The 144,179-nt window shown below is 49.3% G+C and overlaps 1 protein-coding gene across 1 annotated transcript; it reads left to right on the forward strand.

Moving 5' to 3' along the window:
• The first annotated feature begins 29,583 nt into the window (after nucleotides 1-29,583).
• On the forward strand, nucleotides 29,584-96,560 carry WNT9A (Wnt family member 9A). Its single transcript, XM_038755446.1, has 4 exons — nucleotides 29,584-29,765; nucleotides 84,152-84,411; nucleotides 88,153-88,415; nucleotides 95,723-96,560. The coding sequence occupies exons 1-4, from the start codon at nucleotides 29,584-29,586 to the stop codon at nucleotides 96,194-96,196; spliced, it is 1,179 nt and encodes a 392-aa protein (XP_038611374.1). The 3' UTR covers nucleotides 96,197-96,560.
• The last annotated feature ends 47,619 nt before the right edge of the window (nucleotides 96,561-144,179 follow it).

A 144,179-nucleotide genomic window follows, 5' to 3' on the forward strand; every position in this document is an offset into this window, starting at 1 on the left:
TTATTATTTTTTCGTTTATAAAATGGCATCTTTTGCAAGTGACTCACCTCTGGGTGAGATCACAACACCCACCTTCCCCTCGGTGGAAAATCATTCTGGATCATCGGTGGTATTTATTGAGCGCTCACACTGTGCGGAGCGCTGTACTAAGCTCTTGGGAGAGGACAATACAGATAGAAATGTTCCCTGCCCACAAAGAGCTTTGCCTAGAGATCTATCTCTTCTACTAGACTGTCAGCTCTTCAAGGGCAGGGATTGTTTCTAACTCTATCGGACTCTCCCCAGCGCTCAGTACAGCGCTCTGCACATGGTAGACTGCGAGAGCTCCTTTAGGCCAGACACAGCAGACACCCAGTACAGTGCTTTGTCTACAGTAGACACCCAGTAATAATAATCAATCAGTCGTATTTATTGAGCGCTTATTGTGTGCAGAGCACTGTACTAAGCGCTTGGGAAGTACAAGTTGGCAACATATAGAGACAGTGCCTACCCAACAGTGGGCTCACAGTCTAAAAGGGGGAGACAGACAACAAAACCAAGCGTACTAACAAAATAAAATAAATAGAATAGATATGTACAAGTAAAATAAATAGAGTAATAAATAAATAATAATAATAATAATGATGGCATTTGTTAAGTGCTTACTATGTGCAAAGCACTGTTCTAAGCGCTGGGGAGGTTACAAGGTGATCAGGTTGTCCCACATGGGGCTCACAGTCTTCGCCCCCATTTTACAGATGAGGTCACTGAGGCCCAGAGAAGTGACTTCCCCAAAGTCACACAGCTGATAAGCGGCGGAGACGGGATTTGAACCCATGACCTCCAACTCCCAAGCCCGGGCTCTTTCCACTGAGCCACGCTGCTTCTCAGTACAGTGCTCAAAGCACAGTAGGAGGACTTTGAGCAAGTCACTTCACTTCTCTGGGCCTCAGTTCCCTCTGGAAAATGGGGATTAAGACTGTGAGCCCCACGTGGGACAACCTGATCACCTTGTAACCTCCACAGCGCTTAGAAAAGTGCTTTGCACATAGTAAGCGCTTAATAAATGCTATCATCATCATTATTATTATTATCTGGGGTAGAGACAAAATCAGGACAAAATCACTCCGACGGGTGTGACCTTGGGCAAGTCGCTTCACTTCCCCGTCCGTGCCTCAGTTCCCTCATCTGTAAAAGGGGGATGGAGACTGTGAGCCCCACGTGGGACAACCGGATCACCTACTTAACTGCTCGGTGCCTCAGTGACCTCCTCTGTAAAATGGGAATTAAGACTGTGAGCCCCCCGTGGGACAACCTGATCACCTTGTTACCTCCCCAGTGCTTAGAACAGTGCTTTGCACATAGTAAGCGCTTAACAAATGCCATTATTATTATTATTATTATTATTATTCAGCACAGCTCTTTACACCTACTAGGAGTCCTGCAAAGTGTTCACACCACAGTAGGAACTGAGGAAAGGCAGCAAAGCCTAGCAGTTAGAGCCCGGGCCTGGAAGTCTAATCCCGGCTCCGTCGCTTGTCTGCTGGGTGACCTTGGGCCAGTCACTTCACTTCCCCGGGCCTCAGTTCCTTTATCTGCAAAATGGGGATTAAGGCTCATGTGGGGAAGGGAGTGTGTCCAACCTGAATATCCTGTATCTACCCCAATCCTTAGTACAGAGCTTGGCACATTGTAAGCACCCAATAAATACCATAATTATGACTATTATTATTATTAATGGCAGGAACAGAGCACAGAGGCCCAAGAGGTTCATGGTCCAAGTTTACAGTAGAGAGGGGGAGATGGATATTAGTACCAATAATTATAATATATATGTATATATATTATATACATTATATACATATACATGCATATAATATATTTTATATATGCATATATGTATACATATCTATTCTATATATGTATATATATTATATAATCTACATGTATATAATATATATATTATATATGTATATATGTATACATATCTATTCTATTTTATCTTGTTAATATGTTTGGTTTTGTTGTCTGTCTCCCCCATCTAGACTGTGAGCCCGCTGTTGGGTAGGGGCTGTCTCTATATGCTGCCAACTTGTACTTCCCAAGCGCTTAGTACAGTGCTCTGCACACAGTAAGCGCTCAATAAATACGATTGCTTGATTGATTGATAATATAATTTCTAATATATAGCATTAAGCTCGATGCGGGCAGGAGATTTGTCTGTTCACTGTTGCGCTGTACTCCGCCGAGTGCTTAGTACGGAGCTCGGCATACAGTAAAAGCTCCATAAATACGATTGAATGAACGAATGAATTAATCATATACAATTTACAGATACGGATGTAAACTCTGTAAGGCCGAGGTTGGGGCGAATATCCAACGTCCGAAGGTCACAGATCCAAGCGGAGAGACGACGCGGAAGGGGGAAAGAGGGGTAATCGGGGAAGGCCTCTTGGAGGTGATGTGACCTTCATAAGGCTTCAGAAGGTGGGGAGGTGGGTGGTCTGGCGTATATGGAGGGGGAGGGAGTTTAATCAATCAATCAATCGTATTTATTGAGCGCTTACTGTGTGCAGAGCACTGTACTAAGCGCTTGGGAAGTACAAGTTGGAAACATATAGAGACGGTGCCTACCCAACAGTGGGCTCACAGTCTAAAAGTTTAAGGTTAGGGAGGAGGATGTGGGCGAGATAGACGAGATGGGGGGACAGTGAGAAGGTGGGCATTGGAGGGGCGAAGCACGACGGCCGGGTTGGCGTAGGAGAGCGGCGATGTGAGGTAGGAGAGGGTCAAGGGATGGATGGCTTTAAAGAAGATGGGGACCGGTTTCTGTTGGATGTGGAGTTGGATGGTCACCGGAGGGTCTCGAGGAGGGGAGAGACACGAACTGAACATTTTCTTAGAAAAACGATCCCGGCAGCGGAGCCGGACAGGAGCCAGGAGAGACGGGAGGGCCAAAGAAGCTCAACTTCTCTCCCCGCTCTGCCCTCCTGGGTCCCCAAATCTCCCTTCCTGAGCCAACCCAATCACCCCTTATTCGGTCTGAAGGGACTGGAGAGCCCCTAAACTCCAAATCGCCGCAGGTGAAGAAGATTAAAAATAAAATCCGCGAAAAAATAAGATCCTTTCACGGGTCGGTTTCTTCCTAAACTGGCAGGCATCCTCCTAGGGAGGAGAGCAGGTAATAAAATAAATAAAGCTGGCACTCCTCAGAGCACATCTGGCTTAAATTGCGACCTCCTCTCCGCGCACGACTCTCCGCAAACAGGGACAGGTCTCGCGGACCTGGATCAATCCATAAGGAAAATATTTTCCCGCTTATCTAATTTCCTGTGCTCTCTATCATGAGGAGGCCTCTATAAACCGTATTATTAAAGGTTAATTCCTCACGACACCCCTCCCAGGGGGTCTGCATTTTCATTTCACCGGGGCTACGGTCGCCAGGCCCGTTTCCTACGCCCGCTCACCAGAGGTGCCCCGATGCCACGCTGGCCGCCGGGCACCGTTTCTCCGGAGGGAAAATCGAGATGATGCCCGGGAGGGGGGTGGGGGCCACGTTTCATGACATCAGAGTTGAGTCACACTCCCGCGTGGCAGGGATTTATTTGAGGGCCGCCCCAGTCCCGGAGCCTAGGTGTTGATTCAGACCTCCCTCGGCTCTTGGAAATAAACGTACGGCCCATTGTAAGCTTGATTATTTATTCCAATTACTCATTTGGTAAATATTTTCAGGCCTGCCTCTCCGTTGAGTATAGGAGCCCCTGGAGGACAGGGAACCCCCTTCCCTCGTCTCCCGCTCCCTTCTGCGTCGCCCTGAAAAGCTCCTTTTATTCATCCCCCGCTCCCAGCCCCACACCACTTACGTCTGTATCTGTCATTTATTAATTGATATTACTGTCCGTCTCCCCCTCTGGACTGAAAGCTCGTTGTGGGCAGGGAATGTGTCTGTTGCTGGTTCCATCGTCCCCTCCCAAGTGCTTAGTACAGCGCTCTGCACACAGTAAGCGCTCAATAAAGACGACTGCCTGCCTGCCTGACTGATTTGGCTTCTCTAGGCCTCGGTTTCCGCATCTGTAAAATGGCAATTCAATACCTGGTTTTTCTAGACTGTGAGCCCACTGTTGGGTAGGGACTGTCTCTATATGTTGCCAACTTGTACCGCCGCTCAATAAATATGATTGATTGATTTATGGCACTGATTAAGCCCTTACTATGTGCCAAGCACTGCACTGAACCCTGGGGTAGAGAGAAGTCAATCAGGATTTCTCCCTCCTAATGAGGACATGAAACCATATGGGGCAGAGTCTGTGTCTGACCTGATAATAATAATGTTGGTGTTTGTTAAGCGCTTACTATGTGCCAAGCACTGTTCTAAGTGCTGGGGTAGATACAAGGCAATTGGGTTGTCCCGCATGGGGCTCACAGTCTTAATCCCCATTTTACAGATGAGGGAACTGAGGCACAGAGAAGTTAAGTGACTTGCCCAGAGTCACACAGCTGACGAGTGGCGGAGGCGGGATTAGAACCTGATAATAATAATAATAATGGCATTTGTTAAGCGCTTACTATGTGCAAGGCACTGTTCTAAGCGCTGGAGAGGATACAAGGTGATCAGGTTGTCCCACGTGGGGCTTACAGTCTTAATCCTCATTTTACAGATGAGGGAACTGAGGCACAGAGAAGTTAAGTGACTTGCCCAGAGTCACACAGCTGATGAGTGGTGGAGGCAGGATTAGAACCTGATAATAATAATGGCATTTGTTAAGCGCTTACTATGTGCAAGGCACTGTTCTAAGCGCTGGAGAGGATACAAGGTGATCAGGTTGTCCCACGTGGGGCTTACAGTCTTAATCCCCATTTTACAGATGAGGGAACTGAGGCACAGAGAAGTTAAGTGACTTGCCCAGAGTCACACAGTTGACAAGCGGTGGAGCTGGGATTCAAACCCATGACCTCTGACTCCCAAGCCCATGCTCTTTCCACTGAGCCACGCTGCTTCTCTGTGTTATATGTACCCCAGGGCTTAGTACAGTGCTCGAAACACAGTAATCACTCAATAAATACCCCAATCATGATTACATTAAAAGAAATTACAGATAGGGGAAGCGGCCAAGTATAGAGATACGTACATATGCGCTGTGGGAATGAAGGGAGTATTAAAGTGCCCATGGGGAGAGACACAAGTGCTCAAGTGGAGAAGCAGCGTGGCTCAGTGGAAAGAGCCCGGGCTTTGGAGTCCGAGGTCATGGGTTCAAATCCCGGCTCTGCCAACTGTCAGCTGTGTGACTTTGGGCGAGTCATATCACTTCTCTGGGCCTCAGTTCCCTCATCTGGAAAACGGGGATGAAAACTGTGAGCCCCCTGTAGGACAACCTAATCACCTTGTAACCTCCCCAGCGCTTAGAACAGTGTTTTGCACATAATAAGCGCTCAACAAATACCATCATTATTATAAGTGATGCAGAAGGGCGGGGGAATTAAGGTGGGGAAATGAAATATTAGTCGGGAAAGACCACCTGGCAGGAATTAGGATTATTAGCAGGATTTGAAGGTGGGGAGAGCGGTGGTCTGTTGGGTTTGAAGCAGGGGTCTGGGTTGATTTATTGAGTGCTTACTGCGTGCAGAGCACTGTACTAAGCGCTCGGGAGAGGACAACAAAACAAGGAAATGGACACCTTCCCTGCCCGCAACGAGCTCCCGGTCTAGAGGAGGCAGGAGGGTGGATGGTGGTCCTTGAGGAGTGGGGAGAGGTGGATTGAAAAGTTTTCTTTGGAAAAATGATCCAGGGAGTGGAGCGAAATATGGGGACCGGAGTCGGGAGAGACGGGAGAAAGGGAGGTCAGTGAGGAGATGGGGTAGGATAAGGGCCTCGATCCTTGAAGCAGCATGGCTCAGTGGAAAGAGCCTGGGCTTGAGAGTCAGAGGTCGTGGGTTCTAATCCCAGCTCTGCCACATGTCAGCTGTGTGACTTTGGGCAAGTCACTTAACTTCTCTGGGCCTCAGTGACCTCATCTGTAAAGTGGGGATTGACTGTGGGCCCCTCGTGGGACAATCTGATCAGCTTGTAACCTCCCCAGCACTTAGAACAGTGCTTTACACATAGTAAGCGCTTAATAAATGCCATCGTCATCATTAGAACAGTGCTTGACACATAGTGAGCGCTTAACAAATGCCATAATAATAATAATGATGATGATAATGGCATTTATTATTATTTTACAGTGCACATAGTAAGTGCTTGATAAATGCCATTATTATTATTCTCTGGGCCTCAGTGACCTCATCTGTAAAATGGGGCTGAAGACTGTGAGCCCCCCATCATTATTATTATTATTATTATTTTCTGGGCCTCAGTGACCTCATCTGTAAAATGGGGCTGAAGACTGTGAGCCCCACGTGGGACAACCTAATCACCTTGTAACCTCCCCAGCGCTTAGAACAGTGCTTGACACATAGTGAATGCTTAACAAATGCTATGATAATAATAATAATGATGATGATAATGGCACTTATTATTATTATTATACAGTGCACATAGTAAGTGCTTAATAAATGCCATTATTATTATTCTCTGGGCCTCAGTGACCTCATCTGTAAAATGGGGCTGAAGACTGTGAGCCCCCCATCATTATTATTATTATTATTTTCTGGGCCTCAGTGAGCTCATCTGTAAAACGGGGCTGAAGACCGTGAGCCCCACGTGGGACAACCTGATCACCTTGTAACCTCCCCAGCGCTCAGAACAGCGCTTGACACACAGTGAGCGCTTAACAAATGCCGTAATAATAATAAAAATTTTTTGTTTTGTTCTCTGTCTCCCCCTTCTAGACCGTGAGCCCGCCGTCGGGTAGGGACTGTCTCTATGTGTTGCCGACTTGTACTTCCCAAGTGCTTAGTCCAGTGCTCTACCCACAGGAAGCGCTTAATAAATACGAATGATTGATTGATTGATTGATTGAATAATGATGATGATGGCATTTATTATAATGATCATCCACGTAGCAGCATGTTGTTAGTATGTTTGGTTTTGTCTCCCCCTTTTAGACTGTGAACCCACTGTTGGGTAGGGACTGTCTCTATATGTTGCCAATTTGTACTTCCCAAGCGCTTAGTACAGTGCTCTGCACACAGTAAGCGCTCAATGAATACGATTGATGATGATGATGATGATGGAGAGGAAAGCACGGATTCTCGAGACGTGAAACCCGCCAGGATTTGGCGGACTGAGGGGGACAGTCATTCATTCATTCGATCATATTAATTGAGTGCTTACTGTGCGCAGTGCACTGTCCTAAACGCTTGGGAGAGTCCGATACAACCATAAACAGACACATTCCCTGCCCACGACGAGGTAATAGTCCTACGAAACACTTTCGTGTGTATCTCCCACTCTTTATCACTTAAGCACTAGTTTTAATCAATCAATCAATCAATCAATCAATCGTATTTATTGAGCGCTTACTATGTGCACAGCACTGTACTAAGCGCTTGGGAAGTACAAATTGGCAACACATAGAGACAGTCCCTACCCAACAGTGGGCTCACAGTCTAAAAGGGGGAGACAGGAGACAAGTTTTAGACTGTGAGCCCACTGTTGGGTAGGGACCGTCTCTCTAGGTTGCCAAATTGTCCTTCCCAAGCGCTTAGTCCAGTGCTCTGCACACAGTAAGCGCTCAATAAATACGATTGATTGATTGATTGATTGATTGACAGATGAGGGGAGGATGAGAAAATCAAGGCTCTGGGCCTGGGAGGGCGGTGGGGTTGTTTCCAGGAGGAGGGGGCCGCTCTCGGCCTCGCGACGGATACCGGGATGGGATCCATCGCTTTGTCGGCAAGGGGGTCTCGGTGAGGGCCCACTGGTGAGTCACGGGAAACCGGATCGGGAGCGGAGGAGGAAGAGGAGGAGGAGGAGGAGGAGGAGGGTGTGATCTTGGGTGGGCCCCGCCGTCGATGGGGGTGACCTCATGAGCCATTTCCTTCGGCGGCTGGGCCAGGGGAGGCCCCTCCGCCGCCCACCCACCCGTCCGGACCTCTCCGGGCCGCGGCCTGACGGACACAGCCCTGCCCCTGCTCCCTTCTTTCCATCAATACTGTATATATGTATATATGTTTGTACATATTTATTACTCTATTTATTTATTTATTTATTTTACTTGTACATATCTATTCTCTTTATTTTATTTTGTGAGTATGTTTGGTTTTGTTCTCTGTCTCTGTTATGTTGCCAATTTGTCCTTCCCAAGCGCTTAGTACAGTGCTCTGCACATAGTAAGCGCTCAATAAATACGATTGATGATGACGATGATGATGATGATGTCTCCCCCTTTTAGACTGTGAGCCCACTGGTGGGTAGGGACCGTCTCTAGATGTTGCCAATTTGTCCTTCCCAAGCGCTTAGTGCAGTGCTCTGCACATAGTAAGCGCTCAATAAATACGATTGATGATGATGATGTTTGTACATATTTATTACTCTATTTATTTATTTATTTATTTTGCTTGTACCTATCTATTCTCTTTATTTGATTTTGTGAGTATGTTCGGTTTTGTTCTCTGTCTCCCCCTTTTAGACTGTGAGCCCACTGGTGGGTAGGGACTGTCTCTAGATGTTGCCAATTTGTCCTTCCCAAGCGCTTAGTACAGTGCTCTGCACATAGTAAGCGCTCAATAAATACGATTGATGATGATGATGATGATGTTTGTACATATTTATTACTCTATTTATTTATTTATTTATTTTACTTGTACATATCTATTCTCTTTATTTTATTTTGTGACTATGTTTGGTTTTGTTCTCTGTCTCCCCCTTTTAGACTGTGAGCCCACTGGTGGGTAGGGACTGTCTCTAGATGTTGCCAATTTGTCCTTCCCAAGCGCTTAGTACAGTGCTCTGCACATAGTAAGCGCTCAATAAATACGATTGATGATGATGATGATCAATCAGAGGTTTTGATGGAGCGTTTATTGTGTGCAGAGCACTGTACTGAGCGGCCTGCCCGGCTCCCCCAGTTAGAGCGGGAAACACTGGAGGGCAGGGGCTTGCTCCTGGGGGCGAGGGGAATAATAATACTAATAATGATGATGAGAGTTAAGCGCTTACAGAGTGCCAGGCACCGTACTAAGCACTGGGATAGATACAAGGTGATTAATAATAATAGTTCATTCATTCATTCATTCAATCGTATTTATTGAGCGCTTACGGTGTGCAGAGCACTGTATTCATTCATTCATTCATTCAATCGTATTTGTTGAGCGCTTACTGTGTGCAGAGCACTGTACTAAGCGCTTGGGAAGTACAAGTTGGCAACATCTAGAGACCATCCCTATTGGGTAGGGACCGTCTCTATATGTTCCCTCATCAAATGGGGATGAAGACCGTGAGCCCCACGTGGGACAACCTGATCACCTCGTATCCCCCCCAGTGCTCAGAACAGTGCTTCGCACATAGTAAGTGCTTAACAAATACCATCATTATTATTATTAGGCCACAAGTGTTTAGGACAGTGCAGAATGCCCAGTACATACCTCTGATGGGTTAATCATCATCATCAATCGTATTTATTGAGCGCTTACTGTGTGCAGAGCACTGTACTAAGCGCTTGGGAAGTACAAATTGGCAACATCTAGAGACAGTCCCTACCCAACAGTGGGCTCACAGTCTAAAAGGGGGAGACAGAGAACAAAACCAAACATACTAACAAAATAAAATAAATAGAATAGATATGTACAAGTATAAATAGAGTAATAAATATGTACAAACATATGTACATATATACAGGTGCTGTGGGGAAGCATATTATGTGACTTCATAATAAAAATAATCATAATAATTGGTTGATCGATACGACCTGTGGATTCTCACGATGGACCGGATGGGTCTCCGGTGGTCAGTCACCCCTGAAGGAGTGGCCATTTCATTTCAGGCCCCAGCCTTATTTTCTTTTATGGTTTTTTTGTTAAGTGCTTACTCCATGCCAGGCGCTGTACTAAGCGCTGGGTAGCAAGCTTATCGGGTTGAACCCAGTCCCTGTCCCACTTGGGGCTCACGGTCTTCATCCCCCTTTCACAGATGAGGGACCTGAGACGCAGAGAAGTGAAGCGACTTGCCCAAGGCCACACAGCCGACACGTGGTGGAGCCGGGATTCGAACCCAGGTCCTTCTGGCACCCGCGGCCGCTAGGCCGGCCACCGGAGTGGAGCTGGGGGGAGTCAGGAGCGACTCGCCGATATTATCAGATGATGATCATGGTGTCTGTTGAGCGCTTACCCCGTGTTCGGCCTGTCCCTCACGGCGAGCAAGAACGGGTAATCGAATCCCCATTTATTAATCAATCAATCAATCATATTTATTGAGCGCTTACTATGTGCAGAGCACTGTACTAAGCGCTTGGGAAGTACAAATTGGCAACACATAGAGACAGTCCCTACCCAACAGTGGGCTCACAGTCTAAAAGGGGGAGACAGAGAACAGAACCAAACATATCAACAAAATAAAATAAATAGGATAGAAATGTACAAGTAAAATAAATAAATAAATAAATAAATAGAGTAATAAATATGTACAACCATATATACAGGTGCTGTGGGGAAGGGAAGGAGGTAAGATGGAGGGATGGAGAGGGGGACGAGGGGGAGAGGAAGGAAGGGGCTTATTAGAGGAGGAAACTGAGTCCCAGAGATGTGAAGCGACTTACCCGAGGTCACACAGCCAGCAGACGGACCCCGGGTCTCCCCGCACTAGGCCGCGCCGCCTCTCGCGGGGGATGTCGCTCTGAAAGGAGGAGACCCCAGAACCGAGGGCCCCCTCTAATAATAATAATCATCATCAATCGTATTTACTGAGCGCTTCCTATGTGCAGTGCGCTGTACTAAGCGCTTGGGAAGTACGAATTGGCAACATATAGAGACAGTCCCTACCCAACGGTGGGCTCACAGTCTAAAAGTCGAAAATACCAATAATAATAATATTGGTATTTGTTAAGTGCTTTCTCTGTGCAAAGCACTGTTCTGAGCTCTAGACCAGAAGTTCGTCGTGGGCAGGGAACGTGTCTGCTTACTGTTACATTGACCTCTCCCGACCGCGCTCAGTACACAGTCGGCGCTCAATAAATACGACCGAACGGAGGTGTCGGGGCCGACGGCGAGGGCGGGAGGGGAGTGAACTCTCCCTAGGCCCCTCGCCTGATTCCTCAGCAGGCCCGCCGCCAGATTTCCTTTCGCCCCGACCCGTGTCCGAGGCTAGACTGGACCGTCCCCCTGGGGCGGCGGGCTGGGGGCTGGGGCGAGCGGGCCCTCAGACTTGGCAGGAATTCAGGCCCGCGCCCCGTAAACACCACGCAGGTGCTCGTCGGGGAAGCCCGGGGGTGTGTGTTTGTGTGTGTGTGTATGTGCGTGTGTGTGTACGTATGTGTGTGTTGTGGGGGGCGACAGGGACCACCCACACTTGGGCCTGGGTCCCCCCCGCCGCCTCCGGCCCTCGCGGATTCTGGATCCTGGAAAGAAGCTCTTCCCACAGTGTGACAAAATGTTCCAGTGCGCTCTTAGGGCGTTCGTAGAAAATGCGGTGTGATGACATTGCTCCTTCTGAATCTTTGAGTCAGTAGCAGGTAGGATCAATCAATCAATCAATCAATCAATCATATTTATTGAGCGCTCACTATGTGCAGAGCACCGGACTAAGCGCTTGGGAAGTACAAATTGGCAACATATAGAGACAGTCCCTACCCATCAATCAATCAATCATATTTATTGAGCGCTTACTATGTGCAGAGCACCGGACTAAGCGCTTGGGAAGTACAAATTGGCAGCATATAGAGACAGTCCCTACCCACCAATCAATCAATCATATTTATTGAGCGCTTACTATGTGCAGAGCACTGGACTAAGCGCTTGGGAAGTGCACATTGGCAACATATAGAGACAGTCCCTACCCATCAATCAATCAATCATATTTATTGAGCGCTTACTATGTGCAGAGCACTGGACTAAGCGCTTGGGAAGTGCACATTGGCAACATATAGAGACAGTCCCTACCCATCAATCAATCAATCAATCATATTTATTGAGCGCTTACTATGTGCAGAGCACTGGACTAAGCGCTTGGGAAGTACAAATTGGCAACATATAGAGACAGTCCCTACCCATCAATCAATCAATCATATTTATTGAGCGCTTACTATGTGCAGAGCACTGGACTAAGCGCTTGGGAAATGCACATTGGCAACATATAGAGACAGTCCCTACCCATCAATCAATCAATCATATTTATTGAGCGCTTACTATGTGCAGAGCACCGGACTAAGCACTTGGGAAGTACAAATTGGCAACATATAGAGACAGTCCCTACCCATCAATCAATCAATCATATTTATTGAGCGCTTACTATGTGCAGAGCACTGGACTAAGCACTTGGGAAGTGCACATTGGCAACATATAGAGACAGTCCCTACCCATCAATCAATCAATCAATCATATTTATTGAGCGCTTACTATGTGCACAGCACTGGACTAAGTGCTTGGGAAGTACAAATTGGCAACATATAGAGAGAGTCCCTACCCATCAATCAATCAATCAATCATATTAATTGAGCGCTTACTATGTGCAGAGCACTGGACTAAGCGCTTGGGAAGTACAAATTGGCAACATTATAGAGACAGTCCCTACCCAACATTGGGCTCACAGTCTAAAAGGGGGAGACAGAGAAAAAAACCAAACATACTAACAAAATAAAATAAATAGAATAGATATGTACAAGTAAAATAAATAGAGTAATAAATCTGTACAAACGTATATCCATATATCCAGGTGCTGTGGGGAAGGGAAGGAGGTAAGATGGGGGGGATGGAGAGGGGGACGAGGGGGGAGAGGAAGGAAGGGGCTCAGTGTGGGAAGGCCTCCTGGAGGAGGTGAGCTCTCAGCAGGGCCTTGAAGGGAGGAAGAGAGCTAGCTTGGCGGAGGGGCGGAGGGATTGGGGGCATTCCAGGCCCGGGGGAGGACGTGGGCCGGGGGTCGATGGCGGGACGGGTGAGAACGAGTTACGGTGAGGAGATTAGCGGCGGAGGAGCGGAGGGTGCGGGCTGGGCTGGAGAAGGACAGAAGGGAGGTGAGGTAGGAGGGGGCGAGGGGATGGATGGACAGCCTGGAAGCCCAGGGTAGGATGTTAGCTTGTAGTCTCATATTTTTCCACAGGTTTAGAAAAAAAAGAATGGACTAGTCTAGTACCGAAAAAGGGCGTGAACAAAATGAGATTGGGTGTGTAGTGTTGCTGTCTTCCACTCCTGTTTCCTTCAACCCAAGATCTCTAGCTTAGTCATTTTTCCATGATTCTTTATTCCTGTCACCCTCCCTCGGCACTTCCCGGGAGTGGAAATACACCTGGGCCTTACCATTTGGGGTGGAAGAGGAATTTCCAACTTCACGCCCCAGGGTCTAGAAGCTGCAGAAGCGCTTAGTCCAGTGCTCTGCACACAGTAAGCGCTCAGTAAATACGATTGAATGAATGAATAATAATTATGGCATCTGGTAAGTTCTATGTGCCAAGCACTGTTCTAAGCGCGGTGGGGGGGGGTATATTCTATTTACTATTCTATTTATTTTGTTAATGATGTGCATCTAGCTTGACTTCTCTTTATTCTGATGACTTGACACCTGTCCATGTGCTTCGTTTCGTTGTCTGTCTCCCCCCTCTAGACCGTGAGCCCACTGTTGGGGCGGGACCGTGTCTGTACGTTGCCAACTCGTACTTCCCAAGCGCTTAGTACAGCGCTCTGCACACAGTAAGCGCTCAGTAAATCCGATTGAATGAATGAATGAATGAATGGAAAGACGGAGTTAATCTCGCACGGCCATAAGTAGCATTGCTCATCTTTTCCAGCGTCCTCCTCCTCCTCCTCCGCCGCCGCCGCCGTCCGACTTTATGGGCGTAAACAGTAGCGGCCCTGTGCACAAAACACCACCTTGGGGAGACCCTGGGCCCCCCCCCTCCTCCGGCCTCTCCCTGGAAGGCCGCTGTCACCCCCCGCGCCCACGCCGGGAACGCATTCCCAGGGTCACACGCCATCTTTCCCGTTTCCCAAATCCGTCCCTTCCAGGCCTCCCCGCGCCCCTCTCCGTGGCGGCCGCCGTTCCGGGGCCCACGCCAGGACGACCTCTCTGTTCGGGACAGGCGGCGGCGGGGGCGGGAGAGGGAGGGAAGGGGTGGTTGGGGGGCCGGGAAGGGCGGGATGAGTTTTCCCGAGCCGGGGCATCGTGGGTGGGCCCGGTTAGGCCGGCGGAGCAGGCCGCAGCCGGGAGCCAGGCGTTGGGGCCTGCCCGGCTTCCGGGCGCTGCCCACCTTGGGGCCCAGCATCATCATCGTCATCAATCGTATTTATTGAGCGCTTACTATGTGCAGAGCACTGTACTAAGCGCTTGGGAAGCACAAATTGGCAACATATAGAGACAGTCCCTACCCAACAGTGGGCTCACAGTCTAAAAGCGTGCCCAGTGTGCGGGCACCCGTCGAAGCCGAAGCGGGGGTCACGGCCTGCGTCTTCGGGGGGCGGCCGGCTTCTCGAGAAACCGGTGCCCCTTTCTGCTCCTGGCCTAGTGGGTAGTGCCCGGGCCCGGGTTCCTGAAGGACCTTAGTACAGTGCTCTGCACATAGTAAGCGCTCAATAAATTAATGATGACCTCCGCTTATCTCCTGGGGGACCTTGGGCGAGACGCTTCGCTTCTCTGGGCCTCAGTCCCCTCAGCTGGAAAATGGGGTTGAAGACTCTGAGCCCTACGTGACCCCCTTTGATGATGACGGCATTTGTTAAGCGCTTACTATGTGCAAAGCACTGTTCTAAGCGCTGGGGAGGGTACAAGGTGAGTAAGTTGTCCCACGTGGGGCTCACAGTCAATCCCCATTTTACAGATGAGGTAACTGAGGCTCAGAGAAGTTAAGGGACTTGCCCAAGCTCGCACAGCAGACATGTGGCGGAGCCGGGATTCGAACCCCTGACCTCGGACTCCAAAGCCCGGGCTCTTTCCACCGAGCCAAGCTGCTTCTTTTAGACTGTGAGCCCACTGTTGGGTAGGGACTGTCTCTATATGTTGCCAACTTGGACTTCCCAAGCGCTTAGTACAGTGCTCTGCACACAGTAAGCGCTTAATAAATATGATTGATTGATTGATTGATTGATTGATTGACTGTGAGCCCATTGTTGGGTAGCCAATGGGAAGCAGCGTGGCTCAGTGGAAAGAGCCCGGGCTTTGGAGTCGGAGGTCAAGGGTTGCAACCCCGGCTCTGCCAATTGTCAGCTGTGCGACTTTGGGCAAGTCGCTTCACTTCTCTGCGCCTCAGTTCCCTCATCTGGAAAATGGGGATTAAGATTGTGAGCCCCCTGAGGGACAACCTGATCTTCTAGACTGTGAGCCTGCTGTTAGGTAGGGACTCGACTTGTACTTCCCAAGCGCTTAGTACAGTGCTCTGCACACAGTAAGCGCTCAATAAACATGATTGATTGATGGATTGATCACCCTGTAACCTCCCTAGTGCTTAGAACAGTGCTTTGCACATAGTAAATGCTTAATAAATGCCATTATTATTATTATTATTAGGGACCATCTCTATATGTTGCCAACTTGTACTTTCCAAGCGCTTAGTACAGTGCTCTGCACACAGTAAGCGCTCAATAAATACAATTGAATGAATGAATGACAGGGACTGTGTCCAACCTGATTACCTTATAATAATAATGAGGGCATTTATTAAGCACTTACTACGTGCAAAGCACTGTTCTAAGCGCTGGGGGGATACAAGGCGATCAGGTTGTCCCACGGGGGGCTCACAGTCTTAACCCCCATTTTCCAGATGAGGTCACTGAGGCCCAGAGAAGTTAAACGACTTGCCCAACGACACACAGCTGATAAGTGGCGGAGCCGGGATTAGAACCCATGACCTCTGACTCCCAAGCCCGGGCTCTTTCCGCTGAGCCACGCTGCTTCTCATGACAGTGATGATGATGGTATTTGTTAAGCGCTTACTATATGCCATTATTATTATTATTATTATTATTATTATTATTATTATTATTATTATTATTATTACTACTATGTGTAAAGCACTGTTCTAAGCGCTGGGGGGATACAAGGTGATCAGGTTGTCCCACATGGGGCTCACAGTCTTAAAACCCCCATTTTCCAGATGAGGTCACTGAGGCCCAGAGAAGTTAAGCGACTTGCCCAATGACACACAGCTGATAGGTGGCGGAGCCGGGATTAGAACCCATGACCTCTGACTCCAAAGCCCGGGCTCTTTCCGCCGAGCCACGCTGCTTCTCATGACAATGATGATGATGGTGTTTGTTAAGCGCTTACTATGTGCAAAGCACTGTTCTAAGCGCTGGGGGGGATACAAGGCGATCAGGTTGTCCCACCTGGGGCTCACAGTCTTAAAACCCCCATTTTCCAGATGAGGTCACTGAGGCCCAGAGAAGTTAAGCGACTTGCCCAATGACACACAGCTGATAGGTGGCGGAGCCGGGATTAGAACCCATGACCTCTGACTCCCAAGCCCGGGCTCTTTCCGCTGAGCCACGCTGCTTCTCATGACAATGATGATGATGGCATTTGTTAAGCGCTTACTATGTGCAAAGCACTGTTCTAAGCGCTGAGGAAGTTACAAGGTGATCAGGTTGTCCCACATGGGGCTCACAGTCTTAACCCCCATTTTCCAGATGAGGTCACCGAGGCCCAGCGAAGTGAAGCGACTTGCCCAAAGTCACACAGCTGATAAGTGGCGGAGCCGGGATTAGAACCCATGACCTCTGACTCCCAAGCCTGGGCTCTTTCCGCCGAGCCACGCTGCTTCTCATGACAATGATGATGATGGTATTTGTTAAGCTCTTACTATGTGCAAAGCACTGTTCTAAGCGCTGAGGAAGTCACAAGGTGATCAGGTTGTCCCACATGGGGCTCACAGTCTAAACCCCCATTTTCCAGATGAGGTCACTGAGGCCCAGAAAAGTGAAGCGACTTGCCCAAAGTCACGCAGCTGATAAGCGGCAGAGCCGGGATTAGAACCCATGACCTCTGACTCCCAAGCCTGGGCTCTTTCCGCCGAGCCACGCTGCTTCTCATGACAATGATGATGATGGTATTTGTTAAGCGCTTACTATGTGCAAAGCACTGTTCTAAGCGCTGAGGAAGTTACAAGGTGATCAGGTTGTCCCACATGGGGCTCACAGTCTTAACCCCCATTTTCCAAATGAGGTCACCGAGGCACAGAGAAGTGAAGCGACTAGCCCAAAGTCACACAGCTGATAAGTGGCGGAGCCGGGATTAGAACCCATGACCTCTGACTCCCAAGCCTGGGCTCTTTCCGCCGAGCCACGCTGCTTCTCATGACAATGATGATGATGGTATTTGTTAAGCGCTTACTATGTGCAAAGCACTGTTCTAAGCGCTGAGGAAGTTACAAGGTGATCAGGTTGTCCCACATGGGGCTCACAGTCTAAACCCCCATTTTCCAGATGAGGTCACTGAGGCCCAGAAAAGTGAAGCGACTTGCCCAAAGTCACGCAGCTGATAAGCGGCGGAGCCGGGATTAGAACCCATGACCTCTGACTCCCAAGCCCGGGCTCTTTCCGCCAAGCCACGCTCTTCTCATGACAATGATGATGATGGCATTTGTTAAGCGCTTACTATGTGCAAAGCACTGTTCTAAGTGCTGAGGAAGTTACAAGGTGATCAGGTTGTCCCACATGGGGCTCACCGTCTTAACCCCCATTTTCCAAATGAGGTCACCGAGGCACAGAGAAGTTAAGCGACTAGCCCAAAGTCACACAGCTGATAAGTGGCGGAGCCGGGATTAGAACCCATGACCTTTGACTCCAAAGCCCGGGCTCTTTCCGCTGAGCCACGCTGCTTCTCATGACAATGCCATCATTAATAATGCCATCATTATGATCCATCCCCCCACCCGTCCTGCACCCCCAATTCTTCCCCAGGCGGGTTTCACCTCAGGGCAGGGTTCAGGGTTGCGCCCCCAATTTTTACGCTCCTTTGGACTCTGAAAACAGGGCGCGCGTCTTGGGCGACGCCGATTCGCGTGGTTGCTTCCTCACCGGTGTCATCATCAATCGTATTTATCATCAATCGTATTTATTGAGCGCTTACTATGTGCAGAGCACTGTACTAAGCGCTTGGGAAGGACAAATTGGCAACATATAGAGACAGTCCCTACCCAACAGTGGGCTCACAGTCTAAAAGAGCGTCGGCCCGTAAATCCACTTTAGAGTGGAGGCGGCGGGGCTTCGACCCCCTCAGATGCGGGGTTGAGAAGCGGCGTGGCTCAGTGGAAAGAGCCCGGGCTTTGGAGTCCGAGGTCATGGGTTCGAATCCCGGCTCTGCCACACGTCTGCTGTGCGACCTTGGGCAAGTCGCTTCACTTCTCTGAGCCTCAGTTCCCTCATTTGGAAAATGGAGATTAAGACTGTGAGCCCCACGTGGGATGACTTCATCCCATTGTATCCCCCAGCGCTTAGAACAGTGCTTGGCACATAGTAAGTGCTTTACAAATGCCATCATCATCGTGTGGAGGGGCTTTGGGGGGGATGTGAGGGCGGGAGGAGCTGGGGAAACTGAGGGGGGATAGTCACCCCTGCCCCCCACCCTCCTGGGGGGCTGGAAAATATTAATGGGCCCATTAAGTCACGGCTTCTGACTCTGGAGTGGACGGTCCACGGACCGGGCGTTAGGGCCGGGGAGTGTCTGTCCCCTCCCAGGCCACCACCATAATAACATAACGATGATGATGATTAGACTTTAGATTCTTTTAGACTGTGAGCCCACTGTTGGGTAGGGACCGTCTTTATAAGTCGCCAACTTGGACTTCCCAAGCGCTCAGTACAGCGCTCTGCACACAGTGAGCGCTCAATAAATACGATTGATGATGATGACGATGGTATTAATGAACCGCTTTCATTAAGCGTGGCCCTCGGCGCTGCTCAGCGGCGTGGCTCAGCGGAAAGAGCCCGGGCTTGGGAGTCAGAGGTCGTGGGTTCAAATCCCGCCTCCGCCACTTGTCGGCTGGGTGGCTTTGGGCAAGTCACTTCGCTTCTCTGGGCCTCAGTGACCTCATCTGGAAAATGGGGATGAAGATGGTGAGGCCCCCCCGTGGGACAACCTGATCACTTTGTAACCTCCCTAGCGCTTAGAACAGTGCTTTGCACATAGTGAGTGCTTAATAAATACCTCCTTCCCTTCCCCACAGCACCTGTATATATGTTTGTACATATTTATTACTCTTTATTTATTTTACTTGTACATATCTATTCTATTTATTTTATTTTGTTAGTATGTTTGGTTTTGTTCTCTGTCTCCCCCCTTTTAGACTGTGAGCCCACTGTTGGGTAGGGACTGTCTCTAGATGTTGCCAACTTGTACTTCCCAGGCGCTTAGTACAGTGCTCTGCACACAGTAAGTGCTCAATAAATACGATTGATTGATTGATTGATTGATTGATTCTCTGGGCCTCAGTGACCTCATCTGGAAAATGGGGATGAAGATAGTGAGGCCCCCCCGTGGGACAACCTGATCACTTTGTAACCTCCCTAGCGCTTAGAACAGTGCTATGCACATAGTGAGTGCTTAATAAATACCTCCTTCCCTTCCCCACAGCGCCTGTATATATGTATATTTGTTTGTACATATTTATTACTCTATTTATTTAACTTGTACATATCTATTCTATTTATTTTATTTTGTTAGTATGTTTGGTTTTGTTCTCTGTCTCCCCCTTTTAGACTGTGAGCCCACTGTTGGGTAGGGACTGTCTCCATATGTTGCCAACTTGTACTTCCCAAGCACTTAGTACAGTGCTCTGCACACAGTAAGCGCTCAATAAATACGATTGATTGATTGATTGATTCTCTGGGCCTCAGTGACCTCATCTGGAAAATGGGGATGAAGATGGTGAGCCCCCCCGTGGGACCACCTGATCATCTTGTATCCCCCCCAGCGCTTAGAACAGTGCTTTGCACATAGTAAGCACTTAACAAATGCCATCATTATTATTATTCATCATAGGGACCGTCTCTAGATGTTGCCGACTTGGACTTCCCAAGCGCTTAGTCCAGTGCTCTGCACACAGAAAGCGCTCAATAAATACGATTGAATGAATCAATGAATCAATCATCAATCCATCGGATTTATTGAGTGTTTATTGCTCTATTAAACACTCTAGAGAGTACAACAGAGTCGGTAGATATGATCCCTGTCTTCAAGGAGCTTATAGTCTAGAGGATTCGGTGATCATAATAATACCGATAATAATGGTATTTAACAATAATAATAATAATAATGACATTTGTTAAGTGCTCACTATGTGCCAAGCACTGTTCTACTTAATAATAATAACAACAATGATGGCATTTATTAAGCGCTTACTATGTGCAAAGCACTGTTCTAAGCGCTGGGAAGGTTACAAGATGATCAGGTTGTCCCACGGGGGGCTCACAGTCTTAATCCCCATTTTCCAGATGAGGTCACTGAGGCCCAGAGAAGAGAAGTGACTTGCCTAAAGTCACACAGCTGACAAGTGGCGGAGCCGGGATTCGAACCCACGACCTCTGACTCCAAAGCCCGGGCTCTTTCCACTGAGCCACGCTGCTTCTCTGCTGCTTTTACTTATTAAGAGCAGCACGGGCTAGCGGCTACTTCTAGACTGTGAGCCCACTGTTGGGTAGGGACCGTCTCTATATGTTGCCAACTTGTACTTCCCAAGCGCTTAGTACAGTGCTCTGCACACAGTAAGCGCTCAATAAATACACTTGATTGATTGATTGATAAAGCCCGGGACTGGGAGTTAGAATGTCCTGGGTTCTAATCCCAGCTCTGCCACTTGTCTGCTGGGGGACCTCGGGCAAGACACTTCACTTGCCTGAGCCTCAGTTCCCTCATCTGTAAAATGGGGATGGCGACTATGAGCCCCACGCGGGCCCCCTGTGAGCCCACTGTTGGGTAGGGACTGTCTCTATATGTTGCCAACTTGGACTTCCCAAGCGCTTAGTACAGTGCTCTGCACACAGTAAGCGCTCAATAAATACGATTGATTGATTGATTGAAGTGTGATAATAATGTGGGCATTTGTGAAGCGCTTTCTGTGTGCCAAGCATTGATTGATTGGAGCTGTGTCCAACCTGATTTACTTCTGTCCACCCCAGCGCTTAGCACAGTGCCTGGCACATAGTAAGCGCTTACCAAATACTATTCTTAACACTTAAAACACTGTTCTCAGCGCTGGGGAGAGATAAAATTTAATCAGATCAGGCGCAGTCCCGGACCCACACTGGGCTCGCGGTCTCAGTAGGGGGGAGGACAGGTTTTGAAAACGGGATTCGATACCCTAATAATAATAATAATAATGATGGCATTTGTTAAGCGCTTACTATGTGCAGAGCACTGTTCTAATCGACCACACCGTAGCACAACCTCCCAAGCTCTTGATAAATACCCCTGATTGATGGATGGATAATAATAATAATAATAATGTTGGTGTTTGTTAAGCGCTTACTACATGCCAAGCACTGTTCTAAGTGCTGGGGGGGATACAAGGTAACCAAGGTTGTCCCACGTGGGGCTCACAGTCTTCACCCCCATTTTACAGATGAGGGAACTGAGGCACAGAGAAGTTAAGTGACTTGCCCAAAGTCACACAGCTAAGTGGATGGATTGATTGGCACGATTCTCACTATCTCCCTGGCTGAAAACAGGGCCCAGCCGCCTCCTCCCCGTCTCCTTGAGAACATACGATGGCCAGGCCCAGTGACCGGCTGTAAAAATAATAATAATAGCGGTGGTATTAGTTATAAAAATAATGATAATAACTGCGGTATTTGTTAAGCGCTTACTACGTGGCAGGCACCGTTCTAAGCGTTGAGGGGGGATATGAGCAAACGCCCACCCTCGTCCATGGTCCGATTTCTCCCGGGCCCTTGGGTGGGGGGCCTGGGATAAGGAATGGTGAGTTATCCGGTCTCCAGTCTCGCCTTCCCAGTTGGGACAGGAGGAGGAGGAATGCAGGGCCGTGGAAAGCGGGCCGTTGGAAACCACAGTTGGGTGTGAGATGGACGTCCGGGGGTTGGTTGGCATGAGGACTGAGTTTAAATCCCTGCAGACTGGCAGTTTGGTGGGAATGGGCTGGGTGGGGCGGGAAGGGGGAAGAATCCCAACCCATTTTTCTTACTCTATTTATTTATATCTATTATTTATATCTATTATATCTATATATCTATAGATCTATATCTATATATCTATATCTATATATCTATTATATCTATTTATTTATCTAAATAAGCACATATTTATTACTCGATTTATTTATTTATTTATTTTACTTGTACATTTCTATCCTATTTATTTTATTTTGTTGGTATGTTTGGTTTTGTTCTCTGTCTCCCCCTTTTAGACTGTGAGCCCACTGTTGGGTAGGGACCGTCTCTATGTGTTGCCAATTTGTACTTCCCAAGCGCTTAGTACAGTGCTCTGCACATAGTAAGCGCTCAATAAATACGATTGATTGATTGATTGATTGATTTTCCCGCTCCTATGCCCAGATCCCTCGCTGGGCACCCGGAATCCAAGAAGCGATACTTTCCGTCAACCTGGGCAGCGGGCCAGGGGCTACCGATAGCCCTGTGAACGTCCATTAAGATCCTGCATTTATTGCTACATTAGCGAGGGTACAATTATTACAATCATAGAACAGTGCTTTGCACATAGTAAGCGCCTAATAAATGCCATTATAAAATAAAAAGTAAATAATAATTATTTATTTATTTATTTTACTTGCACATATCCATTCTATTTATTTTATTTTGTCAGCATGTTTTGGTTTTGTCCTCTGTCTCCCCCTTTTTAGACTGTGAGCCCACTGTTGGGTAGGGACCGTCTCTCTTGGACTTCCCAAGTGCTTAGTACAGTGCTCTGCACACAGTAAGCGCTCAATAAATACGATTGATTGATTGATTAATAATGATGACATTTGTTAAGCTGGGGTAGGTACAAGCTAAAAGTAATAATGATAATGATATTTGTTAAGCACTTACTATGTGTCAAGCAGTGTCCTAAATGCGGAGGTAGATACAAACAGTGCTCGGCGCTTAGAATGGTGCTCTGCACATAGTAAGCGCTCAATAAATATGATTGATTGATTGATTGTAATAATAATAATAATAATAATGGCATTTATTAAGCGATTACTATGTGCAAAGCGCTGTTCTAAGTGCTGGGGAGGTTACAAGGTGATCAGGTTATCTCACGGGGGGGGCTCACAGTTTTAATCCCCATTTTTACAGATGAGGTAACTGAGGCACAGAGAAGTGAAGTGACTCGCCCAAAGTCACACAGCTGACAAGTGGTAGAGCCGGTATTTGAACCCATGACCTCTGACTCTAAAGCCCGGGCTCTTTCCACTGAGCCACGCTGCTTCCCAAGCGCTTAGTACAGTGCTCTGCACACAGTAAGCGCTCAATAAATGCAATCATTCATTCATTCAATCGTATTTATTGAGCGCTTACTGTGTGCAGAGCACTGTACTAAGTACTTGGGAAGTCCAAGTTGGCAACATATAGAGACGGTCCCTACCCAACAGTGGGCTCACAGTCTAGAAGGGGAATGAATGAATTGGCGAAGCGGGGATTTGAACCCATGACCTCTGACTCCCAAGCCCGGGCTCTTTCCACTGAGCCACGCTGCTTCTCTGGTCAGGAATAACAGGAAAAGCTCAATAAATACGATCGACTGAGTGACTTGTAGTTTCCCGGGAGCGGGGCGGTGTACTCAAAATACAATGTACTAAAGAGAAGCAGCGTGGCTCAGTGGAAAGAGCCCGGGCTTGGGAGTCAGAGGTCATGGGTTCAAATCCCGGCTCCACCACTTGTCAGCTGGGTGACTTCGGGCGAGTAAGTTCACTTCTCTGGGCCTCAGTTACCTCATCTGTAAAATGGGGATGAAGACTGTGAGCCACCCGTGGGACAACCTGATCGCCTTGTAACCTCCCCAGCGCTTAGAATGGTGCTTTGCACGTAGTAAGCGCTTAACAAATGCCATCATTATTATTATTATTATTAAAGAGTTGGCAGCCACGATTCCTGCCTTCAAGGAGTTTGCAGTCTAGCCGGGGTGACAGACACCTGGGCAAATTATGGATCGGAGGAAGTGATAGAGGAGGAAAAAATGTCCCGTGTGGATCGTAGTTGCTCAACTGCTGTGGATGGAGAAGACACTTTCTGACTCTCCCTTGCAGAACGGGCGGGGAACGGGTCTGGTTATCATTTTATCGTCCTCTCCCAAGCGCTTAGTACAGTGCTCTGCACACAGTAAACGCTCGGAAAATTCCTTCACTCAAGGTCAAGCACCAGACGTGTGACTTCTAGACTGTGAGCCCACTGTTGGGTAGGGACTGTCTCTATATGTTGCCAACTTGTACTTCCCAAGCGCTTAGTACAGTGCTCTGCACACAGTAAGCGCTCAATAAATACAATTGATTGATTGATGATTGATTGATTGACAGAGCTGGGATGAGAGCCCAGATTCATTCATTCATTCGTTCGATCATATTTATTGAGCGCTTACTGTGTGCAGAGCACTATACTAAGCGCCTGGAAGGTACAATCCAGCAACAAAGAGAGATGATCCCTATGACTAATAATAATAATAATAATGATGGCATTTGTTAAGCGCTTACTATGTGCAAAGCACTAAGCGCTGGGGGGATACAAGATGATCAGGTGATAGAAAAGCAGCGTGGCTCAGTGGAAAGAGCCTGGGCTTTGGAGTCAGAGGTCGTGGGTTCAAATCCCGGCTCCCCCACTTGTCAGCTGGGTGACTTTGGGCAAGTCACTTCACTTCTCTGGGCCTCAGTTCCCTCATCTGGAAAATGGGGATTAAGACTGTGAGCCCCACGTGGGACAACCTGGTCACCTGGTAACCTCCCCAGCGCTTAGAACAGTGCTTTGCACATAGTAAGTGCTTAATAAAATGCCATCATTATTATCAGGTGGTCCCACGTGGGGCTCACAGTCTTCATCCCCATTTTACAGATGAGGTAACTGAGGCTCAGAGAAGTGAAGTGACTTGCCCAAGGTCACGCAGCATGAATGACCATGGAGCTCCCTTTCTGGGAGATCTTATAATAATAATAATAATAATAATAATAGCATTTGTTAAGCGCTTACTATGTGCAAAGCACTGTTCTAAGCGCTGGGGAGGTTATGAGGTGATCAGGTTGTCCCACCGGGGGCTCACAGTCTTTATCCCCATTTTACAGAGGAGGTAACTGAGGCACAGAGAAGTGAAGTGACTTGCAAAGTCACCCAGCTGGCAGAGCAGGGATTTGAACCCATGACCTCTGACTCCAGAGCCCGGGCTCTTTCCACTGAGCAGGCTCTCGGTCTGAAGCTGGGGGTTGGTTGTCTGGAGGCAGGGGGATGGCCGAGATGACCTCTGGAGCGGCTCCTACAAATAGCCTTGAGGGATGGATCGATAGGCCGATCAATCCATCCTCATTATCCTAGCAATTAATGCGTCTATTGACTTTGTTGTTCTGTATTATCCCCCGCGCTTCGTGAATCTGGGTTCGTGTTGCCGACTTGTACTCCCCAAGCGCTTAGTCCAGTGCTCGGCGCACAGTAAGCGCTCAATACATACGATTGAATGAATGAATGGAAGTAAATCTGATTGAATTTGGACTCCCACCTGCTTCCCCCTCAACACTTCCCGGTTGTTAATAATAATAATAATAATGATAGCATTTATTAAGCGCTTACTATGTGCAAAGCACTGTTCTAAGCGCTGGGGAGGTTACAAGTTGATCAGGTTGTCCCACAGGGGGCTCACAGTCTTCATCCCCATTTTACAGATGAGGGAACTGAGGCACAGAGAAGTGAAGTGACTTGCCCAAAGTCACACAGCTGACAATTGGCGGAGCAAGGATTTGAACCCATGACCTCTGACTCCAAAGCCCGGGCTCTTTCCACTGAGCCGTTGTCAGTCTCCCTCTTCTAGCCGGTGAGCCCGCTGTTGGGTAGGGACCGTTGCTATATGTGGCCAACTTGTACTTCCCAAGTGTTTAGTACAGAGCTCTGCACGCGGTAAGCGCTCAATAAATATGATTGAATGAATGAATGACTCCGCTAATTGTAAATTATTATTATTATTTTGCAGATTGGACACAGTTCCCATCCCACATGGGGCTCGCAGTCTTGATCCTCATTTTACAGGTGAAGTAACTGAGGCCCAGAAGAGTAATAATAATGATAATAATAATAATGTTGGTATTTGTTAAGCACTTACTATGTGCCAAGCACTGTTCTAAGCACTGGGGTAGATACAAGGTAATCAGGTTGTCCCTGATTACTGGGGGCTCACAGTCTTCATCCCCATTTGACAGATAGGTCACTGAGGCCCAGAGAAGTGACGGGACTTGCCCAAAGTCACCCAGCTGACAGTTGGTGGAGGCGGGATTTGAACCCATGACCTCTGACTCCAAAGCCCGGGCTCTTCTCCACTGAGCCACGCTGCTTCTCTTGTACTTGTATGTGTCCTTCCCAAGCGCTTAGTACAGTGCTCTGCACACAGTAAGCGCTCAATCAATATGATTGAATGAATGAAAGTAAATATGATTGAATTTGGACTCCCACCTGTTTCCCCCTCAACAATTCCTGGTAATGATAATAATAATATAATAACAGCATTTACTAAGCGCTTACTGTGTGCCAAGCACTGTTCTAAGCGCTGGGGTAGATACAAGGTAATCAGGTTGTCCCACGGGGGGCTCCCAGTCTTCATCCCCATTTGACAGATGAGGTCACTGAGGCCCAGAGAAGTGAAGGGACTTACCCAAAGTCACCCAGCTGACAGTTGGCGGAGGAGGGATTTGAACCCATGACCTCGGACTCCAAAGCCCGGGCTCTTTCCACTGAGCCACGCAGTTAGAGGACCTGAGTTCTAATGCCGACTCTGTTCATTGTAAATTACTATTATTATTATTATTCAGATCGGACACAGTTTCCATCCCACATGGGGCTCGAAGTGTGTCTTCGTGTGTGACACGAAGTGTGTCCTCCCCCTCCCCATCCCCCCCGCCTTACCTCCTTCCCCTCCCCACAGCACCTGTATAAATGTATATATGTTTGTACGGATTTATTACTCTATTTATTTATTTTACTTGTATATATTTATTCTATTTATTTTATTTTGTTAATATGTTTGGTTTTGTTGTCTGTCTCCCCCTTCTAGACTGTGAGCCCGCTGTTGGGTAGGAACCGGCTCTAGATGTTGCCAACTTGTCCTTCCCAAGCGCTTAGTCCAGTGCTCTGCACGCAGTAAGCGCTCAGTAAATACGATTGAATGAATGAATGAATGTCTGAATCCCCATTTTACAGGTGAAGGAACTGAGGCCCTTCCCCGTGACGTCACCGCCCCGCCCTCCCTCAACAGGAGGCGACGCCCTTCCCCGTGACGTCACCGACGTCCCACCTGAGGGGCGGGGCCCGACTCCAACCCACGCCCCCTCTCAGGCCACGCCCCTTTCCGTGACGTCATCCACGCCGCTCCCCCGGATTGGCTGGGGTCGAATAAAGCCACGCCCTCCCCGCGCTGGAGGCTCCCCTCTCAGGCCACGCCCCTCCCCCGTGACGTCATCGCACAAACCCCAGAGGGGCGGGCCCTAATCCAAGCCACGCCCTTCAATAGGAGGTCACGCCCCTTTCCGTGACGTCAACCGCGTCGCGCCCCCGGATTGGCTGGGCTCGACTAAAAGTCACGCCCTCCCCGTCCCGGGAGGCGCCCCTCCCAGGCCACGCCCCTTCCGTGACGTCATCCGGGCCGCCCCCGGAGGGGCGGGGTCTGACTCCAAAACCACGCCCCTCCGTGACGTCACCGCGTCGCTCTATCGCTGAAGGGCGAGGCCCTACCCTTGTCGAGGCTTTCACCTCCTTGGCCACGCCCCTTCCCCGGGACGTCCCCCGGGCCTCGCTCCCCCTCCCACCCCAAAGGGGCGGGGCCCAAATAAAAGCCACGCCCTTCCCCCTTGATGTCCCCCGGCCTCCCCCTCAGATAGGGCGGGGCCCAACCGGAAGCCACGCCCCTTTCTCGTGACTCCCTCTGCTCCTCTCCCCCTCCCACACAGAGGGGCTGGGCCCAACTAGAATCCCCACCCTATCCCCGTGACGTCCCCGGGTCTCCCCTCTTAGGGCGGTGCCCAACCCGAAGCCACGCCCCATCCCCCTGAGTTCTCCGCGCCTTCTCCCCCTCCCTCCACTAAGGGGCGGGGCCCAACCCGAAGCCACGCCCCCTTTCCATGACGCTCCCCCTCCACCCAAAAAGGGGCGAGCCAATCCGAGACCACGCCCGCGTGACGTCACCGCATCGCCCCTTGAAAGGAGCGGGGCCCAACTCGTAGCCCCGCCCCTATCCCGTGACGTCCCCGGGTCTCCCTCCTTGAATAGGGCGGGGCCCAACTCGAAGCCCCGCCCATTTCCCGTGACATCCCCGGGTCTCCCTCCTTGAATAGGGAGGGCTCAACTCGAAGCCCCGCCCCTTCCCCGTGACGTCCTCGGATCTCCTCTTTGAATAGGGCGGGGCCCAATCCGAGACCACGCCCGCGTGACGTCACCGCGTCTCCCCCCTTATAAGGAGCGGGGGGGGCCCAACCCGAAGCCCCGCCCCTTCACCGTGAGGTCAATCAATCAATCAATCAATCAATCGTATTTATTGAGCGCTTACTATGTGCAGAGCACGGTACTAAGCGCTTGGGAAGTACAAATTGGCATCACATAGAGACAGTCCCTACCCAACAGTGGGCTCACAGTCTAAAAGGGGGAGACAGAGAACAGAACCAAACATACCAACAAAATAAAATAAGTAGGATAGAAATGTACAAGTAAAATAAATAAATAGAGTAATAAATATGTACAACCATATATACATATATACAGGTGCTGTGGGGAAGGGAAGGAGGTAAGACGGGGGGATGGAGAGGGGGACGAGGGGGAGAGGAAAGAAGGGGCTCAGTCTGGGAAGGCCTCCTGGAGGAGGTGAGGTCCCCGGGTCTCCCCCTGCAAAGGAGGGGGGGGGGGGGTCCAACCCGAAGCCCCGCCCCTTCCCCATGACGTCACCGCACCGCCCCCGGCCCCGCCCCTTCCCCGTGACGTCCCCGGGTCTCCACCTTGAATAGGGCGGGGCCCAATACGAAGCCACGCCCGCGTGACGTCACCGCGTCTCCCCCTTAAAAGGAGCTGGGGGCCCCAAACCGAAGCTCCACCCCTTTCCCGTGACGTCACGGCGTCGCGGTCCCGGGCCGGGGCGGGGAGAGTGGGCGAGGCTCCGCCGCCGGGGCCCCGCCCCCCGCGGGGGGCAGACAGGGGGCGTGTCCCCCGCCGCGGCCCCGCCCTCCCCGGGCCCCGCCCCCCCGGGCCCCGGTCCCCGCCCCCCCCCCGGTCCCCCCCGGGCGCTGGGGGTCGCGCGGTGCCGGCGACCCGGGGCGCTATAAGAAGGCGGGCCGGGTCCGGGCCGGGCTCCCCGCAGCCCCCGCGGGGCCGCGCCATGGTCATCCGGGCCGCCGCCGCCGCACCATGCCGGACGGCCGCCGACACCGCCCGCTACACCGCCCGCTGCACCGCCGCCTCCTCCTGGTGGTCCTCCGGCCCCGGCCCCGGCCCCGGGCCCGGCCGCCCGGCCTGCCCTCCTTGGCGCGCCCGCTGCTCCCGCTGCTCCTGCTGCTCGCCTCCCTGCCGCCCGCCGCCGCCTACTTCGGGTACGGCTCACACGACCCGGGGATCCCGACACCGGACACACCGACCCGCCTACTGACGGACGGACGGACGGGAGGAGACACACACACACACACACACACACACACAGACAGACGGACGGACAGCCAGCCCCCCCCCCCCCCCGGCACCGCGGACCACAACAGGCCATCCTCCTCCCTTTTTCTACACCCGACCCTTTCCGCCCCTTCTCTCTCTTTTCTCCTTCCCTTTCCCCCTTCTCTCTCTCCTCTTCTTTCCCCCTTCTCGCTTTCCCCCTTCCCTTTTTCTCCCTTCTTCCCCCCTTCTCTCTCCCCTTCTTTTCCCCCTTCTCTCTCTCTCCCCCGGTTTCCCCCTTCTCTTTTTCCCCCTTCTCTCTCTCTCCCTCTCCCCCCTTCTCTCTCTCTCCCCCCTTCTCTCTCTCTCCCCCTTCTCTCTCTCTCCCCCCTTCTCTCTCTCTCCCCCCTCTCTCTCTCTCCCCCCTTCTCTCTCTCTCCCCCTTCTCTCTCTTTCCCCCTTCTCTTTCCCCCTTCTCTCTCTTTCCCCCTTCTCTCTCTTTCCCCCTTCTCTCTGTCTCCCCCCTTCTCGCCTTCCCCCTTCTCGCCTTCCCCCTCTCTCCCCCTCTTCCCTCTCTCTCTCTCCCCCTCTTCCCTCCCTCTCTCTCTCCCCCTCTTCCCTCCCTCTCTCCCCCTCTTCCTTCTCTCTCTCCCCCTCTTCCTTCTCTCTCTCCCCCTCTTCCTTCTCTCTCTCCCCCTCTTCCTTCTCTCTCTCTCTCCCCCTCTTCCTTCTCTCTCTCTCCCCCTCTTCCTTCTCTCTCTCTCCCCCTCTTCCTTCTCTCTCTCTCCCCCTCTTCCCTCTCCCCCTCTTCCCTCTCTCTCTCTCCCCCTCTTCCCTCTCTCTCTCTCCCCCTCTTCCCTCCCTCTCTCCCCCTCTTCCTTCTCTCTCTCCCCCTCTTCCTTCTCTCTCTCTCCCCCTCTTCCTTCTCTCTCTCCCCCTCTTCCTTCTCTCTCTCCCCCTCTTCCTTCTCTCTCTCCCCTTCCCCCTTCCCTCTCTCTTCCCCTCTTCCTTCTCTCTCTCTCTTCCCCCCTTCCCCCCTTCCCTCTCTCTCTGCCCCCCTTCCCTCTCTCTCTGCCCCCCTTCCCTCTCTCTCTGCCCCCTTCCTCTCTCTCTCTGCCCCCTTCCCTCTCTCTCTCTGCCCCCTTCCCTCTCTCTCTCTGCCCCCTTCCCTCTCTCTCTCTGCCCCCTTCCCTCTCTCTCTCTGCCCCCTTCCCTCTCTCTCTCTCCCCCCTTCCCTCTCTCTCTCTGCCCCCTTCCCTCTCTCTCTCTGCCCCCTTCCTCTCTCTCTCTGCCCCCTTCCCTCTCTCTCTCTGCCCCCTTCCCTCTCTCTCTCTGCCCCCCTTCCTCTCTCTCTCTGCCCCCCTTCCTCTCTCTCTCTGCCCCCCTTCCCTCTCTCTCTCCCCCTCTTCCCTCTCTCTCTCCCCCCCGGGGGTCGTGTCGCGTGTCCCCCCCCCCCCCGCCCCGTGTCCCCCTGCCTCCCCCCCCCTCCCCCTCCTCCCCCAGCTGTCGCCGTCAGCGCCGTCCCCTTCTCCGCCCGGGGACTTTGCAACCCAATCCGGGGGGCGGGCGAGGGCCCGGGGCCCGGGGGGCTGGGGGAGGCGCCCCCCTCTCCGACCTGTCACGACTGAGATCCCCCCGCAGACCGCCCCCACCGCCTTTCACACGTTTTGGGGGGTGGGTGGGGGTTTATTCAGTCGCACTGAGCGCTGACTGCGTGCGGAACACTGTACTAAGCGCTTAGACACGGGCTGACTTTTGGGTGGGAGGGATTTATTCAGTCGTATTGAGCCGTTACCGCGTGCGGAGCACTGTACTAAGCGCTTAGGCATGGGCTGACACTTGGGGGGGGGACTTATTCCATCGTACTGAGCGCTGACTGCGTGCGGAACACTTTACTAAGCGCCTAAGTATGGGCTGACACTTGGGTGGGGAGGGCTTATTCCATCGTACTGAGGGCTGACTGCGTGCGGAACACTGTACTAAGCGCCTAAGTATGGGCTGACACTTGAGTGGGGAGGACTTATTCCATCGTACTGAGCAATGACTGCGTGCGGAACACTGTACTAAGCGCCTAAGTATGAGCTGACACTTGGGTGGGGGGGACGCTTTTGGAGTCCTAATGATAAAAAAAGTCTAGACTGTGAGCTCCCTGTGGGCAGGGGCCGCGTCGGGTGTCGTCCTCTCCCAAGCGCTCAGCGCAGCGCTTTCCCCATAGTAGGCGCTCCCTAAATACGATGAATAACAATAATAATAATGATGATGATGGCATTTACTAAGCGCTTACTACGTACTAAGCACTGTTCTAAGCGCTGGGGAGGTGACAAGGTGATCAGGTTGTCCCCCAGGGGTTCACAGGCTTCCTCCCCATTTTCCAGATGAGGGAACTGAGGCCCGGAGAAGTGAAGTGACTGGCCCAAAGTCCCCCAGCTGACAAGTGGAGCGGGATTTGAACCCATGACCTCTGACTCCAAAGCCCGGGCCCTTTCCACTGAGCAGCAATGCGCCTTGCCCACTTTTGGGTGGGCGTCTAGAGATGGGGGGTCCCGGGATCCCTAGCAGCCCCATCGGAGACCCTCATTCATTCAATCGTATTTATTGAGCGCTTACTGTGTGCAGAGCACTGTACTAAGCGCTTGGGAAGTCCAAGTTGGCAACATACAGAGACGGTCCCTACCCAACAGTGGGCCCACAGTCTAGAAGGGGGAGACAGACAACAAAACATTAATAAAATAAATAGAAGAAAGACCTCTGAGCGCTTACTACGGGCCAGGCCCCATCCTCCGCGCCGGAGCAGCGTACTGAGCGCCCTGGAGGCCAGATTTTTTTTGTTGTGTTTTTTTGCTCCACGCCCAGAGAAACCCCAACGGACGGGAACTCTTTTCTGTTTGACTTTTTCCGAGCAGCCGGCTCTCTTCTGTCCCTCCCCTCTTCTTTTTTTCTTCTTATTTTCCCCCCCACACCCCTTCTCCCGGCTCAATTTCTTGAAAAACCCTTACGAAATCCAGATGTTCTTTGTACCGTTCCCCAAAGAGAGAGAGAGTGAGGGGGGAGTAAAAAAAAAAAAAAAGCCCTTGAAATTTATTTTTCTTGCCTTTTTTTTTTTTTAACCTCCAGGGAAAGTGTCTGTCAAGATTTATCATTGATATTACACACATCAGAGCCAAGATGTGAGCCCTCCGGCGCGCACGCTGAGCGGTGTAGAGGCTCTGTCCAGCCTGCTCCCCTTTTCCCCCTCCCCAAGGAGACCCCCACTTTTCTGCCAAGGAGACCCCCCCACTTTTCTGCTTGGGTTCACGAGGGGTCCCGGGTGGAAACACTTCAACTTCTAAGTCGGTTGAAAAAGAACCCAAAAATACAAAAAAACAAGAGCTGGAACCAGGCCCTGCCAAGCCCGGAGGTTTTAGGGGACCCCTTCCCCCCCCATCCCAAGGAGACCCCCACTTTTCTGCTGGGGTTCACGAGGGGTCCCGGGTGGAAACACTTCAACTTCTGAGTCGGTTGAAAAAGAACCCCAAAAACCAAAAAGACAAGAGCTGGAACCAGGCCCTGCCAAGCCTGGGGATTTTAGGGGACCCCTTCCCCCCCACCCCAAGGAGACCCCCACTTTTCTGCTGGGGTTCACGAGGGGTCCCGGGTGGAAACACTTCAACTTCTGAGTCAGTTGAAAAAGAACCCCAAAAAACAAAAAAAAAACCAAGAGCTGGAACCAGGCCCTGCCAAGCCCGGGGATTTTAGGGGACCCCTTCCCCCCCCCATCCCAAGGAGACCCCCACTTTTCTGCTTGGGTTCACGAGGGGTCCCGGGTGGAAACACTTCAACTTCTGAGTCGGTTGAAAAAGAACCCAAAAAAACAAAAAAACAAGAGCTGGAACCAGGCCCTGCCAAGCCCGGGGATTTTTAGGGGGGAAAGGGGGGGCGGAAAAAAAAGGGAAGGAGGGGCTTCAAAAACCTCCCTCCGGGCTGGGCAGGGCGACACCCGGACTCCCACTTTCCCCGCTGCGTGTTTACAGTTGCCTCCAGATGAATTTATTTAAGAGCTTGGAAAAAAATAAAAGGGGGCAGCGGTTTGGGCTGGGGCTTCTTCCAGATTGTCCTGGATTCCCTCCACCCCTCTCTTGGAATAGATTATTTATTTCCCCCCCCCCCCCACTCCTGGGCTGATAAGACGACCCCCGTCTTGTTTCCGGGCAGCCACGGTTTGCCTCAGTTGCCCACCTCTTCCTCTTTTTCTCCTCCTTTTTCTCTTCCTTTTCCCCCTCTTTTCCCCCTCCTTTTCCCCCCATTTTCTCCTCCTTTTCCCCGTCTTTTTCGCCTCCTTTTCCCCCTTTTTTCTCCTCCTTTCCCCCTTTTTTCTCCTCCTTTCCCCCTCGTTTTCTCCTCCTTTTCCCCCTCGTTTTCTCCTCCTTTTCCCCCCTCGTTTTCTCCTCCTTTTCCCCCTCGTTTTCTCCTCCTTTTCCCCCTCGTTTTCTCCTCCTTTTCCCCCTCGTTTTCTCCTCCTTTTCCCCCTCGTTTTCTCCTCCTTTTCCCCCTCGTTTTCTTCTCCTTTTCCCCCTCGTTTTCTCCTCCTTTTCCCCCTAGTTTTCTCCTCCTTTCCCCCCTAGTTTTCTCCTCCTTTCCCCCCTAGTTTTCTCCTCCTTTTCCCCCTAGTTTTCTCCTCCTTTTCCCCTTAGTTTTCTCCTCCTTTTTCCCCCTAGTTTTCTCCTCCTTTTTCCCCCTAGTTTTCTCCTCCTTTTCCCCCTCGTTTTCTCCTCCTTTTCCCCCCTCGTTTTCTCCTCCTTTTCCCCCTCGTTTTCTCCTCCTTTTCCCCCTCGTTTTCTCCTCCTTTTCCCCCTCTTTCTCTCCTCCTTTTCCCCCTCTTTCCTCCTTTCCCCATCTCTCTCCTCCTTTCCCCCTATTTCTCTCCTCGTTTCCCCCCATTTCCTCCTTCCCCCCTATTTCTCTCCTCCTTTCCCCCCTGTTTCTCTCCTCCTTCCCCCCTATTTCTCTCCTCCTTTCTCCCCTATTTCTCTCCTCCTTTCCCCCCATTTGTCTCCTCCTTTCCCCCTATTTCTCTCCTCCTTTCCCCCCTATTTCTCTCCTCCTTTCCCCATTTCTCTCCTCCTTTCCCCCCTATTTCTCTCCTTTCCCCCCTCTTTCTCTCCTCCTTTCCCCATTTCTCTCCTCCTTTTCCCCCTCTTTCCTTCCTCCTTTTCCCCCTCTTTCTCTCCTCCTTTTCCCCCTCTTTCTCTCCTCCTTTTCCCCCTCTTTCTCTCCTCCTTTTCCCCTTATTTCGCTCCTCCTTTCCCCCCTCTTTCTCTCCTCCTTTCCCCCCTCTTTCTCTCCTCCTTTCCCCCCTCTTTCTCTCCTCCTTTCCCCCCTCGTTTTCTCCTCCTTTCCCCCCTCGTTTTCTCCTCCTTTCCCCCCCTCGTTTTCTCCTCCTTTTCCCCCCTCGTTTTCTCCTCCTTTTCCCCCCTCGTTTTCTCCTCTTTCTCCTCCTTTTTACCTTTTCCTCCTCCTCTTTACCCCCCTCTCTCCTCTTTTCCCTCCTCTTTTCTTCCTCTTTTTCCCCCCCTCTTCTTCCTCTCCCATCACCTGTTACCTCGCGGTGCGCTCAGGTGCCGTTCCGACTGCGGCCAGCAGAGGGCCGAGTTTCCCCGGGAATGCGGCCCGCCCGCCCGCTGCAGGTGTATCCTGTTCTCAAAGAAAATAACATTTTCATGGGAAAATTTTCTTTTGTGTTTTTCTTTCTCCCTCTTTCTCTCTCCCTTTTTTTCCTTTTCCTCCCCCACCGCCTCCTTTCCCTTTCTTCTCGTTTTCTCCTCGGGAGGATCAGTTCCCTTCTTGCCCTCAGGTTACAACCGAGCTCATGGAGTTAGTGCCCTTCTCTGTGGGACTTTAATAATAATAATAACAATAATAATAATAATGGCATTTGTTATTATGGTATTTAGCCTCCTTGGCCTCAGTGGGCTTAAAAGTTGGAGGGGGTGGTAACCTCTTTGGCAGTCTGGCAAACAAGTTGTGTATATGTGTGTTGTGTGTGTGTTTTGGGGGCGAGGCGTCTCAAAGTGTGCAAGAGGTTTCCCTGCAAGAATAATAATAATAATAATAATAATGTTATTTGTTAAGCGCTTACTAGACCTCAGGTACTGTACTAAGCACCACAAGTGGGGTTGGACACAGTCCCCATCCCACATGGGGCTCACAAATCTCAATCCCCACTAGACAGGTAGAGTCCTTGAGGCCCAGAGAAGTCAAGCGAGTTGCCCAAGGCCACACAGCGGACAAGTGTCTCCCCCCCACCTCCCCCGGAGAACCCGGTGCCATGGTGGCCGTGGAGCTGGGGTAGGGTTGGTTCTTGGACACTTGGGCCACCACCTCTGGTCTTAAGACTCTAATAATAATAATAATAATGATGATGATGATGATGGTATTTAAGTGCTTACTATGTGCAAAGTCCTGTTCTAAGTGCTGGGGGGATACAAGGTGATCAGGTTGTCCCACTTGGGGCTCACAATCTTCATCCCCATTTTACAGATGAGACCCAAGACAACTCAAGTAGCCCTTAATAATAATAACGGCATTTATTAAGCGCTTACTATGTGCAAAGCACTGTTCTAATCGCTGGGGAGGTTACAAAGTGATCAGGTTGTCCCACGGGGGGGCTCACAGTCTTAATCCCCATTTTACAGATGCAGTAACTGAGGCCCAGAGAAGTTAAGTGACTTGCCCAAAGTCACACAGCCGACAAGTAGCAGAGCCGGGATTTGAACCCCTGACCTCTGACTCCAAAGCCAGTGCTCTTTCCACTGAGCCACGCTGCTTCATTTGCTGGTATCCACCCCAGCGCTTAGTAATAATAATAATAGTGGTATTTGTTAAGCACTTACTATGTGAAAAGCACTGTTCTAAGCGCTCGGAGGGATACCTGATCATCATCATCATCATCAATCGTATTTATTGAGTGCTTACTGTGTGCAGAGCACTGTACTAAGCGCTTGGGAAGTACAAGTTGGCAACATAATCACTTTGATCACTTGATCACTTTGTAACCTCCCCAGCGCTCAGAACAGTGCTTTGCACATAGTAAGCGCCTAACAAATGCCATCATTATTATCCAAGGTGATCAGATTGTCCCATGGGGGGCTCCCCATTTTACAGATGAGGTAACTGAGGCCCAGAGAAGTGAAGTGGCTTGCTCAAGGTCACACAGCTCCCGAGTGGCGGAGACAGGATTCGAACCCATGACCTCTGGCTCCCAAGCCCGGGCTCTTTCCACCGAGCCACGCTGCTTCCCCAGTACAGTGTCTGACACACAGTAAGCGCCTAACAAATACCACTGATATTATTAAAAAGGAACAAGCCAGCAGGACTCAGGCCGTCTGGACGAACTAACAGTGGCCTGAGCGTCCCGAGCAGTCCTGGGCTCTGCTGTGTGACCCGGGACGGGTCGCTTAACTTCTCTGGGCCTCAAAAGGAGATAGTTCCTTCAATCGTATTTATTGAGCGCTTACTCTGTGCAGAGAATAAGGACCCCCCTGCCCTCCCTCTTAAAAGGGGAGGGCCGGGTCTGATCCATCTTACCTCCTTCCCTTCCCCACAGCACCTGTATAGATGTATATATGTTTGTACAGATTTATTACTCTATTTATTTATTTTACTTGTACCTATCTATTCTATTTATTTTATTTTGTTAGTGTGTTTGGTTTTGTTCTCTGTCTCCCCCTTTTAGACTGTGAGCCCACTGGTGGGTAGGGACTGTCTCTAGATGTTGCCAACTTGGACTTCCCAAGCGCTTAGTACAGTGCTCTGCACATAGTAAGCGCTCAATAAATACGATTGATGATGATGATTCTAACACCTTTTATCGACCCCCTTAAAGCTCTGCACATAGTAAGCGCTCAATAAGTACAATTGGATGATTAAATGAATACCCCCCAACGCTCAACAGTTGGCAGACACCAACCGCGGCTCACTAGCTCCTTCTTTTCTTTTCTCCTGACCGGTTTTGGATCTCTTTCCCCCTTCCCATCCGGCAGACCACTGCTCTCCCCCATCCTCAAAGCCTCCCTTGCCCGCTGTGTGACCTTGGACATGTCCCTTCGCTCCTCTGGGCCTCAGTTTCCTCCTCTGTAAAATGGGAGTTCAGTACCTGTGGTCCCTCTCCCTTAGACTTTGAGCCCCAGTTGGGACAGGGGCTGCGTCCACCCTGATGATGATAATAATAATAATGATGGTATTTATTAAGCGCTTACTACTACTACTACTACTACTACTACTACTACTACTACTACTACTAATACTACTACTACTACTAATAATAATGATGGTATTTTAGACTGTGAGCCCACTGTTGGGTAGGGAATGTCTCTATGTGTTGCCAATGTGTACTTCCCAAGCGCTTAGTACAGTGCTCTGCACATAGTAAGCGCTCAATAAATACGATTGATTGATTGATTGATATTAAGCGCTTACTACTATTACTACTAATAATAATGATGGTATTTATTAAGCGCTTACCACTACTACTACTACTAATAATGATGATTTATTAAGCGCTTACTACTAATAATAATAATGATGGCATTTATTAAGCGCTTACTACATGCAAAGCACTGTTCTAAGCGCTGGGGAGGTTACAAGGTGATCAGGTTGTCCCTCGGGGGGCTCACAGTCTTAATCCCCATTTTACAGATGAGGGAACTGAGGGCCAGAGAATCAATCAATCAATCGTATTTATTGAGCGCTTACTGTGTGCAGAGCGCTGTACTAAGCGCTTGGGAAGTGCAAGTTGCCAGAGAATCAATCAATCAATCGTATTTATTGAGCGTTTACTGTGTGCTCTGAGGGAACTGAGGGCCAGAGAATCAATCAATCATATTTATTGAGCGCTTACTGTGTGCAGAGTGCTGTACTAAGTGCTTGGGAAGTACAAGTTGGCAACATATAGAGACAGTCCCTACCCAACAGTGGGCTCACAGTCTAGAAAGAAGTGAAGTGACTTGCCCAAAGTCACCCAGCTGACAAGTGGCGGAGCCGGGATTCGAACCCATGACCTCTGGCTCCAAAGCCCGGGCTCTTTCCACTGAGTCACGCTGCTTCCCCCAAGTACGGTGCTTGACGTCAAGTGAGCGCTTCACAAATATCACAATTATTAATCTCCTCCCGCAGGTCTTCCGGGTCAGATTTCTAATCTCTCCAGCTGCCAGTTCTGCCCCTAGTTTTATGCTGTCCAATAAATAGCAGGTGTCTCTCTCCCCCCTCCCTCCCCCTTGTCCCACTAGATCGTAAACACGTTGAAGGCAGGTACAGTGATGAACACTGAGAAAACAAAACAACGAGGCCTAGTGGCTCGGGGAAAGAGCCCGGGCTTTGGAGTCCCAGGTCATGGGTTCGAATCCCGGCTCCGCCACACGTCTGCTATGTGACTTCGGGCAAAGCAGTGCGGTTCGGTGGAAAGGAGCCCGGGCTTTGGAGTCCGAGGTCATGGGTTCGAATCCTGGCTCCGCCACACGTCTGCTGTGTGACTTCGGGCAAAGCAGCGTGGCTCGGTGGAAAGGAGCCCGGGCTTTGGAGCCAGAGGTCATGGGTTCAAATCCCGCCTCCGCCACTTGTCAGCTGGGTGACTTTGGGCAAGTGACTTCACTTTTCTGGGCCTCAGTGACCTCATCTGGAAAATGGAGATGAAAACTGTGAGCCCCACATGGGACAAACTGATCACCTTGTAACCTCCCCAGCGCTTAGAACAGTGCTTTGCACCTAAGTAAGCGCTTAATAAATGCCATTACTATTATTATTAAAGTCACTTAACTTCTCTGTGCCTGTTACCTCATGCAAGTCACTTAACTTTTCTGTGCCTGTTACCTCATCTGTGAAATGGGGATTAAGACTGTGAGCCCCCCGTGGGACAGCCTGATCACCTTGTATCCCCCCAGTGCTTAGACCACTGCTTCGCACATAGTAAGCGCTTAATAAATGCCATCATCATCATTAGTATTAATATTATCTGTAAAATGGGGATTAAGACTGTGAGCCCCCCGTGGGACAACCTGATCACCATGTAACCTCCCCAGCGCTTAGAACAGTGCTTTGCACATAACAAGCGCTTAATAAATGCCATCGTTATTATTATTATTGTTCTGTCATACTCTCCCAAACACTTAGTACAGTGCCCTGCGCACCGTGAGTGCCCAGTAAATGCAAACGCATCCGTCGTCCTCTTCCAAGCGCTTACTACGGCGCTCGGCACACTGTAAGTGCTCAATAAATAGGATTGTTGTCCTCTTCCAAGCGCCTAGTACAGCGCACTATGCCCGGGAAGCGCTCAGTAAATACGACAGGCTGACTGAATGAATGGGAGTGCTCAGAGTGGGTGTGGTATGTGCTCTGGGGGGGGCTGGGGATGGGGGGCAGCTGTCTCTGTTCAGCTGTGCGGCCAAACAGTTGTCACCCCGCTGCTACCCGCCCCCCCGGGCAGAGGGGGTGACAACTGTGTTGGAGACAGGCAGCCTACCCCCATTGCCCACTGGCAGTTGGTCTCCCTGTCGAAATGGCGAAGAAGCTAATAATAATAATAATAATAATAATAATAATATATTATAATAATTATGGTACTTGTTAAGCGCTTACCAATAATAATGATGGCCCTCATTCATTCATTCAATCATATTTATTGAGCGCTTACTGTATGCAGAGCACTGGACTAAGCTCTTGGGAAGTCCAAGTTGGCAACATCGAGAGACGGTCCCTACCCCACAGTGGGCTCACAGTCTAGAAGATAATAATGGCATTTATTAAGCGCTTACTATGTGCGAATCAATCAATCAATCGTATTTGTTGAGCGCTTACTGTGTGCAGAGCACTGGACTAAGCGCTTGGGAAGTCCCAGTTGGCAACGTATAGAGGCGGTCCCTACCCAACAGTGGGCTCACAGTGTAGAAGATAATAATGGCATTTATTAAGCGCTTACTATGTGTGAATTAATCAATCAATCAATCGTATTTGAGCGCTTACTGTGTGCAGAGCACTGGACTAAGCGCTTGGGAAGTCCAAGTTGGCAACATCGAGAGACGGTCCCTACCCCACAGTGGGCTCACAGTCTAGAAGATAATAATGGCATTTATTAAGCGCTTACTATGTGCGAATCAATCAATCAATCGTATTTGTTGAGCGCTTACTGTGTGCAGAGCACTGGACTAAGCGCTTGGGAAGTCCCAGTTGGCAACGTATAGAGGCGGTCCCTACCCAACAGTGGGCTCACAGTGTAGAAGATAATAATGGCATTTATTAAGCGCTTACTATGTGTGAATTAATCAATCAATCAATCGTATTTGTTGAGCGCTTACTGTGTGCAGAGCACTGGACTAAGCTCTTGGGAAGTCCAAGTTGGCAACATCGAGAGACGGTCCCTACCCCACAGTGGGCTCACAGTCTAGAAGATAATAATGGCATTTATTAAGCGCTTACTATGTGCGAATCAATCAATCGTATTTGTTGAGCGCTTACTGTGTGCAGAGCACTGGACTAAGCGCTTGGGAAGTCCAAGTTGGCAACATCGAGAGACGGTCCCTACCTAACAGTGGGCTCACAGTCTAGAAGATAATAATGGCATTTATTAAGCGCTTACTATGTGCGAATTAATCAATCAATCAATCAATCGTATTTGTTGAGCGCTTACTGTGTCCAGAGCACTGGACTAAGCGCTTGGGAAGTCCAAGTTGGCAACATCGAGAGACGGTCGCTACCCAACAGTGGGCTCACAGTCTAGAACATAATAATGGCATTTATTAAGCGCTTACTATGTGCGAATCAATCAATCGTATTTGTTGAGCGCTTACTGTGTGCAGAGCACTGGACTAAGCGCTTGGGAAGTCCAAGTTGGCAACGTATAGAGGCGGTCCCTACCCAACAGTGGGCTCACAGTCTAGAAGATAATAATGGCATTTATTAAGCGCTTACTATGTGCAAAGCACTGTTCTAAGCGCTGAGGGGGATACAAGGTGAGCCGGTTGGCCCACGGGGGGCTCACAGTCTTCATCCCCATTTTCCAGATGAGGGAACTGAGGCACGGAGAAGTGAAGTGACTGGCCTGAAGTCACACAGCTGACAAGTGGCGGAGCCGGGATTCGAACCCATGACCTCTGACTCCAAAGCCCGGGCTCTTTCCACTGAGCCACGCTGCTGCTTATTACGTGCCAAGCACCGTTCTAAGCGCTGGGGTGGATACAAGGTGATGGGGTTGTCCCACGGGGGGCTCACAGTCCTAGTTCCCATTTTCCAGGCGAGGGAACGGAGGCCCAGAGACGTGAAGTGACTTGCCCAGGGTCACACAGCAGACAGGTGGTGTGGCCGGAATTAGAACCCATGACCTTCCAACCCCCAAGCCCGGGCTCTTTCCACCACATCGTGCTGCTTCTGATGATGAGAGTGATAACATCGCGCTGACCCTTGGGGAAAAAAATGACATAGGTCAGGAGAAGCAGAGTGGACTAGTGGGTAGAGCCCGGGTTTGGGAATCAGGGGTCGTGGGTTCTAATCCCGGCTCCGTCACTTGTCTGCTGGGTGACCTTGGGGAAGTCACTTCACTTCTCTGGGTCTCAGCGACCTCCTCTGGAAAAGTGGGAATCAATATCTGTTCTCCCTCCTGTGAGCTCCGTATAGGACCTGATGATTATCGATCAATCAATCGTATTTATTGAGCGCTTACTGTGTGCAGAGCACTGGACTAAGCGCTTGGGAATCAGTCAATCAATCGTATTTATTGAGCGCTTACTGTGTGCAGAGCACTGGACTAAGCGCTTGGGAAGGACAAGTTGGCAACATATAGAGATGATGATGGTATTAAGCGCTTACTATGTGCCAAGCACTGTTCTAAGCACTGGGGTGGCTACGAGGTGATCAGGTTGTCCCATGGGGGGGCCTCACAGTCTTCATCCCCATTTTACAGATGAGGGAACTGAGGCCCAGAGAAGTAAAGTGACTTGCCCAAAGTCACACAGCTGACAACTGGCGGAGCCGGGATTTGAACCCAGGACCTCTGACTCCAAAGCCCGGGCTCTTTCCACTGAGCCACGCTGATCTCTTATCTACCCCATTGCTTAGTACATTGGTTGGCACTTAGTGAGGGCTGAACAAATAGGACAGTGGTGAGGATCGTGATTATTAATTATTATTATTATTAGGCTAGCCACCCCTTTGCCACACACCCCCCCCTGCCAAAGGAGCAGAGGGGCCGAGAGGTCATGGATTCAAATCCTGGCTCCACCAATTAATAATAATAATAATAATGATGGCATTTATTAAGCACTTACTATGTGCAAAGCACCGTTCTAAGCACTGGGGAGGTTACAAGGTGATGAGGTTGTCCCACGGGGGGCTCCCAGTCTTCATCCCCATATTACAGATGAGGGAACTGAGGCCCAGAGAAGTTACGTGACTTGCCCAAAGTCACACAGCAGACAAGTGGCGGAGCCGGGATTCGAACCCATGACCTCAGACTCCCAAGCCCGGGCTCTTTCCACTGAGCCACGCTGCTTCTCTACATAGTAGCATGGCTTAATAGGGAGAGCCCAGGCCTCGGGGTCAGAGGACCTGATTTCTAATCCCAGCTCCCCTCCCAAACATATCAAGGCCGTAGTAATCTTCATAATAATGGTATTTAAGCGCTTACTCCGTGCCAGGCACTGTACTAAGCGCCGGGGTGATCTCCCCCTTCTAGACTGTGAGCCCGTTGTTGGGTAGGAACCGTCTCTGCTTTCCAAGCGCTTAGTACAGTGCTCTGCGCACAGTAAGTGCTCAGTATGTTGCCAACTTGTACTTCAATCAATCAATCAATCAATCGTATTTATTGAGCGCTTACTGTGTGCAGAGCACTGTACTAAGCGCTTGGAAAGTCCAAGTTGGCAACATATAGAAACAGCCCCTACCCAACAGTGGGCTCACAAGTGCTTAGTCCAGTGCTCTGCACACAGTAAGCGCTCAATAAATACGATTGAATGAATGAATAAATATGATTGAATGAATGAATAAATACGACTGAATGAATAGTAATAATAATAATGATAGCATTTATTAAGCGCTTACTGTGTGCAAAGCACTGTTCTAAGCGCTGGCGAGGTTACAGGGTGATGAGGTTGTCCCCTGGGAGGCTCCCAGTCTTCATCCCCATTTTCCAGATGAGGGAACTGAGGCCCAGAGAAGTGAAGTGACTTGCCCAAAGTCACACAGCAGACAAGTGGCAGAGCCGGGATTTGAACCCCTGACCTTGGACTCCAAAGCCCGGGCTCTTTCCACTGAGCCACGCTGCTTCTCAATAATAATAAAATAATGATGGCGTTTATTTTGTTATTTTGTGAATATGTTTGGTTTCTTTCTCTGTCTCCCCCTTCTAGACTGTGAGCCCACTGTTGGGTAGGGCCCGTCTCTAGATGTTGCCAACTTGGACTTCCCAAGCGCTTATCACAGTGCTCTGCACACAGTAAGCGCTCAATAAATACGATTGATTGATTAAGCGCTTCGTATGTGCAAAGCACTGATACACACAAACCGGTTGGACGCGGTCGTCGTCACAGTTTCAATCCCCATTTTCCAGATGAGGGAACTGAGGCCCAGAGAAGTGAAGTGACTTGCCCAAAGTCACTCAGCTGGCAACTGGCAGAGGCGGGATTTGAACCCCTGACCTCGGACTCCAAACCCCGGGCTCTTTCCACTGATCCACGCTGCTTGTCTATAATAATAAAATAATGATGGCATTTATTTGGTTATTTTGTTAATATGTTTTGTTGGCCGTCTCCCCCTTCTAGACCGTGAGCCTGCTGTTGGATAGGGACCGTCTCTATACGTTGCCAACTTGGACTTCCCAAGCGCTTATCACAGTGCTCTGCACACAGTAAGCGCTCAATAAACACGATTGATTGATTGATTAAGCGCTTCCTCTGTGCAGAGCACTGACGCACGCAACCCGGTTGGACGCGGTCATCGTCACAGTTCCCATCCCCATTTTACAGATCATCATCAATCGTATTTGTTGAGCGCTTACTGTGTGCAGAGCACTGTACTAAGCGCTTAATAATTACAGATGAGGTAATGAGGCCTATCCTTACCACCTGGTCCGGGGAAGTGGGGGGGAAAACCCAGTTTGGTGGGGAACCGGGGGGGACAGAGCAATGATTAACTCTCCCCATGGAGCAATTTCCAGTTAAACAGGGGCCGGAGCGTTTAATAATTAAGGGACTCGTGCGTTATCACACTTATCGCCAATGTGGCCCATGGCCGGGACCCCGGGCGCCATCAAAATCAGGTCAGGGAAGGGATGGGAGACGGAAGTTTTCCTCCTCAAAGGCACCGTCCGCTCCACCCCATCGTAGAGAAGCAGTGTGGCCCAATGGAAAGAGCCCGGGCTTGGGAGTCAGCGGTCATGGGTTCAAATCCCGCCTCTGCCGCCTGTCAGCTGTGTGACTTATTTTATTTTATTTTGTTGGTATGTTTGGCTCTGTTCTCTGTCTCCCCCTTTTAGACTGTGAGCCCACTGTTGGGTAGGGACTGTCTCTATGTGTTGCCAATTTGTACTTCCCAAGCGCTTAGTACAGTGCTCTGCACATAGTAAGCGCTCAATAAATACGATTGATTGATTGATTGATTGACTCCGGGCAAGTCACTTAACTTCTCTGTGCCTGTTACCTCATCTGTAAAATGGGGATTAAACCTGTGAGCCCCTCGTGGGACAACCTGGTCAACTTGTATCCTCCCCAGGGCTTAGAACAGTGCTTTGCACATAGTAAGCACTTAATAAATGCCATTATTATTATTATTATCTCCTGTCTCGATTTCTCTCCTCCCTTCAAGGCCCTACTGAGAGCTCACCTCCTCCAGGAGGCCTTCCCAGACTGAGCCCCTTCCTTCCTCGTCCCTCTCTCCATCCCCCCCATCATACCTCCTTCCCTTCCCCACAGCACCTGGATAGATGGATATATGTTTGTACAGATTTATTACTCTATTTATAGAGTATAATTAATAATATACTCTATAAACAATAAAATATAAATAAATAATAAAATTGTTTATTTATATTTTATTTAAAATTATGAATAATATATATTATAAATATAAATAATAATAATATATAAAAATAATAATTTATAGAGTATAATAAATACTCTATAAATAGAGTATAATTGCTCTATTTACCTTCCTCTCCCCTCGTCCCCCTCGTCCCCCTCTCCATCCCCCACAGCACCTGGATAGATGGATATATGTTTGTACAGATTTATTACTCTATTTATAGAGTATAATTAATAATATACTCTATAAATAATAAAATATAAATAAATAATAAAATTATTTATTTATATTTTATTTAAAATTATGAATAATATATATTATAAATATAAATACTAATAATATATAAAAATAATAATTTATAGAGTATAATAAATACTCTATAAATAGAGTATAATTGCTCTATTTACCTTCCTCTCCCCTCGTCCCCCCTCTCCATCCCCCGCATCTTACCTCCTTCCCTTCCCCACAGCACCTGGATAGATGGATATATGTTTGTACAGATTTCTTACTCTATTTATAGAGTATTTATTATACTCTACAAATGGAGTATAATTACTCTATTTAATTAATATTAATATTTATTAATATTGATTATTAATCTATTAATATCACTCTATTTATAGAGTAATATAAACGCCCCCCCCCTCGCCCCAATCAGTCACTCAACCCTACCCCTTGAGCGCTCAAGTTTAACTCGTACATATTTACTTTTCTATTGATTTTTTTGTTCACGTTTTGTTGTCTGTCTCCCCCCCCTTCTAGACTGTGAGCCCATTCATTCAATCGTATTGAGCGCCTACTGAGGCGCGCTTACGAGAATAATAACAACCGGATCACCTTGTAACCTCCCCAGCGCTTAGAACAGTGCTTTGCACATAGTAAGCGCTTAACAAATACCATCATTATTATTATTATTAAGCGCTTACTGTGTGCCAAGCACTGTTCTAAGCGCTGGCGAGGCTGATCAGGTTGTCCCACGGGGGGGGGCTCCCAGTCTTCATCCCCATTTTACAGATGAGGTCACTGAGGCCCAGAGAAGTGAAGTGACTTGACTTGCTTATTATAATAATGATGGTATTTGTTAAGCGCTTACTATAATAATAATGATAATTATAATAATAATAATGATGGCATTTGTTAAGCGCTTACTATGTGCAGAGCACTGTCCTAAGCGCTGGGGAGGTTACAAGGTGATCCAGTTGTCCCACGGGGGGGCTCACGGTTTTAGTCCCCATTTTCCAGATGAGGGAACTGAGGCCCAGAGAAGTGAAGTGACTGGCCCAAAGTCACACAGCTGACCATTGGCAGAGCCGGGATTTGAACCCACAACCTCGGACTCCAAACCCGGGCTCTTTCCACTGAGCCGCGCTGCTTCTCTCGTGCAGTGTGCAAAGCAGTGCGGCTCAGTGGAAAAGAGCCCGGGCTTTGGAGTCGGGGGTCGTGGGTTCAAATCCCGGCCCCGCCACTTGTCAGCTGGGTGACTTTGGGCCAGTCATTTGACTTCCCCCCACATCTTACCTCCTTCCCTTCCCCACAGCACCTGTATATTTGTATGTATGCCTGTACATATTTATTCCTCTATTTATTTTACTTGATGAGGGAACCGAGGCCCAGAGAGGTGAAGTGACTTGGCCAAGGTCACACGGCAGACAGGTGGCGGAGCCGGAATGAGAACCCAGGGCCTTCCGGGCTCCCAGGCCTGGGCCTACTCTGTGCTAGGCACTGTACTAAGCGCCAGGGAGGATACAGGCCTTCTAGACCGTGAGCCCACTGTTGGGTAGGGACCGTCTCTATATGTTGCCAACTTGTGCTTCCCAAGTGCTTAGTACAGTGCTCTGCACACAGTAAGCGCTCAATAAATACGATTGATTAATTGACCGTCTCTATATGTTGCCAACTTGTACTTCCCAAGCGCTTAGTACAGTGCTCTGCACACGGTAGGCGCTCAATAAATACGATTGGTTCCCTCATCCGTAAAATGGGGATTGAAACTGTGAGCCCCACGGGGGACAGGGACTGTGTCCAGCTTGGTTTGCTTGTCTCATTCAGTCATACTTATTGAGCGCTTACTGTGCGCAGAACACTGTACTAAGCGCTTGTCTCCACCCCAGCGCTTAGTACGCAGCAAGAGCCTGGGCTTGGGAGTCAGAGGTCATGGGTTCTAATTCTGACTCCGCCACGTCTGCTGTGCCTGGGCCTACTCTGTGCCAGGCACTGTACTAAGTGCCGGGGAGGATACAGTCCTTCTAGACTGTGAGCCCACTGTTGGGTAGGGACCGTCTCTATATGTTGCCAACTTGGGCTTCCCAAGCGCTTAGTACAGTGCTCTGCACACAGTAAGCGCTCCATAAATACGATTGATTGATTGACCGTCTCTATATGTTGCCAACTTGGACTTCCCAAGCGCTCAGTACAGTGCTCTGCACACAGTAGGCGCTCAATAAATACGATTGAATGAGTGAATTCAAGCGAATTGGGTTGTCCCACATAGGGCTCACGCTCTTAACCCCCATTTTACAGATGAGGGGACTGAGGCCCGGAGAAGCGAGATAGCCTGCCCGAGGTCACACAGCAGAGAAGTGGCGGAGGCAGGATTAGAACCCAGGTCCTTCTGATTCCCGGGCCGTAGCCACTAGGCCACGCCGCTCTTCTAGTGGTAGCGAACGGGGTTTAATCCGGTCAAATCTCGGCGAAAGCGTAAAGCCCGGACGATTATGTGGGAATGTGGATGTTTTATGGAGGAATGCTTTAAGCGCTTAGTACAGTGCTCTGCACACAGTAAGCGCTCAATAAATACGATTGATGATGAATGTGGATGGAACGGGGTAATCCCGAGGATGTTTTCGAAGCGTCCAAACCCACGATTTTCCCATAAAAATGGGACTCAGTTCTAGTGGGGATGACTCAGTCGTAATTATTATAATAATAATGGGATTTAGGAAGGGCCGTACTACGTGCCAAGATCTGCTTAGAGAAGCAGCGGGGCTCAGTGGAAAGAGCCCGGGCTTTTGGAGTCCGAGGTCGTGGGTTCAAATCCTGGCTCCGCCAATTGTCAGCTGGGTGACTTTGGGCGAGTCACTTCACTTCTCTGGGCCTCAGTTCCCTCATCTGGAAAATGGGATGAAGACTGTGAGCCCCACGTGGGACAACCTGATCCTTGTAACCTCCCCAGCGCTTAGAACAGTGCTTTGCATATAGTAAGCACTTAATAAATGCTATCATTATTATTATTATTATTATCTGGGGTAGAGACAAAATCACTCCGATGGGTGTGACCTTGGGCAAGTCGCTTCACTTCCCCGTCCGTGCCTCAGTTTCCTCATCTGTAAAAGGGGGATGGAGACTGTGAGCCCCACGTGGGACAGCCTGATCACCTACTGAACTGCTCGGTGCCTCAGTGACCTCATCTGTAAAATGGGAATTAAGACTGTGAGCCCCCCGTGGGACAACCTGATCACCTTGTTACCTCCCCAGCGCTTAGAGCAGTGCTTTGCACATAGTAAGCGCTTAACAAATGCCATCATTATTATTATTATTATTCTATCCACCCCAGCGCTTAGAAAAGTGCTTGGCACATAGTAAACGCTTAACAAATGCGATCATTCTTCTTCTTATTATTACCTCACTTCTCTGGGCCTCAGTTCCCTCATCTGTAAAATGGGGATGGAGACTGCATGGGGCCACGTGGGACAGGGACCGCGTCCAATCCTATAGGCTTGTATCCATCCCAGCGCTTAGTACAGTCCCTGGCCCGTAGTAAGCTCTTAACAAGCGCCGCAATTATTATTATTATCATTAATAGACTGTGAGCCCCCCGTGGGACAACCTGATCCCCTTGTAACCTCCCCAGCGCATAGAACAGTGCTTTGCACATAGTAAGCGCTTAATAAATGCCATTATTATTATTATTATTATGGGATCAGGAAGCATTTGAGGTTAGGGTCCATCAGTCAATCGTATTATTGAGCGATTACTGTGTGCGGAGCATTCATTTCATTCATTCAATCGTATTTATTGAGCGCTTACTGTGTGCAGAGCACTGTACTAAGCGCTTGAGGGGAGTCCGATAGAACAGACGCATTCCCTGCCTGCCACGAGTTTACAGTCTAGAGGGGGAGACAGACATTGGGTAGGGACCGTCTCTATATGCCGCCGATCTGCACTTCCCAGGCGCTTAGTACAGTGCTCCGCACACAGTCAGCGCTCCATAAATACGACCGAATGAGTAGAAATCAATAAATTAGAGATATGGACACAGAAGCAGCGTGGCTCAATGGAAAGAGCGCGGGCTTTGGCGTCAGAGGTCATGGGTTCAAGTCTCAGCTCCTCCACTTGTCAGCTGGGTGACTTTGGGCAAGTCCCTTCACTTCTCTGGGCCTCAGTTCCCTCATCTGGAAAATGGGGATGAAGACTGGGAGCCCACCGTGGGACAACCTGATCACCTTGCAACCTCCCCAAGTGCTTAGAACGGCGCTTTGCACATAGTAAGCGCTTAATAAATGCCATCATTATTATTAATATAAGTGTCGTGGGTTTGTATCTGGTAGAGGATTGAAATCCAGCTGAGGTAGGGCAGACTAGCGGAGTCTTGTTCATTCATTCATTCATTCATTCAATCGTATTTATTGAGCGCCTACTGTGTGCAGAGCACTGTACTAAGCGCTTGGGAAGGACAAGTTGGGAACATATAGAGACGGTCCCTACCCAACAGTGGGCTCACACCTCTCTCAAAAGCGCTTGGTACAGTGCTTGGCCTATAGTAAGCGCCTCACAGGGGTCATAATCTTGGTGGCAAAGTTGGGAGGGAGTCGATCGGGAGTATTTACTAAGTGCCCTCCGTGGGCAGCGCCCTGTACGTGGAAGAGGACGATACTAGACATGATCTCTGTCCTCAGGCCCTCTTTCGTTCATTCAATCGTACTTAATCATTCTTTCAATCGTATTTATTGAGCGCTTACTGTGTGCAGAGCACTGTACTAAGCGCTTGGGAAGTCCAAGTCGACAACATACAGAGATGGTCCCTACCCAACAACGGACTCACGGTCTAGAAGTTGGAGACAGACAGCAGAACAAAGCCTGTAGACAGGCATCAAAATAATCAGAACAAAGCGAATTAAAGCTATATTGAGCGCTTACTGGGTGCAGAGCATTCATTCATTCAGTCAGTCGTATTTATTTCATTTCATTTCATTCATTTAATCGTATTTATTGAGCGCTTACTGTGTGCAGAGCACTGTACTAAGCGGTTGGGAAGTACAAGCTTGCAACATATACAGACGGTCCCTAGCCAACAGCGGCCTCACAGTCTAGAAGGGGGAGACAGACGACAAAACAAAACATATAAACCAAATTAAATGAATAGAATAAGCATGTACAAGTAAAATAAATAAATATAATAAATAATTTATTGAGCGCTTACTGTGTACAGAGCACTGTACTAAGCGCTTGGGAAGTACAAGCTTGCAACATATACAGACGGTCCCTAGCCAACAGCGGGCTCACAGTCTAGAAGGGGGAGACAGACGACAAAACAAAACATATAAACCAAATTAAATGAATAGAATAAGCATGTACAAGTAAAATAAATAAATATAATAAATAATTTATTGAGCGCTTACTGTGTGCAGAGCACTGTACTAAGCGCTTGGGAAGTACAAGTTGGCAACATATACAGACGGTCCCTACCGAACAGCGGGCTCACAGTCTAGAAGGGGGAGACAGACGACAAAACAAAACATATAAACCAAATTAAATGAGTAGAATAAACATGTACAAGTAAAATAAATAATTTATTGAGCGCTTACTGTGTGCAGAGCACTGTACTAAGCGCTTGGGAAGTACAAGTTGGCAACATATACAGACGGTCCCTAGCCAACAGCGGGCTCACAGTCTAGAAGGGGGAGACAGACAACAAAACAGAACATATAAACCAAATTAAATGAATAGAATAAACATGTACAAGTAAAATAAATAAATATAATAATTTATTGAGCGCTTACTGTGTGCAGAGCACTGTACTAAGCGCGTGGAAAGGACAGTATGGCATTTTACTTGTACATATCTATTCCATTTATTTTAGTGTGTTAGTATGTTTGGTTTTGTTGTCTGTCTCCCCCTTCTAGACTGTGAGCCCATTGTTGGGTAGGGACTGGCTCTAGATGTTGCCAACTTGGACTTCCCAAGCGCTTAGTACAGTGCTCTGCACACAGTAAGCGCTCAATAAATACGATTGATTGATTGACGGGAGGCGTCAAGGGCGTCAGGGTGGGAGGGTGGCCGAGGGGAAACTGCTCTCGTGTTTTTTCCAGCGCTTAGAACAGTGCTTTGCACATAGTAAGTGCTTAATAACAAACTCCCCTCCTGCCCCTCCCCACCCCCGCCTTACCTCCTTCCCCTCCCCACACCACCTGTATATATGTATATATGTTTGTACGTAGATTGCTCTATTTTATTTGTACATATTTATTCTATTTATTTTATTTTGTTAATATGTTTGGTTTTGTTCTCTGTCTCCCCCTTCTAGACTGTGAGCCCGCTGTTGGGTAGGGACCGTCTCTCTATGTTGCCAAATTGTACTTCCCAAGCGCTTAGTACAGTGCACTGCACACAGTAAGCTCTCAATAAATATGATTGAATGCATATTTATTTTACTTGTACATATCTATTCCATTTATTTTATTTTGTCAATATGTTTTGTTTTGTTGTCTGTCTCCCCCTTCTAGACTGTGAGCCCGCTGTTGGGTGGGGACCGTCTCTATATGTTGCCAAATTGTACTTCCCAAGCGCTTAGTACAGTGCAGCGCACACAGTAAGCGCTCAATAAATACGATTGAATGAATGAATGAATGAAATAAAGAGAGACGATCAGCTGGTCTAGAGGAAGGAGCCCAAGCCTGGGAAACAGAGGGCCTGGGTTCTAATCCCGGCTCCACCACGCGTCAGCCGAGTCGCCTGGCCTCCGTGCCTCGATTTCCCTCACCTGCAAGATGGGGATTCAATCCCCGCTCTCCCTCCCGCTTAGACCGTGAGGCCCACGGGGGAACTTGACTAACTCGTATCCACCCTGGCGCTCAGAACAGGGTTGGCCTCACAAAATAAGCACTTAACCAGAACCACAATTATTATTATTACAATGGAGGCGGGAGAGGCGATCGCTGCTCCCCGTCGGTTGGAAATCTGGCCAGGGAGACGGAGCCTGAAATAAATAAATTGCAGAGAGACAGGAGGGAGGAGAGGAGCTGGGGTGGGTTTTCCATCTCCAGACAGGCCCAATTAGCAGTGGGGGGGATTAGGGGTCTTCTAGCTGGGAGGGAGCTGTCTGGACGCAAAGGAGGAGGTGTCTGGAGGCAAAGGAGTCCGGGGAAAAATGATACAGTCGAGGGGAAAAAGAGTCATTTTCCAAAAATCCACGCAGAGCACGTTCCCGACAGCCCTGGGCCCTTCTATTCATTCATTCATTCATTCAATCGTATTTATTGAGCGCTTACTGTGTGCAGGGCACTGTACTAAGCGCTTGGGAAGTACAAGTTGGCAACATAGACGGTTCTTACCCAACAACAGGCTCGCAGTCTAGAAGGGGGAGACGGACGACAAAACAAAACACGTGGACAGGAGTCAAAATCGTCAGAACAAATAGAATTAAAGCTCCGTGCACATCATTAACAAAATGAAAAGAATAGGAAATATGTACTAAACGTTTTCCCATGGCTGTTAACACTGTCCACGTATTTCCGAACATAGTGTTGTGATGACCCAGCCAAGGGGAAAAAGTCTCAAATTGCATTTTCAACACGGTCTTGTAGATGTCTCTGTGAGACTGTGAACCCGCTGTTGGGTAGGGACCGTCTCTATACGTTGCCGTCTTGGACTTCCCAAGCGCTTAGTACAGTGCTCTGCACACAGTAGCACGGCCCAGTGGAAAGAGCCTGGGCTTTGGAGTCAGAAGTCATGGGTTCAAATTCCGGCTCCTCCAATTATCAGCTGTGTGACTTTGGGAAAGTCACTTCTCTGGGCCTCAGTTACCGCATCCGTAAAATGGGGATTACTGTGGGCCCCATGTGGAGCAACCTGATCACCTTGTAACCTCCCCAGCGCTTAGAACAGTGCTTTGCACATAGTAAGCGCTTAACGAATGCCATTATTATTATTATTATTATCATTAAAATGGGGATTAAGACTGTGGGACAACTTGATCACCTTGTATCCCCCCCAGCGCTTAGAACAGTGCTTTGCACATAGTAAGCGCTTAACAAATGCCTTTATTATTATTATTATCATTAAGACTGTGAGCCCTCAGCGGGACAACCCGATCACCTTGTAACCTCCCCAGCGCTTAAAATGCCATCATTATTATTATTATTAATAAATACTTTTGAATGAATGAATGACGGAGGGGGAAGTTAATGCATTCAGTGGTATTTATTGAGCGCTTACCGCACGCAGGGCGCTGCACTGAGCGCTTGGGGGAGGATCATAGAACAAAGAACAGACACATTCCCTGCCCACAACGAGCTGACGGTCCAGAGGAAAATCCCCGCAGACCCCGTGTCCCGATGTGTCGTGTGTGTCCCGTTTCATGACACTGTTGTGAGCGCTCTGCGGCTGCTGTGAAAGTCCAACTGGCTCACGCTTGGGGACAGAGGCCAGCGCGGCCTTGGCTACGAGGACGGGACATTTGGCTCGTGAGCCCACTGTTGGGTAGGGACTCTCTCCATATGTTGCCAACTTGTACTTCCCCAGCGCTTAGTACAGTGCTCTGCACACAGTGAGCGCTCAATAAATAGGATTGATTGATTGATTGATTCCCCCCAACCTTGGGGCTGACCTCTGGACAATGAGGCGGAGTCCTGGGGCCCTGGGAACCACTTACCCACCCCCTTCTCCTGCTCTGAGACCCCGAGTCACGAATCCGTTCGCTCAGTGGAGATTTGGGTTCCGCTTCCAGCGCTTAGAACAGTGCCTGGAGCATAGTAAGCGCCTAACAGAAGCCATCCTTATTTTATCCCCCTGCTGCTGCAGATCCTGGCGGAGGCCCACAGTTTGGGGGTTCAAACGTTAAAGGAGCCAAGCTCTCTTGGCTGCCTTTTCTTTCTACGGTATTTAAGCGATTCCTATGCATCAGGCACTGTACTAAGCGCTGGGGTAAATACATGACTGTGAGCCCCCTGTGGGGCAACCTAGTGGCCTTGTAACCTCCCCAGCATTTAGAACAGTGCTTTGCACATAGTAAGCGCTTAATAAATGTCATCATTATTCTATGCAAGCTAATCAGGTTGGACACGGTCACAATCCCACACGGGGCTCACAGACTGAACCCCCATTTTACAGAGGAGGTGATAATAATAATAATAATAATAATGACATTTATTAAGTGCTTACTCTGTGCAAAGCACCGTTCTAAGCACTGGGGAGGTTACAAGGTGATCAGGTTGTCCCGCGGGGGGCTCACAATCTTGATCCTCATTTTACAGATGAAGTAATAATGATAATAATAATAATAGTAATGGCATTTATTAAGCACTTTCTATGTGCAAAGCACCGTTCTAAGCGCTGGGGAGGATACCAGGTGATCAGGTTGTCCCACTGGGGGTTCCCAGTCTTCATCCCCATTTTCCAGATGAGGTCACTGAGGCCCAGAGAAGTGACTCGCCCAAAGCCACCCAGCTGACAAGTGGCGGAGCCGGGATTAGAACCCACGACCTCTGACTCCCAAGCCCGGGCTCTTTCCCCTGAGCCCCGCTGCTTCTCAGCTGTGTGGCTTTGGGCCAGCCACTTCTCTGGGCCTCAGTGACCTCATCGGGAAAATGGGGGTGAAGACTGGGAGCCCCATGTGGGACAACCTGATCACCTTGGAACCTCTCCAGCGCTTAGAACGGTGCTTGGCACATAGTAAGCGCTTAACAAATGCCATCATTATTATTATTATTGTTAATGTCCTCTCCCAAGCGCTTAGGACCCCTCCTCCCCCTGTCCATCCCCCCCATCTTACCTCCTTCCCTTCCCCACAGCACCTGTATAGATGGATATATGTTTGTACAGATTTATTACTCTATTTATTTATTTTACTTGTACATATCTATTCTATTTATTTTATTTTGTTAGTATGTTGGTTTTGTTCTCTGTCTCCCCCTTTTAGACCGTGAGCCCACTGGTGGGTAGGGACCGTCTCTATATGTTGCCAACTTGGACTTCCCAAGCGCTTAGTCCAGTGCTCTGCACCCCGTAAGCGCTCAATAAATACGATTGCTGATGATGATCCCCATTTTCCAGATGAGGCCACTGAGGCCCAGAGAAGTGACTCTCCCAAAGCCACCCAGCTGACAAGTGGCGGAGCCGGGATTAGAACCCACGACCTCTGACTCCCAAGCCCGGGCTCCTTCCCCTGAGCCCCGCTGCTTCTCGGCTGTGTGACTTTGGGCCAGCCACTTCTCTGGGCCTCAGTTCCCTCATCTGGAAAATGGGGATGAAGACTGGGAGCCCCATTTGGGACAACCTGATCACCTTGGAACCTCCCCAGCGCTTAGAACAGTGCTTGGCACATAGTAAGCGTTTAATCAATCAATCAATCAATCAATCGTATTTATTGAGCGCTTACTGTGTGCAGAGCACTGTACTAAGCGCTTGGGAAGTACAAGTTGGCAACATATAGAGACAGTCCCTACCCAACAGTGGGCTCACAGTCTAGAAGGGGGAGACAGAGAACAAATCCAAACATATTAACAAAATAAAATAAATATAATAGATATTTACAAGTAAAATAAATAAATAGAGTAATAAATATGTACAAACATATATACATATATACAGGTGCTGTGGGGAAGGGAAGGAGGTAAGGCGGGGGGGGATGGAGAGAGGAAGGAGGTTTAACAAATGCCATCATTATTATTATTATTATTATTGTTAATGTCCTCTCCCAAGCGCTTAGGACCCCTCGTCCCCCTCTCCATCCCCCCCATCTTACCTCCTTCCCTTCCCCACAGCACCTGTATATATGTTTGTACAGATTTATTACTCTATTTATTTCACTTGTACATATCTATTCTATTTATTTTATTTGGTTAGGATGTTAGGTTTTGTTCTCTGTCTCCCCCTTTTAGACCGTGAGCCCGCTGTCGGGTAGGGCCCGTCCCTAGATGTTGCCAACTTGGACTTCCCCAGCGCTTAGTCCAGTGCTCTGCACCCGGTAAGCGCTCAATAAATAACGATTGATTGATTGATTGATTGCAGGCAGGAAGCGCTCCGTAAATCCGAGCGATGGGATGAATTCCCCGCCCGCGGCCTACTGGCCGCCTCTCCTCCGGCCCGGGCGGCGCGGATGATGACCGTCTGAGATCATGTTCTGAGCCGGCTGCCCGCTGACCACTTCCTCCCCGCCGCCGGCTTGGGGCCACACTCCGCCTGGGCCGCTCCGGGGACCGCAGGCCGGGGGCTGGGGGGGACGCCCCGGGCCGGGGGAGCCCTAATCTGTCACAGCTGTGGGGACGGGAGGCAGTCAGGGGGAGGTTGGGGGGGGAGAGCGGAGCCGCAGTGACTCATGTGTGGACGTGGCCGGGCCAGGCGGAGGCTGACCTCTGACCCCTCCGTCGGTCATTCAGTCGTATTTATTGAGCGCTTACCGTGTGCAGGGCACTGGACTAATCAATCAATCAATCAATCGTATTTATTGAGCGCTTCCGCAGTCAGGGGGAGGTTGGGGGGAAGAGCGGAGCCGCAGTGACTCATGTGTGGACGTGGCCGTGCCAGGCAGAGGCTGACCTCTGACCCCTCCGTCGGTCATTCAGTCGTATTTATTGAGCGCTTACTGTGTGCAGGGCTCTGGACTAATCAATCAATCAATCGATCGTATTTATTGAGCGCTTACTGTGCGCAGGGCCCTGGACTAATCAATCAATCAATCGTAGTTATTGAGCGCTTCCGCAGTCAGGGGGAGGTTGGGGGGAAGAGCGGAGCCGCAGTGACTCGTGTGGATGTGGCCGTGCCAGGCGGAGGCTGACCTCTGACCCCTCCATCGGTCATTCAGTCGTATTTATTGAGCGCTTACTGTGTGCAGGGCACTGGACTAATCAATCAATCGTATTTATTGAGCGCTTCCGCAGTCATGGGGAGGTTGGGGGGAAGAGCGGAGCCGCAGTGACTCATGTGTGGACGTGGCCATGCCAGGCGGAGGCTGACCTCTGACCCCTCCGTCGGTCATTCAGTCATATTTATTGAGCGCTTACTGTGTGCAGGGCACTGGACTAATCAATCAATCAATCAATCGTATTTATTGAGCGCTTCCGCAGTCAGGGGGAGGTTGGGGGGAAGAGCGGAGGCGCAGTGACTCATGTGTGGACATGGCCGTGCCAGGCGGAGGCTGACCTCTGACCCCTCCGTCGGTCATTCCGTTGTATTTATTGAGCGCTTACTGTGTGCAGGGCCCTGGACTAATCAATCAATCAATCGATCGTATTTATTGAGCGCTTACTGTGTGCAAGGCACTGGACTAATCAATCAATCAATCAATCGTATTTATTGAGCGCTTCCGCAGTCGGGGGGAGGTTGGGGGGAGAGCGGAGCCGCAGTGACTCATGTGTGGACGTGGCCGTGCCAGGCGGAGGCTGACCTCTGACCCCTCCGTCGGTCATTCAGTCGTATTTATTGAGCGCTTACTGTGTGCAGGGCCCTGGACTAATCAATCAATCAATCGATCGTATTTATTGAGCGCTTACTGTGTGCAGGGCCCTGGACTAATCAATCAATCAATCAATCGTAGTTATTGAGCGCTTCCGCAGTCGGGGGGAGGTTGGGGGGAGAGCAGAGCCGCAGTGACTCATGTGTGGACGTGGCCGTGCCAGGCAGAGGCTGACCTCTGACCCCTCCGTCGGTCATTCAGTCGTATTTATTGAGCGCTTACTGTGTGCAGGGCACTGGACTAATCAATCAATCAATCAATCGTATTTATTGAGCGCTTCTGCAGTCGGGGGGAGGTTGGGGGGAAGAGCGGAGCCGCAGTGACTCATGTGTGGACGTGGCCGTGCCAGGCGGAAGCTGACCTCTGACCCCTCCGTCGGTCATTCAGTCGTATTTATTGAGCGCTTACTGTGTGCAGAGCACTGGACTAATCAATCAATCAGTCGTATTTATTGAGCGCTTCCTGTGTGCAGAGCGCTGGACTAAGCGCTTGGGAAGCAGCGTGGCTCAGTGGAAGGAGCCCGGGCTTTGGAGTCAGAGGTCATGGGTTCAAATCCCGCTCCGCCACTTGTTGGCCGTGTGACTTTGGGCAAGTCACTTCACTTCTCTGGGCCTCAGTTACCTCATCTGTAAAATGGGGATTAAGACTGTGAGCCCCCCGTGGGACAACCCGATCACCTTGTAAACTCCCCAGCGCTTGGAACAGCGCTTTGCACATAGTAAGCGCTTAATAAATGTCATTATTATTATTATTATTATTATTGGGAAGGACAAGTTGGTAACATAATCACCCCTTCCCCCTTTTCAGAGCCTTATCGAAGGCCCGTCGCCTCCAAGAAGCCTTCCCTGACTGCGCCCTCCTTTCCTCTTCTCCCTTCTGTGTCGCCCCCACCACTTATTCATTGTCGTATTTATTGAGCGCTTACTGTGTGCAGAGCACTGGACTAAGCGCTTGGGAAGTACAAGTTGGCATCATATAGAGATGGTCCCTACCCAACAATGGGCTCACAGTCTAGAGAAGCAGCGTGTCTCAGTGGAAAGAGCCCGGGCTATGGAGTCATAGGTCGTGGGTTCAAATTCTGGCTCCGCCAATTGTCCGCTGTGTGGCTTTGGGGAAGTCACTTCACTTCTCTGGGCCTCAGTTACCTCATCTGTAAAATGGGGATTAAGACTGTGAGCCCCCTGTGGGACAACCTGATCACCTTGTAACCTCTCCAGCGCTTAGAACAGTGCTTTGCACATAGTAAGCGCTTAATAAATGCTATCATTATTATTAGAGGCTTATGTCCCTATTGCTCATTAATTTCTTTCTATTCATGTTGGTCTCTCCCTCTAGACTGTCAGCTTGCTGTGGGCAGGAAATGTGTCTGTTCTGTGCTTATGTCCCTATTCCTCATTAATTTATTTCTGTTCATGTCAATCCCCGCCCTAGACTGTCAGCTCGCTGTGGGCAGGCAATGTGTCTGTTCTGTGCTTATGTCCCCATTGCTCATTAATTTCTTTCTATTCACGTCGGTCTCCCCCTCTAGACTGTCAGCTCACTGTGGGCAGGGAATGTGTCTGTTCTGTGCTTATGTCCCTATTGCTCATTAATTTCTTTCTATTCGCGTCTGTCCCCCCCTCTAGACTGTCAGCTCGCTGTGGGCAGGGAATGTGTCTGTTCTGTGCTTATGTCCCTATTTCTCATTAATTTATTTCTATTCACGTCGGTCCCCCCTCTAGACTGTCAGCTCGCTGTGGGCAGGGAATGTGTCTGTTCTGTGCTTATGTCCCTATTTCTCATTAATTTATTTCTATTCACGTCGGTCCCCCCTCTAGACTGTCAGCTCGCTGTGGGCAGGGAATGTGTCTGTTCTGTGCTTATGTCCCTATTTCTCATTAATTTATTTCTATTCACATCGGTCCCCCCCCAGACTGTCAGCTCGCTGTGGGCAGGGAATGTGTCTGTTCTGTCCTTATGTTCCTATTGCTCATTAATTTATTTCTATTCACGTGTGTCCCCCCCACTAGACTGTCAGCTCGCTGTGGGCAGGGAATGTGTCTGTTCTGTGCTTATGTCCCTATTGCTCATTAATTTATTTCTATTCACGTCTGTCCCCCCGTCTAGACTATCAGCTCGCTGTGGGCAGGGAATGTGTCTGTTCTGTGCTTATGTCCCTATTGCTCATTAATTTCTTTCTATTCACGTCGGTCCCCCCCACTAGACTGTCAGCTCGCTGTGGGCAGGGAGTGTGTCTGTTCTGTGCTTATGTCCCTATTGCTCCTTAATTTCTTTCTATTCACGTCGGTCCCCCCCTCTAGACTGTCAGCTCGCTGTGGGCAGGAAATGTGTCTGTTCTGTGCTTATGTCCCTATTGCTCATTAAATTATTTCTATTCCCTTCCCCACAGCACCTGTATATATGTTTGTACATATTTATTACTCTATTTATTTTACTTGTACATATCTATTCTATTTATTTTATTTTGTTAGTATGTTTGGTTTTCTTCTCTGTCTCCCCCTTTTAGACTGTGAGCCCACTGTTGGGTAGGGACCGTCTCTATATGTTGCCAGCTTGTACTTCCCAAGCGCTTAGTACAGTGCGCTGCACACAGTAAGCACTCAATAAATACGATTGATTGATTCATGTCGGCCTCCCCCTCTAGACTGTCAGCTCGCTGTGGGCAAGGGAATGTGTCTGTTCTGTTGTTCTTTCATCCTCTCCCAAGCGCTTAGTCCAGTGCTCTGCACACAGTAAGCGCTCAATAAATACATTTGAATGAATGAATCACCAAGGACACCCTCAGCATCTGGGAAATAATAATAATAATAATAATAATAATAACAATGGCATTTATTAAGCACTTACTGTGCAGAGCACTGTATTAAGCGCTTGGGAAGTACAAGTCGGCAACATCTAGAGACGGTCCTTACCCAACAACGGGCTCACAGTCTAGAAGGGGGAGACAGAGAACAAAGCTTCTCAGTGCCTCAGTTCCCTCATCTGGAAAATGGGGATGAAGACTGGGAGCCCCCCGTGGGACAACCTGATCACCTTGTAACCTCCCCGGCGCTTAGAACGGTGCTTTGCACATAGTAAGTGCTTATCCATTCAATCGTATTTATCGAGCCCACTGTTGGGTAGGAACTGTCCCTATATGTTGCCAACTTGTGTTTCCCAAGCGCTTAGTACAGTGCTCTGCACACAGTAAGCGCTCAATAAATACGATTGATGATGATGATGATATATTGTCCCCTCCCAAGCGCTTAGTACAATGCTCTGCATGCAAGAGCTCGATTAAATACGATTGAATGGGTATATTGTCCTCTCCCAAGTGCTCAGTACCGTGCTCTGCATGCAGTAAGTGCTCGATAAATACGATTGAATGGCTATATCGTCGTCTCCCAAGCACTTCGTACAGTGCTCTGCGTGCAGTAAGCGCCTGATAACTACGATCTGCTGCGTGACCTTGGACAAGTCACTTCTCTGCCTCAGTTGCCTCATCTGTAAAATGGGGGTGAAGGCCGTGAGCCCCACGTGGGACAGGGACCGGGTCCAACCCGACTAGCTCATTCGCTCAGTGGTATTTATTGAGCGCTTACTGTGCTAAGCGCTTGGGAAGTCCAAGTGGGCAACACCTAGAGACGGTCCCTACCCAACAGCGGGCTCACAGTCTAGAAGGGGAAGTCCAGATTAGCTCGTATCCTCCCCAGCGCTTAGAACAGTGCCTGGCACGTAGTAAGTGCTTAACAAATGCCATTATTATTATTATTATTATTATTATTATTATTAACACCATTTTTTCATTTATTATTATTATTATTATCACCATTTTTTAAAAAACGGGCCACTGCCAGTCCCAAGATGCAGCCCGGAACGACTGAGGGGGCTTTGGGGAGCCGGCCAAGCTCCCAGGACCCAGGAGCAGCAGGAAGGATTCGGGTTAGACTACAGGAAGAACTTCCAGCGCAGGAGGGCCAAGGTGGAGGAAACGAGCCTGGAGGCGGCCTTGTCTCTCGGGCTCGGCTTGGACCCCGCCGGGGGGCAGGGGGATGGCCAGGATGACCCCTCGAAGGGTCCCAAAGTGGCCATCCGGCCCTGGGGGTCTCGGGGGTCGGACCGGTCACCTCGGGATGGGGAGACCTGGGGGTCCGGGGAGAAGAGCCGACCCTCCTTCGGCCCGGCCCTGTATTTTTTAATGGTATCTATTAAGCGCTTTACTAGGCGTCAAACACTGTCCTAAGCGCTGGGATAGATACAAGATAATTAGGTTGGATATTCATTCATTCAATCATATTTATTTATGATTATTTCTTTATTTTATTTTGTTAAGACGTTTTGTTTTGTTTTCTGTCTCCCCCTTCGAGACTGTGAGCCCACTGTTGGGGTAGGAACCGTCTCTAGATGTTGCCAACTTGGACTTCCCAAGCGCTTAGTACAGTGGGCACAGTAAGCGCTCAATAAATACGATTGATTCATTGTCATATTTATTTATGATTATTTATTTATTTTGTTTTGTTCATACGTTTTGTTTTGTTGTCTGTCTCCCCCTTCTAGACTGTGAGCCCACTGTAGGGTAGGGACCGTCTCTAGATGTTCCCAAGTGCTTAGTACAGTGCTCTGCACACAGTAAGCGCTCAATATATACGATTGATTGATTCATTCATTCATTCAATCATATTTATTTATGATTATTTATTTATTTTATTTTGTTAATACGTTTTGTTTTGTTCTGTCTCCCCCTTCGAGACTGTGAGCACACTCTTGGGTAGGGACCGTCTCTAGATGTTCCCAAGTGCTTAGTACAGTGCTCTGCACACAGTAAGCGCTCAATAAATATGATTGATAGATATTTACTATTCTATTTATTTTGTTAATGATGTGCATATAGCTATAATTCTATTTGTTCTGGTGATTTTGACAACTGTCTATATGTTTTGTTTTGTTCTCCGTCTCCCCTTTCTAGACTGTGAGCCCGTTGTTGGGTAAGGACCGTCTCTATATGTTGCCAACTTGTACTCCCCAGGCGCTTAGTACAGTGCTCTGCACACAGTAAGCACTCAATATATACAATTGAATGAATGAATGAATTTATTGAGCGCTTATAATAATGATGGCATTTATTAAGCGCTTATATGTGCAAAGCACTGTTCTAAGCGCTGGGAAGGTTACAAGGTGATCAGGTTGTCTCACGGGGTGCTCACAGTCTTCATCCCCATTTTACAGATGAGGGAACTGAGGCACAGAGAAGTGAAGCGACAATAACAATAATAATGATAATGGCATTTATTAAGCGCTTACTACTTCCAGAGATATGGTAACAATAATAATAATGATGGCATTTATTAAGCGCTTACTATGTGCAGAGATATGGTAACAATAATAATAACGGTGGCATTTATTAAGCGCTTACTACGTGCAAAGCTCTGGGGAGCATACAAGGTGATCAGGTTGTCCCATGGGGGGTTCACAGTCTTCATCCCCATTTGACAGGCGAGGGAACTGAGGCCCAGAGAAGTGAAGCTGACAATTGGCAGAGTCGGGATTCGAACCCATGACCTCTGACTCCAAAGCCCGGGCTCTTTCCAGTGAGCCACGCTGCTTCTCTTGTCCCATATGGGGCTCAGAGTCTAAGTAGGAGGGAGAACCGAGGCCCAGAGAATAATAATAAGAAGAAGAAGAAGAAGAAGAAGAATGGTATTTGTTAAGCGCTTACTATGTGCCAGTCACTGTACTAAGCCCTGGGGTAGATAAAAGCGAATCGGGTTGGACACAGTCCCTCATGGGGTTCACACTCTCAATCCCCATTTTCAGAGAAGCAGCGTGGCTCAGTGGAAAGAGCCCGGGCTTTGGAGTCAGAGGTCCTGGGTTCAAATTCCGGCTCTGCCACTTGTCAGCTGGGTGACTTTGGACGAGTCCCTTCACTTGTCTGGGCCTCAGTTACCTCATCTGTCAAATGGGGATGAAGACCGTGAGCCCCCCGTGGGACAACCTGATCACCTTGTAACCTCCCCAGCGCTTAGAACAGTGCCTTACATGTAGTAAGCGCTCATTATTATTATTGCTATTATTCACGTTGGTCTCCTCCGCTAGACCATCTAGTATTAATTCAATCGTATTTATTGAGTGCTTACTGTGTGCAGAGCACTGGACTAAGCGCTTGGGAAGTCCAAGTTGGCAACATCTAGAGACAGTCCCTACCCAACAATCAATCAATCAATCAGTCGTATTTATTGAGCGCTTACTGTGTGCAGGGCACTGTACTAAGCGCTTGGAAAGTGCAAATTGGCAACATATAGAGACGGTCCCTACCCAACAGCGGGCTCCCAGTCTAGCAAGCGGGAACGGGCCCGTTCACCGTTACAGCCGCCTCTCCCGAGCGCCTAGCCCAGTGTTCTGCCCGCAGTGAGCGCTCAGTAGATAGGATTGACTGCCCAACTGCCCGTGGCGGGAGTGAGATGGACAGCAGCTGGTGGCTGGGCTGGGGAGGGGGTGGGGGGCGGCAGGTGGGACGGCTGGAGGGGGCGAAGGCGGCAGCTGAGGGGCCCGGAGCCAGGACCCCCCTGGCATCCCCCCCATCCCCCCAACCCCTTCATTCATGCATTCAGTCATATTTATTGAGCGCTTACTGGGGGCAGAGCACTGGACTAAGCGCTTGGGATGTATAAGTTGCGTTACAGCAGTGTGGCAAGTTGACCTTTGCCCCCTAACCCGTCTAGGCCTGCCCATGCCCGGCTTTCGGCAATCCATCAGTCGTATTTATTGAGCGCTTACTGTGTGCAGAGTTTCACACAGGTTTCAATTCTCCGTTTTGTCGAGGAAACAGGCCCAGAGAAGTGAAGTGACTTATCCAAGAGAAGCAGCCCTGGCTCAGTGGAAAGAGCATGGGCTTTGGAGTCAGAGGTCATGGGTTTGAATCCCAGCTCCGCCACATGTCTGCCGTGTGACCTTGGGCAAATCACTTGGCCTCTCTGAGCCTCAGTTACCTCGTCTGTAAAATGGGGATTGACTGCGAGCCCTACGTGGGACAACCTGATCACCTTGTATCCCCCCAGTGCTTAGAACAGTGCTTTGCACCTTGTGAGGTAACTGAGGCACAGAGAAGTTAAGCGGCTTGCCCAAGGTCACACGGCTGACAAGTGGTGGAGCTGGGATTCGAACCCATGACCTCGGACTCCCAAGCCCTCGCTCTTCCCACTGAGCCACGCTGCTTCCCTCTGTCTCTTCCCCCCCATCTTACCTCCTTCCCTTCCCCACAGCACCTGTATATATGTTTGTACATATTTATTACTCTATTTATCTCGTACCTATCTATTCTATTTATTTTATTTTGTTAGTATGTTTGGTTTTGTTGTCTGTCTCCCCCTTCTAGACTGTGAGCCCGCTGTTGGGTAGGGATTGTCTCTCTATGTTGCCAACTTGTACTTCCCAAGCGCTTAGTACAGTGCTCTGCACACAGTAAGCGCTCAATAAATGCGATTGATTGCAGAGCACTGGACTAAGCGCTTGGGAAGTACAAGTTGGCAGTCTAGAAGGCCCTAAGGACCTGGATCCCCCCGGGCACAGGTTTGGGGGCGGCCCGTGCCCAGGGCTGAGGAGTGAGAGGAGTGATTCGTACATATCTATTCTATTTATTTTATTTTGTTAATATGTTTTGTTTTGTTCTCTGTCTCCCCCTTCTAGACTGTGAGCCCGCTGTTGGGTAGGGACCGTCTCTATATAATAATGATAGCATTTATTAAGTGCTTACTATGTGCAAAGCACTGTTCTAAGCCCTGGAGAGGTTACAAGGTGATCAGGTTGTCCCACCTGGGGCTCACAGTCTTAATCCCCATTTTACAGATGAGGTAACTGAGGCCCAGAGAAGTTTAGTGACTTGCCCAAAGTCACCCAGCTGACTATTGGCAGGGCCGGGATTTGAACCCACGACCTGTGACTCCATAGCCCGGGCTCTTTCCACTGAGCCACGCTGCTTCTCTAGACTGTGAGCCCATTGTTGGGTAGGGACCATCTCTATATGATGCCAATTTGTACCTCCCAAGCGGTTAGTCCAGTGCTCTGCACACAGTATATGTTGCCAACTTGGACTTCCTAAGCGCTTAGTACAGTGCTTTGCACACAGTAAGCGCTCAATAAATACGATTAATTGATTGAGGGGGCTCCCCCCAACCCCCTGGGGCAGACTGCTGTCCGGCCAGCCGGGAGGGCCCCCCGTCACCTCCTCCTTTTTCCCCGTATTTGCCCCTCTACCCCGCTTCAGACTCAGCTCATTAGGAGCAGGAAATGCATCTAATAATAATGGTGGTATTTATTAAGCGCTTACTATGTTCCAAGAACCCCGGCGCTTAGTACAGTGTCCGGCACATAAGTGCTTAACTTCCCCCAGAGCTCAGTATCTACCCTTTCTGATGATAATGATGATTCATTCGGGTAGGGACCATCTCTATATGTTGCCAACTTGGACTTCCTAAGCGCTTAGTACAGTGCTCTGCACACAGTAAGCGCTCAATAAGTACGATTGATTGATTGATTCATTCATTCAGTCGTATTGATTGAGCGCTTACTGTGTGCAGAGCACTGTACTAAGCACTTGGGAAGTCCAAGTTGGCAACATTTAGAGCCGGTCCCTACCCAACAGCGGGCTCACAGTCTAGAAGGGGGAGACAGACAACAACAAAACATATTCACAAAATAAAATAAATAGAATAAATATGTACAAATGAAATAAATAAATAGAGTAATAAATACGTACAAACATATATACATATATGTACCTACATATACAGGTGCTGTGGGGAGGGGAAGAAGGTACTTTAGCACTTCCTATGTGCAAAGCACTGTTTTAAGCGCTGGGGAGTTAGTACAGTGTCAGGCACCTAATAAGTGCTTAATTTCCCTCAGAGCTCAGTACCTACCCTTTCTGATGATGATGATGGGATTTATTTAGCACTTCCTATGTGCAAAGCACTGTTTTAAGCGCTGGGGAGTTAGTACAATGTCAGGCACCTAATAAGTGCTTAATTTCCCTCAGAGCTCAGTACCTACCCTTTCTGATGATGATGATGGGATTTATTTAGCACTTCCTATGTGCAAAGCACTGTTTTAAGCGCTGGGGAGTTAGTACAGTGTCAGACACCTAATAAGTGCTTAACTTCCCTCAGAGCTCAGTACCTATCCTTTCTGATGATGATGATGATGATGGCATTTATTTAGCGCTTCCTATGTGCAAACCACTGTTTTAAGGGCTGGGGAATTAGTACAGTGTCAGGCACGTAATAAGTGCTTAACTTCCTCCAGAGCTCAGTACCTACCCTTTCTGATGATGATGATGATGGCACTGTTTTAAGGGCTGGGGAGTTAGTACAGTGTCAGGCACGTAATAAGTGCTTAACTTCCCCCAGAGCTCAGTACCTACCCTTTCTGATGCTAATGATGATGATGATGGCATTTATTTAGCGCTTCCTATGTGCAAAGCACTGTTTTAAGCGCTGGGTAGTTAGTACAGTGTCAAGCACCTAATAAGTGCTTAACTTCCCTCAGAGCTCAGCACCTACCCTTTCTGATGATAATGATGATGATGATGGCATTTATTTAGCGCTTCCTATGTGCAAAGCGTTGTTCTAAGCGCTGGGGAGTTAGTACAGTGTCAGGCACTTAATAAGTGCTTAAATTCCCCCAGAGCTCTGGGGAGTTAGTACAGTGTCAGGCACTTAATAAGTGCTTAACTTCCCCCAGAGCTCAGCACCTACCCTTTCTGATGATAATGATGATGATGATGATGGCATTTATTTAGCACTTCCTATGTGCAAAGCACTGTTTTAAGCGCTGGGGAGTTAGTACAGTGTCAGGCACTTAATAAGTGCTTAACTTCCCCTAGAGCTCAGCACCTACCCTTTCTGATGATAATGATGATGATGATGATGGCATTTATTTAGCGCTTCCTATGTGCAAAACACCGTTTTAAGCGCTGGGGAGGTTACAAGGTGTCAGGTTGTCCCACGGGGGGCTCACAGTCTTCATCCCCATTTTCCAGATGAAATAACTGAGGCCCAAAGAAGTGAAGTGACTTGCCCAAAGTCACACAGCTGACAATTGGGGGAGCTGGGATTTGAACCCATGACCTCCGACTCCAAAGCCTGGGCTCTTTCCACTGAGCCACGCTACTTTCTGTTACTGCTCCACGCCCCAAAGTGCCCTCAGCCTGCAACCTAGATTCAGTCATTTAGTCGATCATATTTATCGAGTGCTCACTGTGTGCCGCGCACTGTGCTAAGCGCTTGCAATAAACAGATACAGTGCCTTCCCAGATGTCCGTGGGGGGAAAATTAATCAGTGACATTTATTAGGCACTTACGGTGTACTGAGCACTTTGGAGAATCCAATATAACAGAATTGGTAGATACAGTCCCTGCCCACATGAAACTTACAGTCTAGGGAGAAGTGGGGGTGAGGGTGGAATGTTAATAATTAATAATAATAATAATAATAATAATACCCTTCTAGACTGTGAGCCCACTGTTGGGTAGGGACCATCTCTAGATGTTGCCAACTTGGACTTCCCAGGCGCTTAGTACAGTGCTCTGCACACAGTAAGCGCTCAATAAATATGATTGATTGATTGATTCATTCATTCAATCATATTTATTTATGATGATTTATTTATTTTATTTTGTTAATATGTTTTGTTTTGTTCTCTGTCTCCCGCTTCTAAACTGTGAGTCCACTGTTGGGTAGGGACTGTCTCTAGATATTGCCAACTTGGACTTCCCAAGCGGTTAGTACAGTGCTCTGCACACAGTAAGCGCTCAACAAATACGATTGATTGATTGATAATAATAATGATGGTATTTGTTAAGCTCTTCCTATGTGCCAGGCACTGTACTAAGCAGTGGGGTGGATATGAAAAAATGGGGTTGGAGACAATTGGGGGGAAGCTCTATATAATAATAATGGCATTTGTTAAGTGCTTACTATGTGCAAAGCACTGTTCTAAGCGATTGGGGATACAAGGCGATCAGGTTGTCCCACGGGGGGCTCACAGTCTTAATCCCCATTTGACAGATGAGGTAACTGAGGCCCAGAGAAGTGAAGTGATTGGCCCAAAGTCACCCAGCTGGCAATTGGAGGAGCTGGGATTTGAACCCATGACCTCTGACTCCAAAGCCCGGGCTCTTTCCACTGAGCCACAATGCTTCTGCAGTGACCGGCCCAAAGTCACACTGCAGACTCAGGGTCCCTCAGCTCTCCCACCCCCACGGTCTCCTCCCATTAGGCCTTCGAAGGAAATTCCCATTTTCAAACTGCTACCCTCTCAGGAGTGTGTCTCATTCATTCATTCATTCAATCGTATTTATTGAGCGCTTACTGTGTGCAGAGCGCTGTACTAAGCGCTGGGGAAGTACAGGTTTGCAACATCCTGGTTTTGTTTCAGGATGAGAACCTAAATCTTTATTGACGCCTGTCTGCTTTCATTCATTCATTCAATCGTATTTATTGAGCGCTTACTGTGTGCAGAGCACTGTACTAAGCGCTGGGGAAGTACAGGTTTGCAACATACTTGTTTTGTTTCAGGATGAGAACCCAAGTCTTATTGACGCCTGTCTGCTTTCATTCATTCATACAATCGTATTTATTGAGCGCTTACTGTGTGCAAAGCACTGTACTAAACGCTGGGGAAGTCTCGCCTGGTTGGGGGGCACGGGAGACGGTCCCTACCCGACAACGGGCTCACGGTCTAGAAGGGGGAGACAGACAACAAAACAAAACACAGAGACAGGTGTCAAAATCATCAGAACAAATAGAATTAAAGCTATATAATAATAATAATGGCATTTATTCAGCGCTTACTATGTGCAAAGCACTGTTCTAAGCACTGGGGAGGTTACAAGGTGATCAGGTTGCCCCACGGGGGGCTCACAGTCTTCATCCCCATTTGACAGATGAGGGAACTGAGGCCCAGAGAAGTGAAGTGACTTGCCCAAAGTCACCCAGCTGACAATTGGCGGAGCCAGAATTTGAACCCAGGACCAAAGCCCATGCTTTTTCCACTGAGCCACGCTGCTTCTCCCATGTGCTCAGTACAGTGCTCTGCCTAAAGTGCTCACTAAACCCTACTGTAATTTAATGTCTGCCTCCCCCACTGGATTGCAAATCAGAGAAGCAGCGTGGCTCAGTGGAAAGAGCCCGGGCTTTGGAGTCAGAGGTCATGGGTTCGAATTCCGACCCCGCCACATGTCAGCTGTGTGATCTTGGGCAAGTCACTTAACTTCTCTGGGCCTCAGTTACCTCATCTGTAAAATGGGGATTAAGACTGTGAGCCCCACGTGGGACAACCTGATCACCCCGTATCCTCCCCAGCGCTTAGGACAGTGCTTTGCACATAGTAAGTGCTTAACAAATGCCGATTATTATTATTATAAACTCCTTAATAATAATAATAATAATGGTATTTGTTAATACCATTCCCCCTTCAAGACCGTGAGCCCGCTGTTGGGTAGGGACTTTCTCTATGTGTTGCCGACTTGTACTTCCCAAGTGCTTAGTCCAGTGCTCTGCACACAGTAGGCGCTCAATAAATACGATAGATTGATTGATTGATTGATTAAGCGCTTGTACTTCCCAAGCGTTTAGTACAGTGCTGTGCACACAGCAAGCGCTCAATAAATACGATTGAATGAATGAATGAATTGGGAAGCAGCGTGGCTTAGTTGGAAAAAGCACGGGCTTGGGAGTCAGAGATCAGAGTCAGAGATCGTGGGTTCTAATCCCGGCTCTGCCGCTTGTCAGCTGTGTGACTTTGGGCAAGTCATTTAACTTCTCTGTGCCTCAGTTACCTCATCTGTAAAATGGGGATTAAGACTGTGAGCCCCACTTGGGACAACCTGTTAACGTAGTATCTCCCCCAGTGCTTAGAACAGTGCTTGGCACATAGTAAGCACTTAACAAATACCATTATTATTACTTTTAGACTGTGAGCCCACTGTTGGGTAGGGACTGTCTCTATATGTTGCCAATTTGTACTTCCCAAGCACTTAGTCCAGTGCTCTGCACATAGTAAGCGCTCAATAAATACGATTGATGATGATGATGATGAATGAACGAATCATTAACAAAATAAATAGAATAGTAAATATGTGCAAGTAAAATAGAGTAATAAATTTGTACAGACATGTGTCCGAGTGCTGTGGGGAGGGGAAGGAGGTAGGGTGGGGGAGATGGGGAGGAGGAGAGGAAAAAGGGAAGGCCTCTCGGAGGAGGTGAGCGCTCAGTAGGCTTCCCAGAGGTCACACAGCGTGTCGGAGGCGACGGGGGGATCAGGGCGTGAGTGTTGGGGGGTTTTTTGGGAGAGTGGAGGAGGCAAGGCCCGCAGCCCGGAAAGGCAGCCCACCCACTCCGGCCTTCCCAGCCAAGGTCGAGAGCCAAGATGGACATGTGTTTACCTCGAGACCCCGCCGGGGTGTGGCTGAGCTTGCTGCTAGAGGGGTGGGGAGGTGGGTAGGACCGGGGGGCAGGTCCCCCCCTCGTCCCCTGCCAGTTTTGGGGGGTGGCCTTGGGGTGGGGGGGGCGTCCTGGAGTGTGGCGGACGCGGTGGCCTTCTTGACGTTGAGGCCCCGACCCTGGTCCCAGTGGGATGCGGTGGGCGGGTGGGTAGGGGCTGGGAGGGAGACCTTCGCCAAAAGCAGGAATCCGCTGGAATCCGCTGGCAGCGGGACTGGAATCTGCTTAATCCCCAAGAATCCGGGCCTCGGGAACTCACAGGTTTCCTGGCCGGCTTGGCCCCCTCCCTCCCGGCTGTCTGGCTGCTTGGATCGACTAGGCCTGAGAGAGGAGGGGTGCGATCTTGGGGGGATGGGAGAAGCTGTCTGCAGCCCCCGACACTCAGCCGATGATGATGGTGGTGTTTGTTAAGCGCTTAGTAGGTGCCAAGCACTGTTCTAAGCGCTGTGGGGGGGATACAGGGCGATCAGGTTGTCCCTCGTGGGGCTCACAGTTTTAATCCCTATTTTCCAGATGAGGGAACTGAGGCCCGGAGAAGCGAAACGACTTGCCCAAAGTCACAGAGCTGACAAGTGGCGGAGCCGGGATTTGAACCCATGACCTCTGACTCCCAAGCCCGGGCTCGTTCCACTGAGCCACGCTGCTTCTCCTAAGCGCTCAGTACAGTGCTCTGCCTAAAGTGCTCACTAAACCCTACTGTAATTTAATGTCTGCCTCCCCCACTGGATTGTAAACTCCTTAATAATAATACTAATAATAATGGCATTTGTTAAGCGCTTACTAGGTGCCGAGCACTGTTCTAAGCGCTGGGATAGATAAAAGGTAATCAGGTTGTCCCACGCGGGGCTCACAGTCTTCATCCCCATTTTCCAGATGAGGTAACTGAGGCACAGAGAAGTGAAGTGACTTGCCCAAAATCACACAGCTGATAAGTGGAGGAGCCGGGATTAGAACTCACTCCCAAATCTGCACTGTCCTTGTGGTCAGGGGTCCTGTCTATCAACTCCATTGTATTGCAGTCTCCTAAACACTTAATAATAATAATAATAATAATAATGGCATTTGTTAAGCGCTTACTATGTGCCAAGCACTGTTCTAAGCGCTGGGGGGATACAAGCTAATCAGGTTGTCCCACGTGGGGCTCACAGTCTTAATCCCCATTTTACAGATGAGGGAACGGAGGCACAGAGAAGTGAAGTGACTTGCCCAAAGTCACACAGCTGACGAGTGGCGGAGTTGGGATTTGAACCCATGACCTCTGACTCCAAAGCCCGGGCTCTTTCCACTGAGCCACGCTGCTTCTCTTAATACAGTGCCCTGCCCACAGTAATAATAATAATAAAATAATAATAATAATAATAATAATAATGGCATTTGTTAAACGCTTACTATGTGCAAAGCACTGTTCTAAGTGCTGGGGAGGGGAAACAAGGTAATGAGGTTGTCCCATGTGGGGCTCACAGTCTTCACCCCCATTTTACAGTTGAGGGAACTGAGGCTCAGAGAAGTTAAGTGACTTATCCAAGGTCACACAGCAGACATGTGGCGGAGCCGGGATTCGAACCCATGATCTCTGACTCCAAAGCCCGGGCTCTTTCCGCTGAGTCACGCTGCTTCTCCAGTAAGCACTCAATAAATAGCCATCTATGGATGGATTTGATCGTGCCTCACTTCTGCCCCACTCTCCTGTTCCCCACCCTCAAGGGGTGTTCAGTCCAATGCGGGAACATTCCCAAACTATTAAAAAACATCTAACGGGAATTTGCCTAAGTGTCAGGAGGAAATAACTGCAAGAGAAGTGGGCTAGAGCGAAAAGCAGCGCACTTTCTGGTGGGTAGAGCCGGGGCTTGGAGTCAGAAGGACCTGGGTTCTAATCCCAGCCCTGCCACTTGTCTGCTGTGTGACCTTGGGCTGGTCACTTCTCTTCCCTGGACCTCAGTTTTCTCGCCTGTAAAATAGGGATGAAACCTGTGAGCCCGCTGTGGGACAGAGATCGTGTCCATCCTGATTTTCTTGTATCTACCCCAGCATGTATGGGTTCTAATCCCGGCTCCGCCATGTGTCTGCTGTGTGGCCTTGGACAAGTCACTTGACTTCCCTGTGCCTCAGTTGCCTCATCTGGAAAATGGGGATTGGGACTATGAGCCCCATGTGGGACGGTGACTATGTCCAACCTGATTTGCTCGTATCCAACCCAGCTTAGTACGGTGCCTGGCATACAGTAAGCACTTAACAAATACCATAATTATGTTCTATGCATTCATTCATTCAATCGTATTAATTACACGCTTCCTGTGTGCAGAGCACTGTACTAAGCGCTTGGGAAGTACAAGTCGGCAACAGAGACGGCAGACAACAGAACAGACTGTGAGCCCGTTGTTGGGTAGGGGTCGTCTCTGTTGCTGAATTGTACTTTCCAAGCGCTTAGTACAGTGCTCTGCACACAGTAAGTGCTCAATAAATACGATTGAATGAATGTAGTGCAGGGCCTGGCACGTAGTAAGTGCATAGCAAATAGCAGAAAAAAAAGCTGATTATCAGACTGCATTTAAGTGCCTGGAATTGCCTATTGGAGTGGGTGCTACTTGGTGGACGCCCCTTTTGGGGAAGGAGGGGACTGTCTCTGGCAGATGAAGCCGCATGGCCTAGTGGCTAGAGCCCGGGCCTGGGAATCAGAAGGACCTGGGTTCTAATCCCAGCTCTGCCACGTGCTTGCTGTGTGATCTGTGTCCTCATTATATTCAAATTAATTTGAGCTAGTTCTGTCATGTTGTACTCTCCCAAGTGCTTAGTACGGGTGCTCTGCACAGAGTAGGTGCTCAGTAAATACCACTGATTGGTTGACCTTGGTGACCTGAGCCACTTTATTTCTCTGGGCCTCAGTTATGTCATCTCTGAAATGGGGATTAAGACTGCGAGCCCCATGTGGGACAGGGACTGTGTCCAACCTGTTCGGCTTTGTATCACCCCAGTGCTTAGAACAGTGCCCAGCACGTAGTAAGTGCTTAACAAATACCATGTTTAAAAAAGCATAGGGTAGACCACAGGGATGCATGCGCTGCCCTCCCGGCCCGTCGGTCTCCCTGGCAACTAGTAAAGTTCTGGCTGGGAATTTGTTCATTAATCAGGCCCTGGAGAGGAGCCAGGCTCACACTTCGGATCCGGCAGACTGGGGGAGCGAGAGACGGACAGAGACAGGGAGAGACAAGGAGAAAGGGACAGGGGGAGAGGGAAGGGGAGAGGGAGGGAGAAGGTGAAAGGGAGAGGGACAGAGAAGGTGAAAGGGAGAGGGGGAAATGAGTGGGAGAGAGGAGAAAGTGAGAGGGAGAGAGGAGAAAGGGAGAGGGAGAGAGGAGAAAGAGAGGGAGAGAGAAGGAGAAAGTTAGAGGGGGAGAGAGGAGAAAGGGAGAGGGAGAGAGAAAGAGAAAGTGGGAGGGAGAGAGGAGAAAGTGAGGAGAGAGGGAGAAAATGAGAGGGAGAGAGAAAGAGAAACTGGGAAGGAAAGAGGAGAAAGTGAGGGGGAGAGAGGGAGAAAATGAGAGGGAGAGAGAAGGAGAAAGTGGGAGGGAGAGAGGAGAAAGTGAGAAGGGGAAATTTGGAGGGAGTGAGGAGAAAGAGGGAGAAAATGAGCGGGAGAGAGGAGAAAGTGAGGGAGAGGAGAAAATGAGACGAAAGAAGGAGAAAGAGAGGGAGAGGGGAGAAGGGAGAGAGGGAGAAAATGAGAGGGAGAGAGAAGGAGAAAGAGAGAGAGGGAGAGAGAGCGGGAGAGAAGGAGAAAGTGGGAGAGAGGAGAAAGCGAGATGGGGAAATTTGGAGGGAGTGAGGAGAAAGAGGGAGAAAATGAGTGGGAGAGAGGAGAAAGTGAGGGAGAGGAGAAAATGTGGCAAAAGAAGGAGAAAGAGAGGGAGTGGGGAGAAGGGAGAGAGAGTGGGAGAAAATGAGAGGGAGAGAGAAAGTGAGAGGGAGAGAGAGAGGGAGAAAATGAGAGGGAGAGAAGGAGAAAGTGGGAGAGAGAAAGAGGGAGAGAGAGAGGGAGAAAATGAGAGGGAGAGAGAAGGAAAAAGTGGGAGGGAGGGAGGAGAAAGTGAGATGGAAGAAATTTGGAGGGAGTGAGGAGAAAGGGAGAAAATGAGTGGGAGAGAGGAGAAAGTGAGGGAGAGGAGAAAATGAGGCAAAAGAAGGAGAGAGGGAGAGAGGAGAAGGGAGAGAGAGTGGGAGAAAATGAGAGGGAGAGAGAAGGAGAAAGTGGGAGGGAGAGAGAAAGTGAGAGGGAGAGAGAGAGGGAGGAAAAGAGGGAGAGAAGGAGAAAGTGGGAAAGAAAAAGAGAGAGGGAAAGAGAAGGAGAAAGTGGGAGGGAGGGAGAGAGAGTGAGAGAGAGGGAGAAGAAGAGGGAGAGGAGAAAGTGGGAGAGAAAAAGAGGGAGAGAGAGAGGGAGAAAATGAGAGGGAGAGAGAAGGAGAAAGTGGGAGGGAGAGAGAAAGTGAGGGAGAGAGGGAGAAAAAGAGGGAGAGAGAGAAAGTGGGAGAGAAAAAGAGGGAGAGTGAGAGGGAGAGAGAAGGAGAAAATGAGAGGGAGAGAAGGAGAAAGTGGGAGGGAGTGAGGAGAAAGTGAGAGGGAGAGAGGAGAAAATGAGAGGGAGAGAGGAGAAAGTGAGAGGGAGAGAGGAGAAAGTGAGAGGGAGGAGAAAGTGAGGGAGGGAGGAGAAAGTGAGCAGAAAGAAGGTGAAAGAGGGAGAGAGGAGAAAATGAGTGTGAGAGAAGGAGAAAGTGAGGAGAGAGGGAGAGAGGGAGTAGGTGTGTAAAAACCTGGCTCCAACAGGGCCGAGTCCAGTGAAGAAAACCTTTCGCGTCCTAAAAGAAAGGCTTCATGCCTCTCTAAAACTCAGGGCCAGAGAGGGCCAGCGACCAGCCGGAGGTCACACAGCAGGTCGGGAGCAGAGAAAAGGCCGGACACCTCTTCCTCCGCCCCCCACCAGCCAGAGAAGCAGCGTGGTTCAGTGCAAAGAGCCTGGGCTTTGGAGTCAGAGGTCACGGGTTCAAATGCCAGCTCCGCCAATTGTCAGCTGTGTGACTTTGGGCAAGTCACTTCATTCTTTCATTCATTCAGTTGTACTTATTGAGCGCTTACTGTGTGCAGAGCACTGTACTAAGCGCTTGGGAAGAACAAGTTGGCAACATAGAGAGACGGTCCCTACCCAACAGTGGGCTCACAGTCTAGGTGGGGGAGACAGAGAACAAAACAAAACATATTCACAAAATAAAATAAAGAGAATATGTACAAGTAAAATAAATATAGTAATAAATACATACAAACATATATACATATATACAGGTGCTGTGGGGAAGGGAAGGAGGTAAGGCAGGGGGGAGGGGGAGAGGAAGGAGGGGGCTCAGTCTGGGAAGTCTCTAGGCCTCAGTTCCCTCATCTGGAAAATGGGGATGAAGACTGTGAGCCCCCCGGGGGACAACCTGATCACCTTGTAACCTCCCCAGCGGTTGGAACAGTGCTTGCACATGGTAAACGCGTAATAAATGCCATTATTATTATTATTATTATTATTATTATTATTATTATTATTATAAGGACGCCTCCTTTGACCCATGCCAAGGCCTGTGGCCTTGGGGCAGAGCCCAGCTTGCCAATGGGAGGTCTGGCTTTGACCCGGGCAGCGGATGCCCAGATGGACGGTGGAAGGGAGGAAGGTCAGTGATGGCTTGGAGGGGGCCGGGGGTCGGGAGGAGGGCAAAAAAAGCGGTTTTTAATCCCGCCCTCCCTGTCAATAAGTTACCACCGGTCAGCGCAATCTCTCAGTTTTGCTTTTCTTATCTCTCTGCCACTGAGTCTATAATCTCTTCCTCTTTCCTTCATTTCATTTTTTTTTTTTTTTTTTTTGCTCTGGGCTCCTTGTTTCCTTATTTCCTCTCCCTGGCTCCAGGGCCTGGATGGCCCCGGCTCTGATCTGACCTTTGATCGGCCCCTCCGGGGTCAGGCGGGCAAACAGGGAAAAAACCCAGCCAGGGGAGCTGGGGGAGACCACTTTCCCCTGCCCACAGGAAATATTATCCAACATCCTGTCGGCTTGCTCTTCCCGGCTTTTTTTTCCTTGATTTTTTTTTTCAATGGCATTTATGAAGCGCCTACTATGTGCAAAGCACTGTTCTAAGCGCCGGGGAGGTTACAGGGCGATCAGGTTGGCCCACTGTTGGGTAATAATAATAATAATAATAATAATAATGGCATTCGTTAAGCACTTACTATGTGCAAGGCACTGTTCTAAGCGCTGGGGGGATACAAGGTGATCAGGTTGTCCCAAGGGGGGCTCACAGTCTTAATCCCCATTTTACAGATGAGGTAACTGAGGCTCAGAGAAGTTAAGTGACTTGCCCAAGGTCACACAGCAGACACGTGACGGAGCCGGGATTCGAACCCGTGACCTCTGACTCCAAAGCCCGGGCTCTTGCCACGGAGCCACGCTGGGTAGGGACTGTCTCTATATGTTGCCAACTTGTACTTCCCAAGCGCTTACTACAGTGCTCTGCACACAGTAAGCGCTCAGTAAATTCAATTGATCGATTGATCCCCATTTTCCAGATGAGGTCGCTGAGGCACAGAGACGCGAAGTGACTTGCCCAAAGTCCCCCAGCTGACAATTGGCGGAGCGGGGATTTGAACCCATGACCTCGGACTCCAAAGCCTGGGCTCTTGCCACTGAGCCACGCTGCTTCTCATGGGGTGAGCCCGCTGTTGGGTAGGGACCGTCTCTATATGTTGCCAACTTGGACTTCCCAAACGCTTAGTACAGTGCTCTGCACACAGTAAGCGCTCAGTACATACGATTGAATGAATGAATGAATGGAAATGGAAAAGAGAAGCAGCATGGCTCAGTGGAAAGAGCCCAGGCTTGGGAGCCAGAGGTCATGGGTTCTAATCCCGGCTCCACCACTTATCAGCTGTGTGACTTTGGGCAAGTCACTTCACTTCTCCGGGCCTCAGTGACCTCATCTGTAAAATGGGGATGATGACCGTGAGCCCCACGGGGGACAACTTGATTACCCGATATCTCCCCCCGCGCTGAGAACAGTGCTCGGCACATAGTAAAGAAGCAGCGTGACTCAGTGGAAAGAGCCCGGGCTCTGGAGTCAGAGGTCATGGGTTCAAATCCCGGCTCCGCCAATTGTCAGCTGGGTGACTTTGGGCAAGTCACTTCACTTCTCCGTGCCGCAGTGACCTCATCTGTAAAATGGGGATGGCGACTGTCCCCGTGGGACAACCTGATCACCTTGTAACCTCCCCAGCGCTTAGAACAGTGCTTGGCACATAGTAAGCGCTTAACAAATACCAACATTATTATTTATTATTAGTAAATGTGATTGATTGAAGCTGGTGGGTCCCCCCCCAAGGGCCTTGGGACCCCATTCTACCTTTTCCTTGCCACATGCGCTCTGCCCTCCTCGCCCCGTTGGTGCCCTCCGGCCCCCGGGCAGGGTGAATTTGGGCAAGCAGCTGGGATCCTTGCTGGCCCCGGGCTGGGTGGGCAGAACGGGAGCCCGGTGTCTCGGGCGGGGGGCCACGGCGGCCTCAGTTTCCCCCCGGGCCCGGATGCCCTCGAGAGCTGCAGTGGTCGCCGGGCACATTGCCCATCATCCCTGAACCAGAGAGGCCTCGGGCCTAGAGGAGCAGGCCAGAGAGAGTCAGTTTGTCATTCATTTATCATTTTTGTAAGTGATATTTAAGCGCTCACTATGTGCCGGGCACTGTACTAAGCGCTGGGGTCGATACAGAGAAGCAGCGTGGCGGTGCCCATCATCCCTGAACCAGAGAGGCCTCGGGACTAGAGGAGGGGGCCAGAGAAAGTCAGGTTATCGTTCATTTGTCATTTTTGTAAGTGATGTTTAAGCGCTCACTATGTGCCGGGCACTGTACTAAGCGCTGGGGTCGATACAGAGAAGCAGCGTGGCGGTGCCCATCATCCCTGAACCAGAGAGGCCTCGGGACTAGAGGAGGGGGCCAGAGAAAGTCAGGTTGTCGTTCATTTGTCATTTTTGTAAGTGATATTTAAGCGCTCACTATGTGCCGGGCACTGTACTAAGCACTGAGGTAGGGAAGCAGCATGCTCAGTGGAAAGAGCCCAGGCTTTGGAGTCAGAGGTCATGGGTTCAAATCCTGGCTCCACCAATTGTCAGCTGTGTGACTTTGGGCGAGTCAGTTCACTTCTTTGGGCCTCAGTTCCCTCATCTGGAAAATGGGGATGAAGACTGTCAGCCTCACGGGGGACAACCTGATCACCTTGTAACCCCCCCAGCGCTTAGAACAGTGCTTTGCACATAGTAAGTGCTTAATAAATGCCATTATTATTATTATTATTATTATTATTATTATTATTATTATCCCTGAACCAGAGAGTCCTCAGGCCTAGAGGAGCAAGCCAGAGAAAGTCAGGTTGTCGTTCATTTATCATTTTTGTAAGTGATGTTTAAGCGCTCACTACGTGCCGGGCACTGTACTAAGCGCTGGGGTCGATACAGAGAAGCAGCGTGGCTCAGCGGAAAGAACCCGGGCTTGGGAGTCAGAGGTCGTGGGTTCTAATCCGGCTCCGCCACTGGTCAGCTGGGTGACTTTGGGCGAGTCACTTCACTTCTCTGGGCCTCAGTTCCCTCATCTGGAAAATGGAGATGAAGACTGGGACCCCCCCCGTGGGACAACCTGATCACCTTGTATCTATACCCCTGTGCTTAGAACAGTGCTTGGCACATAGTAAGCGCTTAACAAATACCATTATTATTATTATTATTATTATTATTATTATTATTATTATTATTATTCTCCGGGCCCTCATCTGGAAAATGGGACTGTGAGCCCCACGTGGGACAGTGTGATGACCTTGTGTCTCCCCCAGTGCTTAGAACAGTGCTTGGCACATAGTAAGCGCTTAACAAATACCATCATTATTCCTGTGCCTCAGTTCCCTCATCTGGAAAATGGGGAGGAAGACCGTGAGCCCCGTGTGGGACAACCTGATTACCTTGTATCTACCCAGTGCTTAGAACAGTGCTTGGCACATAGTAAGCACTTAACAAATACCATCATTATTCCTGTGCCTCAGTTCCCTCATCTGGAAAATGGGGATGAAGACCGTGAGCCCCATGTGGGACAACCTGATCACCTTGTATCTACCCAGTGCTTAGAACAGTGCTTGGCACCTAGTAAGTGCTTAACAAATACCATCATTATTCCTGTGCCTCAGTTCCCTCATCTGGAAAATGGGGAGGAAGACCGTGAGCCCCATGTGGGACAACCTCATCACCTTGTATCTACCCAGTGCTTAGAACAGTGCTTGGCACCTAGTAAGCGCTTAACAAATACCATCATTATTCCTGTGCCTCAGTTCCCTCATCTGGAAAATGGGGATGAAGACCGTGAGCCCCATGTGGGACAACCTGATCACCTTGTATCTACCCAGTGCTTAGAACAGTGCTTGGCACATAGTAAGCGCTTAAATACCATCATTATTATTCTCTGTGCCTCAGTTGCCCCATCTGGAAAATGGGAATTAGCACCGTGAGCCCCACCTGATGACCTTGTATCTACCCCAGTGCTTAGAACAGTGCTTGGCACATAGTAAGCGCTTCACAAATACCATCACAATAATAATAACAACACAAGCTAATAAGCTCGTTGTGGGCAGGGAGTGTGTCTGCTTATTCTATTTTACTTTCCAAGCGCTTAGCACAGCGCTCTGCACACGGCAAGCGCTCAGTAAATACCATTAAATGAATGAATGGGGTCGGACACAGTCCCCGTCCCACGTGGGGTTCACAGTCCTCATCCCCATTTTACGGATGAGGGAAACTGACTCTTGAGGTGTTTCTGATCACCTGTATATATGTTTGTACATATTTATTCCTCTATTTTACTTGCACCTATTTATTCTATTTATTTCATTTGGTTTATATGTTTGGTTTTGTTGTCCGTCTCCCCCTTCTAGACTGTGAGCCCGCTGTTGGGTAGGGACCGGCTCTAGATGTGGCCAACTTGGACTTCCCAAGCGCTTAGTACAGTGCTCTGCGCACAGTAAGCGCTCTAGAAATACGATTGAATGAATGAATGAATGAACTGAGGCCTGGAGAAGCGAAGGGACTTGCCCAAGGTGGATGGATTCCCCTCTCCGGCCGTCTTTCTCCCCACCTGGGGGTCTCCGGCGGGGTTTTCCCGGATCCCACCCCTCCATGGGTGGGATCCCTTCCCCTTCTCCCACAGCGCGGCGGCCCGAGTGACCGGAGACACCAGGCCTGATTGATGGCTGGGAGATACAGGCCGCGGTGATTGACACGGACACATGGTCGGGGGGTGCGGGGCGGGGGGCCGGGGCTCATTCACTCATCCCTTCATTCAATCGTATTTATTGAGCGCTTCCCGGGTGCAGAGCACTGGACTGAGCGCTTGGGAAGCACAAGTCGGCAACATATAGAAGCAGCGTGGCCCCGTGGAAAGAGCCCGGGCTTTGGAGTCCGAGGTCACCGGTTCAAATGTCAGCTGCGTGACTTGGGGCGAGCTGCTTAATCAATCGATCAATCGATCGTAGTTATTGAGCGCTTACTGTGTGCAGAGCACTGGACTAAGCGCTTGGGAAGGACAAGTTGGCAACGTATAGAGGCGGTCCCTACCCAACAGCGGGCTCACAGTCTAAAAGGGGGGAGACAGAGAACAAAACCAAACATACTAACAAAATAAAATGAATAGAATAGATATGTACAAGTAAAATAAATAGAGTAATAAATATGTACAAACATATCATCATCATCATCATCATCATCAATTGTATTTATTGAGCGCCTACTGTGTGCAGAGCACTGGACTAAGTGCTTGGGAAGTCCAAGTTGGCAACATCTAGAGACAGTCCCTACCCACCAGTGGGCTCACAGTCTGAAAGGGGGAGACAGACAACAAAACTAAACATTAACAAAATAAAATAAATAGAATAGACAGGTACAAGTTAAATAAATAAATAGAGTAATAAATATGTACAAACATATCATCATCATCAATCGTATTTATTGAGCGCTTACTGTGTGCAGAGCACTGGACTAAGCGCTTGGGAAGTCCAAGTTGGCAACATCTAGAGACAGTCCCTACCCATCAGCGGGCTCACAGTCTAAAAGGGGGAGACAGAGAACAAAACCAAACATACTAACAAAATAAAATAAATAGAATAGATAGGTACAAGTAAAATAAATAGAGTAATAAATATGTACAAACATATCATCATCATCAATCGTGTTTATTGAGCTCTTACTGTGTGCAGAGCACTGGCCTAAGCGCTTGGGAAGTCCAAGTTGGCAACATCTAGAGACAGTCCCTACCCACCAGCGGGCTCACAGTCTAAAAGGGGGAGACGGACAACAAAACAAAACATACTAACAAAATAAAATAAATAGAATAGATAGGTACAAGTAAAATAAATAAATAGAGTAATAAATATGTACAAACATATCATCATCATCAATCGTATTTATTGAGCGCTTACTGTGTGCAGAGCACTGGACTAAGTGCTTGGGAAGTCCAAGTTGGCAACATCTAGAGACAGTCCCTACCCAACAGTGGGCTCACAGTCTAAAAGGGAGAGACAGAGAACAAAACCAAACATACTAACAAAATAAATAGATAGGTACAAGTAAAATAAATAAATAAATAAATAAATAAATAAATAGAGTAATAAATATGTACAAACATATCATCATCATCAATCGTATTTATTGAGCGCTTACTGTGTGCAGAGCACTGGACTAAGCACTTGGGAAGTCCAAGTTGGCAACATCTAGAGACAGTCCCTACCCACCAGTGGGCTCACAGTCTAAAAGGGAGGAGACAGAGAACAAAACCAAACATACTGACAAAATAAAATAAATAGATAGGTACAAGTAAAATAAATAAATAAATAGAGTAATAAATATGTACAAACATATATACGGGGCAGTGTCTCCTCCTTTTAGACTGTGAGCCCACTGTTGGGTAGGGACTGTCTCTATATGGTGCCAACTTGTACTTCCCAAGTGCTTAGTCCAGTGCTCTGCACACAGTAAGCGCTCAATAAATGCGATTGATTGATTGATTGATGCTTTATTTTGCGGGGGGGCGTTCCCCGTTTTTCAGGCTGACGGGCAGCGAGCCACTGGCCATCCTGCCGCTGAGCCCGGAGCTGGAGGAGGCGGCCCTGCGGGCGCACTACAAGCTGTGCGACAGGCTGAAGCTGGAGAAGAAGCAACGACGCCTGTGCCGTCGGGACCCCGGGGTGGCCGAGACCCTCATGGAGGCCGTCACCATGAGCGCCCTCGAATGCCAGTACCAATTCCGCTTCGAGCGCTGGAACTGCACCTTGGAAGGCCGCTACCGGGCCAGCCTGCTCCGCAGAGGTCAGAGGGGACGGGGCCTGGGGTGGGGGGACAATAAGAATAATAATAATAATGATGATGATGGCATTTATGAAGCGCTTACTATGTGCGAAGCGCCATTCTAAGCGCTGGGGAGTTTACCAGGCGATCAGGTTGTCCCACGAGGGGCTCGTGGTCTTAATCCTCATTTTACAGATGAGGGAACTGAGGCCCAGAGAATAATAATAATAATGATGATGATGATGGCATTTATGAAGCGCTTACTATGTGCAAAGCACCGTTCTAAGCGCTGGGGAGTTTACCAGGCGATCAGGTTGTCCCACGAGGGGTCGCGGTCTTAATCCTCATTTTACAGATGAGGGAACTGAGGCCCAGAGAATAATAACAATAGTAATGATGATGATGGCATTTATGAAGCGCTTACTATGTGCGAAGCGCCATTCTAAGCGCTGGGGAGTTAATTAATCCTCATTTTAAAGGTGAGGGAACTGAGGCCCAGAGAATAATAACAATAGTAATGATGATGATGGCATTTATGAAGCTCTTACTATGTGCAAAGCGCCGTTCTAAGCGCTGGGGAGTTTATTAATCCTCATTTTAAAGATGAGGGAACTGAGGCCCGGAGAATAATAATAATAATAATGATGATGGTATTTATGAAGCGCTTACTATGTGCGAAGCACCGTTCTAAGCGCTGGGGAGTTTACCAGGCGATCAGGTTGTCCCACGGGGGGCTCGCGGCCTTAATCCTCATTTTACAGATGAGGGAACTGAGGCCCGGAGAATAATAATAATAATAATGATGATGATGGCTTTTATTAAGCGCTTACTATATGCGAAGTGCCGTTCTAAGCGCTGGGGAGTTTATTAATCCTCATTTTAAAGATGAGGGAACTGAGTCCCAGAGAATAATAATAATGATGATGATGATGGCATTTATTAAGCGCTTACTATGTGTGAAGCGCCGTTCTAAGCGCTGGGGAGTTTATTAATCCTCATTTTAAAGATGAGGGAACTGAGGCCCGGAGACTAATAATAATAATAATGATGATGGCATTTATGAAGCGCTTACTATGTGCGAAGCGCCGTTCTAAGCGCTGGGGAGTTTATTAATCCTCATTTTAAAGATGAGGGAACTGAGGCCCGGAGACTAATAATAATAATAATGATGATGGCATTTATTAAGCGCTTACTATGTGCGAAGCGCCGTTCTAAGCGCTGGGGAGTTTACCAGGTGATCAGGTTGTCCCACAGCGGGCTCGCAGCCTTAATCCTCATTTTACAGATGAGGGAACTGAGGCCCGGAGAATAATAATAATAATAATGATGATGGCATTTATTAAGCGCTTACTATGTGCAAAGGACCGTTCTAAGCGCTGGGGAGTTTATCAGGCGATCAGGTTGTCCCACGGGGGACTCGCGGCCCTAATCCTCATTTTACAGATGAGGGAACTGAGGCCCAGAGAATAATAATAATAATGATGATGATGGCATTTATAAAGCGCTTACTATGTGCGAAGCGCCGTTCTAAGCGCTGGGGAGTTTACCAGGCGATCAGGTTGTCCCACGGGGGGCTCGCGGTCTTAATCCTCATTTTACAGATGAGGGAACTGAGGCCCGGAGAATAATAATAATAATGATGATGATGATGGCATTTATGAAGCGCTTACTATGTGCGAAGCGCCGTTCTAAGCGCTGGGGAGTTTATTAATCCTCATTTTAAAGATGAGGGAACTGAGGCCCGGAGAATAATAATAATAATGATGATGATGGCATTTATTAAGCGCTTACTATGTGCGAAGCGCACCGTTCTAAGCACTGGGGAGTTTATTAATCCTCATTTTAAAGATGAGGGAACTGAGGCCCGGAGACTAATAGTAATAATAATGATGATGGCATTTATTAAGCACTTACTATGTGCGAAGCACCGTTCTAAGCGCTGGGGAGTTTACCAGGCGATCAGGTTGTCCCATGAGGGGCTCGCGGTCTTAATCCTCATTTTACAGATGAGGGAACTGAGGCCCGGAGACTAATAATAATAATAATGATGATGGCATTTATGAAGCGCTTACTATGTGCGAAGCGCCGTTCTAAGTGCTGGGGAGTTTACAAAGCGATCTGGTTGTCCCACGGGGGGCTCGCGGTCTTAATCCTCATTTTACAGATGAGGGAACTGAGGCCTGGAGAATAATAATAATAATGATGGCATTTATTAAGCGCTTACTATGTGCAAAGCACCGTTCTAAGCGCTGGGGAGGTTACAAGGTGATCAGGTTGTCCCACGGGGAGCTCACAGTCTTCATCCCCATTAGATGAGGGAACTGAGGCCCAGAGAAGTGAAGTCACTTGCCCAAAGTCACAAAGCTGGCAGTCGGCAGAGAAGTGAAGTGACTTGCCCAAAGTCACCCAGCTGACAAGTGGCGGAGCCGGGATTTGAACCCATGACCTCTGACTCCAAAGCCCGGGCTCTTTCCACTGAGCCACGCTGCTTTAAATGCCATCATTAATAAATCCGAGGGGCCCCCGGGGAGGTCAGAGAAGCACTGTGGCTCAATGGAGAGAGCCCGGGCTTTGGAGTCAGAGGTCGCGGGTTCAAACCCGGCTCCGCCAATCATCAGCCGTGTGACTTTGGGCAAGTCACTTCTCTGGGCCTCTGTTACCTCATCTGGAAAATGGGGATGAAGACTGTGAGCCCCACGTGGGACAAGCTAGCCCTCTTCCTCCCTTCAAGGCCCTACTGAGAGCTCACCTCCTCCAGGAGGCCTTCCCACACTGAGCCCCCTCCTTCCTCTCCATCCCCACCATCTTACCTCCTTCCCTTCCCCACAGCACCTGTATATTTGTATATATGTTTGTACAGATTTATTACTCTATTTATTTTCCTTGTCCATATCTATTCTATTTATTTGATTTTGTTAGTATGTTTGGTTCTGTTCTCTGTCTACCCCTTTTAGACCGTGAGCCCGCTGTCGGGTAGGGACCGGCTCTAGATGTTGCCAACTTGAACTTCCCAAGCGCTTAGTGCAGTCACAGTAAGCACTCAATAAATACGATGGATTGATTGGTCGACGACCTGATCACCTTGTATCCTCCCCAGTGCTTAGCGAATGCCGTTATTATCAGCGCTTCGAACAGTGCTCTGCACGTAGTAAGCGCTTACCAAATACCGTCATCATCATCATCATCAATCGTATTTATCGAGCGCTCGCTGTGTGCAGAGCGCTGGACTAAGCGGTTGGGAAGTACAAATTGGCAACATATCATCATCATCATCAATCGTATTTATTGAGCGCTTACTGTGTGCAGAGCACTGGACTAAGCGCTTGGGAAGTACAAATTGGCAACATAACATCATCATCATCATCTGTTTATTTATTTATTTATTTTACTTGTACATTTCTATCCTATTTATTTAATTTTGTTGGTATGTTTGGTTCTGTTCTCTGTCTCCCCCTTTTAGACTGTGAGCCCACTGTTGGGTAGGGACTGTCTCTGTGTGTTGCCAATTTGTACTTCCCAAGCGCTTAGTACAGTGCTCTGCACATAGTAAGCGCTCAATAAATACGATTGATTGATTGATTGATTGATTGATCATCATCAATCGTATTTATCGAGCGCTCACTGTGTGCAGAGCACTGTACTAAGCGCTTGGGAAGTACAAAAGGGCAACATATCATCATCATCATCACATCCTCGGAGGGCGGCCGGCCCCGGGGTGGGAAGAGGGGGTCCTCAGCACCCTCCCGTCCCCGGGTGCGGCAGGGTTCAAGGAGACGGCCTTCCTGTTCGCCATCTCGTCGGCGGGGCTGACCCACGCGCTGGCCAAGGCCTGCAGCGCGGGGCGTCTCGAACGCTGCACCTGCGACGAGGCCCCCGACCTGGAGAACCGCGAGGCCTGGCAGTGGGGCGGCTGCGGGGACAACCTCAAGTACGGCGCCAAGTTCGTCAAGGATTTCCTGGGGAAGAAGCCCAACAAGGATCTGCGCGCCCGCGTCGACTTCCACAACAACCTCGTGGGCATGAAGGTCAGGCCCGGCCCGGCGGCGGGGCGGGCGGGGGGGCGGCTCCGCGGCCCGGCGGGGCAGTCAGGGTTGCGGGTTCTAATCCACGTAGTAGCGGACTCTCCGAGCTTGGATCCTCACCTTGTATCCTCCCCAGCGCTTAGAACGGTGCTTTGGACCTAGTGAGCGCTTAACAAATGCCATTGAGCCCACTGTTGGGTAGGGGCCGTCTCTATACGTTGCCAACTTGTACTTCCCAAGCGCTTAGTACAGTGCTCTGCACACAGTAAGCACTCAATAAATACGATTGATTGATTTATTATTCTTATTATTATTATTGTCGGCATCCTCCATTGAAGAAGGCGCTCAATAAATATTCTCTGTCTCCCCCTTTAAGACTGTGAGCCCACTGTTGGGTAGGGACCGTCTCTATGTGTTGCCAGCTTGTACATCCCAAGTGCTTAGTACAGTGCTCTGCACACAGTAAGCACTCAATAAATACGATTGATTTATTTATTATTCTTATTATTATTATTATTATCGGCATCCTCCATTGAAGAAGGCGCTCAATAAATATTCTCTGTCTCCCCCTTTAAGACTGTGAGCCCACTGTTGGGTAGGGACCGTCTCTATGTGTTGCCAGCTTGTACATCCCAAGCGCTTAGTCCAGTGCTCTGCACACAGTAAGCGCTCAATAAATACGATTGATTGAATAAATACGGTTGACTGAATGAATCATCCCGGCGCCGCCATTTGTCGGCTGTGGGACTTTGGGCAAGCCGCTTCGCCGGGCCTCAGTTCCCTCATCTGGAAAGTGGGTATGAAGACCGTGAGCCCCACGTGGGACTACCTGATGATCTTATATCTCCCCCTGCGTTTAGAACAGTGCTTGGCACATGGTAAGCGCTCAACAAGTGCCATCATCATTATTATTATTATTATTTGCCATGCGGGCTAATCCACATATTATCGGTTGCCTGTCCCCATCTAACTGTGAGCCCGTTGTCGGGTAGGGATCGTCTATATGTTGCCAACTTGTGCTTCCCAAGCGCTTAGTACGTGCTCTGCACACAGTAAGCGCTCAATAAATACGATTGAGTGAATGAATGAATGAATTGTACTTTCCGAGCGCTTAGTCCAGTGCTCTGCACACAGTAGGCGCTCAATAAATACGGTTGACTGACTGAATAATCCCAGCTCCGCCATTTGTCAGCTGTGGGACTTTGGGCAAGCCGCTTCTTCGGGCCTCAGTTCCCTCATCTGGAAAATGGGGATGAAGACCTGATGATCTAATATCTCCCCCTGCGTTTAGAACAGTGCTTGGCACATGGTAAGCGCTCAACAAATGCCATCGTTATTATTATTATTATTATTATTATTATTATTATTTGCCATGCGGACTAATCAATCAATCAATCAATCGTATTTATTGAGTGCTTACTGTGTGCAGAGCACTGTACTAAGCGCTTGGAAAGTACAAGTTGGCAACATATAGAGACAGTCCCTACCGAAATCGGTTGCCTGTCCCCTTCTAGACTGTGAGCCCGTTGTCGGGTAGGGACCGTCTCTATATGTTGCCAACTTGTGCTTCCCAAGCGCTTAGTACAGTGCTCTGCACACAGTAAGCGCTCAATAACTACGATTGAGTGAATGAATGAATGAATTGTACTTTCCGAGCGCTTAGTCCAGTGCTCTGCACACAGTAGGCGCTCAATAAATATAGTTGACTGAATGAATAATCCTGGCTCTCCCATTTGTCAGCTGTGGGACTTTGGGCAGGCCGCTTCTCTGGGCCTCACTTCCCCCATCTGGAAAATGGGGATGAAGGCCGTGAGCCCCACATGGGACAACCTGTGTTTGCACGTATTTATTACTCTATTTATTTATTTTACTTGTACATATTTATTCTACTTATTTTATTTTGTTCATATGTTTTGTTCTCTGTCTCCCCCTTCTAAACTGTGAGCCCGCTGTTGGGTAGGGACCGTCTCTATACGTTGCCAACTTGGACTTCCCAAGCGCTTACTACAGTGCTCTGCACACAGTAAGCGCTCAATAAATACGATTGATTGAATGAATGAATGAGTGAACAACCTGATGATCTTCTTCGTACCTCAGTTCCGTCATCTGTAAAATGGGGATGAAGACTGTGAGCCCCACGTGGGACAACCTGATCACCTTGTATCCTCCCCAGCGCTTAGAACAGTGCTTTGCACATAGTAAGCGCTTAACAAATGCCACTGAGCCCACTGTTGGGTAGGGACCGTCTCTATATGTTGCCAACTTGTACTTCCCAAGCGCTTAGTCAGTGCTCTGCACACAGTAAGCACTCAATAAATATGATTGATTGATTTATTATTATTATTATTATTATTATTATCGGCGTCCTCCATTGAAGAAGCCCGAGATGGCCGCCTACTTTTTAAAAAATCCAATTTCCACTCGGTCCAGGGAGCTCTGCGGGGCGGAGAGGGGGGCCCCCGGATCCTTAAATCCCAAGCCCCCTCCCCTCTCCCCTTCCCCGCCGACGGACGGCGGGCCCTTTTGTCACCGCTAATGAAAAGTCAGGCTATGAAAGCCCCCAAACAGTTCCCGGCGACCCGGAGAGTGATGTTTTAATTAAATTGGTCCTCGTTTCTGGGCAGAGAGAAGCACTAGACATGTGACTCTCCCTCAGACCCCTAATCCCCGTCCAACCCGCCCCGGGACTGAGGTCATCGTCGAGCGCTTGTGTGGTCAAACGCGGTCTCCGGAGCGGTGGGGGCTGGGAGCCGGGAATTAATTAATTAATAACGGCATTTATTAAGCGCTTACTATGTGCAGAGCACTGTTCTAAGCGCTGGGAAGACCCCCCAGTCTCCCAAGGGTCCACCCCCCAACCCACACCCAAGTCGGGCCCACCTCTCTCCGGGACCGCTGCCGGTCAGTTGATCGTATTTATTGAGCGCTGTGCTAATCAATCAATCAATCGTATTTATTGAGCGCTTACTGTGTGCAGAGCACTGTACTAAGCGCTTGGGAGAGGACAGTCCGCCCAACTAGCTCTCTTTCCCCCCTTCAAAGCCCTACTGAGAGTTCACCTTTGTTTCGTGGTCCGTCTCCCCACTTCTAGGCCACGAGCCCGTCGATGGGTAGGGACCGTCTCTATAAGTTGCCGACTTGTCCCTCCCAAGCGCTTAGTCCAGTGCTCTGCACACAGTAAGCGCTCAATAGATACGATTGAAGGAATGAACATGTGCAGAGCACTGAAATAATAAGCATGATGGTTTTTGCCCGGGCCTGGGAATCAGAGGTCGTGGGTTCTAATCCCGGCTCCGCCGCTTGTCAGCTGGGTGACTTTGGGCAAGTCCCCTTTTAGACTGTTGGGTAGGGACTGTCTCTATATGTTGCCAACTTGGACTTCCCAAGCGCTTAGTCCAGCGCTCTGCACACAGTAAGCGCTCAATAAATACGATTGATTGATTCATTCATTCAGTCGTATTTATTGAGCGCTTACTGTGCGCAGAGCGCTGGACTAAGCGCTTGGGAAGTCCAAGTTGGCAACACCTAGAGACGGTCCCTACCCAACGGCGGGCTCACGGTCTAGGAGGGGGAGACAGACAACAAAACAAAACATATTAATAAAATAAAATAAATAGAATAAATATGTACAAGTAAAATAAATAGAGTAATAAATGCGTACAAACATATATACATATATACAGGTGCTGTGGGGAGGGGAAGGAGGGAAGGTGGGGGTGATGGAGAGGGGGAAGAGGGGGAGAGGAAGGAGGGGGCTCAGTCTGGGAAGGCCTGAAGTGAAGTCAAGGCCTGAAGTTCATTCATTCATTCAATCGTATTTATTGAGCGCTTACTGTGTGCAGAGCACTGTACTAAGCGCTTGAGAAGTACAAGTTGGCAACATATAGAGACGGTCCCTACCCAACAGTGGGCTCACAGTCTAGAAGGGGACTCCGAAGTGAAGTCACTTCACTTCTCTGGGCCTCAGTGACCTCATCTGGAAAATGGGGGTGAAGACTGTGAGCCCCCCGTGGGACAACCTGATCACCTTGTAACCTCCCCAGCTCTTAGAACAGTGCTTTGCACATAGTAAGTGCCTAATAAATGCCATTATTATTATTATTATAAGTGCTTACTATGTGCCAGGCACTGTTCTGAGCGCTGGGGTGGATACAAGAAAATCGAGTTGGACAGAGTCCCCGTCTCACATGGGGATCACATCCCCATTTTACAGCTGAGGTCACTGAGGCATAGAGAAGTAAAGGGGCCTTCCCAAGGTCACACAGCAGGCGTGTGGCAGAGCTGGGGTGAGAGCCCAGATTCACTCATTCATTCAGTCGTATTTATTGAGCGCTTACTGTGGGCAGAGCACTATACTAAGCACTCAGAAAGTACAATTCAACAATTCAGCAACAGAGATACTTCTGACTCCCAGGACCGGGCTTTACGGTTCATTCATTCATTCAGTCGTATTTATTGAGCGCTTACTGTGGGCAGAGCACTATACTAAGCGCTTAGAAAGTACAATTCAACAATTCAGCACCAGAGATCCTTCTGACTCCCCGGACCGGGCTTTACGGACTAGGCCGCTCTCCTCTGCTAGGACCCCCCTTCCCCCCCCATAGCCCTGCCTCTAACTGATGAACCATCCCCCCCCCCGACTGTCCCCTCTCCCTCCTTGACTGTCCTCCCCCAGTGACCCAGCACGGACCATCCCACCCCCCTGATTGTCCCCTCTCCCTCCCTGACTGTCCCCCAATGACCCAGCATGGACCCTCCAACCCCCCCCGACTGTCCCCTCTCCCTCCCTGACTGTCCCCTGTGACCCAGCACGGACCATCCCACAGCCCTGACTGTCCCCTCTCCATCCCTGAGCATCCCACCCCCCTGACTGTCCCCTCTCCCTCCCTAACTGTCCCCTAGTGAACCAGCACTGACAATCTGACCCCCTGACTGTCCCCTCTCCCCCCACAACTGTTCCCCACTCACCCAGCACTGACCATCCAACCCCCCTACTGTCCCCTCTCCCTCCCTGACTGTCCCCTAGTGAACCAGCACTGACCATCCGACCCCCCTGACTGTCCCCCATGACCCATTCCTGACCATCTGACCCCCCTGACTGTCCCCTCTCCCTCCCTGACCATCCCACCCCGCTGACTGTCCCCTCTCCCTCCCTGACTGTCCCCCAGTGACCCAGCACGGACCATCCAACCCCCCTGACTGTCCCCTCTCCCTCCCTGACTGTCCCCTAGTGAACCAGCACTGACCATCCGACCCCCCTGACTGTCCCCTCTCCCTCCCTGACTGTCCCCCATGACCCATCCCTGACCATCCGACCCCCTTGACTGTCCCCTCTCCCTCCCTGACCATCCCACCCCGCTGACTGTCCCCTCTCCCTCCCTGACTGTCCCCCAGTGACCCAGCACGGACCATCCAACCCCCCCCGACTGTCCCCTCTCCCTCCGACTGTCCCCTAGTGAACCAGCACTGACCATCCCACCCCCCTGACTGTCCCCCTCCCTCCCTGACTGTCCCCCCATGACCCATCCCTGACCATCCCACCCCCCTGACTATCCCCTCTCCCTCCCTGACCATCCCACCCCGCTGACTGCCTGACTGTCCCCCAGTGACCCAGCACGGACCATCCAACCCCCCTGACTGTCCCCTCTCCCTCCCTGACTGTCCCCTAGTGAACCAGCACTGACCATCCGACCCCCCTGACTGTCCCCTCTCCCTCCCTGACTGTCCCCCATGACCCATCCCTGACCATCCGACCCCCCTGACTGTCCCCTCTCCCTCCCTGACCATCCCACCCCGCTGACTGTCCCCTCTCCCTCCCTGACTGTCCCCCAGTGACCCAGCACGGACCATCCAACCCCCCCGACTGTCCCCTCTCCCTCCGACTGTCCCCTAGTGAACCAGCACTGACCATCCCACCCCCCTGACTGTCCCCCTCCCTCCCTGACTGTCCCCCATGACCCATCCCTGACCATCCCACCCCCCTGACTATCCCCTCTCCCTCCCTGACCATCCCACCCCGCTGACTGCCTGACTGTCCCCCAGTGACCCAGCACGGACCATCCAACCCCCCTGACTGTCCCCTCTCCCTCCCTGACTGTCCCCTAGTGAACCAGCACTGACCATCCGACCCCCCTGACTGTCCCCTCTCCCTCCCTGACTGTCCCCCATGACCCATCCCTGACCATCCGACCCCCCTGACTGTCCCCTCTCCCTCCCTGACCATCCCACCCCGCTGACTGTCCCCTCTCCCTCCCTGACTGTCCCCCAGTGACCCAGCACGGACCATCCAACCCCCCCGACTGTCCCCTCTCCCTCCGACTGTCCCCTAGTGAACCAGCACTGACCCTCCGACCCCCCTGACTGTCCCCCTCCCTCCCTGACTGTCCCCCATGACCCATCCCTGACCATCCCACCCCCCTGACTATCCCCTCTCCCTCCCTGACCATCCCACCCCGCTGACTGCCTGACTGTCCCCCAGTGACCCAGCACGGACCATCCAACCCCCCTGACTGTCCCCTCTCCCTCCCTGACTGTCCTCTAGTGACCCAGCACTGACCATCCAATTGCCCTGACTGTCCCCTCGCTATCCCTGACCATCCAACCCCCCTGACTGTCCCCTCTCCCTCCCTGACTGTCCCCCAGTGACCCAGCACTGACCCTCCGACCCCCCTGACTGTCCCCTCTCCCTCCCTGACTGTCCCCCAGTGACCCAGCATGGACCATCCAATCCCCCTGACTGTCCCCTCTCTATCCCTAACCATCCAAAACCCCTGACTGTCCCCTCTCCCTCCCTGACTGTCCCCCAGTGACCCAGCATGGACCATCCAATCCCCCTGACTGTCCCCTCTCTATCCCTAACCATCCAAACCCCCTGACTGTCCCCCCTCCCTCCCTGACTGTCCCCCACTTACCCAGCACTGACCATCCAACCCCTCTGACTGTCCCATCTCCCTCCCTGACTGTCCCCCAGTGACCCAGCACTGACCCTCCAACCCCCCCCTGACTGTCTCCTCTCCCTCCCTGACTGTCCCCCAGTGACCCAGCACGGACCATCCGACCCCCCTGACTGTCTCCTCTCCCTCCCTGACTGTCCCCCAGTGACCCAGCACGGACCATCCGACCCCCCTGACTGTCCCCTCTCCCTCTCTGACTGTCCCCCAGTGACCCAGCATGGAAGAGGGGCGGGGTGGGTTTGAAGTCACGGGGGGCCCGGGCCTGAGGCTCCCAGGAGGGCGCAGGGTGGGAGAGACGCCGCCCCGCCGCAGGGGACTGGCCGCGGTGACCCTGGTCTGTCCGCTCTCCCTTCCCAGGTGATCAAGGCCGGCGTGGAGACCACCTGCAAGTGCCACGGGGTCTCCGGCTCCTGCACCGTCCGCACGTGCTGGCGTCAGCTGGCCCCCTTCCACGAGATCGGCAAGGTGCTCAAGCAGCGCTACGAGACGTCCCTCAAGGTGGGCAGTGCCACCAACGAGGCCGCGGGCGAGGAGGAGCTGGCCCCGGCCCGGAAGGCGGCCTCCGGCCCCGGCGACCAGATCCCCCGGACTACGGACCTCGTCTACCTGGACGACTCGCCCAGCTTCTGCGGGGCCGGCCGCTTCTCGCCCGGGACGGCCGGCCGCAAGTGCTACAAGGACAGGAACTGCGAGAGCATCTGCTGCGGGCGGGGGCACAACACGCAGAGCCGCGTGGTCACCCGGCCGTGCCAGTGCCAGGTGCGTTGGTGCTGTTACGTGGAGTGCAAGCAGTGCACGCAGCGTGAGGAGGTCTACACGTGCAAGGACTAGGCCCCACTCCCGCCCTCCGACCTCCCCTCCCGCGCAGCCCCGGGGGGGCTCGGGGAGGGGAGCCCCGGGCGCGGTGGGCGTCTCCGGTCGTCGACGTGGACGAAGGAAGCACTTTGGTCGAAGAGCACGGGCGAGCCGGCCGCGTTGCCGTACGTAGCGGCGTGTCGATCCCGTCTCTCTCTCTCCCACCGAGGCCTCCCCTCGGTGCCCCCAGACCACCCCCTCCGGAGGGCGATCAGTACAGGCCGCCCCCTCTCCCCCTTCTCCCTCGACTCTGGCGTCACCCTCACGGGGGCCAGGAAAATACGATTTTTGGCTTACCGACTCGGGGGCCGGCTGGTGGTTGGGGGGTCCCGCCGTGGCCCACCCCCTCCCCCCTTGGAGGGGGTGCAGAGGGGAGCCCCCCACCCCCTCCATCCCCCCCTTCCCGTCCCCCCAGTCTGAGCACTAGCACTGTCTTAGAAACCAAAACCACTAGGGGCCCTTGACTTTATTGTCCCACGACCACCGCCCCCCGGGTAAGAGGGTCTTTTCCGGGCCCTTCTTCCACCCCGGGGGCGTCGTCCCCGGGTTCCCCACGTGCCCACCCTGGCTGCCCCTCTTTCTTTGGAGAACCACTAGATGGAGACGCACGGTCGGCGTGTCTTTTTTGTGTTTTTTTTTTTATTAATTAATTATTATTATTATTATTATTATTAAGAATTATTATTATGGATAGTATGATTATTCGCTTTGGAGACGGTTACCGGCCGAGCCCTGGGCGAAGCCCACCGCGGCCAGGTGGCCGGCCTGGCCCGGGCCCCTCCCCGAGAGGACAGCAGGCCCCAGCACCCCCAGGCCACCCCCCTTCCCCCAAGGCCAAGCCCCCTCCCATCTAAGCAACGCCCACCCCCTCTGGGTCACGTCCATCATCCCCAGGAGGCCATGCCCACAGCCTAGAGGTCACCCCCTTCACCCCCAGGCCACCCCCTTCCCCCAAGGCCAAGCCCCCTCCCATCTAAGCAGCGCCCACCCCCTCCAGGTCACATCCATCATCATCATCATCATCAATCATATTTATTGAGCGCTTACTATGTGCAGAGCACTGTACTAAGCGCTTGGGAAGTACAAATTGGCAACATCTAGAGGCAGTCCCGACCCAAAAGTGGGCTCACAGTCTAAAAGAAAAATTAAAGGAGAAAAGGGGGCATCTAAGCAATGCCCACCCCCTCCAGGTCACGTCCATCATCCCCAGGAGGCCAGGCCCACAGCCGAGAGGTCACCCCCATCACCCCCAGGCCACCCCCCCCTTTCCCCAAAGCCAAGCCCCATCCCATCTAAGCAATGCCCACCCCCTCTGGGTCACGTCCATCATCCCCAGGAGGCCAGGCCCACAGCCGAGAGGTCACCCCCATCACCCCCAGGCCACCCCCCCTTTCCCCAAAGCCAAGCCCCATCCCATCTAAGCAATGCCCACCCCCTCTGGGTCACGTCCATCATCCCCAGGAGGCCAGGCCCACAGCCGAGAGGTCACCCCCATCACCCCCAGGCCACCCCCCCTTTCCCCAAAGCCAAGCCCCATCCCATCTAAGCAATGCCCACCCCCTCTGGGTCACGTCCATCATCCCCAGGAGGCCAGGCCCACAGCCTAGAGGTCACCCAGGCCACCCCCCTCTCCCCAAGGCCAAGCCCCCTCCCATCTAATCAATGCCCACCCCCTCCGGGTCACGTCCATCATCTTCAGGAGGCCACGCCCACAGCCTAGAGGTCACCCCCAGGCCACCCCCCTTTCCCCAAGGCCAAGCCCCCTCCCATCTAAGCAACACCCACCCCCTCCAGGTCAAGTCCGTCCCCCCCAGGAGGCCATACCCAGTGACCCTAGAGGTCACCCCCATCACCCCTAGGCCACCCCTCTTTCCCCAAGGCCAAGCCCCCTCCCATCTAAGGAACACCCACCCCCTCTGGGTCACATCCATCATCCCCAGGAGGCCATGCCCAGTGACCCTAGAGGTCACCCCATCACCCCCAGGCCACGCCCCTCTCCCCAAGGCCAAGCCCCTTCCCATCTAATCTACGCCCACCCCCTCCGGGTCACGTCCATCACCCCCAGGAGGCCACGCCCGCAGCCTAGAGGTCACCCCCATCACCCCCAGGCCGCGTCCACAACCCCCAAGTCACGGCCATCATCCCCAGGAGGCCATGCTCAGTGACCCCAGGCCACGCCCACAGCCTAGAGGTCACACCCATTCATTCATTCATTCAATCATATTTATTGAGCGCTTACTGTGTGCAGAGCACTGTACTAAGCGCTTGGGAAGTACAAGTTGGCAACATATAGAGAGGGTCCCAACCCAACAGCGGGCTCACAGTCCAGAAGAATCATCCCATCATCCCAAGGCTACACCCCCTCATCCGGGCCATGCCCTTCGCTCTTCAGGTCACTTCCATCACTTATAGGCCAGGTCCACAACCTCCAGCTGACGTCCATCATCCCCAGGCCATGCCCCTCTCCCCTGGCCACTCCCCCTTCCTCAGGCCCCGCCATCCCTTCATTCATTTTATGTTGCCATCTTGTCCTTCCCAAGCGCTTAGTACAGTGCTCTGCACACAGTAAGCGCTCAATAAATACGATTGAATGAATGAATGAATTCAATCCTATTTATTGAGCGCTTACCGTGTGCAGAGCACTGGCCTCGTGCCCGAATGCTGATGGTATTTAAGCGCTTACTCGGTGCCAAGCCCCGTTCTGAGCGCAAGCTGATCAGGTGGTCCCACATGGGGCCCACAGTCTTCATCCCCATTTTCCAGATGAGGCAACCGAGGCCCAGAGAAGCGAAGTGATTTGCCCCAGGTCACACAGCAGATCAGTGGCAGGGGAGGGATTAGAACCCACGTCCTACGACACCCAAGCCCGGGTTGTTTCCACTAAGCCCCGCCGCTGCCCATCCGTCCCCACCCTGTGACATCCATGCCCCCCACCACCACATTTCCAGGGGGCATCCAGTGGCTCTGGGCATCCTCTCTGTGTCAATGTATTGGGCGTCACCATTGGGCAAGCATCCTCCCCGCCACCATGCCCATCCCCACCCCTACCCACCCTCCGGACTTCAGGGGGAGGGATGCCCCGGATATTGAGGCTGGGGGGGGGGGGGTCCCCCGCATCGTGAGGGTCCTTGTATTTTGGGGGTGACCCTCCCTGTCCAACCAGCCGTCCATCCGTCCGTCCCCGGGGGGCCGGGCGATTGGGGAGGGCAGGGAACGCATCTGCTTGTTGTTCTTTTGTCCTCTCCCAAGCGCTTAGGACAGCGCTCCGCACTCGGTAAGCGCTCAATAAATCCCATTAAATGAATAAATAAGTGAGGGTCCGGCCCCCAGCCCCACCAGTCGGTCCCCCCAGGGTGGGGAGAGCGGGGGGCAGTCCTCTAGGGACAGATATGAAGTTGGAAGGAACTACTGAGGCTCAAAGAGCCTGACCCCTGACCCCCAGATTCATTCATTCATTCAATCGTATTTATTCCCAGTGCCCGCACCGAAGCCTGATAATAATAATAATAATAATGGCATTTATTAAGCGCTCACTATGTGCCAAGCACCGTTCTGAGCGCCGGGGAAGTTACAAGGTGATGAGGTTGTCCCACTGGGGCCTCGCGGTCTTCGTCCCCATTGGACAGATGAGGTCACTGAGACACAGAGGAGTGAAGCGACCCAGCCAAAGTCACCCAGCCGACAGCTGGCGGAGCTGGGATTCGAACCCGTGACCTCTGACTCCAAATGGAGAACTGGAGGTGGGGGGGAGAAGGAAATGTATTTATGAGATGCGTGGGGATCTAGTCCTCGACCGTTGGATGCAGTTGTAAATAGTAAGGGTCAGTTCACCTGTGGTTAAGGGGAAAATCCTGGGGGTCCGGGCGGGGGGTAGGCTGAGGGGCATCGCCTCGCCCCCGGGCCGCCCCTCCGCCCCATCTGACAAAGGAAAAGCTAAGCTTGGCCAGCACACAGTAGCCCCTTCGGCCGGGAGCGGGGTGGGATTTGGGGGTGATTCCCCCCTCCCCAACTTTAATCCCCCCAGGGGGCGGGGAAGGGGGGCCCGCGCCAGACCCCCGGACCCCACCGGCAGACAAGGGGCCGTTCTTCGTACGCCTTTTTTAACCGAAGGGAGCCGGGAGGCGAGGCTTTCGTATTTTTCTTTTCTTAATCCAATATCGCATTTAGCTACGTCAGAACTATTAAGAGAAGCGTAACGTTTTTTATTTTTGAAACAAGGCGGGCCGAAAGCGTTCGCCGTTTTATGTTGGAGGGCGTCCGTCCGACTAGGGACCAGGGGGCCGGGCGCTCCCCTGGGGCTCCTGTTTGCTGTCTTTCGGCGGCGGGGTGGGGGGCTCGGGACCCCCTTCGACCACCCACCCCCGACCCCGGCGGCGGGGCGGGGGCGGCGGGCCCACCTAATGGGGAAAGCAGAGTTGGGAGACGCGAGGCCTAGTCTGGTTCCAAGCCACCAGCCCGCCCCCGTCCCCTGCCGAAAGCGGGAGGGAGTCAGGGTAGAGGAAGAAGGGGGAGGCCTCCCCCTCCATCCTGCCCTTGCGGGGGTCGGGGGCTGAAAGGGGGCGAGGGAGGGGACAGTGGAGTAGTGGGGAGGGGGTCCCCTTTCTCGCCGCCCCCGACCCAGGCCTTCGCTCCTCGTGGGGCCGTGGTCCGGTGCGGGGGCTTCCGGAGGGCCCGTCGGCCGGGCCGGGCTGGGTGAGCCCCCTTCCCGTTTTCTGTGGGAGCTTCTTGGACCCCCCTGCAAGCTCGGGGTCCTCCTCACGGTGCAATTCAACCCCCCTAAAGTCCAGGGGTCATCCCGGCCATTCCCCTGCCTCCTTTCCCAACCAGGGAAGGCCCGAGGGGCAGCGGGCCGGACGTGTCCGGAGTGGGGGCGGCGGTCTTCCGCGCGACCCCTCTCGTGGGTGACCCCGGGAACAACCTCGGCCGGAGTTACTACTTTGGACGCCCCCCATCCCCGGGTCGCCGGCCGACATCCAGCCCCCCTTAGACCGCGTCTTTCCGGCCGGGGGTCCCGGGGAAGCCCCCGAGAGCCGGGTCCGGCCGCTCTTGGACATCCCTTCCCGCGTTCCCCTCCCCGGGCACGAACGTGGGCTTTAGGGTTCGTTTTCTGCACTCGAAACCGATTTTCCCGGGGGGCCGGCGGAGGCCTGGGAGGGCGAACGCGGACGCGCGAGGGAAGGATTTGTATGTTCTCTTGTTTTTTTTTTTTTGTTTTGTTTTCCAATGTTGCAGGATCCTAAATTATTTTTCTCTACCTCACATGTACAGCTCGTAGGTATAAATCTGATTCTGAGTGATTGTTAAGAATGTATTTAAGTTATTTAACATCTTTGTATAACACAAACCGAGAACAAATGAAGCAATAAATGTATTTTAAATTATCCGCTTGTCATTCTCTAGGGGGAGAGAGGACGGGGGGTCTGGGGGCTCTGGCTTTGGGTTTGGGGGGCGGGAGGAGACCCCTAGTCTGAGCAGGTGGGAGAAGGGGAGGGTCATGAGACCCTCTAGACTACTACTATTACTCTAAATTACTGTTACTCTAAATATTACTCCATTTATTTATTATTACTCTATTTTATTTGTACATGTTTATTCTATTTTATTTTGTTAATATAATAATAATAATAATGGCATTTATTAAGCGCTTGCTATGTGCAAAGCACCGTTCTAAGCGCTGGGGGGATACAAGGTGATCACGTTGTCCCACGGGGGGCTCACAGTCAACCCCCATTTTACGGATGAGGTAACTGAGGCCCAGAGAAGTTAAGTGACTTGCCCAAGGTCACACAGCTGACAATTGGCGGAGCCGGGATTTGAACCCACGACCACTGACTCCAAAGCCCGGGCTCTTTCCACTGAGCCACGCTGCTTCTCTTAATATGTTTTGTTTTGTTGTCCGTCTCCCCCTTCTAGACTATGAACCCGCTGTTGGGTAGGGACCGTCTCTATATGTTCCCAAGCGCTTAGTACAGTGCTCTGCACACAGTAAGCGCTCAATAAATGCGATTGAATGAATGAATGAATGACCGTAAGCTCGCTGAGGGCAGGGAAGCAGCGTGGCGTAGCGGGAAGAGCCCGGGCTTTGGCGTCAGAGGTCGTGGGTTCTCATCCCGGCTCCGCCACTTGTCAGCTGGGTGACTTTGGGCGAGTCGCTTGACTTCTCTGGGCCTCAGTTCCCTCATCTGGAAAATGGGGATTAAGTCCGTGAGCCCCACGGGGGACAACTTGATCACCTTGTATCTACCCCAGTGCTTAGAACAGTGCTTGGCACATAGTAAGCGCTTAACAAATGCTATTATAAAAAAGAGCCCGGGTTTTGGCGTCAGAGGTCGTGGGGTCTCATCCCGGCTCCGCCACTTGTCAGCTGGGTGACTTTGGGCGAGTCGCTTGACTTCTCTGTGCCTCAATTCTCTCATCTGTCAAATGGGGATGAAGACCGTGAGCCCCCCGTGGGACAACCTGATCACCTTGTAACCTCCCCAGCGCTTAGAACAGTGCCTGGCATGTAGTAAATGCTTAACAAATACTACAATAATAATAATGATGGCATTTATTCTAGACTGTTCCTTCTATTCCTTCTGTTCCTTCCTTCCTTCTATTCCTTCTAGACCGTGAGCCCACTGTTGGGTAGGGACTGTCTCTATATGATGCCAACTTGGACTTCCCAAGCGCTTAGTACAGTGCTCTGCACACAGTAAGCGCTCAATAAATACGATTGATTGATTTGTTATGCGTTTATTATGTGCAAAGCGCTGTTCTAAGCGCTGGGGGAGATACAAGGTGATCACTTTGTCCCACGTGCGGCTCACAGTCTTCATCCCCATTTTACAGATGAGGTCACTGAGGCTCAGAGAACTGAAGTGACTTGCCCAAGGTCACACAGCAGACCTGTGGGGGAAGGGGGATTATTTATTCAGTCATTCAATCGTATTTATTGAGCGCTTACTGTGTGCAGAGTACTGTACTAAGCGCTGGGGTGGATGCAAGGTAAGTGAAATACTCTGACCCCAGGCCAGCCCCTAATAATTATGGTATTTGTTCAGCGCTTACTATGTGCCAGGCACTGTACTAAGCGCTGGGGTGGATACAAGCAAATCAGGCTGGACACAGTCCCTGTCCCATGTTGGGCTCACAGTCTCAATCCCCGTTTTACAGATGTGGTCACTGAGGCCCAGAGAAGGGAAGTGACTTGGCCCAAGTCACCCAGCTGACAATAATAATAATAATAATAATAATGATGGCGTTTATTAAGCGCTTACTATGTGCCAAACACTGTTCTAAGCGCTGGGGAGGTTACGAGGTGATCAGGTTGTCCCACGGGGGGCTCCCGGTCTTCATCCCCATTTTCCAGATGAGGCCACTGAGGCCCAGAGAAGTGAAGCGACTCGCCCAAAGTCACACAGCTGACGAGTGGCGGAGCCGGGGGACAAGTGGGGGAGCGAGGCTGTCACTGTCTTCATCCCCATTTTCCAGATGAGGCCCAGAGAAGTGAAGTGATTTGCCCCAGGTCACACAGCAGATAAGTGGCGGGGACGGGATTAGAACCCACGTCCTTCCGGACTCCGGCTCCTGGCTGGCCGCCGCCGCCATTCAGTCAATCGTATTTACTTATTGAGCGCTTCCTGTGTGCAGAGCACTGTACTGAGCGCTTGGGAAGTCCAAGTTGGCAACATATAGAGACGGTCCCGACCCAACAGCGGGCCACCATCGTCAGGCCCCCGAGGGGCCCGTGGGTGCGGCCGGGGGATTCTGGCCCTGGCGTCACTCGCACCCGGCTCCTCTGCGCCTGCCCTTGGGGGCCAGAAAAGTGGCAGAACCGGAAAGTTGGCTTTGGGGGTCCAAGATGGGAGGGTGGCGTCTGCAGTCTGCAGAGAGAGCATGTGTGTATGTACACTGCCTGTGCATGTGGTGCACCCGTGGGAGATTTATGAACAATAATAATAATAATAATGTTGGTATTTGTTAAGCGCTTACTATGTGCCAAGCACTATAATAATAATGGCATTTTAATAATAATGGCATTTTATTAAGCGCTTACTATGTGCAGAGCACTGTTCTCAGCGCTGGGGAGATTACAAGGTGATCAGGTTGTCCCATGTAGGGCTCACAGTCTTAATCCCCGTTTTCCAGATGAGGGAACTGAGGCCCAGAGAAGTGAAGTGACGTGCCCAAAGTCACCCAGCTGACAATTGGCGGAGGCGGGATTCGAACCCATGACCTCTGACTCCAAAGCCCGTGTTCTTTCCGTGTTCTTTTAGACTGTGAGCCCACTGTTGGGTAGGGACTGTCTCTGTATGTTGCCGATTTGTACTTCCCAAGCGCTCAGTACAGTGCTCTGCACACAGTAAGCGCTCAATAAATACAGCGTGGCTCAGTGGAAAGAGCCCGGGCTTTGGAGTCGGAGGTCATGGGTTCGAATCCCGGCTCCACCACGTGTCTGCTGTGTGACCTTGGGCAAGTCACTTAACTTCTCGGAGGCTCAGTTACCTCATCTGCAAAATGGGGGTGATAACTGTGAGCCCCATGCGGGACAACCTGATCACCTTGTATCCCCCCCCCCAGCGCTTAGAACAGTGCTTGGCACATAGTAAGCGCTTCATAAATGCCATTATTATTATTATAAATACGATTGATTGATTGATTGATTTCCACTGAGCCATGCTGCTTCCCACTGCTGTTCTAAGCAGGGGGAAAGGCGACCAGGTTGTCCCCCGTGAGACTCCCAGTCTTCATCCCCATTTTCCAGATGAGGTCACTGAGGCCCAGAGAAGTGAAATGACTGGCCCAAAGTCACCCAGCTGACAAGGGGCGGAGGCGGCATTAGAACCCATGACCTCCAACTCTGAGCCACGGCGCTTCGCTAATGGATCCCCCATTTGGCAGGTGAGGAAACCGAGGCCCGGAGAAGTGAAGGGACTTGGCCAAGGTCACCCGGCAGATAGGGAGCCGGAGTGGGATTAGGACCCAGCCCTGTGTCGTTTCCGTTAGGCGGCCCTGCTTTGCCCTTCATTCCTTCGTTCAATCGTATTTATTGAGCGCTTCCTGTGTGCAGAGCACTGTACTGAGCGCTTGGGAAGAACAAGTGGGCAACATCTAGAGCCGGTCCCTTCCCAACAGCGGGCTCACGGTCTAGAAGGGGGAGACGGACGACAAAACAAAAGATGGCCCCCCGTCCTGTAAGGTGGACGACGGGAGGATTAAGGGCCCTTGAAGTAAACTGGACGTTCTGGGCCTTGCCTCAGTCATCCACAGAAGCGCCCCAGTGGGTAGAGCCCGGAGCTGGGCCTCAGAAAGGCCTGGGTTCTAATCCTGACCCCGCCACTTGTCTGCTGGGTGACCTTGGGCCGGTCACTTCACTTCTCTGGGCCTCAGTTCCCTCATCTGGAGAAGCAGCGTGGCTCAACGGAAAGAGCGCGGACTTTGAAGTCAGAAGTCATGGGTTCAAATCCCGGCCCCGCCACTTGTCAGCTGGGTGACTTTGGGCAAGTCACTTCACTTCTCTGGGCCTCAGTCCCCTCATCTGTAAAATGGGGATGAAGACTGTGAGCCCCCCGGGGGACAACCTGATCACCTTGTAACCTCCCCAGCGCTTAGAACAGTGCCTTGCACATAGTAAGCACTTAATAAATGCCATTATTATTCCCTTCAAAGCCCTACTGAGAGCTCACCTCCTCCAGGAGGACTTCCCAGACTGAGCCCCCTCCTCTCCCTCCCCATCCCCCCGCCTTGCCTCCTTCCCCTCCCCACACCACCTGTATATATGTATATATATATATTTGTAGGTATTTATTACTCTATTTATTTTATTTGTACATATTTGTTCTATTTTGTTAATATGTTTTGTTCTCTGTCTCCCCCTTCTAGACTGTGAGCCCACTGATGGGTAGGGACCGTCTCTATACGTTGCCAACTTGTACTTCCCAAGCGCTTAGTCCAGTGCTCTGCGCACAGTAAGTGCTCAATAAATAAGATTGAATGAATGAATGAATGAATCACCATCATCAATCGTATTTATTGAGCACTTACTATGCGCAGAGCACTGTACTAAGCTCTTGGGAAGTACAAGTCATCATCATCATCATCATCAATTGTATTTATTGAGCGCTTACTATGTGCAGAGCACTGTACTAAGCGCTTGGGAAGTACAAGTCGGCAACACATAGAGACAGTCCCTACCCAACAGTGGGCTCACAGTCTAAAAGGGGGAGACGGAGAACAAAACCAAACATACTAACAAAATAAAATAAATAGAATAGATATGGACAAGTAAAACAAATAAATAAATAGAGTAATAAATCTGTACAAACATATATCCATCTATCCGGGTGCTGTGGGGAAGGGAAGGAGGTAAGATGGGGGGGATGGAGAGGGGGACGAGGGGGAGAGGAAGGAAGGGGGCTCAGTCTGGGAAGGCCTCCTGGAGGAGGTGAGCTCTCAGCAGGGCCTTATGAATAGTATAGTAAGCGCTTAATAAATGCCGTCATTATTATTATTAATTATTATTATTATTATTATTATTATTATTATTATTATTATTATTATTATTATTATTATTCCCAAGGGTGGGGGCTCCTGGTGCCGGGCGGCTCCGGATTAGGCTACGCACTGGTCGTCGTGTCGGTTCCCAGAGTGGGCCTAGGCCCAGGCGTCCCCCTCGCCGCCCCCCGGGCCCGCCGGGCACTAATCCAGCCGGACCATGCAGGCCTGTGTCCAGCTGGTTCCCAGGGAAGTTTTGTTTGGGAATGTTTGTGCTCTGAATTAGAAGCGCCGGGGGCGGAGGCTAGCGGGGGTCTCAGCCGGGCCTCCCAGTAGGCAGAGAAAAGAGAAATTGCCCCCCACTCCACCCCCCTGCCACCCCCCTGCGGGGCCCTCTCCCTCCTCAAATAATAATCATTTTGGAATTAAGCGCTTACTACGTGCCAAGCACCGTTCTAAGCGCCGGGGAGGAGACCAGGTCTCTTTTAGACTGTGAGCCCAATGTTGGGTAGGGACCGTCTCTCTATATTGCCAATTTGTACTTCCCAAGCGCTTAGTCCAGTGCTCTGCACATAGAAAGCGCTCAATAAATACGATTGATGATGATGATGATGATGACCGGGTGATCGGGTCGCCCCACTTGGACAATCTTCATCCCCATTGTCCAGAGGAGGTCGCGGAGGCCCGGAGAAGCGAAGCGACTTGCCCAAAGTCACACAGCTGACAATAATAATAATCACTCAATCAATCAATCGTATTTATTGAGCGCTGACTGTGCGCACAGCACTGTACTAAGCGCTTGGGAAGTACAAGTTGGCAACATAGAGAGACGGTCCCCACCCAACAGTGGGCTCACAGTCGAGAAGGCTCACAGTCTAGAAATGATAATGCCGGTATTTGTTAAGCGCTTACTACGTGCAAAGCACTGTTCCAAGCGCCGGGGCATACAGTGTGATGAGATTGTCCCACGTGGGGCTCACAGTTTTCATCCCCATTTTCCAGATGAAGGAACTGAGGCCCGGAGTCACACAGCTGACAATAATAATAATAATAATAATAATAATAATAATAATAATAATAGTATCTGTTAAGCACTTACTATGTGCAAAGCACTGTTCTAAGCGCTGGGGCATACAATGTGATGAGATTGTTCCACATGGGGCTCACAGTTTTCATCCCCATTTTCCAGATGAGGGAACTGAGGCCTGGAGAAGCGAAGCAACTTGCCCAAAGTCACACAGCTGACAATAATAATAATAATAATAATAATGATGATATTTGTTAAGCGCTTACTACGTGCAAAGCACTGTTCCAAGCACTGGGGCATACAGTGTGATGAGATTGTCCCACATGGGGCTCACAGTTTTAATCCCCATTTTACAGATGAGGGAACTGAGGCCCGGAGAAGTGAAGTGACTTGCCCAAAGTCACACAGCTGACAATAATAACAATAATAATGATGGTATCTGTTAAGCGCTTACTACGTGCAAGGCACTATTCCAAGCGCTGGGGCATACAGTGTGATGAAATTGTTCCACATGGGGCTCACAATTTTATCCCCATTTTACAGATGAGGGAACTGAGGCCCAGAGAAGTTAAGTGACTTGCCCAAGGTCGCACAGCTGACAAGTGGCAGAACTGGGATTAGAACCCATGACCTCTGGCTCCCCAGCCCATGCTCTTTCCACTGAGCCACGCTGAACAATAATCATAATAATAATAATAATGGCATTTATTAAGTGCTTACTATGTGCCAAGCACTGTTCCAAGCACTGGAGAAGGTGATCAGGTTGTCCCACGGGGTCTTATAGTTTTAATCCCCATTTTACAGATGAGGGAACTGAGGCCCAGAGAAGTGAAGTGACTTGCCCAAAGTCACCCAGCTGACAATTGGCAGAGTCGGAATTTGAACCCATGACCTCGGACTCCAAAGCCCGGGCTCTTTCCACTGAGCCACGAGACTGGGAGCCCCACGTGGGACAGGGACTGTGTCCAACCCCATTTGCTTGTATCCACCCCGGCGCTTAGTGCAGTGCCTGACACATAGTTAGCGCCTACTATTCTCTTGTCCATATTTACTATTCTATTTATTTTGTTAATGCTGTGCATTTAGCTTTAATTCTATTTCTTCTGACGACTTGACACTTGTCCACACGTTTTGTTTCGTCATCAGTCTCCCCTTCTAGACTGTGAGCCCGTTGTTGGGTAAGGACCGTCTCTATCTGTTGCCGACTTGTACTTCCCAAGCGCTTAGTCCAGTGCTCTGCCCACAGCAAGCGCTCAATAAATACGATTGAATGAATGAATGAATGAATTTAGCTTTAATTCTATTTGTTCTGACGACTTGACACTTGTCCATATGTTTGGTTCTGTTGTCCGTCTCCCCCTTCTAGACCGTGAGCCCGCTGTTGGGTAGGGACCGTCTCTCTATGTTGCCCACTTGTTCTTCCCAAGCGCTTAGTCCAGTGCTCTGCCCACAGCAAGCGCTCAATAAATACGATTGAATGAATGAATGAATGAATTTAGCTTTAATTCTATTTGTTCTGACGACTTGACACTTGTCCACATGTTTTGTTTTGTTGTCCATCTCCCCCTTCTAGACTGTGAGCCCGTTGTTGGGTAGGGACCATCTCTAGATGTTGCCAATTTGTCCTTCCCAAGTGTTTAGTCCAGTGCTCTGCCCGCAGCAAGCACTCAATAAATACGATTGAATGAATGAATGAATGAATGAATTTAGCTTTAATTCTATTTGTTCTGACAACTTGACACTTGTCCACATGTTTGGTTCTGTCGTCCGTCTCCCCCGTCTAGACTGTGAGCCCGCTGTTGGGTAGGGACCGTCTCTAGATGTTGCTCACTTGTCCTTCCCAAGTGCTTAGTCCAGTGTTCTGCCCACAGTAAGCGCTCAATAAATACGATTGAATGAATGAATGAATGAATTTAGCTTTAATTCTATTTGTTCTGACGATTTGACACTTGTCCACACGTTTGGTTCTGTCGTCCGTCTCCCCCTTCTAGCCTGTGAGCCCGCTGTTGGGTAGGGACCGTCTCTCGATGTTGCTCACTTGTCCTTCCCAAGCGCTTAGTCCAGTGCTCTGCCCACAGCAAGCGCTCAATAAATATGATTGAATGAATGAATGAATGAATTTAGCTTTAATTCTATTTATTTTGACGACTTGACACTTGTCCACACGTTTGGTTCTGTCGTCCGTCTCCCCCTTCTAGCCTGTGAACCCGCTGTTGGGTAGGGACCGTCTCTCGATGTTGCCCACTTGTCCTTCCCAAGCGCTTAGTCCAGTGCTCTGCCCACAGCAAGCGCTCAATAAATACAAATGAATGAATGAATTTAGCTTTAATTCTATTTGTTCTGACGACTTGACACTTGTCCACATGTTTGGTTCTGTTGTCCGTCTCCCCCTTCTAGACTGTGAGCCCGCTGTTGGGTAGGGACCGTCTCTCGATGTGGCCCACTTGTCCTTCCCAAGCGCTTAGTCCAGTGCTCTGCCCACAGCAAGCGCTCAATAAATACGATTGAATGAATGAATGAATGAATGAATTAATTAATTAATTAATTTAGCTTTAATTCTATTTGTTCTGACGACTTGACACTTGTCCACATGTTTGGTTCTGTCGTCCGTCTCCCCCTTCTAGCCTGTGAGCCCGTTGTTGGGTAGGGACCATCTCTAGATGTTGCCAATTTGTCCTTCCCAAGTGTTTAGTCCAGTGCTCTGCCCGCAGCAAGCACTCAATAAATACGATTGAATGAATGAATGAATGAATGAATTTAGCTTTAATTCTATTTGTTCTGACGACTTGACACTTGTCCTCATGTTTTGTTTTGTTGTCCGTCTCCCCCTTCTAGACTGTGAGCCCGCTGTTGGGCAGGGACCATCTCTCGATGTTGCCCACTTGTCCTTCCCAAGCGCTGAGTCCAGTGCTCTGCACACAGTAAGCGCTCAATCAATACGATTGAATGAATGAATGAATTTAGCTTTAATTCTGTTTATTTTGACGACTTGACACTTGTCCACACGTTTGGTTCTGTCGTCTGTCTCCCCCTTCTAGCCTGTGAGCCTGCTGTTGGGTAGGGACCGTCTCTCGATGTTGCCCACTTGTCCTTCCCAAGCGCTTAGTCCAGTGCTCTGCCCACAGCAAGCGCTCAATAAATACGATTGAATGAATGAATGAATGAATTTAGCTTTAATTCTATTTGTTCTGATGACTTGACACTTGTCCACATGTTTGGTTCTGTCGTCCGTCTCCCCCTTCTAGCCTGTGAGCCCGCTGTTGGGTAGGGACCATCTCTAGATGTTGCCAATTTGTCCTTCCCAAGTGTTTAGTCCAGTGCTCTGCCCGCAGCAAGCACTCAATAAATACGATTGAATGAATGAATGAATGAATGAATGAATGAATTTAGCTTTAATTCTATTTGTTCTGACGACTTGACACTTGTCCTCATGTTTTGTTTTGTTGTCCGTCTCCCCCTTCTAGACTGTGAGCCCGCTGTTGGGCAGGGACCATCTCTCGATGTTGCCCACTTGTCCTTCCCAAGCGCTGAGTCCAGTGCTCTGCACACAGTAAGCGCTCAATCAATACGATTGAATGAATGAATGAATTTAGCTTTAATTCTGTTTATTTTGACGACTTGACACTTGTCCACACGTTTGGTTCTGTCGTCTGTCTCCCCCTTCTAGCCTGTGAGCCTGCTGTTGGGTAGGGACCGTCTCTCGATGTTGCCCACTTGTCCTTCCCAAGCGCTTAGTCCAGTGCTCTGCCCACAGCAAGCGCTCAATAAATACGATTGAATGAATGAATGAATGAATTTAGCTTTAATTCTATTTGTTCTGATGACTTGACACTTGTCCACATGTTTGGTTCTGTCGTCCGTCTCCCCCTTCTAGCCTGTGAGCCCGCTGTTGGGTAGGGACCGTCTCTCGATGTTGCCCACTTGTCCTTCCCAAGCGCTTAGTCCAGCGCTCTGCCCACAGCGAGCGCTCAATCAATACGATCGAATGAATAAGTGCCCCCAAGTTATTATTCTTAGCTTCCAACCCTCTGTTCGCCCTCCTGCTCTAGGACGTCTGAGCATCTGTCCCCAACTCCGGCCTCCCTGGACAAGGGGCGGGGGCGGCGGGCAACTCCAGGATCAGGTGTCCCTCGGCCGAGGGTCTACGGTTTCCCTGCCGGCCAGAAGAATGGCCCCATTCATGCCCCTTCCCCGCCCCCGGGCCTGCCAGGCCTCTTGGATTTGGCTGGGATTGGCGCAGAATGGGCAGCCCCGCAGCTGTCTTTCACCGGGTGACCCTTTCTGACCTTCCCTTTCATTCCTTCCTTCATTCCAGTGAATGTACTGAGCGCTCACTGGGTGATGAACATGTCTCCCCCCCTTCCTAGACCATGAGCCGAGCCGGGACCGTCTCCATCCGTTGCCCACTTGGACTTCCCAAGCGCTTAGTCCGGTGCTCTGCACACAGTAAGCGCTCAATAAATACGGTGGAATGAATGAGCACTGTTATAAGCGCTTGGGAGAGGACAAGGGAACAATAGGCAGACACATTCCCTGCCCGCAGGGAGCCTCCAGTCTAGAGGGGGAGATGGATGGGACTAGAAATCAATAAATGGCATCGTTCACCCTCGGCCCTGGCCCTTGGTTTGGGGTGACTGGGATTTCAGCCCTCCTGGTGTCTCAAGTTCTGGGCAGTGGGCTCTGGGCCCAGCAAATAATAAAATAATAAGAATAATAATAATAATAATGGCATTTATTAAGTGCTTACTATGTGCCAATTTGTACTTCCCAAGTGCTTAGTACAGTGCTCTGCACACAGTAAGCGCTCAATAAATAGAATTGAATGAATGAATGAATGAATGCACAGCACTGTTCTAAGTGCTGGGGAGGTTACATGGTGATCAGCGGAAGCAGCGTGGCTCAGTGGAAAGAGCCTGGGCTTTGGAGTCAGAGGTCATGGGTTCAAATCCCAGCTCCGCCAATTGTCAGCTGTGTGACTTTGGGCAAGTCACTTCACTTCTATGGGCCTCAGTTCCCTCATCTGGAAAAGGCGGATGAAGACTGTGAGCCCCCCGTGGGACAACCTGCTCACCTTGTAACCTCCCCAGTGCTTAGAACACTGCTTTGCACATAGTAAACGGGGATGAAGACCGTGAGCCCCCGTGGGACAACCTGCTCACCTTGTAACCTCCCCAGCGCTTAGAACAGTGCTTTGCACATAGTAAGCGCTTAATAAATGCCATTATTATTATTATTATTATTATTCTCAGCTTGTCCCACGTGGGGCTCACAGTTTTGCGGATGAGGGAACTGAGGCCCAGAGAAGCGGCTTGCCCAAAGTCACCCAGCTGACAGTTGGCGGAGCCGGGATTTGAACCCATGACCTCTGACTCCAAAGCCCGGGCTCTTTTCCACTGAGCCACGACCCCCGGGGGTCCCAGGCTCGGCTTTAGGCCGGGCTTTAGGCCTTCCGCACCGTCCCCGGCGGGGAGTGGTCCTCTGTTGCCGGGGCAACTAAACAAACAGAGCATCCTGTCCCCCCATCCCACCCCCGGCCCAGGTTGAGGGGGGGAGAAGATGAGTGTGTGTGTGTGTGTGTGTGTGTGTGTGTGTGTATAGGGGGGAGGGGGTGTCTGTGGATTGGGAGGAGGGGGTCAATGGGCGATGGTCCCATATTTGTTTCCACCGCTTTCCATGGTGACCAGAGGGCCGGCCGGCTGCGGAGCTGCGGTTTGGAGCCTGCAAAGGGGGCTGATAATAATAATAATAATAATAATGATGATGGTATTTGTTAAGCGCTTACTATGTGCCAAGCCCTGTTCTAAGCTCTGGGGAGGTTCCAAGGTGATCGGGTTGTCCCGCGGGGGGCTCCCAGTCTTCATCCCCCTTTTACAGATGATTGAACTGAGGCCTAGAGAAGTCAAGTGAGTCGCCCAAAGACACAGTTTTCATCCCCGTTGTCCAGATGAGGTCACTGAAGCATGGAGAAGTGAAGCGACTTGCCCAAAGTCACAAAGCTGACATTTGGCGGAGCCGGGATTTGAACCCATAATGATAATAATAATGATGATGGTATTTGTTAAGCGCTTACTATGTGCCAAGCCCTGTTCTAAGCTCTGGGGAGGTTCCAAGGTGATCAGGTTGTCCCACAGGGGGTTCCCAGTCTTCATCCCCCTTTTACAGATGAGGGAACTGAAGCCCAGAGAAGTCAAGTGAGTCGCCCAAAGGCACACAGTTTTCATCCCCGTTGTCCAGATGAGGTCACTGAGGCCTGGAGAAGTGAAGCGACTTGCCCAAAGTCACATAGCTGACATTTGGCGGAGCCGGGATTTGAACCCATAATGATAATAATAATAATGATGGCATTTGTTAAGCGCTTACTATGTGCCAAGCCCTGTTCTAAGCTCTGGGGAGGTTCCAAGGTGATCAGGTTGTCCCGCGGGGGGCTCCCAGTCTTCATCCCCCTTTTACAGATGATTGAACTGAGGCCTAGAGAAGTCAAGTGAGTCGCCCAAAGACACAGTTTTCATCCCCATTGTCCAGATGAGGTCACTGAGGCCTGGAGAAGTGAAGCGACTTGCCCAAAGTCACACAGCTGACATTTGGCGGAGCCGGGATTTGAACCCATAATGATAATAATAATGATGATGGTATTTATTAAGCGCTTACTATGTGCCAAGCCCTGTTCTAAGCTCTGGGGAGGTTCCAAGGTGATCAGGTTGTCCCACAGGGGGTTCCCAGTCTTCATCCTCCTTTTACAGATGAGGGAACTGAGGCCCAGAGAAGTCAAGTGAGTCGCCCAAAGGCACACAGTTTTCATCCCCATTGTCCAGATGAGGTCACTGAGGCGCGGAGAAGTGAAGCGACTTGCCCAAAGTCACACAGCTGACATTTGGCGGAGCCGGGATTTGAACCCATAATAATAATAATAATAATAATAATAATAATAATAATAATAATAATAATAGTATTTGTTAAGCGCTTACTATGTGCCAAGCACTGTTCTAAGCTCTGGGGAGGTTCCAAGGTAATCAGATTGTTCCACAGGAGGCTCCCAGTCTTCATCCCCCTTTTACAGATGAGGTAACTGAGGCCCTGAGAAGTTGAGTCGCCCAAAGGCACACAGTTTTCATCCCCATTGTCCAGATGAGGCCACTGAGGCACGGAGAAGTGAAGTGACTTGCCCAAAGTCACACAGCTGACATTTGGTGGAGCCGGGATTTGAACCCATAATAATAATAATAATAACGGCATTTATTAAGCACTTACTATGTGCAAATAATAATAATAATGATGGCATTTATGAAGCACTTACTATGTGCAAAGCACCGTTCTAAGTGCTGGGAGGTTACAAGGTGATCAGGTTGTCCCACGAGGGGCTCACAGTCAATCCCCATTTTACAGATGAGGTAACTGAGGCACAGAGGAGTTAAGTGACTTGCCCAAAGTCACCCAGCTGACAGTTGGCAGAGCCAGGATTTGAACCCATGACCTCTGACTCCAAAGCCCTGGCTCTTTCCACTGAGCCATGCTGATGGCTGAGAGTCTGTGTGTGCACGCGTGTATACACGCGTGCATGGGTATGTCCACGCAAATGTACGTGTGCGTGCCCGTGGGCCTAAGTGCGAGCACCACTGAAGGCGAGTTCCTTCTTGTGCTCGCTTTATTAAAAATATCGTATTTCTTTCAATCACTCAATTGTATCTACTGAGCACTCGCTGTGTGCGAAGCACTGTACTGAGCGCGTGGAAAGTACAGTTCAGCAATAATAATCATAATAATGACGGCATTTATCAAGCGCTTACTACGTGCAAAGCACTGTTCTAAGCGCTGGGGAGGTTACAAGGTGATCAGGTTGTCCCACAGTCTGAATCCCCATTTTTACAGATCTGAGGCCCAGAGAAGTGAAGTGACTTGTCCAAGGTCACACAGCAGACACGTGGCGGAGGCGGGATTTGAACCCATGACCTCTGACTCCAAAGCCCGGGCTCTTTCCGCTGAGCCACGCTGCTTTTCATAAGGAAGAGAGACAATCCCTGCCCACACTGGGTTTAGGATTTGATAAGCACTTACTATTCATTCATTCAATGAATAACGGTTAAGTGTCGTATTTTCATTCATTCATTCATTCAATCGTATTTATTGAGCGCTTACTGTGTGCAGGGCACTGGACTAAGCGCTTGGGAAGTACAAGTTGGCAACATATATGTGCCAGGCAGTGAACTAAGCGTTGGGGGAGATACAAGCAGCATGAAGATACATGGGGTAGAGAAGCAGCGTGGCTCAGTGGAAAGAGCTCGGGCTTGGGAGTCAGAGGTTGTGGGTTCTAATCCCGACTCCGCTACATGTCTGCTGTGTGACCTTGGGCAAGTCACTTCACTTCTCTGAGCCTCAGTTCCCTCATCTGGAAAATGGGGATGAAGACCGGGAGCCCCCTGTGGGACAACCTGATCACCTTGTAACCTCCCCAGCGCTTAGAACAGTGCTTGGCACATAGTAAGCGCTTAATAAATACCATCATTATTATATAAGATAATCAGGTTGGGCGTGTCCCACGTGGGGCTCGTGGTCTTCATCCCCATTTTACAGATGAGGAAACTGAGGCCCAGCGAAGCGAAGTGCCTGCAGAAGCAGCGTGGGGTGGGGGGGGGGAGGGGGTAGAAGCAGGGTGGCCTAGTTGATAGGGCCCGGGCTTGGGAGTCAGAGGTCGTGGGTTCTAATCCCGGCTCTGTCACTGGTCTGCTGTGGGACCTTGGGCAAGTCACTTCCCTTCTCTGGGCCTCAGTGACCTCATCTGGAAAATGGGGATGGAGACTGCCAGCCCCCCGGGGACAGGGACTACGTCCAGTCTGATGACCTTGTATCTAGAACAGTGCTTAGGATGTAGTAATCATAATAATGACATTTGCTAAGCGCTTACTATGTGCCAAGCACTGTTCTAAGCGCTGGGGGGGATACAAGGCGATCAGGTTGTCCCACGGGGGGCTCCCAGTCTTCATCCCCATTTTCCAGATGAGGGAACTGAGGCCCAGAGAAGTGAAGTGACTCACTCAAAGTCACCCAGCTAACAATTGGCGGAGCCGGGATTTGAACCCATGGCCTCGGACTCTCGAGCCCGGGCTCTTTCCACTGAGTCGCGTTGCTTCTCTAGGGGTCAACGCCCGGCCCTGGGAGCCAGAAGGGCATGGATTCAAGTGCTTAGTCCAGTGCTCTGCACACAGTAAGCGCTCAATAAATACGATTGAATGAAGGAATGAATGAATCACTTTATTTTATTTTTTTTCCCACGGTCACCCAGCAGACGAGAGGCGGAGACAGGATTAGAACCCAGGTCCTTCTGACTCCCAAGACTGGCCGTCATCCAATAGGCCACATACTTTTCTGGTTGTGTGTCTCTGGGAGAGTAATAATAATAATAATAATAATAATGGCATTTGTTAAGCGCTTATTATGTGCTGAGCACTGCTCTAAGCGCTGGGGAGGTTACAAGGTGATCAGGTTGTCCCACGGGGGGCTCACAGTCTTCATCCCCATTTTCCAGATGAGGGAACTGAGGCCCAGAGAAGTGAAGTGACTCACCCAAAGTCACCCAGCTGACAATTGGCGGAGCTGGGATTTGAACCCATGACCGTCAGACTCCCAAGCCCGGGCTCTTTCCACTGAGCCGCGTTGCTTCTCTAGGGGTCAACGCCCGGCTTTGGGAGCCAGAAGGGCATTGATTCAAGCGCTTAGTACAGCGCTCTGCACCCAATAAGTGCGCAATAAATACGGTTGAATGAATGAATGAATTCTCATCCCTTCGTCTGCTGGGTGACTTCTCCGGGCCTCATCTGGAAAATAAGAGGAACGGTAATGATGATGGTATTTGTTAAGCGCCCGCTATGTGTCTGGCACTGTACTAAGTGCTCTGCACACAGTAAGCGCTCAATAAATACGACTGAATGAATGCTTAACAAATACCAAAATTATTATTATTATTAGGGCATGGTACCCCGTCTTCCCCAGCCCGGCCCGCGCCTGGGGCCGAGTCCACCTCCCATCCAGAATGCCGCCGGGGTGAGCCGTAAGCGCTTAGTACAGTGCTCTGCACACAGTAAGCTCTCAATAAATACGATTGATTGATTGATTGATTGATTTACGGGGCCTCCCCGGGCATCTGAATCACCAGGCCTGGCCAACCTGGAGATTGTTTGGCCGTCGGCGGGCTCTGTGGGCCCTCCTTTCCAGGAACCCGGTGACGTCCCAAACAGAGGCCCCGGGCCAGAGGTGTCCTGGGTTCCATCCAGTTGCAGGCCTCAGAACCCCCCTCAATCAATCAATCAATCAATCGTATTTATTGAGCGCTTACTATGTGCAGAGCACTGTACTAAGCGCTTGGGAAGTACAAATTGGCATCACATAGAGACAGTCCCTACCCAACAGTGGGCTCACATACAGTCACTGCCCCCCTCCAGATTAATAATAATAATGGTATTTGCTAAGCGCTTACTATGTGCCAAGCACTGGGGTAGTAATAATAATAATAATGATAACGACGATGGCATTGGTTAAGCACTTACTAGTAAGTGCTTATCATTATTACTTACTAGTAAGTGCTTAACAAATGCCATCGTCATTATTATTATTATTATTATTACTTACTAGTAAGTGCTTATTATTATTACTTACTAGTAAGTGCTTATTATTATTACTTACTAGTAAGTGCTTAACCAATGCCATCGTCATTATTATTATTATTATTATTACTTACTAGTAAGTGCTTATTATTATTACTTACTAGTAAGTGCTTATTACTATTACTTACTAGTAAGTGCTTAACCAATGCCATCGTCATTATTATTATTATTACTTACTAGTAAGTGCTTCTTATTATTACTTACTAGTAAGTGCTTAACAAAGCAGCATGGCTCAGTGGAAAGAGCCCGGGCTTTGGAGTCAGAGTTCATGGGTTCGAATCCCGGCCCCACCACTTGTCAGCTGTGTGACTTTGGGCGAGTCACTTAACTTCTCTGGGCCTCAGTTCCCTCAGCTGTAAAATGGGGATTAAGACTGTGAGCCCCCCGTGGGACAACCTGATCACCTTGTAACCTCCCCAGTGCTTAGAGCAGTGCTTTGCACATAGTAAGCGCTTAATAAATGACATTATTAAATGCCATCGTTATTATTATTATTATTATTATTATTATTATTACTTACTAGTAAGTGCTTATTATTATTACTTACTAGTAAGTGCTTAACAAATGCCATCGTCATTATTATTATTATTATTATTACTTACTAGTAAGTGCTTATTATTACTTACTAGTAAGTGCTTAACAAATGCCATCGTCATTATTATTATTATTACTTACTAGTAAGTGCTTATTATTATTACTTACTTGTAAGTGCTAAACAAATGCCATCGTCATTATTATTATTATTATTATTATTACTTACTAGTAAGTGCTTAACAAATGCCATCATTATTATTATTATTATTATTATTATTATTACTTACTAGTAAGTGCTTATCATTATTACTTACTAGTAAGTGCTTAACAAATGCCATCGTCATTATTATTATTATTATTACTTACTAGTAAGTGCTTAACAAATGCCATCGTTATTATTATTATTATTATTATTACTTACTAAGTGCTTAACAAATGCCATCGTTATTATTATTATTATTATTATTACTTACTAGTAAGTGCTTAACAAATGCCATCGTCATTATTATTATTACTACTTACTAGTAAGTGCTTATTATTATTACTTACTATTAAGTGCTTAACAAATGCCATCGTTATTATTATTATTATTATTACTTACTAGTAAGTGCTTATTATTATTACTTACTAGTAAGTGCTTAACAAATGCCATCGTTATTATTATTATTATTATTACTTACTAGTAAGTGCTTATTATTATTACTTACTAGTAAGTGCTTAACAAATGCCATCGTCATTATTATTATTATTATTACTTACTAGTAAGTGCTTAACAAATGCCATCGTTATTATTATTATTATTATTACTTACTAGTAAGTGCTTATTATTATTACTTACTAGTAAGTGCTTAACAAATGCCATCGTTATTAGTATTATTATTATTATTACTTACTAGTAAGTGCTTATTATTATTACTTACTAGTAAGTGCTTAACAAATGCCATCGTCATTATTATTATTACTTACTAGTAAGTGCTTATTATTATTACTTACTAGTAAGTGCTTAACAAATGCCATCGTCATTATTATTATTATTACTTACTAGTTAGTGCTTATTATTATTACTTACTAGTAAGTGCTTAACAAATGCCATTGTCATTATTATTATTATTATTATTATTACTTACTAGTAAGTGCTTAACAAATGCCATCATCATCATTATTATTATTATTACTATGTGCAAAGCAGTGTTCTAAGCGAGGAGGAAGGGAAGGAAGAGGAGGACAATAACATAAATTGATAAAGTACAGATTCATTCATTCAGTCGTATTTATTGAGCACTTACTGTGTGCAGAGAGCACTGGACTAAGCGCTTAATGTATTTTGTAATAATAATAATAATGATGATGGCATTTATTAAGCGCTTACTATGTGCAGAGCACCGTTCTAAGTGCTGGGGAGGTTACAAGGTGATCAGGTTGTCCCCTGTGGGGCTCATAGTCTTTACCCCCATTTGACAGGTGAGGCCACTGAGGCACAGAGAAGTGAAGTGACTCGCCCAAAGTCACACAGCAGACGAGCGGCGGAGTCGGGATTAGAACCCACGACCTCTGACTCCCAAGCCCGGGCTCTTTCCGCTAAGCCACTCCACTTCTCTATGTCCACGTCTCTCATTTATTCGTTTGTATTCATATCCTTCTAGACTGCGGCCCGTTGTTGGGTAGGGACCGTCTCTACCTGTTGCCGATTTGTCCTTCCCGAGCGCTTAGTACAGTGTTCCGCACACAGCAAGCGCTCAATAAATACGACTGACTGAATGAATGAACGTCGGTCTCCCCCTCTAGACCGATGTGGGCAGGGAATGCGTCTGCTGATTGTTCTATTGTCCTCTCCCAAGCGCTCAGCGCAGTGCCCTGCACACAGTAAGCGCTCAATAAATACGACCGAATGAAGGAACGGGGGCGATCTGGGGGTGGGGAGCGTCCAGTTGGGAGTCAGGGAGCGGATTGGAGTGTGCCAACGGCCGAGGAAGACTTCCAAGGGCATCGCTTCCCGCCCTCCAGCCCCCTTTAGGCCCAACTTTAGTTGGGGGCACTGGGGAGACCAAGCGCTCAGAGCAGTGCCCCTGCACACAGTAAGCGCTCAATAAATACGACCGAATGAAGGAACGGGGGCGATCTGGGGGTGGGGAGCGTCCAGTTGGGAGTCAGGGAGAGGATCAGAGTGCGCCAATGGCCAAGGAAGACATCCAAGGGAATCGCTTCCCGCCCTCCGGCCCCCTTTAGGCCCAACTTTAGTTGGGGGCACCGGGGAGACCAAGCGCTCAGCGCAGTGCCCCTGCACACAGTAAGCGCTCAATAAATACGACCGAATGAAGGAACGGGGGCGATCTGGGGGTGGGAAGCGTCCAGTTGGGAGTCAGGGAGCGGATCAGAGTGCGCCAACGGCCGAGGAAGACTTCCAAGGGCATCGCTTCCCGGCCTCCGGCCCCCCTTAGGCCCAACTTTAGTGGGGGGCACCGGGGAGACCCAGAGCTCAGCACAGTACCCTTGCACACAGTAAGCGCTCAATAAATACGACCGAATGAAGGAACGGGGGCGATCTGGGGGTGGGGAGCATCCAGTTGGGAGTCAGGGAGCAGAGGAAGATTTCCAAGGGCATCGCTTCCTGCCCTCCAGCCCCCTTTAGGCCTAACTTTAGTGGGGGGCACCAGGGAGACCAAGCGCTCAGCGCAGTGCCCCTGCACACAGTAAGCGCTCAATAAATACAACCGAATGAAGGAACGGGGGCGATCTGGGGATGGGGAGCGTCCAGTTGGGAGTCAGGGAACGGATCAGAGTGCGCCAACGGCTGAGGAAGACTTCCAAGGGCATCGCTTCCCGCCCTCCGGCCCCCTTTAGGCCCAACTTTGGTGGGGGGCACTTGGGGAGACCCCTGTTTCAGGGCGGGGGTGGACAGTGTGATCCCCTCCCCTCCAGCCCCAGGGAGCCGGACAGGATGACCTCAGCAGGGCCTTCCCAGGTCGGGGTGGGGATGTCTTTGACGCCATCCAAGATCGTGGCCTGGTTTCCTCCCCACCCAAGTTCCCCACCCCATCGCTCTTCCACGGCCAATCTCTCCCAGGCCGGGCCGGGCTGGCCGTGGGAACTTGCTGGATGAAAAAAATCCCCCCTCTTTCCCACTCTCTTCCCTCCTCCCTCTCCCCTCCCCGGCCCCGTGGATCGGTTTCCTTCGTCCTAGACCACCCAAACCATCCCTGCCTTATAATAATCCATCAATCGTATTTATAGGGCGCTTACTGTGCGCAGAGCACTGTACTAAGCGCCTGGGAAGTCCAAGTTGGCAACATCTAGAGACAGTCCCTAACAGTGGGCTCACAGTCTAGAAGTCTAGATGTCGTCCTGCCTTCTCGTTCATTCATTCATTCAATCGGATTTATTTTTAACGGCATTTATTAAGCGCTTACTATGTGCCAAGCACCGTTCTAAGCGCTGGGGAGGTTACAAGGTGATCAGGTGGCCCCACGGGGGGCTCACAGTCTCCATCCCCATTCCACAGATGAGGGAACTGAGGCCCAGGGAAGTGAAGTGACTTGCCCAAAGTCACACAGCGGACAAGTGGCGGAGCCGGGATTAAGCGCTCAATAAATACGATTGAATGAATGAATGAATGAATTTGAGTCTTCACAGTCTTCTAGACTGTGAGCCCGCTGCTGGTATTTATTAATAACAATAATAATAATGATGGCATTTATTAAGCGCTTACTATGCGCAAAGCACCGTTCTAAGTGCTGGGGAGGTTACAAGGTGATCGGGTTGTCTCACGGGGGGCTCACAGTCTTCATCCCCATTTTCCAGATGAGGGAACTGAGGCCCGGAGAAGTGAAGCGACTTGCCCAAAGTCACCCAGCTGACAATTGGTGGGGCCGGAATTTGAACCCAGGACCTCTGACTCCAAAGCCCGGGCTCTTTACACTGAGCCACGCTGGGGAGGTTACAAGGTGATCAGATTGTCCCACAGGGGGCTCACAGTCTTCATCCCCAGTTTACAGATGAGGAAACTGAGGCCCAGGGAAGCAAAGTGACTTGTCCAAGGTCACACAGGTGACTTGGGGCAGAGTCGGGATTAGAACCCATGACCTCTGACTCCAAATCCCGGGCTCTAGCCCTTAGAGGAGGTCGGTTCTGTAGGCTGTAAGCTCACTGTGGGCAGGGAATGTGTCTAATTCATTAATTATGGTATTAAGCGCTTACTATGTGCCAAGCACTGTTCTAAGCACCAAGTGTCTACCGACTCTTGTAGTCTCCTTCCCCAAGCGCTTACTATATGTGCCAAGCACTGTTCTGAGCACTGTGTTACCAACTCTTGTACTCTCCCAAGCGCTTACTATATGTGCCAAGCACTGTTCTAAGCACCAAGTGTTTACTGACTTTGTAGTCTCCTTCCCCAAGCGCTTACTATATGTGCCAAGCACTCTTGTAAGCGCCAAGTGTCTACCAACTCTTGTACTCCCCCAAGCGCTTACTATATGTGCCAAGCACTGTTCTAAACGCCAAGTGTCTACCTACTCTTGTACTCTCCTCCCCCAAGCGCTTACTATATGTGCCAAGCACTGTTCTAAACACCAAGTGTCTACTGACTCTTGTACTCTTCTCCCCCAAGTGCTTACTATATGTGCCAAACACTGTTCTAAGCGCTGTGTTACCGACTCTTGTACTCCCCCAAGCGCTTACTATATGTGCCAAGCACTGTTCTAAGCACCAAGTGTCTACCGACTCTTGTAGTCTCCTTCCCCAAGCGCTTACTATATGTGCCAAGCACTGTTCTAAGCACCAAGTGTCTACCGACTCTTGTGGTCTCCTTCCCCAAGCGCTTACTATATGTGCCAAGCACTGTTGTAAGTGCCAAGTGTCTACCAACTCTTGTACTCCCCCAAGCGCTTACTATATCTGCCAAGCACTGTTCTAAATGCCAAGTGTCTACCTACCCTTGTACTCTCCTCCCCCAAGCGCTTACTATATGTGCCAAGCACTGTTCTAAGCGCCAAGTGTCTACCGACTCTTGTACTCTCCTCCCCCAAGCGCTTACTATATGTGCCAAGCACTGTTCTAAGCGCTGTTACCGACTCTTGTACTCCCCCAAGCGCTTACTATATGTGCCAAGCACTGTTCTAAACGCCAAGTGTCTACCGACTCTTGTACTCTACTCCCCCAAGCGCTTACTATATGTGCCAAGCACTGTTGTAAGCGCTGTGTCTACCAACTCTTGTACTCCCCCCAAGTGCTTACTATATGTGCCAAGCACTGTTCTAAATGCCAAGTGTCTACCTACCCTTATACTCTACTCCCCCAAGCGCTTACTATATGTGCCAAGCACTGTTCTAAGCGCCGTCTACCGACTCTTGTAGTCTCCTCCCCCAAGCGCTTACTATATGTGCCAAGCACTGTTCTAAGCCCCAAGTGTTTACCGACTTTGTAGTCTCCTCCCCCAAGCGCTTACTATATGTGCCAAGCACTGTTCTAAGCGCTGTGTTACCGACTCTTGTACTCCCCCAAGCGCTTACTATATGTGCCAAGCACTGTTCTAAACACCAAGTGTCTACCGACTCTTGTACTCTACTCCCCCAAGTGCTTACTATATGTGCCAAGCACTGTTCTAAGCACTACATGTCTACCAACTTTTATACTCCCCCCAAGCACTTACTATACGTGCCAAGCACTGTTCTAAGCTCTGTGTTACTGACTCTTGTATTCTACTCCCCCAAGCGCTTACTATATGTGCCAAGCACTGTTTTAAGCGCCAACTGTCTACCGACTCTTGTACTCCACTCCCCCAAGAGTTTACTATATGTGCCAAGCACTGTTCTAAGCGCTAAGTGTTACTGACTCTTGTACTCTACTCCCCCAAGCGCTTACTATATGTGCCAAGCACTGTTCTAAGCGCTAAGTGTTACTGACTCTTGTACTCTACTCCCCCAAGCGCTTACTATATGTGCCAAGCACTGTTCTAAGCGCTGTCTACCGACTCTAGTAATAATAATAATAGCATTTATTAAGCGCTTACTATGTGCAAAGCACTGTTCTAAGCGCTGGGGAGGTTACAAGGTGATCAGGTTGCCCCATGGGGAGCTCACAGCCTTAATCCCCATTTTACAGATGAGGTAACTGAGGCCCAGAGAAGTGAAGTGACTTGCCCAAAGTCACACAGCTGGCAATTGGCATAGTCGGGATTTGAACCCATGACCTCGTACTCCAAAGCCCGGGCTCTCTCCACTGAGCCACGCTGCTTCCCTTACTATATGTGCCAAGCACTGTTCTAAGCGCTGTCTACCGACCCTAGTAATAATAATAATAGCATTTATTAAGCGCTTACTATGTGCAAAGCACTGTTCTAAGTGCTGGGGAGGTTACAAGGTGATCAGGTTGCCCCACGGGGGGCTCACAACCTTAATCCCCATTTTACAGATGAGGGAACTGAGGCCCAGAGAAGTTAGTGACTTGCCCAAAGTCACACAGCTGACAGTTGGCAGAGTCGGGATTTGAACCCATGACCTCTGACTCCAAAGCCCGGGCTCTTTCCACTGAGCCACGCTGCTTCTTGGGGGACTCGTACTCCCCCAAGCGCTTACTATATGTGCCAAGCACTGTTCTAAGCACTCCATATCTACCGACTCTTGTACTCCCCCAAGCGCTTACTATATGTGCCGAGCACTGTTCTAAGCGCCAAGTGTCTACCAACTCGTGTACTCTACTCCCCCAAGAGCTTACTATATGTGCCAAGCACTGTTCTAAGAGCTAAGTGTCTATCGACTCTTGTGCTCTGTAGAGAAGTAGCGTGGTTCAGTGGAAAAGAGCCCGGGCTTTGGAGTCAGAGGTCTTGGGTTCAAATCCCGGCTCCTCCCATTGTCAGCTGTGCGACTTTGGGCACGTCACTTCATTCATTCATTCCTTCCATCGTATTTCACTTCTCTGGGCCTCAGTTCCCTCATCTGGAAAACGGGGATGAAGACTGTCAGCCCCCCGGGGGACAACCTGATCACCTTGTAACCTCCCCAGCGCTTAGAACAGTGCTTTGCACATAGTAAGCACTTAATAAATGACGTCATTATTATTACTCAGGAATGTGTCTACTGATTCTGTCCCACTGTTGTATGGTACACTCCCATCTTTCTGGCTGGTGTCTCCTCCGGAGCCTAGAGGCTCACCCCCCGACTAGGCCTCAGTTTCCTTCCCTCGAAAAGGGAGGCAGGGGGCTGGACTGGATGACCCCGGCAGGTCACTTCCATTCATTCATTCATTCATTCATTCATTCATTCGTATTTATTTATTTATTTTTAATGGTATTTATTAAACACTTACTATGTGCAAAGCACTGTTCTAAGCGCTGGGGAGGAGATCAGGTTGTCCCTTGGGGGGGCTCACATTTTCCAGATGAGGTAACTGAGGCCCAGAGAAGTGCAGTGACTTGCCCAAAGTCACCCAGCTGACAACGGGCAGAGACGGGGTTCGAACCCACGACCTCTGACTCCCAAGCCCGGGCTCTTTCCACCGAGCCGCGCTGCTTCTCTGCGCTTCCTGCGTGCGGAGCACTGTACTAAGCACTTGGGAAGTCCAAGTTGGCAACATATAGAGACGGTCCCTACCCAACAGCGGGCTCACAGGCTAGAAGCGGGGGGACAGACAGCTAAACATATTCACAAAATAAAATCAATAAATAAAAACTTCCGGCCCGGCACGGCCTGGTTCAAAGGGTCTCAATCAATCAATCAATCAATCGTATTTATTGAGCGCTTACTGCGTGCAGAGCACCGGACTAAGCGCTTGGGAAGTCCAAGTTGGCAACACATAGAGACAGTCCCTACCCAACATCATCATCATCATCATCAATCGTATTTATTGAGCGCTTACTGTGTGCAGAGCACTGGACTAAGCGCTTGGGAAGTACAAGTTCATTCATTCATTCATTCATTCATTCATTCATTCATTCAGTCGTATTTATTGAGCACTTACTGTGTGCAGAGCACTGGACTAAGCGCTTGGGAAGTCCAAGTTGGCAACATATAGAGACGGTCCCTACCCAACAGTGGGCTCACAGTCTAAAAGGGGGAGACAGAGAACAAAACCAAACATACTAACAAAATAAAATAAATAAAATAGATAGGTACAAGTAAAATAAATAGAGTAATAAATAGGACCGGGGGTCTTCCGGTGGCTTCTGTAGCCCGGTGGGCTCTCAGAGGGGCGGGTGGGCAGAGGACAGCAGGGAGGAGGAGGTCACGGACGGGGGCAACTGGGCGAGGCGGGCACCGCTCATGCCCTTCCTCTTATCGGGCATCTCCCTGGCGTCTCCCCCTCCGCCCTTTCCTCTGTAGCAGATGCCCACGCCCAGAGACAAGCCAGATAGGACAGGGCAGGATGGGCCCTTCCCAAATTCCTGGTCTCCCCGCTTCCCAGGCCCCGGGAGCTCTGCTCCTTCTGGGAAGCGGCACGGCGTAACGGATAATAATAATAATGATGATGGGCATTTGTTCATTCATTCATTCATTCAATAATGATGGACATTTGTTCATTCATTCATTCATCCATTCAATAATGATGGGCATTTGTTTATTCATTCATTCAATAATGATGGGCATTTGTTCATTCATTCATTCATTCAATAATGATGGGCATTTGTTCATTCATTCATTCATTCAATAATGATGGGCATTTGTTTATTCATTCATTCATTCATTCAGTAATGATGGGCATTTGTTCATTCATTCATTCATTCAATAATGATGGGCATTTGTTCATTCATTCATTCATTCAATAATGATGGGCATTTGTTTATTCATTCATTCATTCATTCAATAATGATGGGCATTTGTTCATTCATTCATTCAATAATGATGGACATTTGTTCATTCATTCATTCATTCAATAATGATGGGCATTTGTTCATTCATTCATTCATTCAATAATGATGGGCATTGTTCATTCATTCATTCATTCCATCGGATTTATTGAGCGCCTACTGTGTGCACAGTCTTTTAGACTGTGAGCCCACTGTTGGGTAGGGACTGTATATGTTGCCAACTTGGACTTCCCAAGCGCTTAGTCCAGTGCTCTGCACACAGTAAGTGCTCAATAAATACGATTGATTGATTGATTGATTGATTGCAGAGCACTGCACTAAGCGCTTGGGAAGGACAAGTTGGCAACATAAAGAGACGGTCCCTACCCAACAGTGGGCTCACAGTCTAGAAGGGGGAAGCGCTTACTATGTGCTGGGCACTGTTGTAAGCGCTGGGGGGATACAAGGTGATCAGGTTGTCCCCCGGGGGGCTCACAGGGAAGCGGCGTGGCTCAGTGGAAAGAGCCCGGGCTTTGGAGTCACAGGTCATGGGTTCAAATCCTGACTTCACTCATTGTCAGCTGGGTGATTTTGGGCCAGTCACTTCACTTTTCTGTGCCTCAGTTACCTCATCTGTCAAATGGGGATGAAGACTGTGAGCCCCCCGTGGGACAACCTCATCGCCTTGTAACCTCCCCAGCGCTTAGAACAGTGCTTTGCACATAGTAAGCGCTTCACAAATGCCGTCATTATTATTATTTATTATTATTTTCCAGGTGGGGGAACTGAGGCCCAGAGAAGTGAAGTGACTTGCCCAAAGTCACCCAGCTGACAAGGGGGCGGAGCCGGGATTAGAACCCATGACCTCTGACTCCGGGTTTGGGAGCCAGAGGTCGTGGGTTCGAATTCCGCTCCGCCCCCTTGTCAGCTGGGTGGCTTGGGGCCAGTCACTTCACTTTTCTGGGCCTCATTTACCACATCTGTCAAATGGGGATGAAGACTGTGAGCCCCACGGGGGATAACCTTGTATCTACCCCAGCGCTTAGAACAGTGCTGGGCACAGAGTAAGTGCTTAACAAATATTATTTTTTTAAAAATAAAATAAATGACAGGTGCAAATATACATACTACAGATATAATATAAATGAATAAATGACAGATATAAATAAATTGCAAATATAATATAAATAAATTGCATATATAATGTAAATAAATAAATTACAGATGTAATGTAAATTAATTAATTATAGATATAATGTAAATTAATTAATTACAGATATAATGTAAATACATAAATTACAATATAATATAAATAAATTACAGATGCGATGCAAATAAATTACAGATATAATATTAGTGAATTACAGATGTGATATAAATAAATTACAGATACAAGCAAATCAATTACAGACATAATACAAATAAATGACAGACGTGATATAAATCAATTACAGATATAAACAAATCAATTACAGATACAATATAATTTACAGATATACAGATATGATATGAATAAATTTCAGATGTAACGTAAACTCATTACAGATATAATGTAAATAAATCGACAGATGTAATATGAATAAATAAATTTCAGATGTAATGTAAATTAATTACCGATATAATGTAAATAAATAAATGACGGATGTAATGTAAATACATTAATTACAGATATAATGTAAATGGATCAATGACAGATTCGATATAAATTTACAGATATACAGGGATGATATGAATAAATAAATTTCAGATGTAATGTAAATTCATTACAGATATAACGTAAATAAATAAATGACGGATGTAATGTCAATAAATTAATTACAGATATAATGTAAATGGATCAATGACAGATTTGATATAAATTTACAGATATACAGAGATTCATACATTCAATCGTATTTATTGAGTGCTTACTGTGTGCAGAGCACCGTACTAAGCGCAAATAAATTTCAGATGTAATGTAAATTCATTACAGATATAACGTAAATAAATTAATGATGGATGTAATGCAAATAAATTAATTACAGATTAATGTAAATGGATCAATGACAGATTTTATATAAATTTACGGATATACAGATATGATATGAATAAATAAATTTCAGATGTAATGTAAATTCATTACAGATATAACGTAAATAAATAAATGATGGCTGTAATGTAAATAAATTAATTACAGATATAATGTAAATGGATCAATGACAGATTCGATATAAATGAATGAATTACAGATATAGTGGAAAGAAATCAATGACAGATTGAATATAAATGAATTCATTACAGATATATTGTAAATGAATCAATGACAGATTATTAATGAATTCATTACAGATATAATGGAAAGAAATCAATGACCGATAATAAGAATAATGATGGCATTTATTAAGCGCTTCCTACGTGCTGTTCTAAGCGCTGGGGCTCACAGTCTCCATCCCCATTTGACAGATGAGGGAACTGAGGCCCAGAGAAGTGAAGTGACTTTTCCAAGGTCACACAGCTGATAGGTACTTCCCAAGCGCTCAGTACAGTGCTCTGCACACAGTAAGCGCTCAATAAATACGACTGAATGAATGAATGAAATGGGGATTTAGAATGAGAGCCCCCCGTGGGCCAACCTGATCACCTTGTAACCTGCCCAGCGCTTAGAACAGTGCTTGGCACATAGTAAGCGCTTAATAAATGCCATCATTATATTCATTCATTTAATCGTCTTTATTGAGCGCTTACTGTGTGTAGAGCACTGGACTAAGCGCTTAGAACAGTGCCTGGCACATAGTAAGCACTTAACAAGCACGGTTTAAAAAAAAATAAGCTGTACTGGCCTCTGCCATGAACAGAGAGCACTGCAATGGACTCCTACTGTGTGTGAAGCACTGTACTGGACGTCTTCTGGGTGCAGAAATGCCTGGGGTTCAGTGGACTGTAAAATGGGAATAAAGACCGTGGGACAGGGACTGTGTCCAACCTGCTCAGCCTGTGTCCACCCCAGCGCTCAGTACAGTGCCTGGCACGTAGTAAACGCTCAACAGATACCATAAAAAAAAGGAGGGATTAGAAAGAGGGGAGGTGGAGGTGGAGTGAAGGGCCAGTGTTCATTCATCATCATCATCATCAATCGTATTTATTGAGCGCTTACTATGTGCAGAGCACTGTACTAAGCGCTTGGGAAGTCCAAATTGGCAACGTATAGAGACAGTCCCTACCCACCAGTGGGCTCACAGTCTAAAAGGGGGAGACAGAGAACAAAACCAAACATACTAACAAAATAAAATAAATAGAATAGATATGTAAATAAATAGAATAGATATGAATAGATTCATTCATTCATTCATTCAATGGTATTCATTGGGCGCTTACTACAGAGGGTGGACCTGTTGACCCTGGGTGAGGCGGCCCCTAGGGTAGGAGGGAGCAGGAGAGACGCCTCCTGAGCCTCGGGAGGAATTTATAATAATAACAATAATGATGGAATTTTTTTATAGTGGCATTTATTAAGCGCTTACTATGTGCAGAGCACTGTTTTAAGCGCTGGGGGGGGATACAAGGGGATCAGGTTGTCCCACGGGGGGCTCACAGTCAATCCCCATTTGACAGATGAGGTCACTGAGGCACGGAGAAGTTTGTTAAGCACTTAATAATAATAATAATGATGGATTTTTTTATAGTGGCATTTATTAAGCGCTTACTATGTGCAGAGCACTGTTCTAAGCGCTGGGGGGGATACAAGGGGATCAGGTTGTCCCACTAGGGGCTCACAGTCAATCCCCATTTGACAGATGAGGTCACTGAGGCACGGAGAAGTTTGTTAAGCACTTAATAATAATAATGATGATGGCATTTTTTTATAGTGGCATTTATTAAGCGCTTACTAGGTGCAGAGCACTGTTCTAAGCACTGGGGTGGGGGATACAAGGTGATCAGGTTGTCCCACGGGGGGCTCACAGTCAATCCCCATTTGACAGATGAGGTCACTGAGGCATGGAGAAGTTTGTTAAGCACTTAATAATAATAATAATGATGGATTTTTTTATAGTGGCATTTATTAAGCGCTTACTATGTGCAGAGCACTGTTCTAAGCGCTGGGGGGGATACAAGGGGATCAGGTTGTCCCACTAGGGGCTCACAGTCAATCCCCATTTTACAGATGAGGTCACTGAGGCACGGAGAAGTTTGTTAAGCACTTAATAATAATAATAATAATGGAATTTTTTATAGTGGCATTTATTAAGCGCTTACTATGTGCAGAGCACTGTTCTAAGCGCTGGGGGGGATACAAGGGGATCAGGTTGTTCCACGGGGGGCTCACAGTCAATCCCCATTTTAGAGATGAGGTCACTGAGGCACGGAGAAGTTTGTTAAGCACTTAATAATAATAATGGCATTTGTTAAGCATTTACTATGTGCCAAGCACTGTTCTAAGCGCTGGGGGGATACAAGGGGATCAGGTTGTCCCACGGGGGGCTCACAGTCAATCCCCATTTTACAGATGAGGTCACTGAGGCACAGAGAAGTTTGTTAATAATAATAATAATAATAATAATAATAATAATAGCATTTGTTAAGCACTTACTATGTGCCAAGCACTGTTCTAAGCGCTGAGGGGATACAAGGGGATCAGGTTGTCCCACGGGGGACTCACAGTCAATCCCCATTTTACAGATGAGGTCACTGAGGCACGGAGAAGTTTGTTAATAATAATAATAATAGCAATAATAATAAAAATAATAATAGCAATAATAATAATAATGGCATTTGTTCAGCACTTACTATGTGCCAAGCACTGTTCTAAGCGCTGGGGGGATACAAGGTGATCAGGTTGTCCCACGGGGGGCTCACAGTCAATCCCCATTTTACAGATGAGGTCACTGAGGCACGGAGGAGTTTGTTAATAATAATAATAATAATAATAATAATAATAATAATAATAATGGCATTTGTTAAGCACTTACTATGTGCCAAGCACTGTTCTAAGCGCTAAGGGGATACAAGGTGATCAGGTTGTCCCGCGCGGGGCTCCCAGTCATCACCCCATTTTTACAGATGAGGGAACTGAGGCTCTGAGAAGTGAAGTGACTTCCCCAAGGTCACACAGCAGACATGTGTGAGCCCACTGTTGGGTAGGGACCGTCTCTCTACGTTGCCAACTTGGACTTCCCAAGCGCTTAGTCCAGTGCTCTGCACACAGCAAGCGCTCAATAAATACGCTTGATGAGGTGGAGCCAGGATTCGAACCCACGACCTCCGACTCCAAAGCCCGGGCTCTTTCTACTGAGCCAGGCGGCACTTACTAGGTGCCAAGCACTGTTCTAAGCGCCGGGGGAGATACAAGGTCATCGGGGGGTCCCCTGTGGGGCTCATAGTCCCCATTTTGCAGATGAGGGAACTGAGGCCTAGTGACTGGCCTAAAGTCCCACGGCAGACAAGTGGCGGAGTCGGAATTCGAACCCACGACCTCTGACTCCCAAGCCCGGGCTCTTTCCACTGAGCCACACCGCTTCTCAATTTGCTACCCACCGTTGGGTCGCGAGGATCTTCGGACAGAAAGGGACCCCGTCCGTGGGTCATCTCGTCCATTCCTCAGAGCGGCGCTCAGAACAGTGCTTGGCACGTAGTAAGCGCTTAAAAAATACCAGTGTGGCTGGAGAAGCAGCGTGGCTCAGTGGAAAGAGCACGGGTTTGGGTTCAAATCCTGACTCTGCCACTTATCAGTGTACATTCGTACATATTTATTACTCTATTTATTTTACTTGTACATATCTATTCTATTTATTTTATTTTGTTAGTATGTTTGGTTTTGTTCTCCGTCTCCCCCTTTTAGACTGCGAGCCCACTGTTGGGTAGGGACTGTCTCTATATAATAATAATAATAATAATAATAATAATAATAATAATAATAATGATAATGGCATTTGTTAAGCGCTTACTACGTGCAAAGCACTGTTCTAAGCGCTGGGGAGGATACAGGGTGATCAGGTTGTCCCACGTGGGGCTCACAGTCTTCATCCCCATTTTTACAGATGAGGTCACTGAGGCTCAGAGAAGTTAAGTGACTTGCCCAAGGTCACACAGCAGACTTGTGGGGGAGCCGGGATTCGAACCCACGACCTCTGACTCCAAAGCCCGGGCTTTTTCCGCCGAGCCACGCTGCTTCTCTATGTTGCTAACTTGGACTTCCCAAGCGCTTAGTCCAGTGCTCTGCACACAGGAAGCGCTCAATAAATACGATTGATTGATTGATTGATTATCAGCTGTGTGACTTTGGGCGAGTCATTTCACTCCTCTGGGCCTCAGTTCCCCCATCTGTCAAATGGGGATGGAGACGGTGAGCCCCCCGGGGTACAACCTGATCACCTTGTATCCTCCCCAGCGCTTAGAACGGTGCTTTGCACATAGTAAGCGCTTAACAAATAGCAAAATTATTATTATGAATACCGAAATTATTATTTTTAGTATCCCTCTGCCTCCGGCCCCATCTCCGTTTTGGGAGGCCGCGGGGAACCTCCGGAAAGTTTCTAGACGGTGAGCCCACTGTTGGGTAGGGACCGTCTCTTATGTTGCCAACTTGTACTTCCCAAGCGCTTAGTACAGTGCTCTGCACACAGTAAGCGCTCAATAAATACGATTGATTGATTGATTGAAAGTGCCAGCGCTTAGAACAGTGCTTTGCACATAGTAAGCGCTTAACAAATGCCATTATTATTATTATTGTTATTATTATTATTGAAAGTCCCCGCCGGGGCCCACGATGGACCCAGAGTTTCCTGACGAATAAAACGGTCGTGGATTAAGCGCTCAGTCTGTGCCAAGCACTGTAGTGAGCGCTTGGGGGAGAAGCGGCGTGGCTCAACGGAAAGAGCCCGGGCTTTGGAGTCAGGGGTCATGGGTTCAAATCCCGGCTCTGCCAGTTGTCAGCTGGGTGACTTTGGGCAAGTCGCTTCACTTCTCTGGGCCTCAGTCACCTCATCTGTAAAATGGGGATTAATAATAATAATAATGATGGCATTTATTAAGCGCTTACTATGTGCCAAGCACTGTTCTAAGCGCTGGGGAGGTTACAAGGTGATCAGGCTGTCCCACAGGGTGTTCACAGTATTAATCACAATTAAGATTGTGAGCCTCACGTGGGACAACTTGATCACTTTGTATCCCCCCTCAGCGCTTAGAACAGTGCTTTGCACATAGTAAGCGTGCCTCCGCCTCCGCCACGTGTCTGCTGTGTGACCTTGGGCAAGTCACTTAACTTCTCGGAGCCTCAGTTCCCCCATATGTCAAATGGGGATGAAGACTGTGAGCCCCCCGTGGGACAACCTGATCACCTTGTATCTCCCCCCCAGCGCTTAGAACAGTGCTTTGCACATAGTAAGCGCTTAACAAATGCCATTAAAAAAAAGCGCTTAATAAATACCATTATTATTATTATTATTATGAGCGGATCGCGTGTCCCACGTAATTTCCCCACCCCAGCCGGGGCCGTGGTCTCCCCTCTGGGGCCTGGAGGAAATGGTTTGGGAGATAGGTAGGACTGGGAGGCCTTGACCTCTGGAAGAGCCGGATGGATGCGGCCTTCCCGGTTGTTCCCGGTAACCCCGGGGTCGCGGGTTCGAGGGGAGGAGGAGAAGGAAGAGGAGAAGTCCTCCTGCGTGATCCCTCTCCTATCAGATCTGGCCAGGCTAGCGGTATGTCAGCAATGAGAGGCCTGCGGGCCTCTCCGAAACCGCACGCGTGTGCAACTCTGTGCTGAACGCCCGCCCATCCAGGGGACGGGGGAGAGGGGAGGACCACCAAGGGGAAGGAGGAAAAGAAAGAGAGGGAGGATGGAGAGAGGAGAAAGGAGAAGCGTTGTGGCCTAGTGGACGGATTCCGGGCCTGAGGGGCAGAAGGGCCTGGGTTCGAATCCTCGCCTCCACCGCTGTGGGACCTGGGGCAAGTGGCTTCACGTCTCTGGGCCTCGTCTGGAAAACGGGGACGGAGACTGTGAGCCCCTTGCGGGGCAGAGACTGCGTCTGACCTGATTGACTTGTACCTTACCTCAGCGTTTAGAACAGTGCTTGGCACATAGTAAGCACTTAACAAATACCAGTATTATTCATTCATTCATTCAATCGTATTTATTGAGTGCTTACTGTGTGCAGAGCACTGTACTGAGCGCTTGGGAGGTACAAGCTGGCAACATAGAGAGACGGTCCCTACCCAACAGTGGGTTCACAGTCTAGAAGAGTGGGCTCACAGGCTACATTATTATTACATAATATTGTATTATTACTAACATAATATATTATTATTAATAATGGTAATAATAATATTACATAATAACAATCATGGAATTTGTTAAGCGCTTACTATGTGCCAAACGCTGTTAATAATAGTGGTATTTGTTAAGTAATAATAATAATAATAATGATGGCATTTGTTAAGCACTTACTATGTGCCAAGCGCTGTTAATAGTAGTGGTATTTGTTAAGTAATAATAATAATAATAATAATGATGATGGCATTTGTTAAGCGCTTACTATGTGCCAAGCACTGTTAATAATAATGGTATTTGTTAAGTAATAATGATAATGATGATGGCATTTGTTAAGCGCTTACTATGTGCAAAGCACTGTTCTAAGCGCTGGGGAGGATACAAGGTGATCAGGTTGGCCCACGGGGGGCTCACAATCTTAATCCCCATTTTACAGATGAGGGAACTGAGGCCCAGGGAAGTGAAGTGACTTGCCCAAAGTCCCAGAGCTGACAAGTGGATTTGAACCCATGACCTCTGACTCCAAAGCCCGGGCTCTTTCCACTGAGCCACGCTGCTTCCCACTCTTGTAGGTTGTGGGACTTTGGGCAAGTCACTTCACTTCCCTGGGCCTCAGTTCCCTCATCTGTCGAATGGGGGTGAAGTCTGTGAGCTCCACGGGGGACAACCTGATCACCTTGTATCTCCCCCAGCGCTTAGAACAGGGCTTGGCACCTAGTAAGCGCTTAACAAATCCCATCCATATTATTATTATTATTATTATTATTATTATTATTATTAAAGTGGGCGCTTAACAAATACCACAATTATTATTAACTATGAACACCCCCCTTGCCCTTGTTTCAACTCCCAAATTGAGTCTTTCTCCAAATCCTGCCCGTTCTTTCTTCCCGACGTGGCTGGAATCCGGCCCTTCCCAGCCAGGCGCGCTGCCAAACCACACGGGTCGTTCATTCCTTCGTTCAGTCAATCGTATTTAATAATAATAATAATAACAATGGCATTTATTAAGCACTTCCTATGTGCCAAGCGCTGTTCTAAGCGCTGGGGAGGTTACAAGGTGATCAGGTTGTCCCACGGGGGGCTCCCAGTCTTCATTCCCATTTTATAAATGAGGTAACTGAGGCCCAGAGAAGTGAAGCGACTCACCCAAAGTCACCCAGCTGACAATTCTCCCCCTTCTAGACCGTGAGTCCGCTGTTGGGTAGGGACCGTCTCTATGTGTTGCCAATTTGTACTTCCCAAGCGCTTAGTACAGTGCTCTGCACATAGTAAGCGCTCAATAAATACGATTGATGATGATGATGTTGCCAACTTGGACTTCCCAAGCGCTTAGTACAGTGCTCTGCACACAGTAAGCGCTCAATAAATATGATTGATTGAATTGATGGAGCTAGGATTTGAACCCCTGACCTCGGACTCCAAAGCCCGGGCTCTTTCCACTGAGCCACGCTTATTGAGCGCTTACAGAGCACTGTACTAATTGTCAGCTGTGTGACTTCAGGCAAGTCACAACTTCTCTGGGCCTCAGTTCCCTCATCTGTCAAATGGGGATGAAGACTGGGAGCCCCCCGTGGAACAACTCGATCACCTTGTAATCCCCCAAGTGCTTAGAACAGCGCTTTGCACATAGTAAGCGCTTAACAAATGCCATTATTATTTTTATTATTATTTTATTTTTATTATTACTCAATTAATGTAATCAACTGGGACAATAAATACGATTGAACGAATGACTGTCCACTCTCAGAGCACCCCAGATTCCCTCCTTGATTCCAGCCAGCCTCCGTCCGCTCTTCAGCTGGATGGTGGAAGTTTGGGGAGAGAGGGGAAAGAGAAAGAGAGAGACAGAGAGAGACAGGGAGAGATGGAGACATGGAGAGAGATAAGGAGATGGAGAGAGACAAAGAGATGGAGAGAGAGGGAAACAGAGATGGAGAGAGACAAAGAGATGGAGAGAGATGAAGACGGGGAGATGGAGAGAGGTGGAGACTGAAAGATGGAGAGAGATGGAGACGGAGGGATGGAGAGAGATGGAGAGATGAAGAGGGACAAAGAGATGGAGAGAGATGGAAACGGAGAGATGGAGAGAGACAAAGAGATGGGGAGAGATGGAGACTGAGAGATGGAGAGAGATGGAGACAGAGAGATGGAGAGAGATGGAGAGAGGCAAACAGTTGGAGAGAGATGGAGACCAAGAGATAGAGACAAAGAGATGGAGAGAGAGAGATGGAGAGAGACAAAGAGATGGAGAGAGAGGGAGACTGAAAGATGGAGAGAGACAGACAGATGGAAAGAGATGGAGACAGAGAGATGGAGAGACACAAAGAGATGGAGACAGAGAGATGGATAGAGACAAAGAGATGGAAAGAGATGGAGACAGAGAGATAGAAAGAGATGAGACAGAGAGATGGAGAGAGACAGAGAGATGGAAAGAGATGGAGACAGAGAGATGGAGAGAGACAGAGAGATGGAGAGAGATGGAGACTGAAAGATGGAGAGAGACAGAGAGATGAGACTGAAAGATGGAGAGAGATGGAGACAGAGGGATGGAGAGAGATGGAGAGAGGCAAACAGTTGGAGAGAGATGGAGACCAAGAGATAGAGACAAAGAGATGGAGAGAGAGAGAGAGAGAGAGAGATGGAGAGAGACAAAGAGATGGAGAGATGGAGACTGAAAGATGGAGAGAGACAGAGAGATGGAAAGAGATGGAGACAGAGAGATGGAGAGAGAAAAAGAGATGGAGAGAGATGGAGACAGAGAGATGGAGAGAGAAAAAGAGATGGAGAGAGATGGAGACAGAGAGATGGAGAGAGACAGAGAGATGGAAAGAGATGGAGGCAGAGAGATGGAGAGAGACAAAGAGATGGAGAGAGATGGAGACAGAGAGATGGAGAGAGACAAAGAGATGGAAAGAGATGGAGACAGAGAGATGGAGAGAGATGGATGGAAAGAGATGGAGACAGAGAGATGGAGAGAGACAGATGGAAAGAGATAGAGGCAGAGAGATGGAGAGAGACAAAGAGATAGCAAGAGATGGAGACTGAGAGATGGAGAACGACAAAGAGATGAAGAGAGGTGGAGATTGAGAGATGGAGACAAAGAGATGGAGAGACAAAGAGATAGAGAGATTAAGAGATGAAGAGGGCCTGAGAGATGGTGACAGAGAGAAGGCGAGACGACCGACAGATGGAGAGACAAAGAGATGGACAGAGACAGAGGTGGAGACAGAGAGCTGGAGGGAGCCAAAGAGACGGAGAGAGACAGGGAGAGGGAGAAACAGAGGGAGAGATTTATCTGCTGCACTATCTCTGGCGTTTTCTTGGTGAACTTTAGAAAAATAAACCTGTCCTCTCGGGGAAAGAGCATTTGCAGAGTGGAATTTCTCTGGACGACAACAGAACTCTTTTTTTTTCCAATTTTTTTTTTTTTTGAGGGAGAAACAGATATCTGAGAGGGGAAAAGCAGCTTGTTTGGACTCGGGTTGAATTATGGGCCATTTCCTTTGAAGTTCTGCTGACTCTGTTTCTCCGCGGTCGCCTCTCCCGGCTCGACGGTCTTCCCCATGACACCGTGGAGCTTCCAGACGCACCCGCACTCTCACAAACACACAACCCACACCCATTTGTTACCCTATTTATTTTATTAATGATGTGTATATATCTCTAATTCTATTTATCTGTTCTGATGGTCTCGAGGCCTGTCTGCTTGTTTTGTTTTCTTGTCTGTCTCCCCCCTTCTAGGCCGTGAGCCCGTGGTTGGGAAGGGATTGTCTTTATCTGTTGCCAAATTGGACGTTCCAATAATAATAATAATAATAATAATAATAATAATAATAATAATGGCATTTGTTAAGCGCTTACTATGTGCGAAGCGCTGGGGGGGATACAAGGTGATCAGGTTGTCCTGCGAATGGCTCACAGTCTTCTGTGAGCCCGCTGTCGGGTCGGGACCGTCTCTCCATGTTGCCAACTTGTACTTCCCAAGCGCTTAGTACAGTGCTCTGCACACGGTAAGCGCTCAATAAATACGATGAAATGAATCCCCATTTTCCAGATGAGGGAACTGAGGCCCAGAGAAGTGAAGTGACTCACCCAAAGTCACCCAGCTGGCAAGCGGCGGAGGCGGGATTAGAACCCGTGACCTCCGGCTCCCAAGCCCGGGCTCTTCCCCCTGAGCCACGCTGCTGCCAAGCGCTTAGTCCAGTGCTCTGCACACAGTAAGCGCTCAATAAATACGAATGGATGAATGAATGAGTACACACACATCGCACACACACACACATTGCACACACTCACACTGGGAATTTTCTGAATCTTTGTTCTTTTGCCCTTATTTACTCTGAGCTCCGGATGGGCCAGGGAACGTGTCTGCTGATTCTGTTGTTTAGTCCCCTCCCAAGCGCTTAGTACAGTGCTCTGCACTTAGTAAGCGCTCAATAAGTAATAACAATAATAATAATGGCATTTATTAAGTGCTTACTATGTGCAAAGCACTGTTCTAAGCGCTGGGGAGGTTACAAGGTGATCAGGATGTCTCACGGGGGGCTCACAGTCTTCATCCCCATTTTCCAGATGAGGGAACTGAGGCCCAGAGAAGTGAAGTGACTTGTCCAGAGTCACACAGCTGACAGTTGGCGGAGCCGGGATTTGAACCCATGACTTCTGACTCCAAAGCCCGGGCTCTTTTCCACTGAGCCATGTACCCCTGATTGATTGCTAGTGGACTCTCCCAAGCGCTTAGTACAGTGCTGTGACACAGTGGGCGGCCTGTCTCCCCCCCTCAGTCCGTCCCTCCTTTGGTGTGGGTCAGGGGGCTTCCCCGGAGCCGGGGAGGGATGGTGATGATGGCATTTGTTAAGCGCTTACTATGTGCCCAGCACTGTTCTAAGCGCTTGGGGGGATACAAGGTGATCAGGTTGCCCCCCGTGGGTCTCACGGTCTCCATCCCCATTTTCCAGATGAGGGAATTGAGGCCCAGAGAAGTGAAGCGACTGGCCCAAAGTCACCCAGCTGACAAGGGGTGGAGGCGGGATTAGAACCCATGACCTCGGACTCCCAAGTCTGGGCTCTTTCCACTGAGCCACGCTGCGGGCAGATGGGATCAGGGAGGGGGACGGGGGGACGGTTAGGGGAGGCTCTGGTTTTCATCCCGGCCTTGGTCAGGACACCCTGACATTCAGGGATGACGATGGTGACCGCAGGCCCCCGGGGGGCGGGGAGTGGATGGGGGTGTGTGTGTTGAACCCCTTGGGGAAACTGAGGCAGGGAGGGAGGATCTGACTGTCCCTCTCCCCCCCACCCCCCAATTCCCCTCTGCCCCTCTCCCCCCATCCCTGGCCCTCGTCCTGCCTCTGGCCTGGAATGCCCTCCCTCCTCAAATCCCACAGACACATCCCTCAAATCTCCCCCCCTTAATAATAATAATAATGATGATGATGGTATTTGTTAATAATATAATAATAATAATGATGGAATTTGTTAAGCGCTTACTATGTGCAAAGCACTGTTCTAAGCGCTGGGGAGGATACAAGGTGATCAGGTTGTCCCACGTGGGACACAGTCTTAATCCCCATTTTCCAGATGAGGTCACTGAGGCACAGAGAAGTGAAGTGGCTGGCCCACGGTCACACAGCTGACAAGTGGCCGAGCGGGGATTCGAACCCATGGCCTCTGACTCCCAAGCCCGATTTGTTAAGCGCTTACTATGTGCCAAGCACTGTTCTAAGCGCTGGGGGGGATACAAGGTGATCAGGTTGTCCCCCGGGGGGCTCACAGTCTTCCTCCCCGTTTGACAGATGAGGGAACTGAGGCCCAGAGAGTGATGATGATGGCATTTATTAAGCACTTACTACGTGCAAAGCACTGTTCTAAGCGCTGGGGAGGTTACAAGGTGATCAGGTTGTCCCACGGGGGAGCTCACAGTCTTCATCCCCATTTTCCAGATGAGGTAACTGAGGCCCAGAGAAGTGAAGTGACTCGCCCAGAGTCACCCAGCTGACAAGCGGCGGAGCCGGGATTTGAACCCACGACCTCTGACTCCCAAGCCTGGGCTCTTTCCAGTGAGCCACGCTGCTTCTCTTCAAGGCCTTATTGAAAGCCCACCTCTTCCAAGAGGCCTTCCCTGACTGAACCTCCCCTTTTCTCATTTCCTGCTCCCTTTGTTCTTTCCCCCCTCCCAGCCCCCCAACATTTTTGTATAGATCTGTCATTTTATTTCATTATTTTAGACTGTGAGCCCACTGTTGGGTAGGGACTGTCTCTATGTGTTGCCAACTTGTACTTCCCAAGCGCTTAGTACAGTGCTCTGCACGCAGTAAGCGCTCAATAAATACGATTGATTGATTGATTGATTGATTTGTACTGATGCCTGTCTCCTCCCGCCCCCCATCCTGAAAGCTCACTGTGGGCAGGGAATGTGTCTATTCATTCATCCAATCGTATTTATTGAGCGCTTACATTCATTCATTCATTCAATCGTATTTATTGAGCGCTTACAGTGTGCAGAGCGCTGTACTAAGCGCTTGGGAAGTCCAATTCGGCCACAGATAGAGAAAATCCCTACCCGACAGCGGGCTCGCAGTCTAGAATGGGGAGACGGACAACAAAACAAAACGAGTAGACAGGCGTCAATACCACCAAAATAAATAGAATTGGGAATGTGTCTGTTTATTCATTCATCCAAACATATTTATTGAGCGCTTACTGTGTGCAGAACGCTGTACTAAGCGCTTGGAAAGTCCAATTAGGCCACAGATAGAGACAATCCCTACCCAACAATGGGCTCACAGTCTAAAAGGGGGAGAACAAATCAAAACAAGTAGACAGGCGTCAATACCATCGAAATAGATAAATAGAATTATAGCTATAGACAATACCTTCAAAATAAATAGAATTATATTTATATATAACTCCATTTCTAGCGATGCCTGTTGACTTGTTTTGATGTGTATAGATCTATAACTCTATTTATTTCTATCGATGCCTGTTGACTTGTTTTGATGTGTATAGATCTATAACTCTATTTCTATCGATGCCTGTTGACTAGTTTTGATGTGTATAGATCTATAATTCTATTTATTTCTATCGATGCCTGTTGACTTATTTTGATGTGTATAGATCTATAACTCTATTTATTTCTATCGATGCCTGTTGACTTGTTTTGATATGTATAGATCTATAATTCTATTTATTTCTATCGATGCCTGTTGACTTGTTTTGCTGTGTATAGATCTATAACTCTATTTATTTCTATCGATGCCTGTTGACTTGTTTTGATGTGTATAGATCTATAATTCTATTTATTTCTATCAATGCCTGTTGACTTGTTTTGATGTGTATAGATCTATAACTATTTATTTCTATCGATGCCTGTTGACTTGTTTTGATGTGTATAGATCTATACCTTTATTTATTTCTATCGATGCCTGTTGACTAGTTTTGATGTGTATAGATCTATAACTCTATTATTTCTATCGATGCCTGTTGACTTGTTTTGATGTGTATAGATCTATAACTCTATTTATTTCTATCGATGCCTGTTGACTTGTTTTGATGTGTATAGATCTATAACTATTTATTTCTATCGATGCCTGTTGACTTGTTTTGATGTGTAGAGATCTATAATTCTATTTATTTCTATCGATGCCTGTTGACTCGTTTTGATGTGTATAGATCTATAATTCTATTTATTTCTATCGATGCCTGTTGATTTTTGTTTTGATGTGTATAGATCTATAATTCTATTTATTTCTATCGATGCCTGTTGACTTTTGTTTCGATGTGTATAGATCTATAATTCTATTTATTTCTATCGATGCCTGTTGACTTGTTTTGATGTGTATAGATCTATAACTCTATTTCTATCGATGCCTGTTGACTTGTTTTGATGTGTATGGATCTATAACTCTATTTCTATCGATGCCTGTTGACTTGTTTTGATGTGTATGGATCTATAACTCTATTTATTTCTATCGATGCCTGTTGACTAGTTTTGATGTGTATAGATCTATAATTCTATTTATTTCTATCGAAGCCTGTTGACTTGTTTTGATGTGTATAGATCTATAACTCTATTTCTATCGATGCCTGTTGACTTGTTTTGATGTGTATAGATCTATAATTCTATTTATTTCTATCGATGCCTGTTGACTAGTTTTGATGTGTATAGATCTGTAATTCTATTTATTTCTATCGATGCCTGTTGACTAGTTTTGATGTGTATAGATCTATAATTCTATTTATTTCTA

This window comes from Tachyglossus aculeatus, chromosome 13 (genome assembly GCF_015852505.1).
Source record: "Tachyglossus aculeatus isolate mTacAcu1 chromosome 13, mTacAcu1.pri, whole genome shotgun sequence".
Lineage (NCBI taxonomy): Eukaryota > Metazoa > Chordata > Mammalia > Monotremata > Tachyglossidae > Tachyglossus > Tachyglossus aculeatus.

Coding starts and splice junctions, on each gene's coding strand:
- WNT9A (XM_038755446.1), top strand. CDS start 29,584: ATGCCGGACGGCCGCCGACACCGCCCGCTACACCGCCCGCTGCACCGC. Junction 29,766..84,151: donor CCCGCCGCCGCCTACTTCGG/GTACGGCTCACA, acceptor CCCGTTTTTCAG/GCTGACGGGCAGCGAGCCAC. Junction 88,416..95,722: donor ACAACCTCGTGGGCATGAAG/GTCAGGCCCGGC, acceptor CTCCCTTCCCAG/GTGATCAAGGCCGGCGTGGA.